The sequence below is a fragment of the Erpetoichthys calabaricus genome, chromosome 3 (genome assembly GCF_900747795.2).
Source record: "Erpetoichthys calabaricus chromosome 3, fErpCal1.3, whole genome shotgun sequence".
Lineage (NCBI taxonomy): Eukaryota > Metazoa > Chordata > Cladistia > Polypteriformes > Polypteridae > Erpetoichthys > Erpetoichthys calabaricus.
The window spans coordinates 154,592,927-154,737,105 of NC_041396.2; the positions used below are offsets into that span (position 1 = coordinate 154,592,927).

The following is a 144,179-nucleotide window of genomic DNA, read 5'->3' on the forward strand; positions in this document are numbered from 1 at the left end:
ATAGACAATTTTCTACTCATGAAATATATTACATTTAATAAAGAACAGAGAAAAATAATCAAAACTAGAATTAAACCAACCACTGGAAAGAAACCACACAAAAGCAAACAGGAGCTGTAATAATGAAACTAATATTTCTTCAGAATTACCAGAGAAAGATAATTTGACCACAAAAAACACAAACATTCTCTCAAGAAGAAATCCTGAATATATCTAATGCAAAACACACCTTAAGGAAAACAGCTGAAAATAAAAGCTTATAAAATATTCAAAGCTCCGACAGCTTGGCGAAGGCCAGGTAAGCCCTTAGGTGGAATGTTTAAAGACATCAGACTTGCTTGATTGTTCAAAGGTGTAATTGAGGGCCCTGCACTTGGGAAAATTAGAAGGGCACAGGGAACAACATAACTAACAAATAAAAGAGACAACCCAAGGTAACCAACAAAACAGAATGGATACAAAATTAAAATATATAATAAAAAGAGAAAAATCAAGGAACAATTAACAAAACTAAAACCCAGAATAAGAAATAAACTAAATCCTAACTTCTGTCATGAGTGTCTTTTTGGAAGTGCCTCGAAACTTGAAGATTCTGTAATATTAGTAGTATTATTTCAATCTTTACCTACAGTATAGCATCAATGTTTTTTGTAGTGATGATGCGCTGATTGATTGGCTACTGATGGAGACAAGGTGATTTTCACCCCAAACGACTTCAATCAGTGAAAAGTAAATTAGCCCATCTGAAAAAATGATTTTTTCAGAACCTTCTTTTCTCAGCTTTACTGTAATATATGGTATTTAATTTAGTTGCAATGCTCATATACAGTATGTGAAGCATTACAGTATGTGAATACTCCCACGTGACATTTTGTTGCTGAACTTCCTGTTAAAAGAAAGGAACGAGGCAGACTTCAGGAGAGAGTGAGGACAGGAATAGTTGCTTTTAGAAAACAGAATCTGAGGAGTCATCATGTGCATGGAGAGAAACAGCAGAGTGTACAAAAAGAGAGGCATTTCAGACCTTTCATTTTGTCTTGGAATTAAAACAGACACTCCAGTGTGGATGGCGAGTGAGTGAGCTCGTGTTTAGTACAGCAGCACACATTTTTCATTAGAAAAAGAAGAATTAGCTTAAGAGCAAAATGTGTCCATTTTATGTGTAAACTTGTTAAGTATGTTACCCTTTTATTTTTTCGATAAACATGAACATTTTATTAGAAATATGACAAGAATTTTTCTTTTCTTTTATGGCTTGTTTATTATGGGATAATATTTCTGTACATGTTTCATTAGTTTAAAAAAGTATATTTTAAGAGGATTTTATATATTTTAGTTTGTTTATGGTCACTGAACAATAAGCCTACTTGTGGTTTGAAGTTTAACTATAAAAATACCAATTTGATATAGAACATAAGGCTTCTACATGGCTGCTTATAGAGTAACTTAGTGAAAAAAAAAATTAAAGGATAAAGGAAACAATTTGGAATCGACCAATTTTAGTAACATGAAATTGCTGATCAATATCAATACCCTAAAAAAACTGATTGTAACGTCCCTAGTTTTTTATTACTTCATCTCTGCATTTTGTTGTCAATTTCCTTGCAGGTGCACTAATTTTACATGCTGTTCTCATGGGCAACAACATCTTTCTCCAGTCAAGTGATTAAAGATGGTGGCATGCACAGACATGCATGAAACATGAAATGTTAGCATTTCAGTTTAAGTGGTTCATGGCCAATATATTTCCCTGAACCATGGGTGATTGTGAGCCTCACACTCTACTTTGCATTAAAATCTTTATGGCTGTGTTTTGTCAGAAAGTGATAATGTCAGAGACTATCAGAGTGATCTAGTGCCAGTTGAGAAAGACCAAGCCCTGGCAGCAGATTGTTATATTGACTTTTTGTGATGTGAAAGGTGCTTGAATCTGCATGACTTGCTAGTCTGTAGCAAAAGAGGGGCATATATGATTAGTTAGGTAAGTTCATGTTAATGTTAGAGAAGTCTATACACGTAACAAAATGTTATGACATGGCTGCCAGAATTTCCCTGCAAAAACTTCCACTGGCAACATCATGGCAGCCATCTTATATAAGACTGCAGTGTGTTCACACCTTTTGTCTGGCCTTTTGTTACAAAATCGGACTTATGGACACACAGTACAACTTTTCAACTCGCACTAACTTGAACCCTTTACAAGTGGTCTTTCAAAATCACATAATGCACTATACCTCACAGAGGCTCTCTTGATGTTAAACATCCTTACAGGTATTTCTTTATTTTTTTCAGGGGCAGATAGAGTACATAGTTTTACTTTTTTTTGTACAGTTTTGTTTTTCATAGGTTTGTTATTTATCTCTTTTTCCATCCTTACTTCAACATCAAGATCATAATTTCAACACTGGGGTGATGCAGATGTTTGATACATGCAGATATTTTTCTTTTCGTTTTTTCCCTTGTTTTGCATGCACATTACATTGTCATTATGAGTGATTTTAAAAGCATCATTTATGCGTATGTTATAAATATTGACAATATCAGGAACAAAAATACTCTAAGACTGGGTTTGTACCTAATGAGTGAACTGGTTAGCATGCACTTTACAAACTCAGCATTTCTTGAATTGCACATTTAATATCATATATTCTGTAAATCCTACTACTAACTACTACTACTACTTATTATTTTTATTATTATTATAATTATTATTATTATTATTATTATTAGTAGTAGTAGTAGTAGTAACTTGAATCATTTGTGGAATTATTGAACATTATAATGAAACCCCTGCCATGCAATGCTGTTTGTCGTTTATAGTTTGCAAAGATTAGGCAAAAAAAGATTTGAATTTCAGTTAAGATTTTATTTTAAAAGTTGTAGTTATAAATATATATAATATTTTTGTAATTATAATAAAGAACTTCAATAAGTAATCCATCCATCTTCCAAACCTGCTTATGCAGAGCAGGCCGGCTAGATCCTATCAAAGCAAGCATCAGACACAAAACAGCCAAAATCTCTGGACTAAGCATCAACCCACTGCAGCGTGAACACACACAAACAGGCAAATTTAGCATTGACATTCCACCTCACTTGCATGTTTTCAGACTGTGGTGGAAACCAGTGCTGACATGGGGATAACATTTAAATTCTATTCTTGGGGTACCCACGATGCAAACCCTGGTCTCCCTGTTGCAAATCAACAGGTCTACCACTGCAGCATTTATTTAATACTTTGTAAAATGAAACTACCACCAAGCAATGAACCTATATATTATTATGTTATGCTGTTATATGTGCATATTATTTCATTTATGGTTACACATTTTGTAAAAAAAAATATACTAAGCTACTTAATTTACATTAATTTATGTAGTATCTGTGGTAGACTGGTAGTTTCTTTGACATCATTTACCAAGACTTCTATGAACAAATATATACCTATAGTCCACATAAAATGTGCACATGAATGTGAATATATAAATAAGTTCCTAATTCATTTACAACTGCCATATTACAAATAAACTGTTAAATAGGTACTACTATTATCAGAGAGTAAAACGGAAATAATCCTACATACTTTGATGCAAGTCCCAGTCAGTATAAAGACTGGCCAGGGCGGGGTGGCAGAAATGCTACAGTTGGCTCAGAGTGGTGGTGATGACAGTCTCTGAGGAAGACAAACAGAGGTAAAGGTAGCCAGTTGAGATTATAAATGTTTTGAGGAGAAGAGGGGCTGCACCAGGGATCTGTTATAAGTCTGTTTCTTTCCATATTGCAGATTGTGCTTTTGTCATTTTTTAAAAATTATTTGCCATTTATTTATGGGGTATAGTATTTTTGTTCATTTATAAAAGCCATAGGTCATTACCAATAGCTAAGATTTTTTTCTTGATTTCTGAGGGTATAACACTAATAAATTTCTAAAAAAACATCTAATTTTCAGGAATTAATTGATTTTCAGCACTCCAACAAGAATTTTACAAAATAATGAGCTAACTACAATGAATCTTTGCCAACATTCGTCTTTCTAAACCGTTAGCCAGTTGTTCTCATATTCACCATTTTGAGTAAGATCAATAGACAAAGCATCAGTTGCCTTTATTGCTGTAGGATTTTTGGTAATGTATAACACTGTATGGTTAAGTAATACACGCAGAAGAAAATCATGATTATGTTGACGTATAAATGCAGAGGATAGTTCTGAATGTGTAATACAGAAATTTAACAATTAATGAAATGTGCATTTCTTATAGAATGGCTTTCAAATGTAGGAAATAATAGATCATGAATTTAACCATAATGCAGTGTTGAAAATAAAGGCAGGTGTCACTTTTGTGATAATACTTCCATCTGTTCATCTTCTGAAATTCACTTTTTCCAGTACAGGCCTGTGATGGAACTCAAGCCTATACTTAAGGAGGTACAAGCAGTGACCTGGATCACTGCATGGACAAGTCTCAATATAGTTTTTGCATCATCACATTAATACAGCAAATTTGGAATTTATGTTTAAACATTTGTAATCTGTAAATACGCTTAAAGACCTTTATCAGCTTTATCAACTTCATGTTTTCTATTTGAAAAGCATTTGAGAATTAAAAAAAATGGTGAATTCAGTGTAGTAAGGCTAACATACCCCCTGTGTATATCAAATAATAAAAAAAAAAACTAAGTGAGTCAATATGACTCAGAACGTGAAAGGTGAGTTTACTCTCTAAACATAATAGCAGTGCTAAGGGAGACATACAAAAAAGGATGAATTAAACAGGGAGATAAAAAAGTAGACTGTAATTATTCCCTTAGATTGAAGATGAGATTAATTATGGTCTCAAGGGCGATAAAGACAATTAGCTTAACAGAGGACAGTTGAAGTATAAAAAAAATACATTTATGTAGAAAACAGCCAATTTGATGAAATGCGGCTTGCTTTCTTTCTAATTGCCATACCACTGAGTTGGGAATTTTTACCTTCTGTTCCTTTTTAATTTCATCAGTGATGGATTTACTGTGTTCATCGTTTTGACTAACTTCCACACTTTTCGCTTAAAGTGGTATTTCATCTGTTTTGCAAAGTTTCTTAATTTTTTTCTTAGGCTTAAGAAGCATTTGTAGAAGAGGAGCAGCATGGGTTTTCAATTTTGACAGGTGTCCTGTAGGTGTTTTAACTGACTAAGACTAAGTCTGCAATCACATTTCACCTCATCTAGCTAACCTACACAAATTCACTTGTTGGACACAGAGCCAAAGCTACTGACTTAACATCTGTCACCACCAATATCTCAGAATACCTAAGATAGGGGCACTAACTGCCATGCTGCCAGAAAACAATTAAAAAATGATTTTTCACATGCATGCCTGTTTTGTCTGCACTAGGATTCAGCACTTATTTAAAACAGAAGCATTCCCAAAGTGGAAGGAGAACATGTAAGCTTCCTCTGTGTTTTTTCAGCCCTCCTCAACACTGGATGAACATCAAGATGCAGTGTAGAGTCTTGTGAATGATGCATTGCTGGTATTGATCTTTTTTCTTTTTTTTGGAAGTTACTATGGCAGCCTTTAAGGGAGCAAAGGTGTTGGACTTCTCATACCTCTTTAATGGTGTATGCTGCATGGCTTTGACTGGTGTGGACCACCCACGCTGACACCGCCAGCTAATCCCAACACAGACAAGTGTAGGACACAAGTTCAAGGCACACACAAGTATTTTATTTTCTTTTATCCTCGTGGGAAACACCCTCCCCGTTTTCCACAAGCCCAGCACACTCCAAAGCACCAACACAGACAATACAATAAGTCTTCCTTCACTCTATTTCTTCTCTTCCACTCCTCAGGTCAAGCTTAGTCTTCCTCCTCCCAACTCTGGCTTCCCAAGTAGTGGCTGCTGGCTCCTTTTATACTGCACTAGGAAGTGCTCCAGGTGCATGATGACTCATTTCCGGCAGCACTTCCGGGTATGGCAGAAGAACTGCCCATAAGTACTCAGCAGCTCCTATTGCAGCACCCCATGGCAGTACCTGCGGATCCTAACAGGACTGCACCAAACTCCATCTCCCATGAAGCCCTGCGGGAGTCTGAGACATCGCTGCAACCCAGGGGGGTTGTCATCTAGTGTCCCGGGGAGGTAACGCTCTGGCCATGTTTGCTCCCCTGGTCCTTCCACTGTGGAGGCGTCCCAGCCATAGCTTACACTGGGAATAGCTCAAACTGGAACTGCAAACATGAAATAATAAAAAAAAAATAACAGACAAACAGACCATCATCATGTCAATACAGCTGATGACCTTCAAGACCCCTTCGCTAAATTGGAAAGTTCAGGTTGGATATGCACACATGAGGATAAAGAACACTGCAGGGCCAATTAGTCCTGCCAAAAACAGACTTGCAGTAGCAAGAAGAAAATTTCACATGCTACAAGATCCAATATTTTTCTATATAAGTAATTATATTAAACATCCATCCATCCATCCATCAATCCATAAATAAATCCATCCATCCATTATCCCACCCACTATATCCTAACTACAGGGTCATGGAGGTCTGCTGGAGCCAATCCCAGCCAACACAGGGTGCAAGGTAGGAAACAAACCCCGGGCAGGGCGCCAGCCCACTGCAGGGCACACACACACACACATACACCAAGCACACATTAGGGACAATTTTAGGATCGCCAATCCACCTAACCTGCGTGTCTTTGGACGGTAGGAGGAAACTGGAGCACCCGGAGGAAACCCACACAGATACGGGGAGAACATGCAAACTCCACGCAGGGAGGACCCGGGAAGCGAACCCGGGTCTCCTAACTGCGAGGCATATATTAAACATCCATCCATTCATCCATTACCCAGCCCGCTATATCCTAACTATAGGGTCACGGGGGTCTGCTGGAGCCAATCCCAGCCAACACAGGCCACAAGGCAGGAAACAAACCCTGGGCAGGGCGCCAGCCCACCGCAGAGCGCGCACGCACACACACCAAGCATACACTAGGGACAATTTAGAATTGCCAGTGCACCTAACCTGCATGTCTTTGGACTGTGGGAGGAAACCGGAGTACCCGGAGAACATGCAAACTCCATGCAGAGAGGACCCGGGAAGCGAATTTAATAAGTTAAATTACTGAGAGAGCCTAATTACTTATTTTGCACAACATCTGGTGGAACTCTGCCCAACAAGCTCTTCATGCAGAAACGCCACTGCTCCAAATTATATGTAAGCAGATATTTTCTCAAAACAAATATTACATGCTTTATTTACTGTTTAGAATATAGATGCTTACTTTTATATTGTATGGTATATGTTTATTGTGAAAGCCAACCAAAATAAATTGAGCTGAAATAATGCAAATTAAATTTTTACAGCAACTTTAAAAAATGATTTACACCAAAAGCATAAAATGTGAAGAGTAAAAAGTGGATGTCAATTAATCTTGATGACTTTTCTACTCAGTGATCATGATATTTGGATTTTATCTAAACTAACAAATTGCCAATATTCAGATATGCAAATTGGTTCAGGAAGAACATACAGCAAGCCTCATACAGCACTTTTCAGTAACTTCGAGATAATATTGCACTTCAAAACATCATTAGTTGTAAACCAGGATTTCAGCAATGCAACAATGTCAGAAAGTCTGGAGAAGTGGGTAGTTTGACTTTTTATGTAGTTAGCTGTCTCATGTATTTCTTAAATGTGTCAGAGAAATACAATCATTGGGTCTCATTGGCTCACAATGAAAAGATTACAATGCAATCCATCAGATGATCAGTCATGCTAGAGAGTCTTACTCCTTGTACTTAAATAAAGTAATACTTCTTTTGCCTTGTTATATATGAAAATCTGTTTAGGCACTTTAATCTCTTCTTCACTGTAGAGCACTAAATCAGAATAAGGTTGGAGACCAATGATTTCTTTCTTCCATTATAGAAATGTGCTTCATGCACTAACTCCCAAAATTGACTGTAATCCTCTGGAATCCTTTTGAATGCTTGAATCCTCTTTAATTGATTTTACTGTGTTACATCAAATGCTTTAGTTAATTTCTCCATTTATATATATCCCATTTTTTTCAATTCTAAATTTCAGATTTTTTTTATAGGCTTCTCATTCTAGTATCTGTTAAAATAATACAAGGGAACCAGAAAATGTTTAATTTGGTTCAACTGCTCATTTATTTGTGAAGCACTTTCTAAATGTTTGGAATACATTAGAGTATTTGTAGCATTACATGATACACACTGTACTCTACAAATACTACATATCTGTCTTTTAAATCACATAATTGGAGAAAAGCGGCATATGAGAAGACAAGATACAATGCAGAAAGCTGAATTCAGTCAGTTAAAAAGAAACAATTTTTTTTTTTAGAATAAAGGAGTCTTTTCTTTCTGAATTAAAAGTGACTACAATGAACATTATTAACCCCTGTCCATATATAAGATGTCACCACCAATTATGTACGAGCTGATGCATGTGTGGAGCCAACGACCAATGTGGTTACATGGAAGTGTGTGATAAAATAGTTACGTGACAAGAAAAAAGAAAGTAGAAACAAATACATTTTTCAGGATTCAAAGAATAAAAAACTATAAAATACACTAAGAATGTGCAGAACCTGTCATGGATTACCACCTAATGTGAATGCTTTCATTACAATTCAATAATAAACATTTTTCATTTATTGGTAATCACCAGATTGTAATACTGGATCCAGTTCTTATAAAAAGATAAAACTTTATACATAGTTAATGCTTTAACTAAAGAAGCTTGATGCAAAGCTGAAATTTCAAAAATATGTTTTTACACAAAGTGTTGATGAGTAAGAAGCGCTATAAATAGAAGAAAGTAAATTTACTAATTTGTCCTGTTTAACTCTTTTTTTCCAACATTCCTGTTAGCAGGATTTTTTTAGAAGATTTTCCTCAGTTTAGTTTTACAAATTATTGGTCTATTCAAAATCTATTTTTTGACTTTTCCATTTAATTAAATAATATTTTAGGCAACATCAATAGATAATACACCTTAATAAAAAGATAAGTGTCTGTGTATCTGTGTGTCCGTCCGTTTGTTATGCCTGTTTTGTGGGATTTGTAAAAGCAGTGGTTATGCGCCATCTATTGGAATGAAAAATGCAATGCATTATACTACTACATGTATTACAAAACACATTCTAATAAATGGTGCACTTCAAACGTTAATGCTGAATATGCTGAGGTCTACGGTGATTACTTAGATTTCAACCAATCTTAGATGGGTAGCACAGCTACCAATAGACATAATTTCATTGCTATAACTTAACATTACTATCATAATTAATATTTGACTATATACTGTTATGATGCATTTCTCTTTTGTACACATGGTTGCTTACCCTTTAATAAAATTTGGTGTAAAAAAAAATCCTCAACTGACAGTGCTGAAGCTGAGTCATCAACAATATGGCTAAAATCTACAGAATCTACAGTCAGTATTTGATATCATGTTGTAAGGAAAATAAGTGATTGAAGCATGCATGATTCTGTTTATTGCATGTTCTTTGCTCTCATTTAGTTATTAAAACTAAATAATACATGCTACTCAACTTTTCTTAAAGTGTGATGTTGACTGTTGTTGACACCCACCCTGAATCTGTTAATATCATTATTGTTACCGTTGCCAAGCACATACTGTATGGTATGAAAATATTTCACAGTTCTAGTGAGACGGGAGTAACAGTTAAATTGTCTACCATCCAATTAATTTTTTAAACTCCTTAAAGCAGGACAAAATAAAAAACATAACTGTTTCAAAATTGTCAACAGAAAAGCAGAATACTGTCACATGAGATCTGGTTTATAGATTCTGGTTAACAATATCTTAAAAAATAAACTGGCTCAGTAGCATGTTTGTGTAAAAACGTTTATTTATATATACTCTTAAACGTTGCTCAATCAAATCAACTTTACAAGTCAACAAAGTAATCAACTGTATAATACAATCATCACAACAAACTTCACTATATCTTCCACTCTGAGGTCCTGAAATATCATCGCTACACCATACTACATATTGTCAAGCATATGGGTGTAGTGTGCCTTTTACAGGTACCAATCTGACAGGTGCATGGATGAAGGATTTAGATGTAACTCAGTCTCTTGCATGTTTTCTTCATTTTCCCTCAGACTTGAAGGCAGTGATCCTGGCGCAAGGAAAAGACGCTGTGACCTCCGTCTTTGTTCCCACCAATTCTGGTCCTATGGTTTAAAAGCTCCCCTCAGAAAAACAATGCCATTATTACTGAACAGACCATGGAGGATTTCACATTGGTGTTGGTAGAATCTGTGATTTTTTTTTCCTGTTTCTTTTCTCTCAAATGATTGGCCATTAAAGAGCTGTTTTCTAGTACCCCAATTCTTTCTATATGCCCTTTCTCTACCACATATTGATACACCTCTGTGTTATGGGGTTTATAACCACATCTTCCCTATTGGAAATTTACTACTGCACATTAATCTTTTATAGTATATACTTTATATGAATTTATAAAACATATAAAAACATAACTACATAATACATAATAATTTCATGTACTGCACCTATGGGAATGATTATAATCACTTGCACTACTTTAACAAATGTTTTATGCATAGTTCTTTTTAACCCTCCCAAATGTCTTCTCCTCTTACAGCAATTGAAACATAAATTGAATTCTCAAGCTATGCAAGCAATAACAATTTGCAGTTACTCTATAGAGAAATGCTTAAAAAAATCAAACAACTTGATAGAAATACAAGTTAATTAACAAAAAAGTAAATGACTGTTTTCTGTATATGAGAATGGAAGAGCAAATATAAATATGTGTAAACACATTGTCATGTCTCAGCCAGGGACTGCGCCAGATTCCTCACTAATCTGGGGTTAAAGTTCATGTTTGATGTCTCTTTTATTCATTTTTTATTCTTTTTATGTTGATTATGTGCATCTTCCTTTATTTTTTTTCCATGTATACCAGATGTCTGTGTTATGTTCCATATGTTTTGTGGCTGGCCACCCAAGAGGCAGGGCCACCTGCCAATCACTGCCAGGCCTTCCGCCCAATAAAACTGGAGGGTCTCTCATGAAAGTTGGTGAGTTTTTTGTGTTTCTTTGATTTATTGGATTTCTGAACCCTATTGCTCTGTTTTTTGATCTTGTTATAGATTTTTGTATTAGGACCTTATTTGAATGGAGTACATTTTAATTTAGGCAACTCCATTTTGTCTTTTGTGCTCTATGGAGCTCCATTCTTGTTACAAGCATGTAAGTGGAAATAAACCTTTTTATGTTTGTAAAGATTCAATATTCCATTGTATCTAGTTGTAATTTGGCAGTATACATACCTCTAGTGGACATTTTTGGAAGTGTTTTTGGAACTTTCAGACTCCTCGTTCATGACATACAAATCTTTGCATTTTTGCAATGCATTTTGATATGCTGTCAGACAGAAAATTCTTTTGAGAAAGGTAGGTTTATCTTTGTCTCCATTTAGAAATATCATTAAAAATGGTGAATAACTTGGACATATAAACATAAAAAAAAACTTAATATATACAACTTTTTTGTGTTTCACGGTTTATCTACTTTCAGAGAAGAGAGGAAAGGGAGAAAGGAACACTTTGCTGGAAATAAGCAATATGTTACTTTACCCTCACAGTGTCCTCAAGAGCTGACTCAATGCAGTGCTTTCTAGGTCTTTTTTGACTATATTCTAACACCGACTTTATGGTGCCCCAGACATCAATTTTTTTTCACCATAAAACTAATTTTTATTGACTCACCATATTAACCTGTAGTGCAGATGATTCAGCCTTTTAGCACAAACAAAGTACATTAAATCCATGAAAGTCAATAATGGGTCAAAACTGAACCCAAAGAACATGGCAAAGTTCTAAAAAAATATGTAGTAGCTGTAACATTTGGAAACTTGTTTTGCTTTCTGTAAATTTAGGGCACTTTGCTAAAAGCCTCTACATGTCTGAGCTGAAAAGATTGCTTTTAGGATGTCTGTATGAGTTGTGAGAAAGCAAACACTTCTGTAAATGGTCAGTGGCAGGTAGAAATTAATCCGAAGGACATGGCTGGGTTGAAAATGTGTAGTAGCTGCACAAAATGTGACATTTGGATACTTTTCTGCAAACATTTTTACTTTTTGTAAAGTTATGGCATTATGCTAAAAGCCTTCATATTCCAGAGCTGAAAAGCTGACATTTAGGACATTTTTATGATGAACAAAAAAACACCCTAAATGAAGTAGAAAATCCAATACTGTAATGCCAATGGTGGATCAAAACTGACCCAAAGGATATGAAAGTGTTTAACATGAGTAGTAATTGTACAAAAATATGACATTTAGAAACATTTTTGCTTTGTGTAAATTTGGGTTACTTTACTATAAGCATTTACATTTCTGAGCTGAAATGATGGGTTTTTATTGGAGTTGAACAACCTAACTACCCTAAATTCAGCATTAAAGTCAATGGTTGGTCAAAAATGACCCAGAAGACATGACCAGGTAAAAATTATGGGATATTTAACTTGATTTTACTTTTCATTACTTTGGAAAAATATAAGAAAAGTTACAAAGTTTCTCCCAGAACAGATAAAATTTAGGGTTCTTTACTGATTTCAAATACAGAAATGAGTCAGATTTGACCTTAAGATGTTGAGGGAGTTAAACAACACAAAAGTTAAGGAATATATTTCTTAGTAAGCAGTATGTCACTTCTCCTTACATTACGGGAATAAGCAGTGTGTTACCTAAAATCTTTCCTTGTTGTAGTGGAAGTGAACTCGTCTGGGATCAGCAGAAGAAAAATAGTTGCATAGTTTACTCAGAGTGCGAGAAAGTGATTTGGGTCCACAGGAAAATACTCCAATGTTGCTGCTGAAATAAAAAAAAAGTGGAAAATGTAGACTTTATTATATTATTGGATCATGCATAGACACATGTCAATATCAGTGCTGTTATTTGACTACACAAAAGCCTTTCAAACAGTATTTCACTTCAAATTAGTTCATTTTTGTGCACAGTTGACCTTGGGGTTATCATAGTTTTCTCTGCCAAAAGAGATATGACCCTTTTGGCAGAATGGTACTAGAGCTGAAAAATATAATATCTTTTTTTTTTCAAAGAATTTCTCTATAACACAAAGTATGAAGTTTGGCAGCCATTAACACCTGGGACAACATCATAGGGATGATCAGCATTCCACAGCCTTAATAAGTACTGTGACAATATGTCATTTGTTTGCACATTATGTCTGTTTGTTTAGCTAAAGGGGATTTAGATAAAAGAGGATATTTATATTTTTCTTTATCGTCATCTAAAATAAACATTAAATTCTTTCTTTTGTTTCTTTCATTTTCTTTAGTATACAGTAATCATGTCCTCTTCAAGTCTGTGGTTTTCAATTATTTTTAAGTGTGAAAATGAATGCCTTGAAAATGAATATAAAAATGAAATCGACGAAATTTACATTTTTTTTAACATTTTTTTTTAAATGCAGCTGATGTCTATCAGTACCATGACTGCACCTAACATGATTTTCTATATACTTGTTACTTGATGACTTGTTTCATGGCTCCAAGTCAACTCATTTATTTATATGCACATTTAAAAACTACAGGAGTTGAACCTAACTCCTTTCCAGTTAAATACAATTAAATAACAAATACTACATACATTGTCCCCGATGTTACATTGTAACATCCATCCATCCATTTTCCAAACCGAACACAGGGTCACGGGGGTCTGCTGGAGCCAATCCCAGCCAACACAGGGCACAAGGCAGGAACCAATCCCGGGCAGGGTGCCAACCCACCGCAGGACACACACAAACACACCCACACTCTAGGGCCAATTTAGAATCGCCAATCCACCTAACCTGCATGTCTTTGGACTGTGGGAGGAAACCCACGCAGACATGAGGAGAACATGGAAACTCCACGCAGGGAGGACCCGGGAAGCGAACCCAGGTCCCCAGGTCTCCCAACTGCGAGGCAGCAGCGCTACCCACTGCGCCACGGTGCTGCCCACATTGTAACATTTATACAGTAAATAAAATAACATAGTAGAATATAAAATAAAATAACCTAAAAATGTACATACAAGAAGTAAGAAAATAAAATTAAAGTAAATGTAATACAATAAACAACAGATTATGAAAAAGAGGGCAAAAGTTATTAAAATGAGATTAAAAGTAACATATTAGGGGACTCGACAAAAACCCTAGGAGAACCTCAAAATGAAAAAAGTTGGGTCTTTAATTTAGATTTAAACTCATCAATAGAACAGCAGGACTTAAAGTTGGACAAGAGACTATTCCAAAGTCTGGGGGCAGCTACAGAGAAAGTCCGGTTGCCTTTGGTTTTGAGACGAGAGTGAGGACCTAAGAGAAGCTGTTGTGAAGATGACCTAAGTGACCGGGAGGCTGAATATGGAAATATCAGATATGAAATGTATTGAGGGGTAAATCCATTGAATGCTTTAAAAACAAACAGCAACATTTTAAAATCAACTCTGAATTTCACAGGTAACAAGTAGAGAAAAGCCAAGCAAAATGACACCTTTTATTGGCTAACTAAAAAGATTACAATATGCAAGCTTTCGAGGCAACTCAGGCCCCTTCTTCAGGCAAGTTGTCTTGCCTGAAGAAGGGGCCTGAGTTGCCTCGAAAGCTTGCATATTGCAATCTTTTTAGTTAGCCAATAAAAGGTGTCATTTTGCTTGGCTTTTCTCTACATTCATAATGGCTAACACGGTACAACACCCTAGTACAACAGGTAACAAGTGCAACAGAAGTGATATGTTGTCTTTTCTTTGCTGCAGTTAAAAGTCTAGCAGCTTCATTCTGAATCATTTGAAGTCTAGAAAGTATGGAATGGGGCAGCCCCATATACAGGTATTTACAGTACTCAAGCCGAGAGGTGATAAATGCATAGATAACTATTTTCAGGTTCCCATGAGATAAAATTGTCTTTAACTTGGCTATAGTTCTAAGACAGGGGTAGGCAACGTCAGTCCTGGAGAGCCGCAGTGGTTGCAGGTTTTTGTTCCAACCCAGTTTCTTAATGAGCAATCAATTATTGCTGATGAAACACTTATTGCTTAAGTGATAGTTTGATGCTTCATTTTAGTGGTCTCGCTTGTTAAGTCTCCCCGCCCTTAATTGCTTTTTTCAATCTTAAACAGCTGCATTCAATGTGTTAATAGCTCCTTATTTAGTAATAAGATGTAAAAGACAAAGCAGCCAGAAGTTCTCCATCTAGCTGCTAGATGGAGAACTTCTGGCTGCTTTGTCTTTTACATCTTATTACTAAATAAGGAGCCATTAACACACTGAATGCAGCTGTTTAAAATTGAAATAAGCAATTAAGGGCGGGGAGACTTAACAAGCGAGACCACTAAAATGAAGCATCAAACTATCACTTAAGCAATAAGGGTTTCATCAGCAATAATTGATTGCTCATTAAGAAACTGGGTTGGAACAAAAACCTGCAACCACTGCGGCTCTCCAGGACTGACGTTGCCTACCCCTGTTCTAAGATGATAAAAGCTGCCCCTTACAACACTGCTGACTTGTTTATTAAAATTCAATGAAGCATCCAAAAAACACACCAAGGTTTTTAACCTCATTATGCAAATTTACGGACAGTGGACCAAGCACACCGCTAAGAATTTGGGGGGCCAAATATAATGACTTCAATTTTGTTTTCATTTAGTTGAAGGAAGTTCCTTGCCATTCAGTATTTAATATCATTTAAGCAATTGAAAAGGTTCTTCAAATAGAAGGTGCTATCAGCTATAACTGGTAGGTAAAACTGTATGTCATTAGCATAACAATGATACAAAAAAATTGTATTTTTTGAAGATAGAGCCAAGGGGTAGCAGGTATAGTGAGAATAAAAGAGGCCCTAAAATTGAACCTTGGGGAATGCCACATTTAATGGCAGTGGAGGATGAGGAACAGTTACTTATTCTGACAGAGAAGCTTCTTTGTTTCAGGTTAGTAAATAAACCATTTTAACACTGGGCCCTGTAAACCAACTTCTGCCTCCAAGCATTTTGAAGGAATATCATAGTTGATTGTGTCAAAAGCTGCTCTAAGGGCTCCAGTATCTCAGCTACTGTCTGTGTAGAATTTACAAGCTCTCCTTATGTCTACAAATATCATGTTTTTTCTTGGTCCTTTTCGCTCATCTCTAAAGTTATGCACGTTAGTTTGACTGGGCTATAATTCAAACAATATTGAGCTCTAAAGTAGTCATTCTGGGGTTCCTTTACTTCCACTTTTTTGAGATGCCAGTTGCAGACTTGCTCCTTGGGACAAGTGCCTTGTCAAATGGATCAAAGGGCAGCATTCTGATAAATGAGGCCTGTAATTCTTGAACAAAAATGAAAATTTGATGCTTAGCTTCAACACAATGGCAATGCATCAATGAGCAGAGGTCTTCAGTCTCTCCGTAAGGCTTTCATTGTTGGTTTGGTTTCTTATGAGACTTTTGGGGGACTGTACATCCGTACCTCTGGGTATGTGGGCGTCTGCTTATAGCACTGATCTACTTTTTAAGTCAAGCATGCAAAGCAAGATTACCATTTTCTTAGCTACCAAGTGGTGGTGAACTATTGGCCTGTTGAGCTGTAAATATGGTTCGATTGAGTCAGAGAGGATTTGCTGAGATCAGGTAAAGATGATACATGGAAATTAAATACAATATTTTTGATGAAATGCAGGAATCAAACACGAGACACCAAAGCAAGGCTCTGATAAACTTGGAATTTAAAAAAGTGAAGACATTTCAAGTAAAGCAACCACACCTAACATCCTGAAGCAGTAAACTCAAGTGTCCCCTGAAACAGAGATGTCCATTTGGTAGTTGAAAGTCACTTGCAAATTAACAAAAAATCAAGTAATTAGTATTTATGCTTCTGTGAAATGATCTTCCTGTTTACACGAGAGATACCCTTTCAGTCTCAGCTTTTAAATCCAAGCTGAAGACTTTCTACTATAGTATTGGCATACCATGATTAGAGCTGTTCAATAGGCTGTTCGTATTGCAACTTTTTTGGACATCAGTTGAAAAATAAAACCTTAATAGTCATTATGAACTATTTTGACCCTTCTCTATTCGTTTTTTCTCATTGGTATCTTGTTATAGCACTTGGTACCCTGTTTCTTTGCCAAGCAGCAATTCCTGCCCATGAAAAGTAACAGCAGAGATACTGGGGGTTTTAGGATTCCACAAAAATATGAATTGATCTGCTTCATATTACACTGTCTGGCAGGTACTCATGAGGAATGAAAAAAAGGCTTTTGTTTTCTAGGAATGTTGTTTACTGGATTTTTTGTTTTCCTGTCTTTCATTGTCAATTGGTCATATTTCAATTATAAATTTAATAGAATTTATTTTGTTCTGATTTGTTTATTTTAATCATTTAATTCTGTTTTACTGTATGTTTAATATAATGTGTGTGTTTATGTACAGTGTTTTGTATAGTTTAATAATGTACTGTTAGTGTATTATGGCTGTAAATACAGTATGAGTGGGCACTCTTTGTCAGAGAATAGTACCTCACAAAATTTATAAACTTGAATAGGATAGTTGTGCTGAGAAGTTAAATTAAAATATAAAAGAAATCCATCCATCCATTTTCCAACCCGCTGAATCTGAACACAGGGTCACGGGGGTCTGCTGGAGCCAATCCCAGCCAACACAGGGCACAAGGCAGGAAACAATCCTGGGCAGGGTGCCAACCCACCGCAGGACACACACAAACACACCCACACACCAAGCACACACTAGGGCCAATTTAGAATCGCCAATCCACCTAACCTGCATGTCTTTGGACTGTGGGAGGAAACCGGAGCGCCCGGAGGAAACCCACGCAGACACGGGGATAAAAGAAATACATTTTTGTTTTCTTTGATATTACAATTTAACTGCATTTGTATATAATGTTCGAATTTTGTTGTGGCACACTTATTCTTGAAGGATATTTGTTGAGATATCTTTGAGATATCTTGGACAGATTATGTTGTACACCGTTTTTAAATTTCTGAATCTCCCATTAAAGAAAGTACAGTATTGGCAAATTTTCAAACTCATCAATCCTAAAACGAAGAAGCATTATATGTGACTTTAATATCAAATTACTGTTTCAATTTTACCTTGAAACCAACACCAACTTGCATATTTTCCTCTTTTTCACTTCCAGTAAGTGCTACTTACAGAAGGCAGATCTCAATTTAAAGATAATGAAACACCAGGGGCCTCATGTATAATGCTGTGCGTAGAATTCACCCTAAAACATGTTGTATGGACAAAAGTGGAAATGTGCATACGCACAAAAAAATTCAGTTGCACAAAACCGTGCATAAGCCAACTTCCACGCACTTCCGCTCCATAAATCCCAGCCAGTGTGAAAGTAATGCACGTGCACGCGCCTGCCACCCGACTCTGACTCCTCCCAGAATTACGCCCCTTTGAACATGCAAATCAATATAAATTGCCTATTATGTTCAGTGTTTTGTGAAAAGACAATTGCAAAAGTACAGAAAAAAACAAACTTCTGTGAATGTGAAGTGGAGGCAAGGAAAAGCATACTATTTGTTGACTTAAGCAGTATTATAAGCAACAAAAGGAAAGTGATGGAGTGATACAGTGTGGCGGAGACATGTTCAGAAAGTCGCACAGTAACTGAAATATAAAAGAAGTGGTTCGATGTCAAAATCGAGGTGAAAATGTGAGTTGTAGCCCGCTGTCAGAGTCAGCTGATTAGCATGCAGAGAAAAGAAAAAAAATTAGGGAAACAGTGAAGAGAAAAAGGTCGAAATGTACACTTTAACCTCGAAATTTCTGTTGTAGTTTATTTTGTCATTAATAGAACATTGTAAACTTCATCTTAAAATCAATGTTTAATTAACTAGAGTTTCTCAAATTCCATTGTAACTAAAGTAGCATATGTTCCCCAACATTAATCACTACGTGCTTCTTAAACGGGCTTTCTCTTTTGTAGACAGAAATGCGTAGACACTGATCATGATTGCATTCATGATATTACATCTCTTTGAACATTTTAGATTAGTAAGATGTATATTTGATATCATTTTCATAATGAAATGCATTAAAGCATGTATTAAACATGTTGGGACACAGCAGTAGTGAAGAGCTGGCACCCCGTCCAGGGATTGTTCTTGCCTCCCCCATCCAGGGATTGTTTTTGCATCCCCCGTTCAATGGATTATTTCTGCCTAATGCAAGATGCTTGCTGGGACATACGCGACCTGGATTGGAGTAATTTAATGCAGCAGTACTGTCTCTGTCAAACATACTAACCCCCAATTCCTGTCTTTTCATTTTCTATCTCCACGTAACCAATTGCCAGCCAATAAGCACTGTAATAAATGTAAAGCCAGCTGTAAGCTTAAAACGTCGATTCTTCAAAACTTTTATGGAACATTGAAAAATATTCATTATACATGTTTAATTACTCCATCCATCCAGGGTCGAGCCAGTCCCAGCAAGCATCAAGCGCAAAGCAGGGACAAGTTCAAATGGACTGTAGCATGACTGAGTAGAATCCATACAGATGCTTGTGGCTTTCTTTAGGCAGCATGTGCTATAAATGTCCTCCAGGGCTGGAAGCTGTATCCGGATAATCCTCTGTGCTCTCAACACAATCCACTGTACAGCTTTCGGATCAACTGCTGTGCAGCTATGATACCACACACACATGCAACGGGTTGAAATGTTGCACTGACAGTAACAACACTAAAGTAGCTATGGTATTTGGAATAGTTTGTTCATTCCGTGGACCTTTATATTGTTAGAGAATGAGTACAATCAAGTAAATTAAATTTGTAAACGATATGCAGTTAATTTTGATATATTTCATAAATCCTGCATCACTGATGTGAATCTGAAAAAAAGGGAGACCACATAGAAACAGTAGCACTGCTTTGATGCTGGGTGCTGCCAGTGTGCAAAACTGAGCAGAAACATGCATATGCAATGGTGTAGGCTGCTGTGAGAATGTGCTTTATGGCAAGTTTAGTTTTTAAACATTGCGATGTGAGTGTGTAAATGGGCGTATGCAATATTTTTGTGCGTACACACCGTTTATACATGAGGACCCAGAAGACTGTGTGTGGGGGTAGGAAGTTACTCACTGTCACTGGCTGCTTGAGCATGGAAACCTCAGTATCAGTGGATTGCTTCTGCTTTATGAAGTCTTCCTAGCGGCTTGAGCGCAAGCAAAAGAGAACAAAAGTGCATGAGCACCTCAGTCCTCCTGATGCTTTAAGTTGTATCGATTAAGTTAAATGATCTTCCTAACCATAATAGTATAACATGCAAGCAAGAAAAACAAAAAGTTATGTAGCTATGAATGATTTGCCTTGTGATGTTATGCACAAGAGTAAAAAAAACATGTACTCATTATTAACCTTACACTAAACTGACTTTACAGCACTGTTATCTGTAGCACCATTATCTACAAATTACAATGATTCACATTTTCACTGTCAGTGTAATTTACTACAATGACCAGACATCTTGGTTACAGGGACCGTCCTGATTTCAGGTTGTGTATTACAATAAATAACTGAAGAATATCAAAATGTCTTGTTTTTAGCAGGCTGTCTGTCTCAAAAAAACATATGCATGGGCATAATATGCTACAAAAGTGTCCCAAATTTCATCGCCTTATAATGTAATGTGAGTGTCACATTCACCTGATATCCGCAATGGTTGTTTGCTGTAATAAAGTTTGTCTTTCACTTCCCTAACTGTAGCGATAAGTGAATAGCTTTGATAGTCCTGTGTCATAAAAATTTCAATGTCCAGACATGCTTAACAAAAGAAAGAATTAATTACTAAAGCATTTTTTAGGTACATTAATTGTGGTGAGTGTGAGTTAGAGTGCTCCTAGTGATGGACTCTAGTCCTGTTCAGGCCTGTTTTTAGCCTTTTGCCCTATCCCAGATTTAGGGCTGCAGTGCCTGCTACAGTCCTTGAACGCACCTGAATTGCCATTGGTAGTGTGTCAGACTTTTTGACATTTAAAAAATTTATTATAAAGTAATTTACTTTCAATTTTGAACTTTCAAACTTGTTAGTGTCCTGTATAGTACAAAGCAAATAATAAAGGGAGGAAAGAAACAAGTTACATGTATGCCCTCAACCATAACATGCCTCTTAGTTTAAGTCTGCAGTGTGCATTTTTGATGCCTTTCAAAAATTCCAAATATGTAGGGAATATAATATGGTATAAGAGGAGACCAGGCATCCAGACAAGTTATACCCTGGTAACCCTGTTTCATTTCAACAAAAAATACAGCCAATAGTGGTTCAAACAAAAAGTACTAATTATCGCTGAAGGTGTTGAATAGACTAATAGTAGCTCTGTCCTCTGCTAAAGTCAGTTTGGCAACTGATGCCATCTTCCGGGAACATTACAGTTTTAATAGGCTGAGACTGGAAGGGGCGGAGGTTTCTTGGGGTGGGGAGCAGATTCAGTCATCCATCTTGGCTATTTTTTCTTGGCTGCAGAGGAGGAGGAAGGAGAAGATAATGTTAGTGTCAGCACCTCCTCTCATCCTGGGGAGGTACTGCTTACCCTCATTAGATCTGGGAAGGTGGTCCCCAGACGCACATGTGTGACAATGGGTACAAGGATATACACAACACAGAAAAGATTAAGATTTCTCTTAGATACGTATCCTTGCAATTTTAGCATCATAAATCTACAAAAAGTACATTCTTCTACTTGTTATATATTTCAACAAGACAGAGGCTAAGCGGAACCCTAAAACTTAATATTGATTTACATCTTTGGGTTTTTATTGCAATAAAACCTAAACTTAACACCAATACTAAAACTTATTTGAATGGTTAGGAGTCACAAGGAATCTGTGTAGTGGCTTAGCAATGGATTGTGCAGATTGTGCAAAGCACAAGGGCCTACGAGCTTGGGGGGCCTACTCAGGGCTGTATAGATTTTTTTTTTTAAAGTTTAATTAATTAAATAAAACAGTGGTTTCAACAGTTTCAACAGAGACGTTTCGTCAGGGGAGTAAAAAAGTAAAAAAAAAAATATACTAAAATGATAATGTAAAATACATCTGTCCACTGGTCTGTGCTATAAATTTGTTTTCTGTATGATTTCAATAATTTTTATCATCTTTATAGTAAAAATCGCTGAATTGGCACATTTCCTTACCTCGGACTGCACTCTTCCTCACACACTGGGTTTATGCATGCAGTTGTCGCTTGCCTGTTGCTGTCTCTCTCTATGTTGCCAATATAACTTTTGCAGACACGTTTATTATACACCCTGACTTTCCACAGTCCGGCTAATATCTTTACTGAATGTGTGTGACATATTTAGTCTTGCTGATCGGACATAAAACCGCAGTGAAAAGGCATAAGGTGAGGCAGACAGTACCGTGCCGCCCTGAAAGAGGCGGATGTGATCCCAACAGGTGCTCATTGCTGCTGCTCTTCTACACAGACGCTCTAGGTGCCAGTAAGTTAGCGATATCAGGAAGTCAAGTGCACTGCAGTGGTCCATTTATTTTTATTTTTTGTTCCGACTGACTGACAAAATTTAAGATTAAGATTTTTAAAACTAAAGTAAAATAAGGAGGACTTTTACAAGAAGGATAGGTTTATAGACTTCATTTACAAATAAAGGTAAGACCATAAACAGCTTTCAATTTTATAAAAGATGGGATCAGACTAAGAAAAAAAAATCCAATATTTAAATTTTGACCTTAAATAAAATATTCTTTTGTTTTTCTTGTTATCCTTTTGTTGAACAGTCTGTATTAAAATTCATTAAAGCATCAGAATTAAAAGCTATTGAAAACAACTAAATATTTCAATTAAAGTCAAAATTTAAATCCGTTTTTTTTGTACACCACTCAATACTTTCACTTGTATTGAATGAGTATGAATTGTGGAATTGCAACGGCAAATTTAGAACACATGGAGGGGGCAGAGCAAATTTTCTCTCTTAGCTTTAAATGTAACTTTCTTTCTTAGGCAAATATGTGCCTTACCTATGTGTGTGTAAAGAATGCTGTTGAGATATGAAACATAACCAGTAGTCAATGCGCATGCTGCCAACTGAATAGTGAATAAGCTACTCCTTTGGGTTCATATATTTGTAAATCTGACTCTGAAGGAGTAAGTCAGTGCCTCACCAGCCATGAACCTCACCGCACGTCACTGAGTCTCAATGCAGTGGCTTCAACGTTCAATGTCTTGTTACCATCAACTCTGACCTCGATGGCTGACAATGGATTGTATGCTGCTGCCGATCTTCTCGTTGAACACTATACTCTTGCACCGACGTTTCACCGGCGTTTCCCGCTCAATTGTTGTAATTTCGTGCAAGTTTAAAATCAATCCTGTCAACCAATTTGACTGTTTTCAAGCTGAACTGTTGCTGATAGATCACTGTGCACTGTTGTCTACTTCCAGTGACGTGTTTGCACGACTTACATGTTACTGCTGTCTATACCAATGACTGTCGCTGCATGTGAACAATCATTCTCCAAGTTAAAACTCATCAACAATGACCTCAGAAGCACCACGTTGCAAGACAAACTTCGTGGCTTGGCTGTAATTTCAATCGAAAACAAGCATGCCAGACAACATGACATGTCAAACATTGTTGAGGCTTTTGCACAACAGAAGGCATGCAAGCGAGTATTTTAAGGTACCCGCTGTGGCAAACCCTAACGGGAGCAGCCAAAAACAGAAGAAGAAGTGATATTATAAGTAATAGGAGTTGTGACTTGTCAGTCAGTTCCATTTTTGTAAGCTTTAACAGTTTAATATATCTGTAATCTGTTTTCTTATGTACCTTAGTATGGCTTACTGTGCATTAGTGTCACCACTGTGAGGATTTATGAGTCTGGCCACTTTATGGTGTCCATTTTCTCAGAACTTGTGTAAAACGGGTCAATTGTGCAGTAGTATCCTGTCAGCCGGTTTTGTTTTAATTTGCTACAAATTGAAGTTGTTTCATTTTGTAGCACAGAACAGTTTCTACTTTCTTGCTTACATTACATTTTAATCATCTTCTTTCACAAAGTTGTTTTGGAAACGTAAGCGGGTCCACATTTTACATATATTTATGTACAACTACTACTACCCACACCTCCAACATTCCATTCTCACAATTTATTTCTTTTTTTATTATAGCAGCTGTAAAGTGATTTAAAAAGTTATTACAAATTTCATTTAAAGAGCTGGGTTGTTTGTCACCAGTGTGACGCCACAGCCCGGCTGGCCCCTAGGATTTAGTTGCCATTAAATTACTAACAGTTATGCTAGACAGGAGGGGCCCACCTCAGGGCGCTGCTCAGGGGCCTTCAGCAAGTTAGCTATGCTACTGAATCTGTGGCTGGGAAAAAACATGAACTCACCCAAAAAAAAACACATAAAGTGCCCAAACATGCAAAAGTTTAGCATCACTAATGCACATGACACTTATTTCTTAGATTATAAAAGGAAACCTTCTCAAATTTAAGGCACACACTCAGAAAACTGAACCTGGAACACAAGTAATGGAAGATGGACACTAGCTATCCTTGCTTTAAGTACATTTTCTGAGCAATAATTAATAACACTATATACACAATGGAAAAAATAAAGCAAGAGTATATGATTTGTTTAAGTGAAAAATGCAGTAAAGCATGTAAATTTAAGTGTAAAATTAATACAACAGAGACAATAATCAAAGTGAATGAGTATGAAGGAAATAAAGAATTGGAGGCTGTTGGTTTCAAATGCAACAAAATGTGATCTGCAGTTCTCCCTTAATTTCTAAGAGAAGGACTGCTGACGAACTGACAGCCCTGTCATACCACAGAAAGTCGTACCACGGATGGCTGTCAGCAATGCGTCTGAATTCAGCATTCCAGTTTGGCCTGCCATAGAATGTCTTCTGTTGTAGCCCAGTGATAACGTCTCTCTTCTCATCACAGTGTAGTGCGATATGAGCAGCCTGAGGGAGCAGAAAACACAAATGGGTATTTTATGTAATTTCACTATGCTTTTTGTTCTGTAGCATTTTTAAAAGTTTCATATCAACAGTAAAATATTCTAATACATTCTGTGTGGAAATATTTTAACCCTGTGCAAGGATGAAATCTTGTATACCTCATCATTTATTTATCCATAAGCTGGCTTCTCAACTGCAAAGCTTATGCAGTATTCGCAAAAGGGATATGTGGCACCACAGTAATGCTCTGAAATTATTTAATTTGCTAATGTAAATTCTTATAGATAGTTTAGGGCCACTGATTTTGATAGAATGAGATTTGTGCTAGCAAATAATGATAGTTGCCATTCTGTCATACTTGACTTAATGTGGAGTCTCACTGGCCTTTCATTTTTTATCTTTTGTGGCATCTACCTCATGTTTGGGAATTTTCACTTGTTAAGATTCATTTGCGTGTCGTAATTACATTTCACTCCCTTGTTTACTGCACACTTCTTCATGAGTTGCATTTGTTCTCCTTTTAAACTTTGCTTTAGCTACTCTTTCTAAACTTGCTTTTCCCTATTCAGGTAATTCATTTTGCTGAGCTTGACACATTACCATTGCAGTGCCTTTTCATGCATTTTTATTTATATTAGGCATCATTGAATGCCTAAATATACTTAGCAATGTGGTAGAAGTGCTAATTTAAAAGCTCTTTTCCTTGAGTTTCAGCAAAACCAGCTTAACCTGGAAGCAATTGTAGGTGCTGGGAGGACAGCAATAGCCCTTTATTAAACCGTTATTAGTGTCGGGTTGTTGCTTCATTTACTGTATACAGCATCTGCAGTGATAATGTTTACAATACTCTATCTGTTTAAGTGCCTTTTTTCCTCCACACCTCCCAGCAAGCTTTGTCCACATCTACCCGACTCTGGCTCGCTTGCTGGGTCTACAGCAGTCCTTTTTATTGTCCTTGACCAGGAAGCACTTCTGTCCTTCCATTCACATGACTTGCTAGCACTTCTGGGTCAGAAGGAGTACTCAAGTTTTCTTAAGCCCGGAGGTACGTCTGGGCTTTTGTCCCTGTGACTGGGTAGTACTTCCGGGCTATGGGTGAGATGTGACTCCCCAGGTTCTTTTGCAGCGTCCCCTGGTGGCACCTGCGGTACCCAGCACGGCTATGATATTAAACTACATGTACCATAGAACCCTGTGGGAATCTGGGGCACCACTGCAGTCCAAGGAAGCTGCCATCTAGTGTCTTGGGGGAAGTAGTGTCTCAAAGAGGTTGCCTTCCCCCATCCTTCCACTCTGTGGGCGTCCTGTCCGTCTATCACTATCTCTTACATATATTTCTCTTCTGGTTCGTCCTGCTTCCACTTCAAAACCGGTCCCGCCCACACGCAGCTGACACGGCATTTCTCGATTCCCTATTCGCCCTCTTCCAAACCCTTCCCCACACTGCCTGCGGCTCCTCTTCAAAACCGGTCCCGCTTACACACAGCCGACACGGCATTTCTCAATTCCTATTCGTCCTCTTCCAAACCCTTCCCCACGCTGGATGCGGCTCCTCTTCAAAACTGGTCCCGTCCACACGCAGCCGACACGGCATTTCTCAATTCCTATTCGTCCTCTTCCAAACCCTTCCCCACGCTGCCTGCGGCCTCCCATACACCTTGCTATTTTCGTTATACTGCAACAGTAGTTTCCTAAGCCTTTGTTATAAAATGAATAACAGTATCTTCTCTGTCGACGGGTTTTTGTACAACATCATCTCTATTCTGGGACCCGGCAACTGCCTGTTCCTATCAGTGGGTTATTTCTTGACACAAATGGTCGATGAAGGCAATGCACTCTCACTATGACATAGGGCAGTAGATTTCGTTGCATCACATTGGGACAGATTTGGAGACATTCTTCCTGTTGTTCTTTCCAATGCAAATCGAGTTATCACAACAAGTCAGGAGTACTATCAATACATGGCAACATCTGGAGTTTATGGTGGTGAAGCTGAAATTCAAGCTCTTTCAGAGGTTCTCCATGCTACCATTGTCATTTACTTCACATACAACCCCTACATCCCACCTTTCATTTACAATTCTGGAAATACTCTCTTCATTTACCTTCTGTACTCAAGACAACTGGACAATGGCCACTATGAAGCCTTCCTACCAATTCTGATCATGTCTTCACAGCAGCATATAATGTCTGATAACACCAACACATCAGTCCTCAGTCATTCTTCTCTTCCACAAAACACTACAGGTTCATCTACTGGTACAACCTTCCTCTGCGACATTTGTAGTAAACCTTTCAAAACAAAACCCAGCCTTGCCAAACACAAGAATATTCACTGCAGCAACAAATTGTTTCAGTGTCACACTTGCACAAAACATTTCACAACACAGAACTATCTTCACAAACACACAAAAATTCACTCCGCTGAAAAATGACCTGACTCCCACTCCAGTAACACATTCTTCCAGTGCGATTCCTGCAACAAAACGTTTCAAACGCGAACCTCACTTGCTAAACACAAGAAAAGGCATTCTTCCCAACAACTATATGAGTGCCAGAAATGCAATAAGAAGTTCACTACACAGGATTGTCCAACTAAACACAACAAAGCTCATTCACAACTCTTGCAATGCGACATCTACAAAACAATGTTTCCAAACCAACGCAGTCTCAGCAGACATACACACAATCCTCTTCCCGTTACCACATGTACTTCTTCACCTAATTTCTCTCTTCCCATCCAAGAGTACAACATTGGGACTCCAGACCAGCAGTGCAAACACTGTCATGCACTATACTGGCCTGCTGAGCGTAATACATCCAACAAGTACTCGAGGTGCTGCCACAATGGTAAAGTAGCTTTATCAACTTTCCTGGAGCCACCTGTGTCTTTACAACAGATTCTTACACAGCAAACATCAGAAGCTAAAAATTATCGTGAACACATTCAAGAATACAACTCTTCTCTATCGTTTGCTTCCATGGGTGCACAGATAACTCAACCTTCTGGCCACGGACTATACTGTTTTAAATCCATCCATCCATCCATTTTCCAACCCGCTGAATCCGAACACAGGGTCACGGGGGTCTGCTGGAGCCAATCCCAGCCAACACAGGGCACAAGGCAGGAACCAACCCTGGGCAGGGTGCCAACCCACCGCAGACTGTTTTAAATACACAGGCAAATTTATCACCAAATCTCTCCACTATACGCTAACACTTCTACCTCTCCAGGATATGGACAGTTGTATGTTTTTGACACAGCACAAGCTACTGAAGTACGCTTACAAAATAAAGCAAACTCAGCATGCAGCGAAAATTTACTTCTCCAGCTAGATTCCATGCTCAGAACCATCAACCCCTTCGCTAAATCATACAAACACATGCATGATATCACTTAGTCCAATCCAACAGCATCTGTACGAATGGTTTTCAAGGAAAACCCTAGGCAGGATTTACGACGATACAATGCCCCGACATGTCACACCGATGTTGCAGTGATTTTCGTCAGAGAAGATGGCGAACCGCCTGCCAAATGGACATTTGCATCTATCCCATAGGCAACTCCTGTAAACAGATTTCCACGCTCAATATGAATTGCGATCCTATGGTTTACCCACTTTTATTCCCTTATGGAGACATTGGCTGGCACAAAGATTTACAACATGTTCCCGATAAAAGAACCGTCAAGCGAATAAGGCTTACTCAATTACTCAATGCCAATTTTACGCGTACAAATTAGCAATGAGGAATACATTTAGTATTTTGCACTCCAGCGGCAAACTATTCCAACAGTACGTCGTAGATGCGTATGTTAAAACGCGCATCTCAACTATCTCAGATTACATCAACAAGATCTGTGCATGGATCAGTACAAAGGACTATCAGACGCACTGCAAGCAAACACTGAAAATAACAATGTATGTGTAGGCAAAATGATCATATTACCATCCACATTTCCAGGAAGTCCAAGATACATGCAACAAAACTATCACGATGTCATGGCCATACCACGTAAATTCGGAAAGCCTAATTTATTTATCAGTTTCACATGTAATCCTGCTTGGCCGGAAATTCTACATGCACTGTCAGATACCCAAAGACCAGAGCATAGACCTGATACCACTCTTCAGCCATGGTCAGTTGTACGTGGCTTTTTCTAGGGTTAGATCTTTCGACTCGTTATCCGTCTTCTCCACCAAAACACCTATGCACAACTGCGTCTTTCAAAAAGTATTTATTTCTTCTTGATTTCTGAATTCCTTTCTCACCGTTTTCCATTCCTATTCTTACACCGCTGTATGCTACGGCAGGTGTTGGCTAGTATAGATAGATAGATAGATAGATAGATAGATAGATAGATAGATAGATAGATAGATAGATAGATAGATAGATAGATAGATAGATAGATAGATAGATAGATAGATAGATAGATAGATAGATAGATAGATAGATAGATAGATAGATAGATAGATAGATCACAGATCTAATCTGAATAAACTAGTTCCATAGCCAATCACATATGAAATATTATGCCTCCTAATGTGTGGAACTCACACTCCTGAAATTTTTTTGGAAGGTCTCTCATATATAATACCTTCAAATCTTGCTCGAAAACTTTTTGCATTGCTGTTCTTGATTTTATTTCTGACTCATCTGTACTTGCCATACCAACTCGACTGTAGTTTTTATTGATTATTCTTAATCTCCTCCACGTATTTTATGTTTTATGCTCTACTTGGCCACCTGTTATTAATTATTCCTGTCCTTCTTAAGTAGTATTCTGCTCAGTGACAGCATCTTTACGCATGCAACATGGTAGATTGAGAGGGAAAGCCTGTTGTCCCAAAAAAGTTATCTTTTAGCTCTATTAGCTGAGCAGATTTTTGTGTTGTCGACTATGTCCACTACTTTCTCAGAGATGATGATTAGCTGAGAAGATGGGAGGCATCCTGAGCTTGTGTAAATAAATATAAGTGAAGTCCAAAAGAGGAATGTGAAAGAACAAGATTCTACTGATTGTAAATGCTGCATGATTGTGGTCATAGGATGAGCTCGCATGAGTTTTAGGAGCAGCAGTCTTGGTGGAGTTTTCATGTATAGCCTTGTCACAGAAGTGTTGATAAAGGACTACCAACAACCAAACATCCAGCCAACTGCAGCTCTGTGGTCAAAAACTGATCACTGATGAAAGTAGTCAATGGAGGTCATAACGACTTGAACAGTGTAACAGACTAGTCTTAGAGTCAGTCAGTTAACAACGAGTACACAATTGTCAAAAGAAGAATATGAGAATAAACAGCTTGCCATACCTTGTCATTAACAGAGCATGGAATACAACAATCCAACTGATTGCTATTCTGATTAGCAAAAGATAAGTAAATATAGTTGCAGTGGAATAAAGAACAAAAATACAAGAGGAATAGAAATAAATTGTTCTATGTACAGTATAATAATTCTTGTGCCTGCTGATTTAACACTAATGGAAAGACTAGCTTAAGTATCTGAGACCATGCATCCATTCATCTAGGTGTCAACAATGAAAGATGGTGGTAGATGAATAATGGTGTGGCACACATTTTTGCCCTTTTTATATATGTTGAGAGCATTGTTTCAAATGACATAAAATATCTGAAAATTATTGGTGATCAGGTGCTTCCCTTTATAGAAACAGTTTACCCATCTACAAATTGGCTTTATTAACCAAGAAGTACTCCAAATGCAAAGCTAGAAAACTTCTGAAAGGTTCCTGGCCTTCAATCCAATGAAGCATCTGTCAAATTGGATGGTCTGAGCTGTTCATCATAGAAATGTACCACATGTTTTCCTATAAGAACTGTGTCTCACATTGCTGTTAATATTGACCAGCACCTCTGCACTATACTTACGACACCTTGATAAGTCCATGGCCTAAGAAATTCAATAGAGAAAAAAAGGAATCAACTCACTAATATGCAGAAGTATGTAAATTGGCCATTCGGTGTAATATATTATGTTCAGGTAGTTTAAAATGAAAGTAAAATGAATTGATTGGCAAATTATGAGCCCAGATGTAACAGGTTAGAAGAGACATTATCAAATTTTCTACAGTACGTGACACTCCTAATGAATATTCCTGACTGCAAAATTGAATTTGATTGCATTAGATTATCATAAATTTACTTTTGATAAGCCACAGCCGTACAGCATAGTGCTAACTAAACATTAGAAGTAAATACAGAATAAAGGTCAGGCACCTCAATGTCACTCCAGCCAGTAAGGAAAATATGGTAACTCAAAAAGTGCCTTTTTCCCTTTTCCGTCAGTTGTACTTCCAATGAATGAAGCAGATCGGCAAACCACTCAAAAGCAGATGTATCTCGGCAAATCCAGAAGAAGTAAATCTAGCAACCAAAATAGAAATTAAGGAGAGTAGGAGAGGTATGTCTTTTTTGTTTAACAAATCTAATTCACAATTTTTATTTTATTTTAGCTAATTTTGTAAGATAACAGACATAATCCATCCATTCATCCATGCATGGATCCATTTTCAAACCCACCTATCCAGATGAGGATCATAACAAGCCAGTGTCTATCTCAGCAGCATCAGTTGCAAGGCCGCTGTACCCAATCATACATTTTTTGCATTCTGGCAAAAGAAAACTATAAAACAACATTGGTGTATTTACTGCATATGGAAGCAATATTTTTCACTGTTTTCAGTGTTTCTTCTAAACAATAAGGTGTTGTTGTTTTTACTTATTTTATGCATTTGATTAAATAGAATTTACAAAGAAGTTAAAATTAAACATTGTTAGAATTAAACATTTTGTCTCACTGTACTGATCAAACAAGACAATTAAATCATGCAAATGTACTCATGTTGCAATTATGAAATGGAATGTAGTAATTGGTAGGTCCATTTAAAAGATTAGTCTTTAATATACAGTGTATAGTGTATTTTACTAAAGAAAAAAATTATCATTAATTTTGTTCATCTATACCCTGCACTAGACTTTTGTACTCCATGATTTAAGAAGGGTTGGAAATGGGTGGATGGTTGTTCTCTGTGATCTTTATTTCAAAGCACTAAAACAGGAAAGTATTTTTTAATGTGACATTGTTTTATGCTAGAAGTAAAATCTAAAAAATGTGCTGCTTGCCCATCCCTTCATTGTTTGATTATACAGTACCATTAATGCAGTAATGGCTTAAGTCTTTTGGTGTATGTACACCCCAGCTTTGTACAGCTTTGAGTGATTTTAGCATATTCTTCTGAGCAGATTTGCTTCAGGTTGTTCAGGTTAGTCAAATGATGCTTGGCATCACAATTTTCAAATACTGCACCAAATTCTCGAATGGATTGAGATCAGAGCTTACACTGGGCTATTGTAAGACATCTACCATGCCCTTGAGCCACCCCAAGATTACTTTGGTCTTACATTTGGGCTAATCGTCCTGATGTGAGACAAAGTTTTACCCCTGCTTCAGTTCTTTAGTAGATTGATTCATTTTTTCAGTATTTGCTTGTATTTTCTACTGTACTTTCTTCCTTCTGTTTTAACCAGACACACAGCTTCTGCTGATGAAAGTCAGCTCCACGACATAAAGCTACTGCCACCATACTTCACTGTAGGTATGGTGTTTCTTTGAAGTGTCAGCAGTGTTACATTTGTGTGATACTTATTTCATTGAATTTTACCAAAGAAGCTATATCTTGGTCTCATTTCACCACAAAACACACTTGCTTTTACAAGATTCTTTTTGAATAAGTTCTTCTTTGCTGCTCTCCTCACATACAAGCCAGTGTCTTTCAGAGCTCTTGATATGTTAAAGGTTTGTCTTTACTCCAATCTCAACCACTAACTCCATACTTTATTCAAAGTGATTGTTGGCTTGTCAGTGGAAGTTTTCCTAGGTGGAGCCTGAGTGACTTGATGTATCTCACTCCTTCTGATAATTGAACCATCAGCACCAACTGGATTGTCAAAACAATTGGATGCTGTTTTGTACTTTTTTGTTGTTAATTAATGCATTTGTATTGTTTCATTTCTGACTTTTTTGAAACATTCTTTAGTCTTCATTTTCTTATTTCTGCTTAAGATTCACACACTGATTAATGATCCCATAATGGTATTTTTCATACGGAACATTTGTCGGTTACTGTAATGATTCTCTGGTGAACTCTGCCTTTAAACACTCCAGTTAAAAAGAATTTTCCCCTCTAATTTTCTTAATTATTGCATATTGCATTTTTGTCAGATCTTCCCAAAGATTGTAGTTGTATACCAAAGTTTTCTCCTTTCCTTCTTTGGTGTTTAGGATAATCTGACACCTTACGTCATAAAATATCATATTGGTTTTATGAATAGTTTGGTTGACAGTCATCTTGATTTATAGCCATCAGTGCCCAAGTTAAATCTAACTCTGCCTCTCACCATTATAGTGAATTTGTCAGCAAACTGTCATGAGGGGGTCAATGGCACTGGGAGTTTTTAGTAGAAAAACAGCGCAGGAGGATTGGTAATAGTTTTAATTGTTTAATCCTTATAGTGGCAGCACATCCCACTGTAATGTGCAGAGCATGCATGTAGCATCTTTGTGTTACAGTTGCCAGTGGAAAGCAGTGTGGCAATTGGAGGGCAACCTCTGAAAGTAGCATGGAAAATAAAAGGGAGCCAGGTAATTGCATTGGAGAGATGAAAAATGAAATTCAATGAAACAAAATGAAATGGGACAGAACAGAATAGAATGGAACAGAATAAAATGAAATGGAATGCAATTGCAGGGAATAGGAAAAGTAGACAGTGAAAGATGTGTTGGGCAGCACTGGACTGCTAAGGAATGAAAAAGGAGCAGAATGGAGAACTAGAGGAGCTCGAGAAAGTGGTGATGCTCTCGTTGGCTGAACAGCTGAAGAGAAAGAGCTGGTGAGAGGGTGTGAAAGGCCACGGGAGGTCCAAAGTTGGGGTCCCAGTGCATCAGCATCCAAGGGAAGGCATGGAGCCTTTGGAGTTACTGTGACCAAATGAGGGGGTGACACCAGGTCCGCGGGTACTGATGGAAGTGGCGGATTGAAGGAGATGTGAGGGTCTGCATCAGGGGGATGCATTTTAGTCCTGTTAATGACAGGAGAAGGAGAATGGAAAGAAGACTGTGTATATGTTTGTTTTTAGTTTTATTTTTTACTTTTCCAAGTTGGATTTTTAACATATTTATTGACAACTAGACATTAAGCCCGTTACAATAACAGGCGCTAGAACATTAGTCCATAAACATTAGTAGGAACAGTCTATATTAAATGGCAAGGTACCTTTTACCTCATTTCATTTTTTCCGTAAAATGCCTGTAATTTTCTCTGACAGTAATACTGGCTTTGCTGTCCATAATATGCGTTTAATTTTCTGTCACAAAAGTGGGCAATCAGCAGATTCTCTCCAGCAACTGATGTAATGTGCGCGAAAATAAATCCACTTTTACTTTACACTTTACCGGGCCAGGCTTCTTAATTGCAAATCTGACATCCTCAGAGTGAACACTTGCACAACAATGGGGAAGCTGGTCTCCGCGTCTCAGTACCCGATTGGATTTTTCGTGTTTTCTGTTTTAGGTCTTACCTCATTTACCAAAATCCGATTGGATCTGCCGCGCGATATTTTATAGGTCCCGCCCTCTCTGTCTTGTGTGACGCGTCAGGCAGCCTTTGAAGCATCTGCTTTGAAGCATCGCACTGTGCCCCTTCGCATGCGCACTTCACCAGAAGACACACACACACGGACACTGGACGCACACAGGGGTTTTATTAAAGAGGATGTATTAACTGATTTTCCTCTTTCGTTAAATAAGTTGTTTGCAGATTATTTATTTCCAAATGTAATGGAAGGAGAACTGCACTACACTTTGTTTTGAGTACTTTTATGGAATTAAAGTACTCTTACACTTTGCACCTACTCTTGTCTATTTGTTTGCTTATTTGCCATGGCTCATCTTGGTTATGTTATCAATGTTTTCTGGTTCAAGGAATATTCTGGCAGCTGGAGCCAACCTGGATTGCCACACACACATGCTATTGAGGCACATTATTTCGTGGTAAACACAAATTCCTCAAATCTCTACAAAACAGCTACAAATGATTAACAGTACAAAAATGGGGTTGCAAAGCACAAACAGTCACAGAAAGTAACTGACAGTGGCCATCTTGAATAAATCTCCAAATCTCTCCAAGAGCATCATATATGATTCTCAACCCCCGTTTAAGCAATCAAGAGTCTATCCCAGTACAATTGAGCATGGGGTGCTAATGTATCTATGTGCTCTGTGACCACTCATGCAGGATGAATTTAGACATTTCAGTTAGCCTAACACATACAGTATGTCTTTACAACAGGGAAAGAAACATAAAGTATTTACGGGAATTATTTAAGAAGTAGATGTGCTAGCATTCCTTGTAGCTGTGAGAAAGTATTGCTAATCACTGCAGACATGTGCCACCCATAATATATTATCAAGCTTACATAATCCAATTTTTATATTGCAGGAGGCCAGCATGGAATGTGGAAAGAAAACCAGAGTACCCAGAGAAAAACCCACACAGACACAAAAGGAACATGCAAGCTTTCTGTAGAGTTGCCCAAGTACAGATTTTGAATGAAGGACAAAGGATCTGAGAGGCAACAATACTAAAGTTGGTATTCATGAATTCATCATTAGTTAGACTTTGTAAGGCTAGGCATAAAAATGAGATCCATGGTAGAGTAGTAAGGCATAAACCATTAGTCTCTACATAAATACTCATCTTGAGTCTTCCAAAATTCAGCTGGAGTACAGGGACAGTGTTTTATGGAGTGATTAGTCACAAGTGACTTCTCTATAAAACAAATGAAAATCTTAATTTTACAGGAAGAATCTAATGACAGTGGTCAAGCATGGTGGTGGCAATAATAGCCCTGAACTGATAACTGGCTTGCTGCAGCTGAACCTGGACAACATGTCATCATTGAAAGAATCCTATATTCCACTTTATATAAAAGAAATTGTTCAGGGCAATGTCAGTCAAGTTGTCTTTAAAATGTAGTAATGCAAGGCTTCACACACTTAAAAGCAAGATTAAATGAATGAATAAAATTCAATTTACACTGCTCAAAGTCATTAAAGTCTATAGAAGGCTATGGTAGGACCTGAATGTTAATCTTAGAAATCTACAATGCCACCACGATGAAGCTAAAGTAAATGAAAACTCCAGACCACTTTAAGACATTGATCAATATTACAGGAACTGTCTGGTGATTAACCAGTTACTGAAGTTATAGGCACTACTAAATTTTTAATGGAACCGCAGGGCATTGTATGACATACTTTAAGTAAATGTGATACAGTAAGTATTAGCGGTGTTGTGTTATTTGATCAATCAGTGCCTCTTTCATGTAATGTTAGGTTTGTTTCTGACACTGCTCCCAAAAAATATACAGTAATGTGTATACTGGTCAAAGAGAAATACGTTTTTGTAGGACTGTGTGTGTTTTGTTTAAGTGTCAACTCTGCGATTCCAAGATATTGTACATATTATTTATTATTCACTTACTGAACTAAATTCATCATCAAAAAGACAAAAATACAGTATAGTGTTCCTGTACTCCAAGTTAATTTTGGAAGATTTAAGGTTAGTACTAATGTATTTACTAGGGACTAACTCTACCATAGATCTTGTGGCTAAGAATATGGACTTGAATTTATAATTTTGCAGTTTCAAATTGCACTTTTAGATGATTGGGTGACTTCATGGGAAATTAATTGTCCTACCTGCTTTTCACTTGAAGAATCATTTATCTTGGCTTAGGGCACAGTTAGCATAGAACGTTGCAAACAAGACTTTGTCAAAAATAAGAACTGACATCATTTTTTTCAAGAGAAAATTTAAAATTAAGCACATACAAATCTATTGGAGTGGAAAGGCACAATCATACTTACTTTCTGAAGTTTCATTTTTTTGCTTGGATCACAACACTTATACCAAATTGATTTTAAGACAGAAGCAAAAGGGGTTACACCAATCCCAGCTGCAATGCAAATGCTGATCCTGTAATCAAACACATCCGTGCTAGCAGATCCATAAGGCCCATCAAGAGCAATTCTGTGAAGCAAATGTTAGAAATCATTTTACTCATTACAGCAACGAAAATGAGTTATCCCCTTTAAGGTTACTATTTTCCATCCATCCATCCATTTTCCAACCCGCTGAATCCGAACACAGGGTCATGGGGGTCTGCTAGAGCCAATCCCAGCCAATACAGGGCACAAGGCAGGAACCAATCCCAGGCAGGGTGCCAACCCACCGCAGGACACACACAAACACACCCACACACCAAGCACACACTAGGGCCAATTTAGAATCGCCAATCCACCTAACTTGCATGTCTTTGGACTGTGGGAGGAAACCGGAGCGCCCGGAGGAAACCCACGCAGACACGGGGAGAACATGCAAACTCCACGTAGGGAGGACCCAGGAAGCGAACCCAGGTCTCCCAACTGCGAGGCAGCAGCACTACCCACTGCGCCACTGTGCTGCCAGTTACTATTTTCATGCTTTTTTATTTATGTTTGCATAAAATTAGAAAAGTACCTACTGCTATCATGTCTTTCTGGCTGTTTTTTTTGCAATGTAGTGAACTAATTTCATTGAAATTTGATACACTTATTCTTCAAGGACATTTATCATTGAGATATCTTGAATAGAGTATGGTCTATATGTTTTTTAAATTTAAAAAACTCTCTTTTAAAAAGCATTGGAAAATTTTCCAAATCGGTTATTGTTCATAATTGATCTCAAATATTCCCTTGAGAGAGGTTATGTCAGCTTGTACATTTTGTATATATTTTTATTTTGTATATCGGATAGTCACTCTTCATGACAAAACAGATGCCAAATGCACACCATCACCTGTTTGAAGTTGTACCAGGTAAATTAAATGATCATCATAATCATAAATGTAAAAAATTAAGGGAGGAAAGCAAAGTCATTTAAGTTATTCAAAAATTAATGGAAATGGAAAAAAAAGATCCCTAATTGTGGCTCTGTCAGCTGTCACATTAAGTAGATACAGTATGTACTCAGCATTTGTGTTATACAAATATTTTTCTGCTCATTGACTTTTATTTATAATACATTTTGGCTTAGACTATGTGAAATACTCTTTTTGTTAGCTCTCCTGTTACGTTCCTTGATCTACAATTTTGTGTCAAGTCCTTGCCTTTGTTCATTAAATTTTTTCACTTCTGGTTATAATTTTGACTTATTACAACAATCCATAATTTTTTGGCAAAGCACACTAATGATGTGCTATCTATCACGGTGTGATACATTTTCTACACAACTGTGAAATTTACAGCAGGAGTGCTCTGAGATCTGCTAAAGGAAGCTGAAAATTATTGGTTTCTTCAAATAGTTTTATATCCATTATGGCTCACCACGGTACTGTAGAATATAGACTTAATAAATGTAATCTGCAGATGGAGTGTCCAGATCATAATAATTGGAAGATAGTTTAATGAAACATTATACAAAAATTAAAGCAAAACTATGAGCATTGGGAGTGAGAACAATAGTAATAATGAAAGCAAAATTAAAGCCATGGCTCTTTCAATATCTAACAGGCAAATAAGTAATCTCCCGGTGTTCTTGGAACATAAAGTCAAATGGGAAGGTGTGCTGGTCTGCTGGTTGAAGAAAAAATGAGCTGAGGGTGGAAATAAAGTGAACGAGGGAGAAGTAGAAAGTAAATATCTTGACCAAGTGTTAACATTGTCTCTCAAAAAGATAGCATAGACTACTCAGAATCAGAATTAGATGAACATGTGCTAGAAAGAGACTGCTTTTTTTCAAAATTTGTGCATGGAGACACATTACAAAAAACTTTTAAGAAAAATGGTTTACAGTATTTCAGTATTCATGTCAAGGTTAAAAAGAAGTTACTGATAGCCCACCACAAAAAGCTCAATATTTGTGTTTTAGTTCAACTTACTTTATAAAATCTGGAGTCATTTTGAAACATTTCCCTTGGGCCAGAAAAATCTCTTTAAGGGCATTTGTCCAGTCACCAACTACCCGCACATGTACACTAAAGTAATCATCCTCTGGTGCAGATGTGAGTGTAAATGGATGCCACTCAAAATGGGAAATCTGTGGGCACTGAAGGTAAACATACTGGCCAGGCTCCATCCTAAAGTCCTTTTTTTTCATCTGTACTTCAATGACATCTGATGGGTGGGTCACTACCTAAACAAAATATGGAAAAAATTCCTTATAACAGTGAGTATATAACTATATACATTACATGAAACAAGATAATTCTGTCTTCCTGCATAGATTTCTGTAAGCTTCCATATAAGAATAACAAAGAAACCAACTGTCAAACTACACTTGCACTTTAGTAGGCATTTTGTTTACTGCTGCTGTTTATTAACTAAAACACTTAGACTTTCAGTGTTAAAACATAAGTAATATGATAGATATCATTTGTTACTAACCCTCACATATTCTGTTTCTCTTCTCAGTACTCAAATGTGGCACTTGTTGCCAATGCCCTACTGCCTAGTTGTTTGCCTGCCTATGAATAAGTCATCTCTAGTAAAGGAGCACTGGAATCATCAGGTAGAAGAGTCTTTTTATCTGATTGGCCGGCCCTGCACTGACTCAGCTGTGGAATGGTCAGTAGGGTGAGGCAGCTTGTTGGAGGATGTCACCAGCACTCTGAACAAATCTGAATCCTCATATGTGATATAATCTATTCTTACATTTTGCCTTGTAGTTTGTATTACTGTTGTATTGTTGTATTTTATTTCAGAAGGGGCAAAATAGATTGGCCATCTAGATCTGTGAGGAGGATTACTTGTGTTCTGTTTTATGCATTGTATTTACTCTATTTTTTGGAATCCATTGCAAGTCCAACCTACCTGGAAAAGGGTCTCTCTCTGGTCTGTCTTGCCAAAGATTTCTTCCATTTTTTCCCTACAAGAGTTTTTTTTGGGATTTTCTTTACTTGTCTTCTTAGGGAGTCAAAGCTGGGGGGCTATCAAAAAACAGGGCCTGTTTGTGTGTGATTTTGGACTATACAAAAGATATTGTTGTTGTTGTTGTTATATCATAACTATAAATAGTACTTGCTTGCCTCTGCAGTGCAGGACAGTATCTTAAAATTATAAGATAGACACCTCATAATTATGACACAAGCCTGGCAGATTAAATTTGATGCAACATGTTATTATGAAAACACAACTTTCTCTCCAAATCTCTCTCCAATATAGCTGAATAGCGTGCAGCTGGTTTTCCAGAATGTCATACTCTTTTTGCTCCTATAACAAGATACCATGGCGTAAAATATATGGTTATAAGTCTTCTCCCAGTTGACATGACATGTTTACATCAAAAAGTCAGACTTCCACAAAACCTGAAATATCTATGTAGTAGTAAATGGCTGGTTCAGGTCAAGTCAGAATACACATTGTTCCTTTCAGTTCTGTGGCTCAACTATGAATCCAAGTGTTTGTGTTAATAACCCTGCATAGGCTTTCCCAGAATCCTGAGTGGTCTAATATGAAATGAATAAGTCTAAACAAAAAAGGTAGTGTGGCATATTGGCTAAGGGTTTGGACTTCAAAAACCCTGAGGTCGTGGGTTCAAATCCCAATACTGTGTGACCATAAGAAAGTCAATTCATCTGTCGGTGCTCCAATTTGAAAAAGAAAAGAAATGTAACAAGTTGTCTCAAAAGGTTGAGGTCGCATTGGATAGAGGATTCACCCAAATAAATAAATAGAAAATCCCTTGGGCTATTATTGTAAAAAATTTCTGTGGTTATGAATTCTTCAACTTGCCATGTTTCTCGATCTACAATTATGTCTCAAATCCTTGCCATTGTTTATTAAATTCCTGCCCCCCTGGCTATGGACTTTACTTTTTATTATGATGATTACAATCCATCTTACTTTAAATTGCTGACATCCTATGTATTCAGTACATCTTCATGTGTATTGGGTTTCATAAAAGTGTTTTTTCCATATCTAAGTAATATTTGCATTAATGCTTCCTGAGACTTCCTTAAAGAAGCCTTCGCAGAATTTCAGATACCCTCCCAAGTTCTCTGGAACCTCTTCCAGGTTGCAAAAGTCATTCCCAACTCTTTTATTCAATACCTCAGCTATGGTCCTACTGGTCTGCCATACCACCCAGTCAACATTGCACCTAAGTTCTCTTTCTTTAAAATGTTGGTTTCCTTCTCAAACCAATGTTTACCAAATATGGTAGAAACCATGACAGCTACAAACCTCTTTTTTCCACGGTTCCCTGCAGCTGCCTCCATTTTTGAGTTAATGAACACATCGATTCAAAATCAATGTCCTTAACCTCCACCAATATGTGGGGGAAGCTGTTTCTGGGTGTGATTTGAATTCTAAAAACATCATCAGCTGGTTGTTCTTATACCAAGGAAATTACCAGTCTCCCAATTCAGATTACCTTGGAATGTTAGAGGGATTGTATGTGCCTTTTGTTATTAGAATTATGTTGTCAGCAGTTAGAAAATTAGAACATGAATCCAATTATAATGAACACAGGCTATTTACCGTGAATCTGTAATCATCTAAGTCATGTGCTGCTAGATGTTTTTCTTAATAACTGATTCTATTACTTTACCCATTACACCTATTATTATTATCTTACCAGCCTGTACTTACTTGAAATTGGCCTGATCATCTTTTTTATATGCCTCTAATACTCAATACATACTAAACAATCCTTAACTAACCAACTCATATGTCTTCGTGTTGGTACAGGTCCCATCTGTTCTAAAATGCACCACCAATTTCCTATAAATCTATAACCCACTATAATAAACCATAAAATGTCCATCCTCTTCCGCTTATCCAAGGTCGGGTCGCGGGGGCAGCAGCTTGAGCAGAGATGCCCAGACTTCCCTCTCCCCGGCCACTTCTTCTAGCTCTTCCGGGGGAATCCCAAGGCGTTCCCAGGCCAGCCGAGAGACATAGTCCCTCCAGCGTGTCCTGGGTCTTCCCCTGGGCCTCCTCCCAGTTAGACGTGCCCGGAACACCTCACCAGGGAGGCGTCCAGGAGGCATCCTGAACAGATGCCCGAGCCACCTCATCTGACTCCTCTCGATGCGGAGGAGCAGCGGCTCTACTCTGAGCCCCTCCCGGATGACTGAGCTTCTCACCCTATCTTTAAGGGAATGCCCAGACACCCTGCGGAGGAAACTCATTTCAGCCGCTTGTATTCGCGATCTCGTTCTTTCGGTCACTACCCATAGCTCATGACCATAGGTGAGGGTAGGAACATAGATCGACTTTTTCACCACGACAGACCGATGCAGAGCCCACATTACTGCGGATGCCGCACCGATCTGCCTGTCGATCTCACGCTCCATTCTTCCCTCACTCGTGAACAAGACCCCGAGATACTTGAACTCCTCCACTTGGGGCAGGATCTTGCTACCAACCCTAAGAGGGCACTCCACCCTTTTCCGGCTGAGAACCATGGTCTCGGATTTGGAGGTGCTGATTCCCATCTCAGCCGCTTCACACTTGGCTGCAAACCAATCCAGAGAGAGCTGAAGATCACAGCCTGATGAAGCAAACAGGACAACATCATCTGCAAAAAGTAGTGACCCAATCCTGAGTCCACCAAACCGGACCCCCTAAACGCCCTGGCTGCGCCTAGAAATTCTGTCCATAAAAGTTATGAACAGAATCGGTGACAAAGGTCAACCCTGGCGGAGTCCAACTCTCACTGGAAACAGGTTCGACTTACTGCCGGCAATGCGGACCAAGCTCTGGCACCAATTGTACAGGGACCGAACAACCCTTATCAGGGGGTCCGGTACCCCATACTCTCGGAGTACCCCCCACAGGATTCCCTGAGGGACACGGTCGAATGCCTTTTCCAAGTCCACAAAACACATGTAGACTGGTTGGGCAAACTCCCATGCACCCTCCAAGACCCTGCTAAGGGTGTAGAGCTGATCCACTGTTCCGTGACCAGGATGAAAACCACACTGTTCCTCCTGAATCCGAGGCTCGACTATCCGACGGACCCTCCTCTCCAGGACCCTCGAATAGACTTTTCCAGGGAGGCTGAGGAGTGTGATCCCTCTGCAGTTGGAACACACCCTCCGGTCCCCTTTGTTAAAGAGGGGGACCACCACCCCGGTCTGCCAATCCAGAGGCACTGTCCCTGATGTCCATGCGATGTTGCAGAGGTGTGTCAACCAAGACAGTCCTACAACATCCAGAGCCTTGAGGAACTCCGGGCGTATCTCATCCACCCCCGGGGCCCTGCCACCAAGGAGTTTTTTGACCACCTCGATGACCTCAGTCCCAGAGATGGGGGAGCCCACCTCCAAGTCCCCAGGCTCTGCTTCCTCATTGGAAGGCATGTTAGTGGGATTGAGGAGGTCTTTGAAGTACTCCCCCCACCGAGCCACAACGTCCCGAGTCGAGGTCAGCAGCGCACCATCCCCACCATATACAGTGTTGACACTGCACTGCTTCCCCTTCCTGAGATGCTGGATGGTGGACCAGAATCTCCTCGAAGCCGTCCAAATGTCGTTCTCCATGGCCTCCCCAAACCCCTCCCACGCCTGGGTTTTTGCCTCAGCAACCACCAAAGCCACATTCCGCATGGCCTGCCGGTACCTATCAGCTGCCTCCAGAGTTCCACAGGACAAAAGGGTCCTGTAGGACTCCTTCTTCAGCTTGACGGCATCCCTCACCGCCGGTGTCCACCAACGGGTTTGGGGATTGCCACCACGACAAGCACCGACCACCTTACGGCCACAGCTCCGGTCAGCTGCCTCAACAATAAAGACACGGAACATGGCCCATTCAGACTCAATGTCCCCCACCTCCCTCGGGATGTGGTCGAAGTTCTGCGGGAGGTGGGAGTTGAAGCTACTTCTGACCACAAAGTCGATCATCGAACTGAGGCTTAGGGTGTCCTGGTGACAAGTGCACATATGAACACCCCTATGCTTGAACATGGTGTTTGTTACGGACAATCCGTGACGAGCACAGAAGTCCAATAACAAAACACCACTCGGGTTCAGATCTGGGGGGCCATTCCTCCCAATCACGCCCTTCCAGGTCTCACTGTCATTGCCCACATGAGCTTTGAAGTCTCCCAGCAGAACGAGGGAGTCCCCAGAAGGTATGCCCTCTAGCACCCCCTCCAGGGATTCCAAAAAGGGTGGGTATTCCGAACTGCTGTTCGGCGCATACGCGCAAACAACAGTTAGGACCCGTCCCCACACCCGAAGGCGGAGGGAGGCTACCCTCTTGTCCCCCGGGTAAACCCCAATGAACAGGCTTCAAGTCGGGGAACAATAAGTATACCCACACCCGCTCGGCGCCTCTCACCGGGGGCAACTCCAGAGTGGTAGAGAGTCCAGCCCCTCTCAAGGAGATTGGTTCCAGAGTCCAAGCTGTGCGTCAAGGTGAGTCCAACTATATCTAGCCATAACCTCTCGATCTCGTACACTAGCTCAGGCTCCTTCCCCTTCAGAGAGGTAACATTCCACGTCCCAAGAGCCAGCTTCTGTAGCCGAGGACCGGACTGCCAATGTCCCCGCCTTCAGCCACCTACCATAAAATGTGCTCAATCTTACGCTCGATGGCGAGTGCCTGGTGGCCGGGCCTGCACCCATGGGGCTCGGCCGGGCACAGCCCGAAGAGGCAACGTGGGTCCCCCTTCCCATGGGCTCACCACCTATGGGAGGGGCCAAGGAGGTCAGGTGCAGTGTGAGTTGTGAACCATAAAATATGCTCAACTTAAAATGATAGCTGGATAAATTCTTGCTCTGGCCACCAGCCTAGCCACTACTCTAGGGAGAGGTCCCACCACTGCACCAGGAAGACTTTGAGATGGTCCTCTGGAACATCTCATTCCTGACAACCAGCCCCGAATGATCAGAGTCACTGTCGAGCTCCACAAGGTCCTGAAAATATTTGGACATGTCCATCTCTGGGTTGATGCTCCTGGGCAGTGTGCACCACTTATCTTGTGCTTACATTCTGTTTCTAATTTTCTGGGCAGTATTCTCCTCCTGTACAATGTTAGGGGTGCAATCTCTCTAAATGACATCTGGGAAAATTACTCAATTTCTCTTGTACAACACAGGTAAGTTATTTCCTCCTGTAGTTTAGTGATTCTGAGCTTGAAATAGCACTTCCCACATACGTAGAACAATACCACATCATACTATAAAGGTGCTGGAGAGCTGCATCAGCCTGGGGATTGTATCAACAATGAGTTACCAACAGTATGAGGTGGCATTCCATAATTCAAATGAGCAGCTTCAGAACCTAGATGAATTCTAACTAATGCAGCAACAGCAAGCTCAATAAATTCCTTTAAAATTACAACCATTTATGTGTGTTCAATCTAATCATCAAATAATATTTGTTTCCTGTTATACTTTTTAATGGTTAACTTTTTATTCATTATCCAGAATTTTAAAATATATTTTGTAAAACATTGTTTATTATTTACTTTTAAACATTCCTTTAAAAAAGTAAACTATATTTAGTTGATCTTTAAGTCCCCACAGTTGTAGAACCTCTTATGAAATGTTTAAGCAGAGCTCTGTACAGCCAAGAATAAGCTTATTCATCAACATATCTCTGAAGACGTTTTAAATTACCTTTGTAATTACAACCGTTTTCATTGATCGATAGTAGCGAAGGATTCTTTCACAGATGTAGATGATCAGTGGAACAATAACCCACCTCCAAGTCTAAAACAGAATACAAAAGCCTCAGTGAATGGTTAAGTCCATTTACAGTTCAATACAGCCATATTTATCCTCGTGGTGAAATTTGTTGTAAGCATACATGCAAAATAATTAAAAATGAATAAAACATTAGGTTGTACCTATCTATATATGTCAACACTTTACATATTTCAAATCTTTTATAACTATTTCGAATTAATGAAATAAATAAGGCAAACCTTTCATATGCCAAATGATTATTTGCTCACTTTGAATAATTCCATACAAAACAAAATACGATCACAATCTTTAAAAAATTTGAAAGAAAAAGTAGTTTACAAAAATTATATGCAAATGAAAGGATATTGTCATTTGTAACATTTATATTATGTGTTAACACTTCTCTAGTGTTATTTGACCAGTCTCTCTTTTTAGTCTAATGTCTTACAGAAGCCTGAACATACGACTGGCACATTTATCCTGCAGCACACTGAGGTCACCATTCAAATCTTACCACAGGTTTATTCCCTGCAAACTCTGGTAAAGGACACATGGAGACATTTCCCCACTCATACAAATGATCTTTACAGTAAGACGCATTGTGTTTTGATAGGCTTGGTGATGTCTGTCCTCGAACAATTCCCCTGAAATACAATATGGGAATGTTAATTTTGTAAAGCAGTTTTTTTTTTTGCTAAACTAACAAATCAATTTTTCTTTCCTTTTAACTTTTCTATTAAATGGGAATCTATTTAATTTTAATGAGGGTGGATAATCCTTAAAGTAGTTAAAAATAAAGAACTGGTTTAATGGATGATATCTTTGGGATATAACACATTCATTTGATAGTCAAAAAAAATTTGTATAATAGCACAAATGACACAAATTTACACTAGAAGGGTCACGTGTTAACTTTGTTAATAAATCATACAGGGCAGCTCTAAACATATGTACAGCAGTATTAAAATAGGACCTCAATGCCGATTGGTACTTTCCTATTATTATACAGATGATTACTGATTGTAGATAGTAATTTGTAAAATGAATATGGTTTATTTAAAATAGCATACAAGGAAACCAGTAGAGACAGCACAAAGAATCAAAGAAAATCAAACAGTAAACAAGACCTGTTCTCACTACTAGCCTGCTTTTAAAGATATTTGACCTGTTTGTCAGGTGGATTATTTTCCTTATGTCCTTATATTCCAAGAACCACAAAAACAGTAACACACACTCTTACAACTCCTCTTTCTCTCTCTCTCTCTCTCTGTCACTCTTCCTCTTCCCGCCATCTCCTCTCCTTTTCCCTATCTGTAAGTCTCCTAACTGAAATCTCATGGGACCTCTGGAAAGAAGTGACCTTTAAACCTCCCCTCAATGGTGGAATTGGTTGTGAAGTTTGTCTGGAATCTGCATGTTCTCCCAATATCTGTGTGGGTTTTCGTATTGGTACTCTGGGTTCCTTCCATAGCAAGATAGGATGTGTCATAAATCAGTTTATATAATTTTGGATCCTCCTGGACAAGTGCTCTCTAATTTTTCAGTATATTTCTAACTGCTAAAAAGGAATGTTATAGTTTTAACTCTTGGCATCATCTTAGTGTTGTTATTTTTTACATGTGCCGTCATTTTGAATAATTATTTGATAGTTGCATCCATATCGTTTATGGTTATGATGCCCATTACAAGTCACATGACACAAGCATTGGTATGCATTATGTTTTCAGCCAGGGTACATTTAGGAGCAACAGCTTTGGTTTAAAACTCCTCAAAATCAACTGTGCATTTAGAAAATTTAATTAAGGAAACTACCCACATAGCGAACTCGCGGCGTACCATACGCAGCATAATCAGGCCGCTTTTTTAAAGATTTTTAAGCACAGAGAGAAAATGAACATTTGAAAAATCGGTAGGTGCTCGGGCGCGGAGGGCAGAACGGGAGGAGTGGGGAAGGACGCCCATTCAGCCCCCTCCGTCATGCTTGTCTGCTGATTTCTCGTTTAATATGCACTGCCTGGTCATGTGCCCACCCCCAACTCCTCACCTTAGTCGTTTGCACAGTCCACATGCACCTGTGAGTCACGTAGACTTTTCATTGTTCTTTGCGTTTTTGGCTGCTTTTCTATATACAGTATAATCCACCAAGTCACCCGACCACGGTAGAAGCAAGGGGGGGGGGGGGGTGTGTACAAAGGGCAGGGACGTAATCAGTGTGAGCGTATGACCCGCTAGCCAACCCGCGGTGTAGCATATGCCGCATAATTATGTATTGATGAGTGAACGCTTCCTGAACGACACAGTTGTCCAAATATAAGTGAAAATAAAATCGAGCCCGGTGCATTCTTTAACTGCCTTGTAGCGCAGTGGTAGTGTTGCTGCTTCGCAGTAAGGAGACTGTGCAAGATTTTGGGTTCGCTTCACGGTTCCTCCCTGTGTGGATAGCGCTTTGAATACTGAAAACACCGGTATATCAATGTAATGAAGTATTATTATTCTTATGTGTCCAGCACTCTCTCTGTCGCGCGCACGCGCTTGTGTGTGTGTGTGTGTGTGTGTGTGTGTGTGTGTGTGTGTGTGTGTCACTCGCTCGCTGCACGTGTTCCTGCAGGTATGTCAGTAAGTGAATGAAAAGATGGAACTCTGGAGAGAGCAACATACAACTGTCTGTGACTGAACACTGGTTTTGGCAGATACATGGATATCTTTTTGAAAGTTTGGCCCTGTGCCTTATTATTTGTCATCGCTGCCGCATAATCACGCCGCTTTTTTAATGTTTTTTAAGCAGAGGGAAAAAATGAACATTTGCAAAATCCATAACATTGCTTTCAGTAAGTACAATGCACACGCGTTTAATTTGTCGGCCACTTTTTACCAGCAGTCTTTTCTGGTTTGGGCTGCTTTTGCAGTGTTACCGCTTGTGCATATTAAGTCTTGAAATCCTTCGAGTAACTAATTAACTAACTAACACCCACCCACCCAGCTTGTGAGAAAAAAATGCGCCCGTTCTTTCATCATTTTGTTGCAGCCTATCAAAGACTTGCTGATCATGTTTTCTAGACTCAATATACATTGGCTTTTCACTCAGCGCGGGGGCGCGCATTCATCCTGGATTATTACATCCTGCTAGATTAATCTGCTACACGGCTGTGTTTGAAAAACCGACTTATCCCTGATGAGTTTCACTGGCATTAATGATTAGGAATCTGGTTGGAACAAAACCCTGTATCCACAGGGGTTCACCAGGACCGAGTTTGGGAAACACTGCTGAACACTGACGAAACCGACTCAGGTGAGGAGTTGGGGCGGGCAAAGTGGTTGCAGCTATTGATTATTCAGTGTTGTTTGCCTGGGTGTCTGATCTGCTCAACAGGATCATAAATAAAAGGAAAACAATGTGAAGGCAATGTCACAGGTGATCCTGTGGTATAGTGGGTCCACAGCTCCCCTTCAAAAGGCCATTTTTAAATAAATAATCATCGCACTCACAGCGTAGCGAGGGGCGTGGAAGTGTGGCTGAAACGGTTTCCGGGTGGAGTTGTGCTGCAGGCATTTCTCCCCTGTGCAGTGTGTGAGCGAGTGAGGAGAGAGAGAAAGCCGGTACGTTACAGTGAGCGAGAGCAGGCTCAAAGGCAATGTGTTCCTGTGGTATAGCGGGTCCATAGCTCCCCTTCAAAAGGCCATTTTTAATCAGGCGACTGACAGTAGTGGAGTCAGGCACAGAGAAGGTTAGCTGGTGAGAGAGTGTCTCGACTGTTGCAGGGCCTGCATCGGTGAAGCAGGTGAGACGCTAATGAAAAAGAGGCACAGGGCTTATTGGTTTTTAAAGACTGCTTCCTTCATTGTGTTTTAACCTCAGTTTTAAAGGATTGCGCGGCTCTCCGTCTTCCGCTGCCTGTGTGTGTGCCTCTGTCTCTCTCTGGCGCTGCCTGTGTGTGTGCGTGGCTCTCTCTCTCGGGCTGCCTGTGTGTGCCTCTGTCTCTCTCTCGCGCTGCCTGTGTGTGTGTGCGCATCTCTCTCTCTCGCTGCCTGTGCATGTGCGTCTGTCTCTCTCTCTGGCGCTGTCTGTCTGTGTGCGCAGCTCTCTCTCTCGGGCTGCCTGTGTGTGTGCGTCTGCCTCTCTTTGGCGCTGCCTGTGTGTGTGCGCGGCTCTCTCTCTCGCGCTGCCTGTGTGTGTGTGTGTGTGTGCCTCTGTCTCTCTCTGGCGCTGCCTCTGTGTGAACCAAGGTTCCACTGAGGTTGACTAATGAAAAGCCAACGTGGCTCAGAGCTGCATGTGGACTGTGGCACAGACAAACAGAAATGACAGCATGTTTTCCGAGGCGTCGCGTCCGAGTTGGTGGGTGTGGCTCTGTGAGTTTTCGTCGTATCCAATGGTCTTAGAGTTGCGCCATTGGCGTCTTACTTGTCGGCGGTTTAGTGAATCCACGCCCCTTCCGGCGTGCTTTCCATGGGTGGCTACTTGTCGGCGGCTTAGTGAATTATATATATAGATGTTTTGACCATTTCTGCTCTGTATTTTTAGCTTGGTTCTTTATTTCTTTCCTGGTATTGCAACCCCTGACTTCTCAATAGTCAATACTTTTCTGTTTAATTTCCAGCCAGAGTTCCTCCCCTTGCATGGGGTTCAAATTCTTGTTTATGTCTTTTTGTTCATTGTTCACTCTTTGATTTTTTTGCTTTATTACTTATTACTTATGTTTATGTTCTATTCCTTGTGTTTTGTGGCTGGTCCACAAAGAGGAAGGGCATACCTGCCTATCACTGCAAGGGACTGCCCTCAGCCCTATAATGGTGGGGCAACCCACAGTCCCTTTTGGTTAGTGGGTATTTCTTTGTGAATATTTCTGTGCTTTTATTATTTATTGAATTTTTTTACCTTTTTGCTTTGTCCTTGACCACTCTTTGGATTATGTATTGGTATTTTGTTTGCCTTGAATTGCCTTCACTGGCAACTCCTTTTTATGCTCCATGGAGCTTACGTTTTGTTCAGAGCATTTTTTGAAGAACAGATATTGTATTGTGTGATGGACGACCGGCTATGGACTCCGGGCACCACTCCCAGGCCGCTAGGAGGAGCCCTCCAGACAGCAGAATGGTGCCCCGACTTCCAGCAGGGCCTCATGGACTCTGTAGTTTATACACACAGCCCTGCTGGATACCTTGGGGGCCACCGGGAGTCACTGTAGGGGGGCTAGTGGGCTCTTGTGTGCCCTATAACCCGGGAGTGCATCACAGTCACGTGACCGGAGGAAGCGACGTGCTCCCGGGATGAAGAAGAGGACTGTTTGCCCTGACCCGGAAGGAAATGGACTTGTGGGTTGTGCCAGGAACCACTTCCAGGTCGGGAGCTATAAAAGGACTATGGGAAGCCCAGAACACTGAGCTGAGCTGGGAGGTAGGGTGGCAAAGTGTCTGGGCGAGGAGGATTGATTATTGTAGAAGAGTGTATTGTATATGAGTGTGGAGTGGAGGGTGCTTTGTGCACAGTATATTTATAAAATAAATAGTATTTATACTTTTACCTCGAGTTCAGAGTGGTACCTGAGGGTTCAAGAGGTGGACAAAAGCCTTAACTGCTACACTGGCGTAGTCGGCAGGATACTCTGGCCGTCCGGTGGCAGAGGATCTGCATTTAAAATAAATTTTGTGGTGGCAGAGAACCCCAGGAATGTCCCTCTAGTAACCACGGAGGTGAAAACTCCACACACGACGAAGAGCGCTGCAATCGGGAGCCGTGCGACACAGCCCGCCGCAATGGGGAAAAAATCTGGGAAAAAGAAGGTAAACACCGACTGGATGAAGACCGTGACCGATGCCGAGCTGACCTGGGCTTACCTGACTGGGTGTGAGGAGGACCGGGAGCCGATAAAGGCTGAACAAGCCCGAAGAGCACAACAGCAAGAATGCTGTCAGCAATCGGCTGCGCCGAAAGCCCTAATTGGACTAGGGACACCGCGGACAAATCTGGAGGTATTTGCCGGGGCAATGCCTGAAGGGCAGGGGCTGTACCCTTCTACGGTGGTGTAGTCGGCAGGAGGCCGCACCTGGCACAAGGTGCGGACCTGCATTTAACAAATATTCTGTGAGCAGCCTGGCGCAGCAGTGGCACCCCCACACGCGCCACGGGAGCGATGCATGCACAACCCAGCGGGAGCGATTCACCTCACGGCCCGCCACCGGTCCCTTAAATGGCCATGTTCTCCTGGTGCGGGGAGAAAAACAAGGACGTTGCCGGAGTGCAGCGGGCTCCAGCAGGCACACTGTCGCCGAAGATGTCCGGTTCGGCAGCGCAGTGAGGACGGCGAGACAGGAAGGCGAGTCCCAGGAGGTGAGTACCCTGCCCAATGGCGATAGGCCCCGTGGGGGCAAGTTTACCTTTTGTGCTGCAGGCAGGGACTACCTGGGACTGCGTCAGTGGCAACCGTATGCCGTGCCTCAGGCTTTCGACGGCGCCGAGGCAGCAGTAGGCAGTGCCATGAGAGAGGAGTCGCTGCAGCTCGATAAGCAGCAGCCGCTGCTGGAATCCAGGAAGGCACGTTGCCGCATCAGGAGACAAGGAAACAGAGCCAAAATGGCCGCGGACCGGAAGCCGCTCCCAGAGACTGGCTCGGGATTGGGCGGTGTGTCTGACATGTCCGCCAATGATTGGACAGAGGCGGGCACACAGAATGTCAATTCCGGGCTGAGAAAGGACCCGACGGGGCCGGTGGGAAGGCCCCTCAGAGAGCAGCCTGCGGATATGCCTGACAGAAAGGTAAGGCAACTGCCGACTGACTCTCTGTGCTTGCCAGCGGCTCTGTGTGAGCTGGAGGAATGCCTGCAGCCCGCAGAGTCGCTTTTACAGGTGATGCGCGTCCTCCGTAGAGGATTGAAGGAGCTGGAGGTGAAAGCGTCCGTGATGATGCTGCGACAGTGGGCGGATCGGCGCAGCACTGGAGGCTTCAGCCGGAGGGACGCGGCGAGGACGGTAAGTAGGACCGCCCCCGTACAAAGAAAGGGAGATCCTACTGATGGGGACCGTGATTTCAATGATCGGGACCATGTCGGTAGGTCTCCGACAGTGGATGCCACGGTGCAGGCTGCTCGCATGGTGAGGGGAGTAACAGCAAGAGAGCAGGGCGGACAGGGGCTGACAAGTGCCCTGGGTCCTAGTGCCCGACGCCCCGAGCCCGCGGCAGTCTCCCGTCACTCTGCATGGACGCAGACGGGAATGGGGCTGAGCGTTTGTCATGCCCAGAATCAAACCATCAGGGCATCCAAGAGGGAAAGGAGGGATTGAGGGCTGAGTGCTGATTCCTCCAACAGGAAAGGACGTGCTGCTGGGTGCGCACGTCCAGTGAAGGGCCACTCCCCTGAGCCAGTGGAAGGGAGAGTAAAGCAGGCGGTCCCGTCAGCCAGAGGGACATGCAACCCGCGGAAAAGGTTCCGAACAGGCAAATTCTGGGGTCCTTGTAAAAGGGGGGAGCGCTGCCAGTGCGTGGCACAGAGGGACGCCAGGGAAGGGTGTCCAGGCAGCGCCTCTGCCCCTGTGTTTCTGTGTGTTGCAGGATTGGGCCCGGGACGAGCAGTAGGACCTGCTTCGTGGGAAGCCGACCCTCATCAGATGGACCGTCTGGCCGGACGACATTTCGCTGGCGATGGGGCAGCCTCTCAACTAGCGGAGGCTGCGAAGGCACGAGCAGCACTAAACATCGGGGCGAGGAGATCTCAGAGGAGGTGCCGAAGAAGAGAGTTCCAGGGTGCCGGATTGGACCCTGGACGGAGAGTAGGACCCACTTCGGGTTTGAGCCGCCCTAACGGGGTGTGTCGCTCGGACCAACGGGTCTTCGCTGGCGATGGCGCACTGTGGTGCCCGGCGGGCATCCATGCCCGGCCGGGACGCCTAGGAGGAGTGGAGGAGGGCTTGTGCCTCCTCCAGGACACGAGGGGGCGTCCTCCCTGGTGGCTTTGGGGACCACGGGTACGGAGCTTGGAAGCTCAACCCTGTAGGGGCCCGTGGTCACTGCCAGGGGGTGCCCCAATGCCTTGGGAGTGTTGGCCCTCAGTACTTCCGCCACACCGGGAAATACTGGGGGGAAGAGACTTGAGGGCACCCGGTGGACTTCCGGCTTCACCTTAGGAGCTTCCGCCACACAGGGGTGTGGCTACGGAGGCCCTGACGATGCACCTGGAGCCCATCCGGGGCACATAAAAGGGGCCGCCTCCCTCCAGTCAAGGCTGGAGTCGGGTAGGCGGAGGACAAGGCCGGTGCAGAGGGGGCGAGGAGAGGCCCGAGTGTGTTGTGTTGGAAGAGAGAGAAGGCTGAAGGAGCCAAGACTTTGGGAGACTGCGGGAGGGTTTGGTGAGGTGCACATAGAGACTGTTGTATATAGTAGAAAGTGTAAAATAAACGTGTGGTGATGGACTGGAACGTGTCTGCCTGTCTGTGTCCGGGACGCACCCTTTCACAATTGTTAAAAATAACTTTTTGTTACTGTTGATTCTGTATTTGCCCTTGTTACTAGCCAGATTTCACATTTATTCCCCTAGTAGGCATTTTTGGGATATTTCAGGACATATTGCTGTCATGTGTCATAACTGTTCCCTTTAATTACTTATCTTCTTGTTCATTTTTTAAATAACTGGCTCAGTGTTTGCACAAATTAGTTGGGCAGAATCCTCTCAGGGTGACTGGCAAGTCTAAGTTGGCCCTGTTGAAGGATGTAACAATTAGCGATGCTGTTTTCTATATCAAACAAAGTCATTTTATACAAATGCACTCACTTTATTGTGCTTCTGTCAACATCAGTTGGATTCTAATAAGGGATTTAAGTTCCAATGCAAGATATTCTATTCTTCATTCATTCGCAGACTTTAAACCTTTTCCAGGATTTACTCTGTCTCATAGTTTTTGACAGCCAAGCACTCAAGTAAAGACACATTTCAAACTAAAATATGTATTCATTCTATTGGTAAGAATATTCATTTTATCTTTTTATTTGCAGTATATATAAAATTTCCCTTGGAGTACAATTAATTATTTTATGCTTTATTTACATTTGTCATTAATTTAGACCACTTTGCAGAGATCTGTTTTCAATTTGACATTAAAGAGTCTTTTTCTATTGATCAATGTTGTAAAAGCCAAATTAAATCCACTGTGATTCAATGTTGTGTATCAATAAAATGTGAAAACTTCCAAGGGGGTGAATATTTTTTACTATCACTGTGTAAGAAAAGAAAAACTGAATTAATACCAATAGAAAAAATACATGTATGCTCGTTTTAAAACGTGTCATTAATTGACTAGCTGACTTTTAAAAACTATGAAACAGAGAGTAAATCCTGAGGAAAGGTTGAAAGCCTGCTAATGGCAAACCAACAGAATGTTCTTCACTGCGCTGCAGAAAAGACTATTATTTTAAAGGGCTTTATTCACTAAGAGTGCAAACTATGTGCATTAAAACAAGATAAGTGCATCTTTTTACAGCAATTTTCTTTCCTTTAAATGCCACAAGAAAACTGAAAAAAATCTGAATTGTGCTGCTGGAGAAAAGAAAAATGGAATGGAACACTTAATGGAATTAATTATATACATGTTAGTTTTTATTTGGAACATACTCCATTTTGTATGGGATTCAGATGTATTCATGGCAAGTCACAATAACTTGGTCAAATCATTTGAACTAAATACTTGATAGACAAAAAAGCACTTCTGTCTGCCAAAGTAAAAGGTAAAAGATAATGAAGGAGGCAGAAAACAAGACAAGTGGAGCACACCATGGATGATGGCCACACGCAAATCCAAATAAATTCAGAAAATTTTCATTGAAGAAATGCCTGGAGAGCTATTGTTTATCAAATGGAAAATAAGAAAGAACCAACTAAAGGGACAGTACAACAGAAAACATTGGCATACATGAATTTCACAGCAAAAACGATACTAGAAAGGTTTCTTGGTTTGAAAGAATGTCAAACAAAGATAATAATAGGAACATGACATGATAAAAAGAATGTCTGAAGAGACAATTTGGAGTACAATGAATTACGCAATTTGATGTCAACCTGAAAGCAGATTAGTCCTTGTCTTCAATAATAACAAGATGTAGTTGAGGCCATTGTGAGAGTGCATTTTTACTATTAAATATGATTTTTGCTATTTATTATATATTGATTATATTAAATAACTTCTATCCTTACTGTTAAGAGTTTGCCTTTAGCACTCTTAGGGAGCATTTGAATTAAAGCTTCTTGATCTGTGATCCAGTCCTGCTGCTGCTACTCTGGAAAGACAAGTTTGATAAACAAACCAGCACAATCTAGTGTAGCAGAATCCTTACTGTAAGGACTTGTTATTAGTAACTAGCAAGGACACGAGAAATGAATCTAATCACTGTAATTGATAAGTGTATTTAAGAAGTGTTAATAAAGGCATTCTTCCAATCCTGGACTTGCTTTCACGATTTAGATGACATCTACTTTGATACCATTTAAATGGTCAGTCAGCTTATAAATAAGTATTGTAGCATATATCAGTCATATTGAAGGTACAACCTAAACACAGGAAACATATTTTAGTTCAGCACTATCAGTGCTCTCTTGTGACCGTCAAGTGTAATAAATGGGCTTAAAACTGAATAGATGGAGGAATTATCAGTTTAGCTATATGACCCAAGTATTCTTAAACCCCGCATTAATTTTGTGAAACTGATTTTTTTGTCACTACATAATTGTGAGGAGCATCAGTACAGTGCTGGGAATTCGATGTTAGCTAATAAAAGAGCACATTCACATGCACTCAGTCGTACCAGGTCAGTGAATAGTTCATGATGAACCTAACATGTGGCAATAAACTGGAAAACCAAAAGGAAACGTGAGGAGAACATGCACGCTCCACAAGAAGAACAGGGGGTGAAGAATTATGAAGCAACAGTGCATACCAATATCTCTCACATGTCACCACAAGAGCTTCTTCTTATTACTATAGGTGGATTCATGCATTTGTGACTCACTTTTTTGCTGGTAACCAAAATAATTACAGGTTTTTAGAAGACTGGGGGCTTCACCCCCTGCTCGCTTTGCTCGCACACCCCCCTCCCTCCCGCCTATGCTACACGTCAACCACGTTGCGTCTCTGCTGCTCACGTTGTGATGAGGGGGGCTGAACGCACCCCAAGGAGACGTGATCTCTCCTCCGACACCCCCTCTTAAACAGTGATACAATGGGAAACACATACAGTTTATTTTTTACCTCCTCTTTGCATGATCAGCTGCTGGCTCCCTGCTGCTGCCGTGCTGAGTGATCTGCATTTTGCAACCCTGCACTTCAGTCATATCATCTATGTCCATATATTCAATCTCTTTTCGCTTTTAGCCTTTCATCAATATCGCATTGCATTTTGAATCCGTGTTTGGAATTACTTCGTGACAACGCAACATATAACTGCCCATAAGTGAATATCGTTTCTTTCTCTATACAAGAAATGTGTCTAACATAACCACTCAGGACTTTTCCAAATCTCTTTGCATAAGCTCTTGTTTGGCGGGGCTTCTGGCCCCGAGCGTGGTAACATCACTAGGCACAAAGACTTGTCTTGTGGTATGTGAAAGTGTCTCTGAGACAACCACATCTTGTCTCCTTCCAAGATTTGTTTTAATAATAGAGAGATATACAGTATGCTCCACAAAGAATTAAGGGTCAAATCCTAGTGATGGGTACTTACAAATTTCAGAAGAAAGTTTTAATGACTAAAAAATTTAAACATGCACATAAAAATGGTTTCCTATTTAATGAGATTAAGTCCTTCTGTGTTTCTACGTAGGATTTGTAAATGAATGAACAATAATAAAATATACCAATTGTATATACGGTAATTTCAGGGTGCATTTTAAAAACATGCACCAACCAATTTACCTGCCATTTTCACAAAATTGTGCACACACAAATGAGTTTCTCACATCCACCCAGATAATGTCATTTAGATATATTTAAATGGTAAGATATATGCCCTAGAAATAGCAACAAACATCCATGATTAACTCTGTTAAAATGGCAAGTGAGGGCCAAGTTTGGAGGAAAAAGAAATTATTCTCTCCAAATGAGAAAGAAGTTCTGATGGCAGATGTAGAGGCCAGAGAAAAATGTTATTTTAACTGTGAGCAGTGGAGTTACTGGAAAATAAAATTGTTGTTTGGCAGGCTATGGCAATGGTAGTCAATAAAGCATGCAACCAAAATCAGACAGGATTCAGTTTCTGGGCCTGCATGGAAACTCTCTCTGAAAGGTCCCAGTAGCAAGAAACCCAAACATTGTGAGAACTTACACTGAGATAACAAGACTGGTTGTAGAAGAGCTCTTAAATGTGGGTTGCAACTGCTGACACAGGTAAGTAAAACTGACTTTTGGTAGCTGATAATGGCTCACAAGCCACTCGTGAGCAAAACGTCTAGCTGGGCTTTGAAAATATGCCATCTATCTAATGCACCATTGGTGAGGTCCACTACTTGATAAAGTGCAGCCATAGCTCCTTGCTGTTTAAAAATGTCTGTTCATCTATATATTCTAAACACACTACACTAACTAATGATTAATGATGCCAGAGTAGCAAGGTAAATGGCATATTTTATAATTAAATGAAACACAAATATTAGGTCATTTTTACAGTCTACAGCAAAATCAAGATAAAGATTGTAGGATTGCATTGCCTTTATTTAAATCAAATTAAGCAGTCTTTCTATTGCTTGCTGTCATTAGTCTTCTGTACTAATCTCTACTATTCTCTGCTGTCTTTGGTTCTTCTGTAGTGGCGATCTGCTCCACCACCATCTGCTCAAGGCATGATGTGTTGATGGAGTGAAGGCACATGTCTTAGCTGTCCACAAGACCAACATTATCAATTACTATCATGTGAAGCCTGAAAACAAAGAGAGCTGATTTACAAACTTTAATGCTGGGTAAAATGACCAGTGAAGGCTGGGCAGTCTTTTTGGCCTTGCAACACCTGCAGATTTTATTTTTTTCTCCAGCCTAACTAAAGTTTTTTTTTGTCCTCCCAGCCATCTGACTTTACCTTTTTCCTTTGTTACTCATTGTTTAATATTATTGCCCTTTCTTTTTTGTTTTTCATTTCATATAATTCTCTTTTTGTCATCTTGTAAAGCATTTGAGCTACTTTACTTGCATGAAAATGTCCTATATAAATAAATTGTTGTTGTTATTTCTGCATTGTGTCTCCTGCTGGCCTATATTGGTATGTTAATGTGATTTTTATTTGAGTTGTCTGCTTTTTATTTAGATTTTAAGGTTTTCAGACTTGATGTTTGCTGAACTAATCCCTTAGTTTTTATTTCTTTTTTATAATTTTGTACCATTATGAGTACAGTGATTCTCATGTCTGGGGGAATAAAGTGTGTGAGCAGTAGACTACCAGTGCATTCGCCCAAAGAAAATGTTGTATGCATCTCTTTCAGTTAGTGTTATGTATAAAAAAGTTTTCACATCACCTTCAGGGTTTATCCCTGCTTGGCATCCTGCCCGGGGTTTGTTCCTGCCTTGCGCTATGTGTTGGCTGGGATTGGCTTCATCAGACCCCCATGATAGGATATAGCGGGTTGGAAAATGACTGACTGACTGACTTCTTGAAGAGCAGATCAGCCCAATGAACATGGATTTGTCTGAGCTACATATTGCTGGTGAGTGTTGGATTCTTTGATTTCCTTATCTCATCAAACATGTTTTTATACTATACTGAAAGGAATCAATCACTTAGCATTCCAAATAAATCTTTCCAGTTTTCTTGTTCTCGTTAGACATATAAAAACTCACTATTTTTTCTTACACGTAATATCTCACTTACATTATCTTGAATTTAGTAAGATACGACGACACTTGTCTTACTTAACACAAATAAACCTCTCCAGTTCCTCTGCTTGCAATTCAAACCACTTTTTTTTATCCTACTGTGTACACCATCTACATCAAAAACATCTACATAGAAATCAGATCCTATTTATTCCCAGAACTGTTGTTCATCTAAAAGAGAAAGACTCTAAAAGACTCCAATCAAATATTGGAGTACTGTACAGCAAATGTAAGTAATGATTTTTTTCCATAAAATAGAAATGAAAGGAAAAAAGTATAAAAATAAAAGTAATCACTTCTTCAAAAAAACAAGAAAGAAAGAAATGAGAATGCTCATTTCTCAATAGTAAATCTGTGAGTATACAAATCATAAACTTCCTAGCACCATGCTTGTGAGGAGATACTTCACATTTTCTACAGCTTTAACTTACCCCACCCCATGAACCACGAGGCCAATGAAAAACACCACAAATAGGTGATGGGTGAACCAAAAAATCTCATAAAAGGATTTTCTTATAACTTTGGTTGAGGATGTTATCATCAGTATAAGAACAACAGTCATGATGACTCCTGAAAGCCCAGGTACACTAATTAGAACTTCCTTTGTAGTATCCTATGGAAAAAAAAATGAAGAAAATAATAAAGTCAACTTTGCACACTTAAACATTAATGCACCTGTTTATCCATACATTTACTGAACCTGCTTATCACATTCAGGATTATGGGAAGCTGAAGACTGCAGCACAGTACTGAAAAAAATGTTTCTTTTTTGAAACAAAATCTAGAAAAAAATTCAAATATTATACAACAATTTTCTTATATACAGGATCATCAATCAAAAATAAACATATTGATAGATACAGAAGAAAACTGCATGTTTTTTTCATAAAATATGTATCCTACCCGAAGAGGGCTCTGCATGAGTACTTACTACAGTGGTATAAACCTGTTGCCCACTCAAACAAGACCATGGATTCACTACGAATAACACAGGTACCTGGGAGGCTGTTGACCCTTCAAGCTCACAAGGAGAAATTGTTCATTTCCTAAGTGGTATAGTTATTTATTACTTGCATACAACATTATGTTTTCTGGTTGAGATTGTCCGTCTCGACATGTAACACATGTATCACTTTATAACTAACTTTGCTCTTCAACAATCTCTGCAACACTAGAAATGTACTTTTAACTTGATGTTGGCATTGCTTGTTTAAATGCAAGCTTGTTATACATGCATCTTGACCATATTCTTAAAATATAGGTGACTGGGTTCCAATCTCACCATGATTTCCCTAAATGGTTTGTGTAGGTTTTTCTGTAGCTGTTGTGGCTTTCAATCCACATTCCAAAAAATGAATATAGAATTGATTTTCAACTCAATATTGGTTGTTTGTGAGAAAGTGTGGGTGTGTGAAGGCAATCATGCCTTGTAAAGACTGGCATTCCAACTGGGAAAGGCTCTGGCTCACCACATTTCTTAATTGCAGTTAAGCTTGTAAGAAAGCTTTAACTAGTATGTAATACACATGCAAGTAAGATTTTCACCATATTTTGTGGCAATAATGACAATGTTTTACTGACTGCACACATTGGCAGTAGCTTTTGAGTAGAATTGTCAGTAAGACACAAATTTCAAGCAAAGAAAAACAAAAGCTTAAGCAAACTGTAATTGATACTTGTATCAAGAATAGCAGAGAGGAAACAGCATGGGTCAGATTGATAACGAAAAATAAAAAGAGGCACATGACCAGTGCCAAATCGTTAATTGTAATCAAAAAGCAGGGCAAAAATATTTGTAACCAGGAATTCAAAAACAACAAGGTGTGAATGCAAATGTCTTTTGGTAAAATTCAGTATTGAATAACCTTGAAATATATGGCCTGACCTTTATATTTTTGATACATGCTGCCTGCTTTTGGTTTACCTTCCCTGGAAACAGCACTTTCAACAATAACTCTGAAAATGGTGGTGCCCATAAGAAAAACAAAATGGCAAAAATGGAGAATTAAATTTTAACATTGTTAAAAGTGTATCAAGAACAGAAACAAATGTGATGGTGAGATTCTCTGACCACTAAAACCCCCTAAAGTCTAAAAAATGTTTAGTGGCCAAGGGAAAATTATAAAAACAAAACTGAAACCTTGATCATAACATCTATAAACCTATAAACTCTTTGTTGAGATAGCATCGCTACAACTTATTGCTAAATAGAGGGGCACCAGCAGATGTCAGGCAGGGTTGTAATAAGGGTAGGCAATACTCATAGCTGAAAAGATAGAGATAACAAGTGATCAAAACAAAAGGGTGAATTGAAAGAGAAGTCAGTGACAAAAGGAAGTCAGAACCGAAATGAAACCTAATGCTAGGCCTACTTGGAGAAAAACTAAGTACACTATAAGGTTTTGTTTGGAAGAATGTATCCCCCAAGGAATGATGCTTTGTTGCAGACCCTCTGTATTTAGAGCAAAACATTTGCATATGTCACTGATGCACTGCTCGCAATCACATGAAACAAATTACATGTCACATAAACAAACGATGGTAACAGCCGGAATAAAAAGAGGAATAATGTTAATTTATAAATGAACCCCTCTCCAAATGCACGCACTCCATTTGCAGCCAAGCAGCTTGCATAGGAATAAATGGTGAAATTTAGCAAGCAAACGAGGAAACATACATCCTCAAACAACACCCAAGAGCACTTCTCATGACCATACCTAGAACAGTCCAGCAAATATTCCACTTCTGTACCATGTATCCTGCAATTTTGCGATGACCCTCCAAATTAACTGGTAGGGAGAGGGGCAGAAGCTGCAGAGTAACAGCTTGAAAAAACAGGCTTTAGCCAAGAAATGTGAAAGGAGGAATTAAATAGCACTAACAAATCTGGATCCAAGTTTATAAGACAGAACCTTTAGATGAATGTCCTGACAAGACAACCACACTTTCTGACCCACAGAAAATTAACAGTGACAATAACATCACTTATCTGCATTAACCTTCACAGAAGTAATGGCACTCAACAACGAATGACAGACCACCTGTTGCACAATGAGGACAAAAACTCTGAAAGCACTGAAGATGAAGGATTACTGCACCACAGCACAAGAGGATGAAAAACATATTGACACTCAAATGGGGAATTTTAAGGGATGCATTGAACAGAGTATTCAGGGAAACTCTGTTAAAAGCAAAAGTATCTATCCAGTCAGATTGAAAAGCATTAAGCATAAAATGTAGGAAATTCTGCAGGTCTTCTTTAACACATTGACACAACCCAATACACTTGGGTGGGTAGATGTAAGCTTAACATCAATACCCAACCTTGCAGAAAACTCATTCTGACAAAATGGACCTAGGAACTCCATGAAGTGTAAAGTAATTTAGAATAACTACCTCAACTGAAGTCCTCACAGTAGGAAGAGACTTGAGATGAATAAAATGGGCAATCTTAGAAATCCATCCATTTACCAACCCGCTGAATCCAAACACAGGGTCACGGGGGTCTGCTGGAGCCAATCCCAGCCAACACAGGGCACAAGGCAGGAACCAATCCCGGGCAGGGTGCCAACCCACCGCAGGACACACACAAACACACCCACACACCAAGCACACACTAGGGCCAATTAAGAATCGCCAATCCACCTAACCAGCATGTCTTTGGGTTGTGGGAGGAAACCGGAGTGCCCGGAGGAAACCCACGCAGACACGGGGAGAACATGCAAACTCCACGCAGGGAGGGCCCGGGAAGCGAACCCGGGTCCCCAGGTCTCCCAACTGCGAGGCAGCAGCGCTACCCACTGCGCCACCGTGCCGCCCCTTAGAAATCCAGTCCACTATAATCACAATTCCAGAATGACCCTTAGAGAGAGGGAGATCTGTAATAAAATCAACTGAAATTTTCTCTTTAGGTAAATAAGGCAAAGGAATAGGCTGTATGAACCCCCAACTCACCCCTGAATGAGAGTTTGATTGGTTACAGTTGGCACAAGCCTTCACACATTCCAAGACATCGGTAGACATGCCCAACCACCAAATGTACCAACCTAAAAAATCTAGAGTCTTTGAAATACCAGAGTAACCAAGAAAGGCAAAGATTGACCTTACTTTAATACAGTGGTCTCAAACTCCGGTCCTGAAGGGCCATAGTGGCTGCAGGTTTTCACTCTAACCCTTTTCTTAATTAGTGACCTGATTTTGCTGCTAATTAGTTCCTTTTCCTTTCATTTTAATTGACTTGTTTTTTAAGATGTTACCCTGAATTTCTTCATCGTCCCTCTGAATTGCTTAATTTCTTTCCTTAAACGGCACTCAAACAGAAATAAAATGTGAAGTGAGTGAGCCAACAGAAGACCAACTAAGTCAGGGTCTCAAACTCCAATCAATTTCACTCCAACTAGTTTCTTAATTAGGATCCAATTCTTGTTGTTAATTAAACCCGTTCTTTGATTCCATGCCTTGTTGCTGCTCTCATTGTCCAAAGGCATACATTTCCAAAATTATTGATTTTCTCTTTTCTAAGAGCAGTGGTAAAATGTTTTGCGGAGCCTGAGAGGATCAACATTCCTGACACCTTTGTCTTTGTTTATTTTCAGATATTGTATAATCGACACAGTTTGCTGGTCATGTTTTGGCTCATTTTATATCTCATTACTGTTTGACTGCTAATTAAGGAGAAAGAAACAGTTAAGGCATCTGAGTCTTCAAGAACAAGTCAATTAAAATTAATTCAGAAGACGTTAATTAGCAGCAAAAACAGGTCACTAATTAAGAAAAGGGTTAGAATGAAAACCTGCAGCCACTGCGGCCCTCCAGGGGCCTCATGTATAAACAGTGTGTACGCACAAAAATGTTGTGTACTCCACATTCAAATCGCAATGTATAAAATCTAAACTTGGTATAGAGCCACGCACATTTTCACGCCAGCTAAATGCTTGGCATACGCAAGTTCTCCACTCGGTTTTGCAAACTGGCAGCACGTAGCGTCAAAGCAGTGCTTTTGTTCCAGTGTGGTTCCCCTTTCTTTTTTAGATCCACATCCCTGATGCGGCTTTATCAAATACGTTGAAATTAACCGCATATTGTTTATTAGTTTAAGGCATCTGATTGTAATTAACCTGTAACAATATAATGGTCCACTGAATAGCCAAACTATTCCAAATACCATAGCTGCTTTAGCGTTGTTCTTCTCAAGTATTTATCCCACTGTATCTGAGTGTGGAATCACAGCTCTACAACACCTGATCGGAAAGAGAATTATCGGTATACAGCATCAAGCACATGCTGCCTCAGCCATTTCATCCCAAGAACTATAAAGGCACTCAATCAATCCATCAAATGCTCCTTGTAGAACTGTTTATACTTATAAGTACAATTACCTCACGGTAAACTTGCAATACAATTATAATACTGCACAATTTGAGCCACTTTATAAAACGCATATTTACATATGATGACGATATCATTTTTAAGATGAAATGCAGCAAAATATGCTTATTACATTATACAGATAAAATTTTAACATCATTTAAATAATCTATATTGTTAATAATTAAACATGTGAGGACACGGTGCCCCGTGTCTGCATGGGTTTCCTCCGGGCGCTCTGGTTTCCTCCCACATTCCAAAGACATGCAGGTTAGGTGGATTGGCAATTCTAAATTGGCCCTAGTGTGTGCTTGGTGTGTGGGTGTGTTTGTGTGTGTCCTGCGGTGGGTTGGCACCCTGCCCAGGATTGTTTCCTGCCTTGTGCCCTGTGTTGGCTGGGATTGGCTCCAGCAGACCCCCGTGACCCTGTGTTCGGATTCAGCGGGTTGGAAAATGGATGGATGGATGGATGGACACGGTGGCGCAGCGCTAGTGACGATCTGGTGCCCCGTTCAGAGATTGTTCCTGCCTCACCCTGTATTCTTGCTATGGCTGGCACGACACTGGATGTATAGATGGATAGAACAATTAAACATGTACTATGAAGATATTTCAATGTTCCTTAAAAGTTTTGAAGAATCTGCGTTCTAAGCTTACAGATGGCTTAACATCTGTTACAGAGGTGATTGTGTGGCGATTGGTTACTTGGAGAAAGAAAAGGAAGAACAGGAATTGGAGATTACTGCGTTTGAAAGAGACAGTACTGCAGCAATAAATTATTTCATCGAAGATCAAGCACGGTGCAGCAAGCATCTTGTGGGAGGCATGAACAATCTCTGGACAGGGCGCCAGCTCATCACTATCACTGCGCCACCGTGTCCCCATGTTTAATAACATGCTTTAACTCCTATCATCATGAAAATGATATCAAGTATACATCTCAGTATTTTAATTTTTCATAGAGCTGTAATATCACGAATGTATTCTATTCTGTGTCCTGTCGGAGGAAGAGAAAGCCCGTTTAAGAAGCACATAGTGATTCACACACATAGAGCACATAGAAGAACATATACAATACAAAGCATTTAACGTGCTACTTAAGTTACGATGGCATTTGAGAAACTAGTAAATTAAACGACTTAATGATGAAGTTTATGATGTTCTACTTTAATGACAAAATAAACTACATAATTAAAGTGGAAATTTCAAGAATAAAGTTGACATTTCGAGCTTTTTTCTCACTGTGTCCCTATTTTTTTCATTTCTCTGTACCCTAATAAGCTTTCATATGACACTCAGATGATGAGCTACGACTCGCCATTTCACAGCGACTTTGATACCTGACAACTTCTTTTTTATTTCGGGCACTGTGCAACGTTGTGAACTTCAGCTTTCGAGTTTCTCTGACACTCTATGCCACTTGATCAACTTCCTTTTGTTGTTTATACCACAGTTTAAACCAACAAATAGTATGTTTTTCCTTGCCTCCACTTGGTATTCGCTGAAATTCTTCTGTTTTCCCCCGTGCTTTAGCCATTGCCTTTTCACAGAACGCTGAGCTTAAGGGCTATTTATATTGATTGGCATATTCAAAGAGGCGTAATTCTGGGAAGAGTTGAGGTGGGGCAGCAGGCGTGTGCACGTGCGTTATTTTTCACACTGACCGGGATTTATGGAGTGGAAGAACGTGGAAGTTGGTGTTCACACAGATTTATGCATCTGGATTTTTTGTGCATACACACATTTCTGCTTTTGTCCTTACGCCATGTTTTAGTGTGAATTCTACACATGGTGTTATGCATGAGGCCCCAGGACTGAAGTTTGAGATGACTGCTCTAATACATGCCCAACTACAAGGTCTGGAACATACATCTTTTCCTGAGGGGTGTCAGGGGGAGGTGGGGAAACAGTTCAGATTGAACTTTGTTTAATAAAAATAGCCTAAAATCCCATGCAATGATTTCTCCACAATAAAAAGCAGTCATCCAGCACAAGGAATAATGTTAATTATGACACACCTATTTCTTGTAAAATCAATTGCACTGCATACGAAAATCAAGTCTGAATATTTTAATGGAGGGGATTTATCTTTCATTGTCTCTGCTCATGAAACCCATCCGTCTGTTTATTTTACTTATTCAACTTATTGTACAATGACTTAATTAAGAGAGGAGATGATCAACAAATATTAGATGAGGACCATTTTAAAAAGCTGAGGGATGTGTTAAGAGCAACAGAAAGTGTAGACCAGTGTCTGCACAGTGCCATTAGGAAGTCCCTACATATTGGATGTGTCTCATTTCTGTGCAATTACAGTACAGTATGTGCACAATAAAAACTAATGTAATGCCCACATTGGAATGTGCTGATTAGCTTTTACCTACCGTATCATAAGTCCTAATTGGGTTTAAGTAGCTTTCATTAATGTTTTTTCCAAGACTAGAGAGCGTCATCAGTAACTCTTGAGCCTCATGTGATTGGCCTTCATGGTACCTTTTAATATTGAACAAATGTGCTACAACATGGATGACTGAAATGAGAAACATACAAATATATTTTACTGCGTTTTTTATTACAAAGAAATAAATTATTGTCTACATAGTAAAGCAATTAACAAAAATCATTTCATTAACAAAAGTGTTTTTAAGTGTTTTTTGGTCATTTATGAAATGTCACAAAACAACTTGAAAAATATACACACAAAATAAAAAATGAAATTAAAATGTGTTGAGTTATTTTTTAACCCAAGTATTTGTGAAAGAAGAAACAAAGCAAGCTTCAGGTTCAAGTATTTTAAAATAGCAGAGTCAAATGTGCTCTAAACCCTCGATACTTTAAAAACTAATAAAACCACCAGTTACCTGATGAGATTTTATCAATTGTACTGACAGAAATTAAAGACATCATTTATAAATCCATATTAAACGTATTGGAGGAGTCACTTGAGAATGGAGAAGTACTTGGGGATTGGAAAGTTGTAAATTTGACTCCAGTCTTCAAGAAAAGAGACAAAATGAATTCTGGAAATTAAAAACCAATATCTCTTACTTCTGTACTTTACAAAATTACATAAAGCATAATAAGAAATAAATTTGAAAAGTACCTATATGAAAATAATATACTAAATAGCAGCCAGCATGTGTTTATGAGAGGAGGATCTTTCCAAACCAATCTTGGAGATATTTTTGAACATGCAACTGAAATAGTAGCCAAAAACAAAGCATTCAACAATTTACTTAAAATTTCAAAAAGCCTTTGATACAGTCTCACAGCAGAGATTAATTTGGAAAAGCTGTAGGAAACAGAGGTAACCTACAAAACTGAATCTCAATTTGGTCAACTGCCAGGAGAGTTCAGATGAGATGTGGAGTGAAGTTCCTGTGGGGTCTCTCCTTGTACCGTTATTTTTTTGATATATATATATATACAGTTAGGTCCATAAATATTTGGACAGAGACAACTTTTTTCTAATTTTGGTTCTGTACATTACCACAATGAATTTTAAATGAAACAACTCAGATGCAGTTGAAATGCAGACTTTCAGCTTTAATTCAGTGGGGTGAACAAAACGATTGCATAAAAATGTGAGGCAACTAAAGCATTTTTTTAGCACAATCCCTTCATTTCAGAGGCTCAAAAGTAATTGGACAATTGACTCCAAGGCTATTTCATGGGCAGGTGTGGGCAAGTCCGTCGTTATGTCATTATCAATTAAGCAGATAAAAGGCCTGGAGTTGATTTGAGGTGTGGTGCTTGCATGTGGAAGATTTTGCTGTGAACAGACAAAATGCGGTCAAAGGAGCTCTCCATGCAGGTGAAAGAAGCCATCCTTAAGCTGCAAAAACAGAAAAAACCCATCCGAGTAACTGCTACAATATTACGAGTGACAAAATCTACAGTTTGTTACATCCTGAGAAAGAAAGCAAGCACTGGTGAACTCAGCAACGCAAAAAGACCTGGACGTCCATGGAAGACAACAGTGGTGGATGACAGCAGAATGATTTCCATGGTCAAGAGAAACCCCTTCACAACAGCCAACCAAGTGAACAACACTCTCCAGGGGGTAGGCGAATCGATATCCAAGTCTACCATAAAGAGAAGACTGCATGAAAGTAAATACAGAGGGTGCACTGCAAGGTGCAAGCCACTCATAAGCTTCAAGAATAGAAAGGCTAAATTGGACTTTGCTAAAGAACATCTAAAAAAGCCAGCACAGTTCTTGAAAAACATTGTTTGGACAGATGAAACCAAGATCAACCTCTACCAGAATGATGGCAAGAAAAAAGTATGGAGAAGGCGTGGAACAGCTCATTATCCAAAGCATAGCACATCATCTGTAAAACACGGTGGAGGCAGTGTGATGGCTTGGGCGTGCATGGCTGCCAGTGGCACTGGGACACTAGTGTTTATTGATGATGTGGCACAGGACAGAAGCAGCCAAATGAATTCTGAGGTGTTCAGAGACATACTGTCTGCTCAAATCCAGCTAAATGCAGTCAAATTGATTGGGTGGCATTTCATGATACAGATGGACAATGACCCAAAACATACAGCCAAAGCAACCCAGGAGTTTATTAAAGCAAAGAAGTGGAAAATTCTTGAATGGCCAAGTGACTCACCTGATCTTAACCCAACTGAGCATGCCTTTCACTTGTTGAAGACTAAACTTCAGACAGAAAGGCCCACAAACAAACAGCAACTGAAAGCCGCTGCAGTAAAGGCCTGGCAGAGCATTAAAAAGGAGGAAACCCAGCATCTGGTGATGTCCATGAGTTCAAGACTTCACGCTGTATTGCCAGCAAAGGGTTTTCAACCAAGTATTAGAAATTAACATTTTATTTCCAGTTATTTAATTTGTCCAATTACTTTTGAGCCCCTGAAATGAAGGGATTGTGTTCAAAAAATGCTTTAGTTGCCTCACATTTTTATGCAATCGTTTTGTTCACCCCACTGAATTAAAGCTGAAAGTCTGCACTGCAACTGCATCTGAGTTGTTTCATTTAAACTTCATTGTGGTAATGTACAGAACCAAAATTAGAAAAAAGTTGTCTCTGTCCAAATATTTATGGACCTAACTGTGTATATATATATATATATATATATATATATATATATATATATATATATATATATATATATATATATATATATATAAATACAGGATACAGGACATTATTGACAAATATTTTATTACAGTTAATAAACTCCTGTAATTCACAGATGATATTAAATTTAGAGGAATGGTAAACACTGTAGAGGCAGCAAAAACAGTTCAAAGAGCCTCATTTATAAAGCCTGCTTACGCACAAGAAGAGGCTTGAAATGTGCATACGTAACTTCCCACACAAACATCAGGATTTATCAAAGAAAACTTGATGGGAGAATTGTATATGTATACAATATTCTGAAGAAACTGGAAAATGATGACACCTTTGTTCAAGTAGGGAAAAATGGGAAAACCAGCTAAAAGACTACTTGCACTCATAATAATTTATATCACTGAGCCATTATTATAATGTACAGTATGTTAATGTAACAAACATATTACACTAGGGTTGCCAGACGTCCCTTATATACAGGACATGTCCCATATTTGATAATTTTGTCCCCTGTCTCGTACTGACCTTTTCATGGACACCCAAATGTCCCGTATTTAGTTCATTTTCAAATTTCGTAATAAAAATATATTTTTACTACCTTCTTACGGTACGTAGTTGTAACTTTATAAGTAATTATACTTTCTTTTCTCAGATTATCTTGAAGAAAATAACCCAAATGTAACGAGGAAACTAGTGTTTGCTGCCTGTTTGCAACTTGTTCAGTTGCCATGTTTGGTATACAGTGTCAACAAAGAGTGTTGTTACTACTTGCCACGGCCCACTTTTTTTCTAACTACGTGTATTAAATAATAGTAATATTTCTCTGTTGTCTATATTAAATAAATATTTTCAAATGATTTCACTTTTACGGAATTTTTTTTAGCTTGTATTAAATAATTTTCAAATGATTTTACTTTTGTTTTCCTCATAACCCATTAAAATCCTTGCTTTATGTTTTTAACGTACTGTATGTCTCTACTTTTATATAATATATTGGTCTGGGTGTGTAGGGGGCATGTATAAATTTATATATATAGTAATATAGAGAGAGATTTTAAGAGTGTCCCATATTTCTAATTTTCTAATTTGGCAACCCTATATTACACCTCAAAAGCAATAAAAATGATGCACAGACTTTATTTTAGTTTCCTTTTAAGAGGACCAATGTTGTGTATCTGCACTGAAGAACTTTTGTGTTTTTTCTTGAGTTTATATTGACTACTTGTCATTTCTGTCTGACAGCTCGGGAATACCCCAGCCAAGCTTCACTCCACCATCCCTGTAGTACTGGAAGCCATTAACCGACCAGCAAGGAACTATATGCAGTTTTCATATGGAGTCAGAGTACATACACAAAACCTAATGTTTTTGGGAATATAAAAAGGAAACTTGCTGATTGCATTCATATTGCAATAAGGGCACCTAGCAAGAACAAACCTGTATTTGTTAACCATAAGTAGTTGCATTCCATTAATCCACAGGCCATCTGTGATGCCAACATGAGACTGAAATTTTGCCAAATCAATATGCGGACAACAATACAAATTTCCATACCAGATTGGTCGAGCCCCGGGTTAACAACGACCGCCACCAGTACTGTTAGCCAACAGGGTGCTGGCGGAAATTGGGCTACTGTTGGCCGAAGAAGAAGAAGGAGAAGAAGAGGGGGGAGATGTGTCTGGAGGCAGGAGGAGAGGAGGAAAGTAAAGAGAGTGGAACTGAGGGTAGGAACTTTGAATGCTGGCAGTATGACTGATAAGGGGAGAGAGTTAGCAGATATGATAGAGAGAAGGAAGGTTGATATATTGTGCGTGCAAGAGACTAAATGGAAGGGGAGTAAGGCCAGGTGGATCGGCGGTGGATTCAAATTGTTCTATCATGGTGTGGATAGGAGGAACAACGGAGTAGGGGTTATTCTGAAGGAACAGTATGTCAAGAGTGTTTTGGAGGTGAAAAGAGTGTCAGACAGAGTAATGATTATGAAGCTGGAAATTGGAGGTGTGATGATGAATGTTGTTAGTGCATATGCCCCACAAGTTGGGTGTGCAATGGATGAGAAAGAAAATTTTTGGAGTGAGTTGGATGAAGTGATGAACAGTGTAGCCAAGGGACAGAAAGTGGTGATTGGAGCAGATTTCAATGGACATGTTGGTGAAGGAAACAGAGGAGACAAGGAGGTGATGGGTAGGTATGGTGTCAAGAAGAGGAATGAAGAAGGTCAGAGGATAGTGGATTTTGCCAAAAGGATGGACATGGCTATGGTGAATACGTATTTTAAGAAGAGGGAGGAACATAGGGTGACGTACAAGAGTGGAGGAAGATGCACACAGATAGATTACATCCTATGCAGAAGAGTCAATCTGAAGGAGATTGAAAACTGCAAAGTGGTGGCAGGGGAAAGTGTAGTTAAGCAGCATAGGATGGTGGTCTATAGGATGACATTGGAGATCAAGAAGAGGAAGAGAGTGAGGGCAGAGCCAAGGATCAAATGGTGGAATTTGAAAAAGGGAGAATGTGAGACAGGCACTGGGTGGTAGTAAAGAATTACCATACAGGTGGGAAACTACAGCAAATGTAGTAAGGGTGACAGCAAGAAGGGTGTTTGGCGTGACATCTGGACAGTGGAAGGAGGAAAAGGAAACCTGGTGGTGGAATGGGGAAGTACAGGAGTGTATACAGAGGAGGAGGATGGCAAAGAAGAACTGGGATAGTCAGAGAGATGCAGAAAGTACAAAAGAGTACAAGGAGATAAGGTGCAAGGTGAAGAGAGAGGTGGCAAAGGCTAAAGAAAAGGCATATGATGAGTTATATGAGAGGTTGGACACTAAGGAGGGAGAAAAGGACCTGTACTGATTGGATAGACAGAGGGACCGAAATGGGAAAGATGTGCAGCAGGACAGGGTGATAAAGGATGAAGATGGAAACGTACTCACAAGCGAGGAGAGTGTGTTGAGCAGATGGAAAGAGTACTTTGAGAGGCTGATGAATGAAGAGCATGAGAGAGAGAAGAGGTTGGATGATGTGGAGATAGTGAATCAGGAAGTGCAACGGACCAGCAAGGAGGAAGTAAGGACAGCTATAAAGAGGATGAAGAATGGAAAAGTCATTGGTCCAGATGCAGTGGCGGCTCGTGTATAGGCACTATGGAACTGCAGCACCCCCTATTTCCACTTGATATTATCGATAACATTTAATATAATGAGTCCTTTTTATTTAATTCTTTCTTTATACTTGTACAATATATAATCCTTAAGCTTAATGTCAGTAGCCATCCCCCAGTTTATGAAAAAGATACAAAAATCTTTGTATGGAACTGTGCGCTTCACAGTTCCAGCGGCGCGGTGTTTGGCTGTTGTGCGCATGCGCACATAGGAAGCTGCACGCGAGGCTGCGAGGGAGAGAGAGCACTGTTGCTCCCGCAGTGCCGACCCTGGCGTGCTGGTGGAAGGTAGTGTTTTTTTTTTACTTCGCATGTGTTGTGCTTAAAAACCGTGTACCATATTCTTGAATGTGATAAAGTGTAGAATTAGATTATTATCCTGCTTACAGCTATTCTATTTGATTCATTTTTTTTTCGGTTTCTGAATAAATTTTCTTTTTTTTACATGTTTGTTTCCTTTTACACAATTTTAAAACAAAGGCTAAAAATTTTCTGGAGCAGCACCCCCACTAATTTTAGCATCGAGCCGCCACTGTCCAGATGACATACCCGTAGAAGCATGGAGGTGTTTAGGAGAGATGGCAGTGGAGTTTTTAACCAGATTGTTTAATGGAATCTTGGAAAGTGAGAGGATGCCTGAGGAGTGGAGAAGAAGTGTACTGGTGCCGATATTTAAGAATAAGGGGGATGTGCAGGACTGTAGTAACTACAGGGGGATAAAATTGATCAGCCACAGCATGAAGTTATTGGAAAAAGTAGTGGAAGCTAGGTTAAGAAGGAAGGTGATGATTAGTGAGCAGCAGTATGATTTCATGCCAAGAAAGAGCACCACAGATGCAATGTTTGCTCTGAGGGTATTGATGAAGAAGTATAGAGAAGGCCAGAAGAAGTTGCATTGCGTCCTTGTGGACCTGGAGAAAGCATATGACAGGGTGCCTCGCGAGGTATTGTATGAGGAAGTCGGGAGTGTCAGAGAAGTATGTAAGAGTTGTACAGGATATGTACGAGAAAAGTGTGACCATGGTGAGGTCTGTAGTAGGAGTGAAAGATGCATTCAAGGTGGATTACATCAGTGATTGGCTCTGAGCCCTTTCTTATTTGCAATGGTGATGGACAGGTTGACAGACGAGATTAGACAGGAGTCCCCGTGGACTATGATGTTTGCTGATGACATTGTGATCTGTAGCGATAGTAGGGAGCAGGTTGAGGAGACCCTGGAGAGGTGGAGATATGCTCTAGAGAGGAGAGGAATGAAGGTCAGTAGGAACAAGACAGAATACATGTGTGTAAATGAGAGGGAGGTCAGTGGAATGGTGAGGATGCAAGGAGTAGAGTTGAAAAAGGTGAATGAGTTTAAATACTTGGGATCAACAGTACAGAGTAATGGGGATTGTGGAAGAGAGGTGAAAAAGAGAGTGCAGGCAGGGTGGAATGGGTGGAGAAGAGTGTCAGGAGTGATTTGTGACAGACGGATATCAGCAAGAGTGAAAGGGAAGGTCTACAGGACGGTAGTGAGACCAGCTATGTTATATGGTTTGGAGACGTTGGCACTGACCAGAAAGCAGGAGACAGAGCTGGAGGTACCAGAGTTAAAGATGCTAAGATTTGCATTGGGTGTGACAAGGATGGATAGGATTAGAAATGAGTACATTAGAGGATCAGCTCAAGTTGGACGGTTGGGAGACAAAGTCAGAGAGGTGAGATTGCGTTGGTTTGGACATGTGCAGAGGAGAGATGCTAAGTATATTGGGAGAAGGATGCTAAAGATAGATCTGCCAGGCAAGAGAAAAAAAGGAAGGCCTAAGAGAAGATTTATGGATGTGATGAGAGAGGACACGCAGGTGATGGGTGTAACAGAACAAGATGCAGAGGACAGAAAGATATGGAAGAAGATGATCCGCTGTGGCGACCCCTAACGGGAGCAGCCGAAAGACAAAGAAGATACTCAGACTATATAATGCACTAGTGAAACTGTATCTGTTGTATTATGTTCAATTATGTTCACCACATTACAAGAAAGACATAACAACACTTGAAACTGTTCAGAGGAGAGCAACCAAGTGCATCCCAGGACTTAAGGACATGTACTGTATTACTCTGACAGACTCAAACAATTAAACCTGCTTAGTCTTGAGCAGAGGACACTATGAGGCGAACTAATATAGGTCTTCAAAATTCTCATAGGCATTAATAAAGTAGATCCAGCAGAATTTTTTCAACTTAAAGGTAAATCACGTACTTAAGGACACAAGTGTAAATTAAGGGGAACAGCATTTATTACTGAAGCCAGGAAGTAGTTCTTTACTCAGAGAGTTGAGGGAATTTAGAACAACCTACTGAGACATGTCTCTTCTCAGTACTCAAATGTGGCACTTGGTGCCACGGCCCACCTGCCAAGTTGTTTTGCCTGCCTAAGGTAAAGTCATATCTGATGGAGGATCACAGGAATCGTTGGGTAGATGGGTCCTTTCATCGGATTGGCTGGCCCAGTGCTGTTTCAGCTGTGGAATGGCCAAATGGAGGAGGCAGCTTGATGGCTGAGGTCTCCAGGACTTTAAACATACTTGTAAATTTTTTATTTTTATACTGTATTGAGGATTTGTTCTGTTTTGTGTATTGTATTGTATTGACCCCCTTCTTTTTGACATGCACTGCACGCCCAACCTGCCTGGAAAGGGGTCTCTCTTTGAACTGCCTTTCCCAAGGTTTCTTCCATTTTTTCCCTACAAGAGTTTTTTTGGGAGTCAAGGCTGGGGGGCTGTCAAAGGCAGGGCCTGATAAAGCCCATTGCGGCACTTCTTGTGTGATTTTGGGCTATACAAAAATGAATTGTATTGTATTGTACATGTAAGTAAGCAGAAATATTCAAGTATCAGGATGACAGTTTGGGATAGTTTAGCTATTAGCTAAACAAACAAACTTGATGGACTGAATGGTCTCCTCTCATTTGTCAAATTTCTAATGTTGCTGTGTTTTACATCAGTGTTTCCAGTGTGGAGATTCAGCATTGACACAGACACGCAGACTCACAAGTCCAAGAACACACACATTTATTATTCTTCTGCACACAACACAGTGCCCAAATCCCCAACAATGCTCAGTCCTTTACTTTCTTTTACTCTCCTTTCTTCTGCCACCTCCACTCCTCTTTCACAAGCTCCGTCCTCTGCCTCCCGACTCCGGCTCACTGAATGGAGTGAGGCTGCCCCTTTTAAAATACACCTGGATATGCTCTACGTGCTCCCTGATGATCTTCCTGCAGCACTATCTGGACTGTAACAGCTGCAGTCCAAGGCTCCGTAACCATCCGGGAGCCCCCTGGTGGTGGCCACGGGCCCCAACAGGGTTGAGCTTCTAAGTTTTGATCACTTGGCCCCAATGCAAACCAGGGCGGCTGCCCTCTCGTGTCCCGGGGAAGGTATTGTCCCTCTCCCGGTCCTTCCATCTTCCAGGTGTCCCGGCTGGGCAGTAGCCCCTGCCATCCACCACACCAGGTTCTATTCTCAGGGTCTGTCCAACCAGTTTCATAATCAGTCTATCACTCTTACATTTAATCCAATTTAGTCCCATTGTTTAGTTATCTGGCCTACAAATATTTTTAAGAAATTCATAAATATTTATATTCTTTGCCATAGCTTTAAATGCTTACATTTCTTGGGTGGTTTTCTTTTAATTCACTCTTTCTTTAAAATCATACGTAATCTCAGCTTCCTTAAACTGACATAACTTTGTGTAGGGCAACCTGGGCATTGTCCATTCTGCTAGACTTTCGTGGCACACCAGGCCTGCTAAGAAATCAGATTTAATAGGGTTGCAGGCATCCAGCTGCACAAAACCTCAACTTGTATAAAAAAGTAAGTAACTAACTTGTCCCAGGATCTGCCTGGACTTCATTTGATGACAAAGGGGGTAAATCAAAGTGGCACTGACATCTTTACAGAGGGCCCCCCGCCACAGACCTCTTGGGCCAGAAGTTGCAAAATAGACTCAAGCAAGGACAAAGACTTATAATTCAAGGGATGACAACTAAGATGGACACTGGTTTGCTTATTAAACCAGAAGCTAAGCATAAAAGAAGAGGTGAGGCGACCTTTTACTGTTTTGCACCAAAAATTAGGAATATGTTACCGTCAGAGATACAGCATGCTAATACCACTGACCAATTTAAAAAAACTATGAAAAACTTACTGTTTCAATGTGGTATTTTTTAATTACATTTCTGTTATAGTTCTAATAGATTATGTATGTATTTTAATATCATATACTTCATGTTTGTGCTTTCTTTATTAATCCCTACTTTTTTCTGTTTTCTTTCTCTGTGCCTCTGTAATGGCGTTTTATGCCACCACCACCTAATCATATATGTGATGATGGAATGAAAGTAGATACTTTAACTGTTTATAAGACTCACTCGCTTGAATTGTCTAAAATGAAGATTAAAAATAATAAGACTGACTTTAGCAATAGAATGCCCAGTGGGGGCTGGACGATCTTTTGGTCTGGAACCCCTACAGATTTTGTGTTGTAACTCTTCTTTAATATTGTGTAAAGCACTTTGAGATGATTACTTGTATGAAAATATGCTATAGAAATAAAATAATGTATTTCTGTAGATTCTGCTCCCTTAATGATACCTGCATGTTGTTGAATAACCATTATGCTAAATTACAGATGATTATTTGAATTTTTTGGAGAAGATCAGTCAGCTTTCTGAATAGCCTTTTTTGTCATATGTGAATCTGTTACCATACCACATAGTGATAAAAATGGCACATTGATAAAAATTGAAGTTATCACATATCTAATGTGGTAGCCACAATAAATGTGCAGGCACTCCATCACTCTCGTGTGCATGAATGATTCCTGCTGATGATCACTCTTCTTACTTTCACACTTCTAAACCTCGCTATCTATCTATCTATCTATCTATCTATCTATCTATCTATCTATCTATCTATCTATCTATCTATCTATCTATCTATCTATCTATCTATCTATCTAATGCAGTGTGACATGCTGTACTGCCTCCTCTATATGAATAATACCACTTGGCCCACATACTGTAGTGTAAGATGGCTGTAATGTCTCCCCTTTTGGATCAGATAAAGTTTATGGTTCCATTTAGTATGATAGGTGTGATGCTTCTGCCTTTCAATTCAAAATTGAGATATTCTGCATATGTTAAGACAAAATCATTTAGTGTAACAGGTGTGAGACTTCTGTCTTTTAATTCAAAATAAAACATATTCTGGTTATGTTCAGACAAAATCTCAGCATACAATAATTGATCTTTCTGCAGGTAAAATTACTGAAAAATAATTATTTACAAAGTAAATATGAGTAATCATTTTATTACATACTTAATAATATCTCCTTAAGATATACTGTATATTTATTTTTAGGACCAACTGAAATAAATTAATTGATAATATTTAATAAAATGTGATTTAATCCGTATTATTTATAAGCCTTTTTAACATGATTTATAAAAATGCAAAATAACAATAATATAAACAATATATTTCAACAGTCTTATTTTTATTAGTGTAATTGAAAAAATGTTTATAGATTGTGTCACACATGCATGTCAGAGGGTTAACCTCCGAGTTCCTCCTAGATATATATAGTTCCACCTCAGACCGCTGCCGCTAGCTGTCTTGTCTTTCTTTTCCTCCACAGTATGGAGAAACCGCCCAGTGAGGACAACTGACTCCACCCCTTCCAGTCTCTGAGCCACAAAAGCACGATCACCGAGAAGGAAGCATCACTTCACAACTAAGCAACCAGAGCAAAGGAGCTCTTCAGTTAATAGAGACAGAGATTTCCTGGCAAGCCCAGATGTTTTTGCTGGCAACTGTTCTCTTCTGTTTTCACACTTTCCATGGTTTGTTTTTGTTCTTTCTTTAACGTAAATGGGGACAGCCAGGTTGGTTCACTAAAATGTATTTTCTGTCAAGCCAGTCATTTCCTTGGACAACCACAATTGATATAGTTGCTTATAGTGAATACCTAAACTAAACTGTCACTGAAAGCAGATTTAAAGTTGAGAGTACTGTAGTTTGCTGTTGGGGTCAAATTATTTCTTCAGGCATCTTCTGGTGACCCTTTGCATGAAGTAATTATGTGACTCCCAATGCACAACCCTACTGTCTTTGCTGTCTGCATGAATTTTAGAGTACATTATGGATTTACACAGTGGCATCTACCATCTACCTTCTGGTTTTGCTACATGGTTGTGAGAGATTGACACTATCCAGTGAAATGAAGACTGGACTCCTTCGGTGCTGTGTCTCTTAAGAGAATCCTTGGGTAGTACTGGTTTGACTTTGTGTCAAAGGAACAGCTGCTCAAGGAGTCCTGAATGAAGCACATTACCTGTATTGTGGCAGAGCATTAGTTACGTCACTACGGCCTTGTGGCACAATTCCCAGAGGGTGATCCAGCTCTCAGGATCCTCATTGATGAGGACCCGAGCAGCTGAAACAAGCCAAATGGATGCCCACCTAACACCTGGAGGTGGTGAGACAGAAGGTCATTTCCAGGAGGGTGGGACTGGACTGTGTGTCTGCCTGGGGGGGATGCCATCTGGGATCCCAAGCTGTTTTGTCATGTGGTGGCTGTGGTAACGCACTGTACCAGTGCGTGCACCCCAACCTGACCTGACCTGATCTACCAGTAGCTGCTTAATGGGAACGAGCTGTCGATTTTGGCTTCAAGTACAGCTGAATTTGTTAGCACTAGCTAGAAAACATGAAGAAAATCTTTTCATTTATGGGTGCTGGGATGACATTCTATAGACAGAGAGTGAGGTGCTTGCCCTATGCACATCACTTTTATATTCTTTGTAAATTCTGTCCAAATATTATACTTGAATCTATATAAATATGGCAAGTTTGAATGTATGCATTAGATGAAACACAACTGATATGTAAAATTACTAACACGTACAGTAAATGACCAATACTCTACATGCACGTATGGACATAATCAGTTATATTTAAATATTTTCTAATTACAGAGTGCACATTGAACTCTTTTTGTAACATAATGTATGCCAAACAGTTTTCACGTTACCCTAGCTAAGTAAAATGAGCTCAGGTTAGTAGTCATAGCTATCTTGTTCCAGAAAGCAACTTCGGAAAAAAATTAGATCAATATACTTTATGGTAGAAAGCATCTTTAAAATAATATCACTTTAATACATGTAATATGAAGTGTGAGAAAAAAAATTCTTACTGGTGTGCACAACAATAAGATATGAAACCATACGATGAAATGTGATGCTCTTATCCAGCTGTCTCCTCAATGCTCCTTGATGGTGCTGAGAAAATAATATAAAACATAAAGTTCATATTAATAATGATTTCCTGGTTACAAATAGCCATCCAAATATGCAAAAATTTGAATGTAACTTACAGTACATGAGCCTCTGAGAAATGAAATGAGATTACGACTGACTGGAAGAAGAATCAGCATACAGTTCAGGTTTAAACACATTGCAGATGCTCTTGCCCAGGCCAGTCCTGGCTGCAAAACATGGATAAAGTCAGTAAGTCTTGACAATTAGATTATATACATTGATTAACATAAAGTGGCTTCAATATGGGAAAAACAAAAAAAATCACTTACTCCCAGAATAATGCGTGTGTAGATATAAGCATCACTGTTGCTATACAACAGAAAGATGTTCACAAATAGTAAAGCATTCAGCCCAAGCCATATGACCTAAAAAAGTAAAGTTGTTACACCATATTTAATGGAAGTAGTTCTCGACAGTCTAGATATTTTTTAATAACTGAATAGCTATTCATAAATGTAAGATGCATGAAGAGATGTGTATACTGTCACATTTATAGCTGACTGGAAAATATTTGAAATATTTGATTAAAGTTGGAGCTTGATGAAGCATTTCATTAGGCGTTTGTATTCCAATTATGAAAGGTCTCATTTGTTAATGTGTACTGTATTTGTTTATCCCAATACAAGTCTAATTTATGTTTATAATAGGCAGCACATAAATCTCTCCATATATCCATTTCTTGCTTGTCCCATTTCACAGCCACTAGGAGAGAATGCAAATGGTCTATCATCAAATACAGTGGGATTTAATTATTATGAAAATTGTTTTCAGACAAATAAAAAGATACCAGGGGAAGAAGGTGGCACAGCCATTACCATTGGCTCATAATGAACTCTAGTTTGATTGCATAATTTATCACTTTATGGAAAGTAGTATTCAAAGCTGGATATGACTTCCACATGTTTTTGGCCACTAAATTACATAAAATAAGTGGAGCTTTTACAGTACATACAGTATGTAAGTCAATACTCTTTCTGGTTTTCTTTCTTTAGATAGATAGATAGATAGATAGATAGATAGATAGATAGATAGATAGATAGATAGATAGATAGATAGATAGATAGATAGATAGATACTTTATTAATCCCAAGGGGAAATTCACATATTCACATTTGCATTTACTGACAGCTGTTGTCTGAGATACCTCTTCTGATAATTGCATGTTCCATGATTGTCTGCAAAGAAAATTTATATGTGGCGTCCCATAGTCCTAAAAGGCTTCTGTATGGAATGTAAACTCTAAGATAGCATTATGTTGTACAGTAGCTTCAAAGCATTAGCAGGACAATAAAGATCACATCAAACATTAATAAAAAATAAGCTGACAAGCAATGGAGCCGCACAGTAAATATTGTAAAATTACATGGGTAAATAAAACCATGGCCTAACACAAGGGTGATCAATATCAGTCCTGGATGCTGCAGTGGCTACAGGTATTAGGGATCTGTGGCATCAATCAGAAAGTTGCTTGTTTGAATCCCGTAAACACCAGAAGTGACTCTACTCCGTTGGGCTGTTGAGCAAGGCCTGCAATTGCTTCTTCCTGGGTGTGATGTTCATCTGCTTCCAGGCCTGCAAGCAGGTCCTCCAACTTACAGGGAAAAACTTGGGGGTTGGTGACAGGATTGGCACTCCAGCCACTGTAAAAAAACCTCACACTGTTCAAGTGTGGTGCTGAGGTGTCACCTGCTTCACACGGGTCCCAATCCAGGTGGTTTGTTGTGTGGTGGGTGCGGCAATGTGCTATCAGCGCATACTCCCAACCTCCAGTTGCTTTATTTAAAACCAATCCTTGCCAATCCCAGAACTTACTTAATGTTATGGCTTGTTAATGTTTTAACTCTGCCATGTCAACTCATTCTTATATCAAAGAGTTTTTTCCTTTTCAAGGATATCAACCAAATGATTCAAAACCTAAAACGGATGAGTAGCTTTCAGTCCTTTTCTTTTTTCTCTTCAGTTTCCTTCTAACTATTTTATTAAAGCAAACATTACATGATGAATCCACACAGGTGTAAATGGAAACAAGTTATATGGAGAACTGCTGGCTCTTTTGTCATTTCCGTCTTATTGCTAATAAGGATCCATTGAAAACAGAGAATGCAGCTGATTAAGACTGAAATAACCAATTAAGAGTAGTAAACGTAACAAGGGGGACCACTAAAATGAAGCATCAAAGTGCCACTTGAGCAATAAGTGCTTCATCAGCAATAATCAACTCTTCATTAAGAAACTGGGTTGGAACAAAAACCTGCAGCCGCTGCGGCCCTCCAGGACCGATGTTGCACACCTCTGGCCCCTGCATTTTGTAGTCAACTGCATGTTTTAATTTTATGCTACATTTTAGACTTCAATGACCTTCTTTTATGATGGAGTTACACTTAAAATTCAGTGTGCTTATCATTTATCAAATTTTAAATACTACATTTTGACTCTTTCTTTAGGGAATATTTCAGACAATGAAGTGCCAATCTGCTTCCTGAAGTGCAGAGGAGCTGCCATTTCATTTTCTGAACTCATCTAATCCATTTATAAGGTAAAGGCAACTACATTTATCCCTACAGCCTCATTTGGAAGCCAGCCACAAAGGGATTGCACACGTTCACTCCTTCTTAAAGGCTTCATGTAGAAATGAAGATGCTTATCGTTGGAATTCGAGAGGAAAGGATAGTCCCAGGAGAAGAACCTCGCGAAGAAGAGGAGAACATACAATTTCTTCTCTGGATGAAAAATGCTTTTCAAGTTAATCTCAGTCCCTATTGCTTGGAGGTTGCGTCCCTAATCACTGCTCCACCACACTGCCACTGTCTTATCTAGTAAATGGGATTAAAATAAAAATGTTATTTTATCATTCCATATGACTTCTCTTATTTACTCCAAACTCTCAACAATCTTCAGTATTTGCCTTTCATTGCTTCTTTACTTTGTACTGTTGTGGTGTGACTGGATAAAGAAACCTTAGCTACCTGTTCAGTTATCCCATAACTTCCTATTTTGTTACTTCAGCAGAACTGCAGTAAATAACATCTTTGTCAATTATTTATTAATAACATTTCTGAAAATGAAGAGTGGCTGTTCCTTCATGGACCACATGTCTTAATATACCAATGCACTTTTTTGTATCATAAGTCTTTGTTTTATCAAATAAGTAGCTCTCTTGAAAGAGCCGCTTGGATGCCATGTTGTTATCACAATTATCAGTTCTTATCAGCTTCGTATAAATGAGACTTCCACTATAGAAAGGAGGTTAATTATCAGTTACTTAATGACTAAAAGTAATTCTCCTGTGAATTAAGAGCAAGCCATTTGTGGTATTAAAGAGCTTTAATTATAGTTCACTAATGGGATACGTAATGAAATACGAGAGTATAAATTTAAGAACTAACACCAATCCAGTCCGAACCTTAGCCGGGTTTGCAAATTAAGCATATTTAAGAAAATCATTCATGACTGAGCTTGGAGAGTGAAACAAACTAAAGTGTTGTGTTACTGGGAAAATGGAAAACTGGGACTTTAAATCAAAAGTTCAGATATCAGTGCCTCATCTAACTAACTTGATAAACTTTTGTTAAACTCATTTAACCTAGCTGTTTTCAAAAATAAATATATGCATGTCATTGTATACGGCTACTACATAGAATAGAAGATTAATTATTTTACTGTACCATAATTTGGATTTTTTTTCTACAGTTATATTGTTTCTTCTGGTATTTTTAATGGTTTGCCTTAACTCGGTCCCATCCTCAACCACTTATAAAAATATTTACAAAAGGCTGGCTTATTTAAAAATTGAAAGCGTGGTATTTTGTTTGTTTAATTTTTGTAAACATGATATTTGTTTACATTTCTGCATTCAGTAAATAGAACTTTATTGCTTACATATCATGGTTTATCGTTTATCTTATCAGTCTTTCAACTGATGATAATAAAACTCCTAAACCTTCTGATATGCTCACCCAGACAGCCAGACACAATTGTCTCCCCAAAAACAAATTCTTAAAAAAAAAAATGTATTTTTTTATATATTGTGGCTGGGTGCAGGAATGACAGGTCCCAAAAATTAAAGTTTCCGCCCATTAAAGTTTTTGTCCCATTTTAATTTCACTGTTAGTTCCAACAAAAACAATGACTCTACTGTGGTGTCTACTCTTCTCAATCTTGGACTTTTAACTACCGTAGATACTCACGTATTAGTCGATCTCGCAGATAAGTCGAGTGTATTTTTAAGCCGAAAATTACGAAATTTGTTATGACCTGCGTATAAGTCTAGGGTAAAACTTGACATCTATCCAAGATAGAGGGCGACAATCAGCTGTTAATGGCAACAAAACTCACTGTCACGTCACAGGCATTCCCTCTGTGCTTGGAGAAATGCTAGACTCGTTGACTCTGCAACTAATCCTTGCGTGTGCGTGAGTTGTTAAATGTAAACAAATGTAAACAAAGGCAAGATGGCGTCGATATGTCACAAGGGAGCGAAGCGAGTGCAGAAAAGAAAACACTCGGCAGACGATGTTTTGCACATTATCTCTGAGTCGGACTCTGATTTTTCAGAATTGGATTTTATTGACAGTGATCAGGAATCGAGCAAGAGAGTGAGATGCCAGCATCAGCTGATCGGACACCAGCCGATGCCGCGGCAGCTGATCGGCTGCCGGCTGAACGCATTCGCGCAGTCGATGCACCTACGGCAAGGTTCGCGTGGGAGGAATACCCAGACATTGATCCATGGGAGCCGAACTGGCTACCGGACTTCACAAGACAGCATGGTTTGCTGTTGGACACGACAGATCACCCGCTGCTGGACTACTTCAGGCTGCGCTCTTCTGATGCTGCTTTTCAGCTACTGTCAGACGAGACAAACAGATAGGCAGAGAAATTTTTTGAATTGCGGGCTGCGCTTGCATCGCATTGATAGCGTGTTTTGCCTTGGTTCTTTTGATTTCAAATCTGGTTGCACGTGTCAGCTAATGGTATGTTTGTTATCCAAAACCTGCAAAAGCTAATGCTCAAATTCAAGTATTTTACAGTTTAAAGAATTATTTAATGAAATTAGAAAAAAAACTAGCTAATTAGCAATAGTATTGCTGGCTTATAATTATTTCAAAGACCATGGGAAACGGCAGATGACCGGTGACTTAACACCGTGAAGCGTTGAGTGTACAATGTCATTACCCAAATTCTATGGACAATTGTGTTGCCCTGCGGATAAGTCGACCCTGTTTTTTTTGAATGAATTTTAAGGCATAAATTTTTCGACTTATACGCGAGTATCTACGGTAAACAAAAGGTTCAGCCTTAGCCGCAGGTTTGGGGTATGTCTGTCAGTAGCTCTGTCACAAAAGATGCCGCCTAATGGGCTGGGCAGGGTTTCTCACTGCTGCAGGGTGAGAAGGGGAAGAGAATGTTAGCAACAGCACCCCCTTCTTGTCCCGGCAGGTTATTACATAACCTGACTGAGCCCATGACGAGATCCTTTGACGGATATATGTGACTATATGTATATATATTTGAAACTCATGTTAGTCAGTCATTTTCCAACCCACTATATCCTAACACAGGGTCACGGGGGTCTGCTGGAGCCAATCTTAGTCGGCACAGGGCAGGAACAAACTCCACACAGGGAGGACACAGGAAGCGAACTCGGGTCTCCTTACTGTGAGGCAGCAGCACTACCACTGTGCCACTATGCCACCCTGAAACTCATGTGTTTTACATAATTAAAAAACTGCATAATAATTACATAATATAATAGATTTAATAAAATTAGGTTTTTCTGAAAATAAATAAATGCCATGCTCCAATAATTGTGTTCATATTCATAGCTTCTCTGGGTGTTTACAATTTACGTTTGGTAGAATGCTATGAAAGTGACCTGATTTTTACATCTTGCATAGTTTCTGTGAAGAAAAGAACCAAAATTTAATTTAATGGACACTTACATTAAAGGCAAACAGGTATGTTTGCATGTGGTGTAGCGGGTCCACAGCTCAAGTCAAAAAGGACGCTTTTTAAATAAATAGTCACCGCACTCGCGGCTTAGAGAGGGGGTGTGGTAGTGTGGCGGGAGCAGTTCCCGGGTGAATTCGTGATGCTTGCAGTCCTCACTTAACTGCCCAGATGAGGAGTCATCCGCATCCGTAATTGTTGCTGGGAGCTGCTGATTGTCACACCTGATCCACGTCACCAGATCATTTAATAGAAACGCGAGGCGGATGAAGGAAAGGGGGAAGAAGAGAAGAAAGAAAAAATGGATGGAGGTTAAGAAGGAGATAAGGCAGGAAGCAGGGAGGAGAAAGCCGGTGCCTGAACGAGCGAAGGTGCTCGTTGTAGAAAGCACATGCAGCTGAGCAGTGAGCCCGGGTATTTGGCCAGCACCCCAGGAGCAGTCAGTAGTGGTCGCTCCTGCTGAGCATTATTGAGGAGTGGGAGAGACCGGAAGGAGGATGACTCGCCGCATAAGGCTAAGAAGGCAGCGGGAGTCAGGACTTGGGAAGTGAAAGCCCCAGCGTGAGCGCCCTGTCTGCTGGGGAGCTCAAGTCACAGTCTGGTGAAGCCTACCGGAGCCAGAGATCGGAAAGGCGAACAGACTGGCAGTAGAAGGCAGTAAGAAGATCAGCTGCAGGTAGGGTGGCTCCCCTGGTGCATAGCCTGGACAAGAGAAACAGGGGAGTCACCAGTAGAAAGAAGGCACCGGGCTTTGTTTTTAAAAGGAAGGCTTCCAGTCTTTGTTTTAACCTCGTTGTTTTTAAAGGATTTTTTCTATCATGTTTTAACCTCCACCTTTCACTTGTTTTTGTTGGTTTATTTATTTGAAGATTCTTGAAGCACTGCACTATTTATTTGGACACTTTGATTTTTGTTGTTTTTAATAAAAGCACTTTGCACTTTTTGCACCATCCCCTTGCTTCATTGTTGTGCCTCACTTTTCAGCTCATCAGTGACATTACCGACAGTGTAGAGTTCAAGAGCTCCCAGAAGGAAGATGGGAGCATGGAGCGGAACCCGCATCATCACACTGCAAAATACACAGCTCTTCCCTTGGGATAATATGACCATTATGTCCAAATCAACATATAGTGTAGGGAATGTTAGCCAGCTGTTGGCACAGTGCATGTGTGATATACCAATTAAATGGCTATTGTTGATTTTTTTCAGGAGGATGAGCCTATGGTCTGCTGGATAATGAGCTATCTGTCCATCACAGTTTGAAGACTCACAGACTGTGTTTCTGATATGAATGTGAGCAACACTGGTGCACCACAAGGAACAGTCCTGTCTCACTTTCTCTTTATTGTGTACACTTCAGATTTTAAATCTAAAACCAGGTCATGTCACTTGGAAAAATACTGTTGATTCTGGACTTATAGGGTGTATTGATAAGGGAGATCTGAGTACAAAAGTCATGTGGAGAACTTTGTTCTTGGTGCAAAGAGAATTGTTTGCAACTTAACATTAGCAGAACCAAGAAACTGATTACTGACTTTCACTACACCATATGGCCTCTGTGTCTGAACACTATTCAGGGAGTGGATGTGGAGCAGGTACATTGGTACAAGTTTCTGGCGGTCTACATTAATGAGAGGATCAACAGGATCAAGGGCAGCGCCAACTTGTTTTTCTTAGGAGAGTCCATTCCTTTAATGAGGGCAGTAGCATCGTCCTAATGTTCTATAACTCTGTGATGGCCAGTGTGATTTTTCTATGCTGTGGTGTGCTTGGCTGGTAATATCACTTCAGAAGAGGTCAACCATATCAACAAGCAGATTAAGAAGGCAGGCTCAGTTATGGGATCCACTCGCAATCCTCCGTAGGTAGTAACAAAAATTGAGAATGAAAACAAAATGAATGTCTTTGTGAGGCTCTGGTGCCCACAGCCATGGCCAACACCCTCTGTTGGGACATCATGTAATCATGAGCTTATATGGACGAGGGCAAGTGAGGAGCCAGAAAAGATCTAATGGTCAAAAACGTACAGAAATTTATTAAACAGTAAAGAATTACATTTCAAAATTGCAATAGTGCATTCACAGTTATTCATTAAATAAATTGTGCCCCTAAAAACCATGTCTTTAGGCACAAAAGCTCCAATAAATCTATACATATTAATAAAAGGCAAAGCCCTCACTGACTCACTGACTGACTGATTGACTGACTGACTGACTGACTCACTCATCACTAATTCTCGAACTTCCCGTGTAGGTGGAAGGCTGAAATTTAGCAGGCTCATTCCTTACAGCTTACTTACAAAAGTTAGGCAGGTTTCATTTCGAAATTCTACGCGTAATGGTCATAACTGGAACATATTTTTTGTCCATATACTGTAATGGAGGAGGCGGAGTCACGTATCGCGTCATCACGCCTCCTACGTAATCACGTGACCTAAAAACAAGGCAGAGATTTACAGCACGAGTCAAACGCGGGAACGAAGGTAAATGACGTTAATTTTTTAGTGTCTTTTAATACTGTGTAAGCATACATATTAACACGTGCAATTAAACGTGTGCATTTACGGGGTGATTTCTCAGGCTTAAAAGCTTGCCTTTTATCAAACGCGGGAACAAAGGTAAATCACGTTCTTCACTGTCTTTTAATACTGTGTAACCATACATATTAACACATGTGCAATTAAACGTGTGCATTTACGGGGTGATTTCTCAGGCTTAAAAGCTCGCCTTTTACTAAAAAGGTAAATGCAAAACTATTTTCAATCATTCTATGATCTGCTTCTCACAACTGAAGGCACCGTGGCTGATGTTACGTCACTTGCTGTCCGACCATAAGTGTTACCTGCTAGGTAACCGGACACTCACTTCACTCCATTTTGGGAATCGAACCTCTGAGGTTTTCTTTTGTTCTTAATTAAAATTTAAAAGCAATACTTCACCGCTGCTAAGCCCCTCTAGCGCTGACGTCCGAGGTTCGATTACCGTAAGCAAGTGCAGTGAGTGTGTAATTACATTCACGGCATTCGTGGTCTGATTCACAATCTGATTGTATGGGTGGTTACTTCCAGGTAACGCTTATACTTGGCCACCAAGTCAGGTCGAAGTGATCACTCGAATAAAGGCAGCTTCACAAAAAAACTGATCCTTAACAAACTGTTATTAGTATATTTTCCCTCAATTTAAAAACGTTTTATTTTCTTCTTAATAAAAATTTAAAAGCGGTACTTCAAAGGTGCGAAGCGCGTGGATTTGACCGACTGACACATACAGACATATTCATGAGTGCAGGTACTTCGGAAAGAAAGCACCGTGTAAACCTAAGGTTTAAATTAACTTCATAGACCTACAAAAGGTTGCCATTCATTTGAGGCAAGATTGCTTTTCTTCTGTACAACTATACGTTGCATTCTTAAGAGTGTGCTTGCACGGCTTCGGATATAGATATATATATATATATATATATATATATGTATGTCTATATATAAATATGTAAGCTTATAAGTACTGCCTTACTTCTCTTTAAGAAAGGAAGATGTAATGATACTTGATTTAAACGATTCCATGTCTTCCTGGGTTTGCGTAGCTTATTGTCTAAAAAGGAGAAACCCTCATTTATAAAAGTTTGCTGCAGATGACTTAGCTTATTGTCAATATCTTTACACGTTTTTTTAAGACTTATTGACTGAAACGGGCTTTCACGAAAAAAGTTAGGGCTTTGCTACAGGATACACCCTCCACAAGTTAAGCAAGTAAAAATAAAATATATATTTCTGTTTTATTTAAACCTTTTAAGTTCGTATGCATAGCCCCATTTGGCTGTTTAATTTTTTTTTTCTTTCTTCAGTAATATTTAATCTCCTTAAAGAAAAAGAACATATCCATTTTACTTTTTTTGTATCTCTGTAGTAATATTTTAGTGTAAAAGAATAACCAGTATTTAAACCTTTTATGTTACTTTATACATTTATTTTACACAATGTTGAAAAATTAATAAGAAAGCTACATATTTTGGCAGCTGCTGCTTTCATTTTCAATGAAATGAAAAAAGCTCTCCAAGAGAAAACGTCAATGAAAAAGAAACAGTTTGCACTATCTAAAAATCAGAAACCCTCATTTATAAAAGTTTGCTAAAGATGACTTAACTGAAAATAAATGAATAGTTCCTATGTGTATAATACATATTTATCTATTTTACTTATGCCTTTATTCCACCAACTTACAACATCTGAGGTACAATTTGTTAAATTACTTTTGTTTTTTGCAGCACAGGCAGGTGAAGTGACTTCCTCAGGGTCACACAGTGGTGTCAGTACCACGATTTGAACTGACAAGCTCCGGGTTTGCTGAAATATTACTGAAGAAAGAAAAAAAACGAAAACGGGCAAATGGGGCTATGCATACAAATGTCCATCCGTCCATTATCCAACCTGCTATATCCTAAATACAGGAGCCACTAAGTAGATATGTATATATACAGTATATATATATACAGTATATATATATATATATATATATATATATATATATATATATATATGTATATATACAGTTTATATATATATATATATGTGTGAATGTATGTATGTATATATGTATGTCTATATATATATATATATGTAGATATGTAAATTTGTATATGTATATATATGTTTATGTGGATGTGTATATGTGTATATACGTATGTATATGTAGATATGTATATATGTAGATATGTATATATATATGTATATGTATATATATGTTTATGTGTGTGTGTGTATATTATATATATAAAAGACAGCAACACTCATAACAATGACAACACAATTACATTGACAATCATGTTACGTTATATATATATATATATTTGTATGTGTATATATATATATGTGTGTGTGTATATATATATATATATATATATATATATATATATATATATATATATGTATGTGTGTGTGTTTGTGTGTGTATGTATGTGTATATATATATGTTGATATGTGTATATATATATGTATATATATGTGGATGTGTATATGTATATATATATATGTAGATATGTATATATATGTATATGTATATATATGTTTATGTGTGTGTGTGTGTATATTATTATATATATAAAAGACAGCAACACTCATAACAATGACAACACAATTACATTGACAATCATGTTACGTTATTTTTAAAATGTTTCCTTTTCTTTTTCATAACCTCTTTAACACACTACTTCTCCGCTGCGAAGCGCGGGTATTTTGCTATTTATCTATATATATAAAGGAGAGTTGGGATCCGAGAGACTGTGTTTGTGTGTTTGTGGAGGGATGGAGAGTTAAGGCGGGTGTTGGAGTCACGTGATCATCTCCCCTCCCATTCACCTCATTTCATTCACTTCATTTCTCTCCGAGCTGAGCTCCGCAGCTGGCGCGGTCTTGCTGTTCTTGATTTGCTTTTCACATGGCCAAGTATACGTTGCATGCTCAAGAGTAAGCTCAGCGCACAACTTGGTCATATTACAACCGGAGGGGCAAACTGACAACATGGTATACAAAGAGATCCTTAACAAATAATTATTGGTATAATTTCCCTCAGTTTATTATTTAAAATTTTAAAGCAGTACTTCGCCGCTGCGAAGCGCGGGTATTTTGCTATATATATATACTATATATATATATATATATATATATATATATATATATATATGTGAATGTATGTATGTATATATGTATGTCTATATTTATATCTATATATATATATATATATATATATATATATATATATATATATATGTAGATATGTAAATTTGTATATGTATATATATATATATATATATATATATATATATATATATATATATGTATATGTGGATGTGTGTATGTATATATATGTATATGTAGATATGTGTATATGTAGATATGTATATATATGTATATATGTTTATGTATATATATGGTTACATAACCTCTTTAACACACTACTTCTCCGCTGCAAAGCGTGGGTATTTTGCTATATGTATATATATATATATGTGTCTGTATGTGTATATATATATATTTATATATATATATGTGTGTGTATGTATGTATGTGTGTATATGTATGTGTATATATATGTTGCTATATGTATATATATGTGGATGTCTATATGTATATATATATATATGTATAAATGTAGATATGTGTATATGTAGATATGTATATAAGTATATATGTTTATGTATATATATGTTTACATAACCTCTTTAACACACTACTTCTCCGCTGCGAAGCGCGGGTATTTTGCTAGTAGTACAATAAAATCCTTGAGGTGTATCATTTTTTTAAAAAGGAAACCATCATTAATCCCTGTTGTGAAGCCCAAAGAATCCTGATCTTCCACCTCAGCTGGTCACTGCAGACATGGACTGCCACCTTGGTTGGTGCCCTGCACTTCACCACGGCTTCTGCCCTTCAACAATGGATGCCACTTGGCTGTGTATCCTCCCGTCTGCTTTAAGTTCCTATAGCCTCTCTCCACTCTCATTTGTTCACCTTTGTAGCTCAGTAGACACAATAACAGCCACAGCATGGGACCTCTGTACCAGCCTTCAGTCCTGCTCCCTTTGGTAATTCAACAGAGCTGATGCTTGCCCATACTGTCCGCTATCAACTCTTCAATTCCACCCGAGGGGGTAAACGTTAACATTGTTCAAAGTTATTGTCTGTTTTTACCTGCATTTTTATTACTCTTTAATTTAATATTGTTTATTGTATCAGTATGCTGCTGCTGGAGTATGTGAATTTCCCCTTGGGATTAATAAAGTATCTATCTATCTATCTATCTATCTATCTATCTATCTATCTATCTATCTATCTATCTATCTATCTATCTATCTATCTATCTATCTATCTATCTATCTATCTATCTATCTATCTATCTATCTATCTATCTATCTATCTATCTCCATAGTACCTCTCCAACTAATCTGACGAGTGATTGCTTTCCAACCCTGTTTCTTGAACTTCCAACTAGCACTAACCCTCTCTCTTTTATTGCCCTTAACTCCAACTGGAACACATTAATTACTGTGCAGCTTTCCCAGTAATTACATTGATGAAACCAGTGCACATTCATGTGAGCATCTGTCACCAGCGTAAGTTAAGCCATCAGGCTGTGTTTAAAAGCAGTTAGCAAATTAAACCTCTAAAACACTCCCAGACTTGACTTATCACAGCCATTATGAACAATGCTGCACATCCTCTCTGTGACACACTTGCATTAAGTTCTTGTAGTCATGTACACTAAACAAACTGGTTTATAACATACTGGGTCAACACAGTCTGTTATGCAATAAAACTAAAATAAAATTCACTCCACTATAAATGTCATCCATATTCTGGGGCATAGATGTATTTACTTTAATTCACTTAATCTCTAAAAGATATAATTTTCCTTTAAGAGTGCACTTCAGATTTTTAATGAATCTCTATATTCCTCATATTTTGGTCTAATGTATCCCAACACAACTTCTTTATACAATTAATGTATTCTTTGATGCAATTTATTCCATATGGTTTTCTTTACAAGTGATACAAAAAGCACTGCATTGTTTTTAATAAATTCTTATTTCATTCATCCACTTAAATCTTTAACTTAAATCAAATTTTTTGAAAGTGGCCTTTTATTTTATTCAGTATTTTCTTTATACTGTCATTTTGAATATTGTAAAGAATCACCCAGTCATTAACTGGTTTCTTATGTTTAAATAGATCCGTTTGAGGGATACAGCCAACGTTTTCAACTCATTGAGTAGACACATGTTATCAAACGGCAAACACAGAACCAAATCTCTACACAGTACCTTCACAGCAACTTTAGCAAATGTTTTAAGTTTTTTTCCAGCGATGCTGTTTCTCCATTAGAGTAATGTGTTATTTAGCTTGCAGGTAATATATTAAATCTTTTGTATAGTTTGAATTGGGGGTTGTCTTGGTGCATAGTGGATAGTGTTATTGCCTACAACTTACGAAAACTAGAATTGACTACCTGATCAGTTTGTCTCCATGCAGAATTTGTACCTTTGTGATTTTTTTTCTTAAAGTACCCCGAGCCCCTACTACATCCTGAAGACATGCAGGGAAGGTTAGTTGGTAGCTGGCAAGTTTAAATATACCCAGTGTGTATGACTTCAGTGATGGGCCTTCTACTGACTTTGCTGCTGACTTTTTCATAATGCTTCCTAGATTGAATACAATGCAACCCTGTGTGAACTATGTGGATTGGCAAAATACATGTAAGGAATATTTTCTTCTAATGCCTCTCTAATAATAAGAATGTTTTAGTCTTATTGATCATTTTCATTTAGCATTTTCGTTTCTGGCTTACAATGATAAATCACATTACAATTTGTTCGCACTTTCTGTTCCTAAATATTGAAAATCTTAACATTCTGAGTTGTACGTAATTAAAAGAATTTAAATAAAAGATATCAGGATCAGCTTCTTTGTTATGTATTGATAAAAAAAAATGGCATCATTTGGCACACTACCTAAAAGTACAACTTCACTTTATATTTATTCAAAGCAATGTTTTAAGTACCAGCATCTTTTCAACAGAATGAAATACTTGCGTAAGAGTGAAAAGAACATATCATTTTCAGGGATGTGACCAATGATGCCATTTTTCACCAGTACTGCAATATGACAAGCATCCTGTCAATCCACCATTACAGCCAACAGAGGAGCACAAAATACAGTAAGTAGAGAATCATAGTGATGACAGAATACTGGCTCATTTTACCACTGACATTCAGATATAGTTTAGCTACACATTTTGCATATAAAACCAAATAAAACAGGACACAGAACAATTAAAAATGCTACATATAGTTAAAGGATGAAGATAAATTTGTCATATTAATATGTCTTTCATTCCACTTACCACAATGAGAAAGGAAAGCCCTTCATTTACAAGCCAGTCCATGGTGCTGCTATTTCTGGGCAGCTACCAGTTGCTGGGATTCTTCTTCACAATGCAAGCTCTTGTTTATCTGTCCAGGTGTGCTTCTTCTTGGCACAGCCACTCCTTCTAAAGGGGAGCCCAGCTGCAAGTAGTCGCTTTTCAACATGAGCCATAGATGAAAAGAAAAAAAAAAAGTGGTTTGGGTTACTTGAAAAAAAATCAAATCAAGCTTTGCACATTTGGTGGGGAGCTGCTGGGCTGGGAGTCCAGGCTGTGCCACTAATCTTAACCCTTAATTCTTCCCTCTTCCAATTCTTCTCTCTGTTTTTGGGCTCGCTATGTCTGTCAGACCCCTCATGCAGGTCTACAAAGACATTACTTTCTAACTTTTAGGGACCCTTTTTACAGGGTGATTTTGAGACAGTAGGCAGGAGGTTTAGCCGTGGAGAGGGAGTTGTTACTTACTGCCACTTCTGTTTTTCCAATTATTGATGATCGTTATTTTTTTGTTTTGTATGAGGGTAACCAGTATAATCCTTTTCATTTTCATTTATTTTGAGGTCTTTTCACCCCTTTTCAACATTTTGTGTTCCTGAATCACAACAGGCAGTAATTTCACTGCAGGTTTACAGGGTCATTACTGTCACACATACAGTGAAATTCTTACTAGCATGTGCAATACATTGACACTCTCCAGCAGCCATATTAATGAGTATTAGTTGGTAGTATTGTTGCTTTTTGTTGTTGAAATTAAATTTTAAAAAATGATCACAAAAAATTATAAAAACCTTCTTCTAATTAGAAAAGCAAGTATGCAAGTAAACACAATGTTTTTTTGCTATGGGGAAAACTATAAACAATTATAATGCTAAAGAAAATTGTATTAATACTACAAATACCAAAAACAAAATAATTAGAGCTGCATTTCACTACAAATGAATTAGAAAGTACAGCTAAACATAAACCTACCTGATGTGGAGAAGACAAATTTGAACTGTTGTTTAGAAAAGGCTGTGTAGGTGTTCTGAAGATGGGGTTGGCCTTATAGGCTACTTAGAAGTTAAATAAAATATAAGTCATAATCAATTTGGATAGCATTGTTAATAAACAATTGCTGTATATAATATTATCATTAATGTAATTTTAGGTTGGCATGTTATAATCTTGGGTGACTGTAATTATCCATCTATCTATCCTAATACCTGCTTAAGCCATTTCAGTGTTACTCAATTACTATTATTATCGTGTCTAAAGTGACTTACAAGATCAGCATATGCGACAGTTGTTTACAGATTTTTTTTTAACAGTTGAAGAATAATAAATTGCATTATTATTGTTAAAGGCTTCAGACATCCTGGAACAGTCACTCTTCTCACTCCTCACTACTGGCTGGCAAATGGTACAGTACCATTGGCATTCACATCAGTAGATTTAGGGGAAAGTTCCGCCAATCATACTGTAAAGTAATAACAAATATTGTAACATAAAGCACACAGTTTACATTGTGAAAGACAGGGGGTGCCATTGAGCCCCAAAACCCCAGACACATGACATGAAAAAAACAGTTCCAGGTGCAAAATAAACATTTTTATTTTACAAAATACCTTTTTTACAGTCGCTTCCACAATCTTCCAAGTAAGATTACTTCTTTTAGTCCTAGACAGGCTTTACCTTCTCTCTCCCAACTCTGATTCAACTAGAGGAGGCTGGATGCCTTGCTTTTATGTTAGACTTGGGACTACTTCCAGTACCTGGGCATAGCCCGACTGAAGCACTTCCAGATCAGAAAGAAGCCTCATGAAATAGGGAGTCATCCTCCATGCTGCGCCCTCTGGCAGCACCGAAGGACACCAATAGGGATGTCCCTCAGGACTGCCACTCACATGGATGCCTGTGGGTGTCCAGATTGGGTCCATACCAGTGGAGCATTGCCATCTATCATACTGGGGGAGGAACTGCTCTTGATACAGAACCTCCCCCATTCAATCCACTAATCTTTCCCTTTGAGTTGGATAGTGATCCATCCCCATCCTGGCCAAGTTATGCCTCCTCCCATGCTGTCCGTCCATTACGGCTTCCTGGCCGGGCAAGGGTCCAGCATACCACTTACAACATACATACATATTTATAGATATGCTGTATAGATACCAGCATAGGTGAGAGTTTACCCCAACCCACAATTACAGCAGCCCAGGTAAGCAGAGAGCTGAGGAGACTTTGTGCCAGCAAAGCAGCGGGTCCAGATGGAGTACCACCATGACTGCTGAAGGCCTGTGCGTTGGAGCTGGGGAGTCCTCTACAGCACATCTTCAACCTGAGCCTAGAACAGGGGAGAGTCCCGAGGCTTTGGAAAACATCTTGCATCACCCCAGTCTCAAAGGTATCACATCCTAATGAGCTGAATGACTTCAGGCCTGTCGCCCTGATGTCACATGTGATGAAGACCATGGAGCGGCTGCTGCTTCACCACCTGAGGCCACAGGTCCATCACGCCCTCGACCCTCTGCAGTTCACATACCAGGAGAAGGTGGGAGCGGAGGATGCCATCATCTACATGCTACACCGATCCCTATCCCACTTGGACAGAGGCAGTGGTGCTGTAAGAATTATGTTTCTGGACTTCTCTAGTGCCTTCAACACCATCCAACCTGTGCTCCTTAGGGACAAGCTGACAGAGATCGGAGTAGATTCATACCTGGTGGCATGGATCGTGGACTATCTTAAAGACAGACCTCAGTATGTGCGTCTCGGGAACTGCAGGTCTGACATTGTGGTCAACAACACAGGAGCGCCACAGGGGACTGTACTTTCTCTGGTCCTGTTCAGCCTATATACATCAGACTTCCAATACAACTCGGAGTCCTGCCACGTGCAAAAGTTCGCTGATGACACTGCTGGGGGCTGCATCAGGAGTGGGCAGGAGGAGGAGTATAGGGACCTAATCAAGGACTTTGTTAAATGGTGCGACTCAAACCACCTACACCTGAACACCAGCAAAACCAAGAAGCTGGTGGTGGATTTTAGGAGGCCCAGGCCCTTCATGGACCCTGTGATCATCAGAGGTGACTGTGTGCAGAGGGTGCAGACCTATAAATACCTAGGAGTGCAGCTGGATGATAAATTGGACTGGACTGCCAATACTGATGCTCTGTGTAAGAAAGGACAGAGCCGAATATACTTCCTTAGAAGTATATCTATCTATCTATCTATCTATCTATCTATCTATCTATCTATCTATCTATCTATCTATCTATCTATCTATCTATCTATCTATCTATCTATCTATCTATCTATCTATCTATCTATCTATCTATCTATCTATCTATCTATCTATCTATCTATCTGTACATATATACTGTATATGTGTGTGTGTATGTGGATGTATGAGCCCTGTTTCTGAGGCTAACCAGTATAATCCTGGTCAGGTTTTCATTTATTTTGAGGTTTGTTCAATGCTTTTGTGTTCCTGAATCACAACAGACAGTAATTTCAGTGCAAGTTTACAAGGTGTCATGGATAGCTGAGGCCCTTGCCCGGCCGGGACACCTCTGCTGTGGAATGACCTGGGGAGCCAGATGGCAGCTGTACCTCAGACTCCCACAGGGCTTCATGGGAGATGGAGTCCAATAAAGCCCCGTTGGGATCCGGGGGCACTGCCAGGGGGTGTTGCAGCTGTTCCTGAGCCCGTGTGGGCGGTTCTTCTGCCACACCCAGAAGTGCTACAGGAAGTTGGGCAGCGAGCACCTGAAGCACTTCCAGGTGCCTTATATAAGGGACCAGCAGACAGTACTCGGGGAGCCAGAGTCGGGTGGAAGGTGGACGAAGGTTGCCGAGGAGGAGTGAAGGAGTAAAGAGAAGAGAAAGTTTTATTGTATTGTGTGCTTTTTGTTTGTGGGACAGAGTTGTTCCTGTGGGAAATGGGGAAGGCGTTTCCCATGTGGTGAAGAAAAATAAAAAACGTCTTTGTTTTTATCAGTGTGCCTCTAGTATCTGTCAGTGTCGGGTTGGGTGGACAGTACGCCCCCTAGAGTTGTTACAAATGTTGTAGCTGCGTTTTTCCAAAATTGTCAAAGTTCAGCAGCTCTAACTTAAAAATGGGATTTAACAAAAGCCTGACACGCCGAAATGATTCCACAGACAAAATATCTTCGTTTTTAAAAGTTTTAGTTAAAATTCAAAGTAAAGCAGTTCACACAAAAAAGAACATTAAGATAGCAAAAAAATGGAAAAGATTCATGTTAAAAAAAGTTCTGTTCAAAGCTTAAATCTTGTTACATTTCAAATCGTTACTAATTACTTAACGTTCCTGAATCATTTGAAAATGACGTTTCTGAACCATTTCTAGACAGTCAGAAAACTGTATGCCTATCCCATTTCTGAGTTAAAAATGGGTCTTTCAAGTCCCTGTTTACTGGGACCTGTTCTAAACACAACTGCCTCAATTATCACACTATATCTTAGTTATAACAAGAAAGTTCTCTCTCTTATTAACGTATAGGGGGAAAAGACTATACCATTGTCTATGACTATGGAAGAAATTTATATTCTATTCAAATTAGGCAAACATTAATATGAGTTTAACTCAAAACTTTAACTACCTCTTTAACGTGGCTCTTACAAGGGCCATTATTGTCACATGTACAGTGAAATTCTTACTAGTGTGTGCAATACATTGACACTCTCCAGCACCCAGATTAATGAGTATTAGTTGGTAGTGTTTAATGTTATGATCAGCATTCTGTATTAATATTCTGTTTGTTTCCCCAAACAAACTTAATAAAAGTATGTATCTATTAAGGTGTTTTGAAAAATACATTTCATTTTCTATACAAGGTGTTTTAAAAAAGTTTAAATATTTTAGCATTATGTTGTGGCACCATCTTTATTTTGTTATGGGTGCCACCATTTCAGAGCACTCGCGTCAGAAGTTAACATGACAATATTACCCAGAATGATCCAGGAATAGTGACGCATGTGTGTGTGTCTACCAATCATGTATTTTCAGTTTATGCTTCTTTCTGTTTTTTAAAAACATTATTTTTTTATAACATTTATTTTATGTTTATAATGTTTCAGTTTTGTGTAATTATGTTTCCATGTGGAAGTATATATTCTGTGGGTGGGTCCCCAAGATGGAGGGCCATCGGTCCATCTCCATCTAGGAACTGCACCAGGCCCTGTACCAGCTGTGCAGATGGGCAGTTCAATGGGATATGCTGTTGAAGCTTTGTGTTTTGCTATTGCTTATTTTGATTTTCTGGATTACAAGCTTCTTTGCTCTGTTTTTTGACAATTCTTTTCAGATTGCGTTTTGGGACATTGTTTGCTATTGGATTGTCTACTTTAGACAGGTCCATTTGTGCCTTTGGTGGTTTTTGAGTTCTTATTTGTCGAGTATTTTTTAAAAATAAATTTGTTGTTTGCCCTTTAATATCAAGCCGAAGGTTCATGGTTACCCTACCACTTGTTGGGCTTTTGTGATATTTTTTCAACTTTACTAGTTGTTTTGCCCTCTTCCTATTATTGGGGCCTGCTCCAGCTAAAGCCAGCAGGTAGACTTGGAACCTGGCTGATGTTAAAGTTACCTCTGCTGGGCAGACCAAATAGATTTCTGGCTTGCTTCCTAGCTTTCATTTTGGAGGATTCACTATATTATGCCTGGAGGAATCTCTCCATATCATGACAACTGCAGTGATGGTATAAATGTGGGTGCATACATTTTTAGATAATTCTAGATTATTGATATATCCCTATATTAGTGTGCAACTATTTTTCATAAAGTTCTTCCTGGTAAAGAAATTTCTATTTTGTTATTACATACTTCGGGTTTTGGTTTGTGACAATTAATCTAGACCACAGATCAGGCTTGACTTTTGACTACCTCTTAAATTTTGGTCAATTTTAGACTAATCCCTTACTTTCTCAGTCTGAGTCAATACATTTAATAGTAAGTGGTGTACAGAGAAAAGCATACCAGGTGGAATGAGAGCATGATTTCTTCTCCTTAACAAACAAAACCAGTTAATTTTATTTAAATTCCCTCCAAATTTCAAATTCTTATAGTACATACATTTGAAACCCAGAAGTAGAACTGTAAGTTAAACAGCACCATGTCCTCCTTCTTGTTAGAGGCCTGAATATTTATTTTTCTCTTAGGCCTCTTTGTATTCCAAATGAATGAGTACAAAGTTTAAACTTCACAAACAAAGTTAAACAATAGCATTTCACTTTTTTGGTATCAATTGTTATTCACTTATTATTATGACAAAAAGTAGAACATTACAGTTACATATACAGTTTTTGCTCAGTAACAAACCCACCCCAAAAGAAAACCCAAACCACCAAACACCTGTGAATGCAGCTATATTGTGACCTAGAGGTCTAGATGATGCTCATTTTATTCCTGATGCAAGATATTACAGAAAACTGCATTACATTTTTCAAAGAATTTTTAATACTGTGGCAGACAGCCACAGCCAGGACACCTTCGCACTGGAAGGACCAGGGGAAGAGAATGTTCACAGGGCATTATCTCCCCTGGAGCAATAGATGGGTTGTGGCAGCACCATGGTTTACCAAGGGCTTCATGGGAATTGGAGTTCAGTGACTCAGTCCTGTTGGATGCCATTTGTGTTGCCAGGGGGTGCTGTGGGGACTGAGGATCCCTACTTTGTGGGGCTCCAACCTTACCAGGAAATGCTCCTGGGTCAAATCTTTGGGACACCGGAAGTAATTCCAGAAATCACCTAAAAGGAGCTGCCTGTCACTACTCGAGGAAACAGAGTTGGGAGGAGGCATGGAAGTGGAAGGACTGAGAGACACAAAGAGAAGAAAGAAGAAAAGTGTGCTTTTATTGTACTTGTGTACTGTGCAGTAGTATCTGGATACTAACCACCGTACCTTTCGAAGATAGGCAATAGAATAATTTTTTAAAATTTGATATCTCTTGTTCTATGTGTACCTTCAGAGCCTTTTCTCTGTATTTGCAAGTGTGTGAACGTCTCTTCAATGGTACTCATTCTCTCAAGCATGTTCCCTTAAAGCCGGCTTGTCAGACTCTCATTATTTTTGAGGTGCTTTTCTCGCCTCCTGTCTGGTTTTATACTTACTGTCTTTGAAGGCGACTCTCTCAGTGTGCCTTGTGTGCCTTTACTCTTCCTCATTCCTCCCACACTCGTACTTCCTTCATCCTTGTGTTACCAAAGCCAAAATGACCAAACTGATTAGCCAGAGGGACTAGACACAAAGACATTGATGTTTTAATATATAGCAGATAGATTTGAATTATTATAGGATTATTCAGATGAGAGGCAGCTTTTAAGTGAATATACTAGGAAAGCTAGCATTATTTTTAATGTGGTGTTTTTAAACAAGGGTTTAGCAAGCAGGTGGCCTTGGAGCCTTGTCATCAACATTGTATCATGTTTAGCTAAAAGTAACTTTAATGACAACTAATAAGACTGTTGAACATTTTAGCTAATCTAAATCTTGCATGGTCAGCCATCAAGGAACTCTATAAAGGAAATAATCTGGAAGCATTTTCAGAGGCATCACAATGTCATAAGGAGACAGACTTACAAGAGGAAAAGAGAGCACAAAAAACCAATTAGCCATCTAATATGAAGTGTGCTATGTAACTCTGATTTGAATCACTTAGGTTGTATGTTTTGATCCACTATTTTGTACAATGTTTGGAAATACTCTTAGTTTTTCTGCAAATAATCAAGTTTAGATTGAAGTAAAGTTTGGGTATTATTTCACTGAAAAGGCCTCAATTTTAATGACACCAGCAATCTAATCCACATCATAAGTGTTCAGAGGTTCAGTAATGTAATGAACTGCGATTTTTCAGGTTAAGTCATTTCAGAGCTAGAGGACTAGGCTGTGTTTTGTGAACCTGGCAGTAGCAGACTCCTGGCCTCTTCTCATAAGGTGTATTATCAAGTTTTATACCTCCCATTGTGTATTTTACTTCCTACATGCAATACCCTGCATTTACTTAAAATTAAGTTACATCTACCACAAATATGCCCAAGGATGTGTTCTGTCTACATCCCTTTGTATTGATTCAGCTGATTCTGGATTAGATGCCATTCTACCTAGTTTGGTATTGTCTGCAAACTTAAATAACTACAGTCCTATCCAGATAATGTACAGTACTGTGCAAAACTTTTAGGAAGGTGTGAAAAAATGCTGTAAACAAAGAATGCTTTCAGAAATATAAATAATGATTGTTTATTGTTATCAATTTACAAAATACAAAGTAAGCGAACAAAAGAAAAATCTAAATCAAATCAATATTTGGTGTTACTACCTTTTGCCTTCAAACCAGCATCAATGCTTATAGGTACACTTGCACAAAGTCAGGGATTTTGTAGAATTCTGGTCAGGTATATGATCAACCAGTTATATCAAACAGCTGCTAATGATTATCAATGTCACATGTAGGTTGAAACACAGTCATTAACTGAAACAGAAACAGCTGTGTAGGAGGCTTAAAACTGGGTGAGGAACAGCCAAACTCTGCTACCAAGGTGACGTTGTGGAAGACAGTTTCATGTCATGGCAAGATTGAGCACAGCAACAAGACACAAGGTAGTTCTACTGCATCAGCAAGGTCTCTCCCAGACAAAGATTTCAAAGCAGACTGGGGTTTCAAGATGTGCTGTTCAAGCTCTTTTGAAGAAGCACAAAGAAATGGGCAACGTTGAGGATCGTAGACACAGTGGTCGGCCAAGAAAACTTAGTGCAGCAGATGAAAAACACATCAAGCTTATTACCCTTCGAAATCGGGAAGATGTCCAGCAGTGCCATCAGCTCAGAACTGGCAGAAACCAGTGGGACCCAGGTACACCCATCTACTGTCTGGAGAAGTCTGGCCAGAAGTGGTCTTCATGGAAGAGTTGCAGCCAAAAAGCCATACCTCCCATGTGGAAACAAGGCCAAGCGACTCAAGTATGCATGAAAACATAGGGGTGCAGAAAAATGGCAGCAGGTGCTCTGGACTGATGAGTCAAAATTTGAAATATTTGGCTGTAGCAGAAGGCAGTTTGTTCGTCGAAGGGCTGGAGAGCGGTACAATAATGAGTGTCTGCAGGCAACAGTGAAGCATGGTGGAGGTTCCTTGAACATTTGGGGCTACATTTCTGCAAATGGAGTTGGAGATTTGGTCAGGATTAATGGTGTTCTCAATGCTGAGAAATACAGGCAGATACTTATCCATCATGCAATACCATCAGGGAGGCGTATGATTGGCCCTAAATTTATTCTGCAGCAGGACAACGACCCCAAACATACAGCCAAAGTCATTAAGAACTATCTTCAGCGTAAAGAAGAACAAGAAGTCCTGGAAGTGATGGTATGGCCCCCACAGAGCCCTGATCTCAACATCATCGAGTGTGTCTGGGATTACATGAAGAGACAGAAGAATGTAAGAAAGCGTACATCCACAGAAGATGTGTGGTTAGTTCTTTAAGATGTTTGGAACAACCTACCAGCCGAGTTCCTTCAAAAACTGTGTGCAAGTGTACCTAGAAGAATTGATGCTGTTTTGAAGGCAAAGGGTGGTCACACCAAATATTGATTTGATTTAGATTTCTCTTTTGTTCATTCACTGCATTTTGTTGATTGATGAAAATAAATGATTAACACTTCCATTTTTGAAAGCATTCTTTGTTTACAGCATTTTTTCACACCTGCCTAAAACTTTTGCACAGTACTGTATATACAGTATATTAAAAATAGTAGTGGCTCCAGAAATGACCCCTAAGGGACACCACATTTAACATCACCTGATTCTGATAAGGTTCCTTGCACCATAACCTTCTGCTTCCTATGTTTTAGCCAATTCTACACCTATGTACACACCATGCCCTGATTTCACATTTCTTTTAGTTTAATACTTAACTTCTCATGTAGGATTGTAGAACCAGTCCTGGACAGGTTTCCATTCTACTAGAGAAAACAGTTTAGCGATACCAAAAAAGCCTGACAGCATGTCTTTAAACAGTAGAAGAAACGCAGAGTCCTTGTGAACATGAACATTAGGAGAGCAAGCGCCTCTACAAAACAGATACCTCTGATGGGAATCTAACCCTTCTGTAACCTTTCAAATTATCATTCAGAAAAATGTAATTCCTCGAACATAAACAATTTATTGTCAATGCTTCATTACAACACATGAATTACAGACCAGTTAAACAGAATTATATATTCTTTCAAATCTGATTGAAACAAAGATAAAGTTAAAATATGAGTGTTAATTAGACGGGTAGTAGAATGAAAAGAATCGGTGTCTTAACAGGTAAAGATTTAATCCAGTGATAGTAAGCAAACAGTTTATAACATAAACACTCACTTTCTTTCTTAATCTCCCTAGTCCATCTAATAAAGCCTTCCTCTATCCGCATCTTGTAGCATAAGTACAAAACACAACAATGAGGTAAGCATTCAACGATATTAAAATATCAGCGGTTTTGCATGTTGAGTTAGTTGAAGACAACATTGACACATGTTTAACAGATTCTAGAAAACGAATTACTTATTATAAACTGAATTTAATTTTCTACACTTTTGTGTTATTGTGGGCTGGGTTAAGATTTTGAAAATGGAGCAAAACAAGATGGTATACTAGCAATATGGTGTAAAAGTTGCCACAATAGACTGTTCATTAAGAAATAAATTTTTGAGGATTCAGAATTATTGTAAACCAAAACTTGCCTGATAATAAACTAAGATTTTATTCCGATATGAATTAGACAAGGCACGTCTTCAAAACATGTCACCCAAGTAATCAGCTGCTTGAAGTGGCCTGTTATATATAAGACCTAGTACCAGATACATTTGGAAAATCTCAGTCTCAAGAGAGTGCTTTCAGATTTATGTTTTTCACATTTCTATTTTGTTGACTGCAGTTATTGGTAGGTTGTGTACAAAGTAGAGCATATAGGGAAGATTTAGTTTGGGAATTACTTTCCATTGCTTGCCAAGCTGTTATGAGTTGATTTCTATTTGATTCCTTCCATGATCACAGTTTTGTAACCTGGTGGTTGAATTACAGTAATGACTGCTTTCCAAATTATTGAAGTCACAATAATGCTTCATTTTTTAAAGAAAGATTTACTAATTTACAATTAAATTTGCTAGAAAAGATAACAAAGATCTTTAAAAAGTAGTCATTTTAAAATACAGATTTTCCCAAATAATGTTAGATAATGGAATGAACAGTTGATGAGGTCCTTTATAACATCAGGTTACAGGTCATCATTTTCATTCAACTCTTTGGGTTGAACTCGTCTGACCAGGCCTCTCTCTCCCTAACAACTTCCTACAGCCCTTCTTGGGAAATATTCAGACGTCCCCCTGACAGTCAAGAGATACAATCTCTCCAGCGTGACCTGGGTCTATCATCAGTCTTCTTCCGGTAAGCTATAATTTGTACACCCACTGAAGAAAGTATTGAGAGGCATCCTAACAACATGTCCAAATGACTTTAACTGGGTCCTCTCAGTCTGGAGAAGCAGCAGTTCTGAAGTCAGGGAGAGTGAGCCCAGCAGTACAGAAAAGGAGCCTCATTTGGCTGTTTGTATTGCAGTCTCTCTCATTCAGTCGCTTCCTATAGCTCACAACCACAGGTGAAGATGGAGTGTAGACCAGTCCATAAGTTTGCCTGCTGGCTTAACTCCTTCTTCACCACCATGGACAAGCTAACCAGTCATAAAACTGCTACCAATGCACCATAAGTCAGTTACTCTTACAATCACCTGTACCTTCACTCTTGAATAAGGTCCATGGGTACTTGAACTCCTCAACTTGAGGCAGCTGCTCACTCATTACCTACAGGAAGCAAGCAGAACTGGGCTATTTCAGTTTAAGTTTAATAGCTCCTTATATTTCTGTTTATCATTGCTTCCTACATATAAGAACTGCTGTGAGATGCTTACAGAGAACCGATCTAATTTAAGGTTACCTGAAGAGGCTTTTGCAGAAAATAATACGCTCTTACTCAAGTTAACCCTGAACATTTTTAGAACTCTTCAAGTATTTTTAAAAGTATGGAATTAATGAATACAGGTCAGTAATATAAAACATAATCTTATAATCTTTCTAGTAGTAATTAAAATAGTAAAATAAACATTTCATTTTTTTCATGTAGAATGGATTGCCATTTAGGAACAAAAAAAATTACAGAATATTACTGATGTACTTATGAACTCTAGCAATAATTTAAAACTCTCAGCTAAATAAAGCAAGTCAGGCAAGTGAACTGGTAAAGAACAGTGTAGGATAGACAGAAATGACAATAGTTCTAATTTCTTCTGCTTTCTCAAGGAACAGTGGTAATGAACTCCGTTAGGAGACTTGGTTAGCTGGTTTGAAAGCTGGAGCACTGTTATTTTTTCTAACCACTTCATTAAAGAGTTTGTTAGCCAAGTTTAATTATTGTTTATTTTCATAACAGGGAGTCATATTTAAAAATAACAATGATAACAAAATTTAAAAAAACATGCACTTTTAGTGTACACAAGATATATATTTTCAATATAATGTTACAAAATCATATGGATGAAACTGTTTTCTTAGACAGAAGATTCCTGAAGTGACGAAAAGATTCATGTACTATTGTTAATAATTAGATGTGGAGGGTCTGTGGCTAATTGTAGTCACAGAAGTAAGCAATAAATCTTTGCTGAAGTCCATCCATCCATCCATTGTCCAACTCACTATATCCTAACTACAGGGTCACGGGGGTCTGCTGGAACCAATCCCAGCCAGTACAGGGTGCAAGGCAGGAACAAATCCCCGGGCAGGGTGCCAGCCCACCGCAGGGCAAACACCAACACACCAAGCACAGACTAGGGGCAGTTTAGGATTGGCAATGCACCTAACCTGCATGCCTTTGGGAGGAAACCGGAGCACCCGGAGGAAACCCACACAGACATGGGGAGAACATGCAGACTCCACGCGGGGAGGGCCCGGGAAGCAAACCCAGGTCTCCTTACTGCAAGGCAGCAGCGCTACCACTGCACCATTGTGCCGCCTTTGCTGAAGTCTCAAGTTAAAATTGTTGACTACATCTGAACATGATAGGTAGCAGATCATAGTGATGTTTTGTCAGTAAATTACGGTGTCAAAGAAATATTGAATCATTGTAATCTTTAGAAAATGTAGATGTGAGAAATGTTAAGTGTAATGGAAATACTGAGTACACATTTACATTTAAGTGTCATCGAGCCCACTTTCATACATTTCTACATAAATTAAGCTTTTTATTATTTACTTTTATGGACATCAACATCATGTCACTTTTCTTCTTCAATTTTAAAGAGCAGGAAGAGTGAGCAGCTGTGGCTGAGATTTGAGCATGACACCCTATAGCTCTAGAAATCAGTGCGGGATGGAACAGACGCAGAATTCAGATGGCATATATCAAGAGCTTCCCCTGTAATCATACAGTAAGTGACGGAATGTACCTTGTATGCTGATAAATAAATAAATAATATTATTACTACCATACTAAACAAATGAAGAATATCATTATTAAAGAACTGAATAAATAAATACATATTTACCATCACCATTTCTTATGTGGTAACAATCGGGCATCCAGTTCCACCTATATCTTTCCCTGTTCCATCCATTATCCTGCAGTGAGGTGTATTTACTTCAGCGCTCACAACTGCAGGTATTTCTCTGTTTTACACTCAGGAGTGACAGTCACATGAGTAAAAGATATAAAAAAATGTAAAATATACAACTTGACATTACCACTCTCAAGGTAAAATCGACACAGTAAACTAGATCGTAGCTGAAGTTGCACAGGATGTTTCTTTGTTTTAAGATAGATGAGTCTGCAGATTTGTCAATGGTTTTCAATGAGAGATTTTGAAATTTCAGAAAATGTGTACAGCATGCTGTATTTGAGATATCTCAACCATAATTAAACTGTCTCAAAGAATTTCGTTGAAGAAGTGCGCAAAATTTCAACAAAACCGGCTCACTGGGAGCCAAGTTGTTTCATGTGATCAGAGAGATAGACAGACAAGTAGACAGACATGCCACTCATACTCTTTTAGTATTTTAAAAATGATAATAGCTGAACAAAATTATTGAATAACCCTTTACATAAAGAAGCAAGTACAACGTACTTGTGAACTGAACCTTGATTGTCTGAATACTGATCTACTGTTCCTTTGTGAACTCTCTATTTCAAAAAGCAACAGCCCAAAAGGGGTGGGGGGTTGGAGGTTGGATATGGATTTATTAACCTTTACTTTCACAGCCTCAATGTCCAGTGACTATTCAGGGAGTGGATGTAGAGGTGGTGCACTCCTACAACATACTTGGGGGTCCACATCAATGACAGGCTAGACTGGACTCACAACACAAAGGAACTACTGTATATAAGAAAAGGGCAGAGCAGGCTATTTTGACTTAAGAGAGACTGCATTCCTGTAATATGAGTAGTGACATCCTTCACATCTTCTGCAGCTCTGTGATGGGCAGTGCGATTTGTTATACTGTGGTGTGCTGTGCTGGTAACATCACTTCAATAAAGGCCCACTGAATTAATAAGCTAATTAAAAGGGCAGGCTCAGTTAAGGGACGCACTCTCAAACACCGAGGTCGTAGCGAAGGTATGAATGAAAACAAAACTGAGTGCCATTATGAACAATGCTGTACATCCTGCCTCTGACACACTAATACTGAAGACTTTCAGCCATTTCATTATGCAGTGTAACTGCGTCAAGAAATGCTACTGGGGCCCCTTTTTACCAACAGCAATATGTCTATATGATCACTCATTTTTACTGTGACTCTGAAGTTTTCATTCTTTTCTTTCTTTTTAGTTATTCTTGTGTATGTTCTGACCAATGTGTGAATGTACAGTATATATACAACTTCCAAATTTGTATTTAATGAGTTCTTCTTTCGGCTGCTCCAATTTAGGGGTCACCACAGCGGATCATCCGTCTCCATCTATCCCTGTTATTGACATCATTTTCTGCCACTCCGACTGCCTTCATTTCATCCCACACCATATCCATAAACTTTTCCTCTTATCTGGCGGTCTCATCATCAGCATTCTTTTCCCGATGTACCCTTATCTCTCCTCTGCACATGCCCAACCACCTCAATTTAGCCTTTCTCACTTATTTGCCATACTGTCGTACCTGTGTTATCCCTCTAATATACGCATTTCTAATCCCATCTACCCTCGTTGCTGCAAACGAAAATTGGAGCATTTTCAACTCTGCCACTTCCAGCTCTGCCTCCAATCTTTCCATAAGTTCCACCATCACCAAACCATACAACATTGTACAACCATACAACATATATTATCACAAATCACTTCCACCGCCACTTTTCTCCATCCAGTCCACCATGCCTGCAATCTCTTTTTCACCTCTCTGCTACACTCTCTGTAACAGAGTCCTGTGGTGGGCTGGCGTCCTCACGGGGATTTGTTCCTGCCTTGCACCCTGTGTTGGCTGGGATTGGCTCCAGCAGACCCCCGTGACCCTGTGTTGGGATAAAGCGGGTTGGATAATGGACGGATGGATGTGTTAAGTCAGAGCATTCTGATTAAAACATAAACTTGGCCAAAGTGGATATTTTAATCTCTTCCTTTAAAGAATCTGAAAAATCTCTGATTTCCACAACCAGCATCTCTACAAGGCATATCTATGTGAGCAGAACAGTACCCAACTTATTTTTGTTTTTTTTTTACATCCAATACTACTATAAAATACTATAATACTATAAAATAACTCAAAAGAATCAAGTAAACAGACAGTCTTTATTTTATATACTGCCCTTTCACATTTTACATCTACCCAAATCACATTGTATTTTTAGTATTTGAATGTTCAGTTTTCTGGCAGCAACACTCAAAAGTGAGGATCAAGCCATAAACAGAACACTAATGAAAAACAATTTAAAAGCTGTTGATATGCAAATATTACTTTTTATTACTGCATAAAATGGCTAAATGTGACTGAGTCTTAATGACAATGTGAAATCATTTACTGAAGAATGGGGGCACACAGGAAAGATTTGACAAGCTGATAGGCAGTGCTTTAAGGAGTACAATAATCCATAACAAAACAGAACACTGAGATAAATGGAATAAGTGCAGCAAAGATACAATTTCTACATTTCTCAAAATGGCAATATCTAAGCCCTGCTATCATGCTGTTGCCCTCCAGCAGGAGAAATAGAAATTACTGCACTCATTCAGCAAGTCATCAACTCTGGTGCCTGTAATGTTTGCTTTTTTAACATTATTTGTTTAGTTTCAGGCACTGTCCCATGCCACTTATTACCAGTATATGAAACTTCCATGGCAGAAAACAGGCAGCTAAAATATGCTTGGATGAAGAATATATTAAAATATAAAAAACAGAATATTTGTGAGTTCACTTTGCAAAACACAAAGATGTTTGAATGTGACACAAAATATATTTGAATGCAAATCAGAAGGGACTTAGAACATAACTTGAAAAGTGAAATACTTAGGATGCCATAAACATCATAAAGTAAATAGCATGGAATCCAATAAATTCACGATTGAGTAAATCATTACTGTGAACTTAATGTAATGTGTCATGATAAATATAGTAACACGGTGTTCATTACAGTTTGATTGGGCACCTTAACTGAAGCTGTTTTTCTTGGTAAGTAAAAATGAAAAACCTTAGCTGCTATTAATCAGCTTCATTATAAATGACAGTACCTTGGCAAATTTATTGGAGAATGCTACTGCAGGGTGACATTATTCTTAGTTGTGGACATCTGTGATGTTCTCATGCAGCACTGAGCCAAGTCGTTGAAAGGACCCATTCAATATTTATCTGCCAAAAGCATTTTAGTGTGCAGCACACCTGTGGAGTTAAAGATGAGAGTAGATGTTTCATCCAGTTGTTCATATGTTACAAAAAAAATACCGTAGCTCCTTAAAACGCTGATTCCAGTTTGTCTTTATTCTTTGGCTCATATATGAAGCTTTCTGTCAGAATGTTGTATCTTTTGACTCATTTTCATTTCTATTTTTTTATTCAGATATTTGCTGACTTTTGTTAAATATACAAATATAGGATGGAGGTTCATTTGTCATTTTCTAACCCACTTAATCTAGACCAGGCCAGAGTCTATCCCAGATAGCAAAGGATGCAAGGCAGGAATAAACTCTAGACAGTGCACTAGTCCATCACAGGGCAAACACACATACACACACACACGCACTAATTCACATAAGCTGCATGTCTTTAGACTGTGGGAAGAAACCAGTGCACCCGGAGCAAACCCACACAGACACTAGGAGGACATGCAAATTCCATATAGGATGTGAACCCTGGTGTCCATAGTGTGAGGCAGCAGTTTTATCCCTGTGCCACTGCCTTTAGACATTGTCAAATAAAATTTAGCAGGTATACAAATTGTATCCATTAGTCCACCCATCTATGTGTTGCTGGTTAAGCCTGCAATGCTAAACATAAATCAAACTATCAGAAATAAGTTGTGAAAACATCATTTGTTATGCGTTTCAGTAATTAAATGATTAAATGATTCCACGTGGTTCTTTTTAAACTTGCCAATACAGCTTACATGTGTATACTTTCTTTTGTACCTGATAATCTATTTTTCAATCAATTTTTTAATCTTATTTGCATCCAATACTCTTTGAGCTTTATTTAATAGTAATAGTAATAAATAAGAAGAAGAAGAACCATTGCTCTGTAAAGGATTAATGAGCCATCTAAGATTTGTTTCTATCATATATTCAAAGTTCCTGAGCTGAGGGAGCAGCTTTCACCTGCTGGGCAGGTAAGACAGACAGGGAAGGAGATGACCACTCTTTGACTGCTACTGTTTTGTTTCCCCTAGATTGGAGAAAGATTATGTGAGAGAACTCTGATGAAACTTCCACCCAACAACCTGAAGCTCTGACCCTTCTACTCTGAACCCTACATTAGCCAATGTCCCACCAGAAATCCACATTCATTTTGGATCCTAATCCCAGCAAGGTTAGACCTTTTTTCTTAAAGGTCAGGATTCCTACTGTTAAGGGCTGACAACACCTGCATTTGTTTTTTTTTTGGCTGTGTTCTTTAGTTAACCCTTGCTTATTAAATGGGGCTTCCAAATTGGTGCCCCAACACCCTGATACTCTCTGTTTCTTCCTTTACAATGAACACTAATCATATAAAGAGTATTAATAATAAGATAACATTCTCAAAAGAACATATTTCAATTCAGGATGATGACACCATGGAGCCAAAATCTGGCAAGATCTGGTCAAATGTAGGAACAAACTCTGGGCAGGAGGACTGTTTATTGCAGGGCCTGCTGATACATACCCATAGGCACAGAACAAATTTGAAAGCATCATTTAGGCTAACTTGCATATTTTTAACAACCAGAGTACCCAAGGAAGAATCCTTGAAGAGACGTGAAGAGAATGGGCAAAATCCTCAAAGACAGCAACCAGGCACAGAATTCTGAACCCAAGACTCTGACTCAAGATCCTTAAAGCAGTAGTTCTAACTACAGAGGCAAAATATAAAACAAAATCAAAATATTTAACAGAGATTATAAAATAACTAAAGAAATGTAAAACAGAAATTAACAAATCAAAAGATAAAAATGCAACATTAAGCAATCACTGACGTTGAAAATAAATTAAAAAAAGAAAAAATATTTACAACCGAAGATGATGGAAAATGTAAACACTTTATCAATCTTTACTTTTGATGTATTCTTCATAGAGCATATCAATACACAATACTATTCAAACTCACACAAAAATACAAGATAACAAATAAGTTAAATAGAAATTAACTTTGTAGAGTCCATACTAGTAAATGTAAGCTTATAGTTGACAATTCAGTACATTCAGAATTATCACAGAAGGAAGAGAAATGTTAGGAACAGAATTAAAGGATAAGTTTGTTATTTTTCAAGTCAAGTATATTTAATCACAAATACGGCATACATGCATTTGCCACACAAAATTGTGTTCTAAGTTTAAGCATTTTCTATTAATTTTAAAAAATACAAAACCTCTCCTGGCATTTTATAATCTAAGTCATGGGGCACAGAGCATCAGTAGAAAATAAAAGCTTAAAAACTTACCGAATGTGTCCATTTTTCAAGGCAAGAAAGTCATTGAGCATTGATCCACATCTTGAGATTATGCACACACATTGTAAAATAGCTTATAGGTGTCATTTTCAAACAAAAAAACACCAATATTATGAGATTCAGCTATTTTAAAAGAAGACCAGCTATGTCTGTTATCTCAGCACTGGTAGGTTTCTGCAACAACCTTTCACCCCAGTGGAATGGTTTCCTCTTGAAAGACTAAATTACACTAAAATGTTTCTGCCATGTTCTTTGTATCTTGCTAATTTACTTACATATTTATGTGAGAATTCCTCCCACGTAGGCCGCTGGTATCACACAAGCAAATAGAAAATGTGTCCTTATCTCAAGAAATACTACCAGGAATATGTAATAAACTGATTATTTCCAGATCCCTTTTGTTCTCCCAAACATGCAATGGAAACATGAAAGGCATGTTTTTGTATATAGAAATGTTTGACTCTTCAAAGATCACATATTCGGTAAGTTTTAATGCTTTTATTTTCGAGTGGTGTTCCATGCCCCGTAGCCTCCATTATAAAATGCCAGGACAGGCCATGTAGTTTTAAAAAATTTATAGAAAATGCTTAACTTTAGAACACAATTTTGCATTGGCAAATGAATATATACCATGTTTGTAAACAAATACCTTAGACTTGAAAAATACCAAATGTATCCATTAAGTAACAAGCATAGCGAAATGAAATACTACTTGAGTCAATAGAGAACTAGATAAACATGTAAATGAGTACATAAAAAAACAAAATCCCTAATAATAATTTATATGACATAGAGTTCTGGAACATACCTACGCCCCTCTTGGCAGATATTCCAATAAGTTATTTCTGCAGCTCAGCTTCCTCTTTGAACCAAACAATTTTGTCCTTCTTGCAGTTGTTTAATTAAATAATTATATTTATTTAAGTTTTTAGTGATGAATGCCTACATATAGAGCTTCTTTATTTTTTTCACTTATTTGTTTTCTTGCAACTATCACATTAAATACTGGATATGCTTCTGATTAAATCAGTTAAGCCTCTATTACTGAAATCTGGAGCCATCTTCTCATTCTTGCAGTTTCTCTCTCAGTCTAAGCCCTCTTAGACCAAAAAAACTTGCTTTATCGATTGAAAACTCAGTTTCAAAATGGAAAGTTGGTTATTATTATTTAAAAATTTCTTACATTAATCAGATATCATATGTGAGATCTCTGAAAGAGGAAAGTCTAAAAATGTTTCAGAAATGCTATGTGGTGAAGCCAGCAGATGTCAGTATAAGCAAAGGAAAGAGTAGAGATTCACGGGAATGCTGTTTATCTTGCGTACATTTTACTGTATATAACATAGAGCTATTTTTATTTTTGAGAATCACTGAACGGCTAATTCTCCTGAATATATCCTTAATTAATTTGAAAAATGTGTAATCATTAAGAATTGGTAAAAACAGCCCTTCCGGCAGTTTGTAGTTAACAGTAAACATGTATATTTGAGTTAAGATTTTTTTTAACTAAAATGGTCATTTCAATGTATTCCTGTACACGTATCTTTATATATGATATTGCATTTTTTAAGTCTATCTTCTAAAGTTCTTTTATGAGCTTCATACTACCTACATGGTGTGCATACTAGTGTAGATTCCTTTTTCTCTTTAAAGGTCTTTCATTAGATCCCCAGGATTTCTCAGACTGGCTAGGTATGCACTGGAGTTGTTTTGCCTGCAACACCCATGATAGGAGAGTACAGTTGCAAATCTGTTCAGTTTATTTGTCTTTTTCCCACAAGCCCAGGGCCCAGGGACCATATCTAACGGAGAGCCGAGCCACTTTTTCATTAGCAAGTAATTCAAGCTCCTATTACAAAGACAATGGAAGTGCAATAGACTGGCATCTCACGCCAAGTCTGATTTCTTTCATTTTCCTTGTCCCCTACATCAGAGTGCAGGGTCAATCAGTAATAAATTCATCAAAGAAGCATGGTTATGTGTATTAAAAGTAGAATGCAGAAACAAATATTCTTATTGTTCTTCAAACTAACACCAAAGCTCAGCTAGGGTTAAGAAGACAGGGTCCACAAAAGATTTTTTCCTTTGAGGTTGGCCAAAATGAATAAATGCCAGACATAGAATGGGACAAAATATCAAGGGATTTGATCAGAATACATAATGAAGCTTTTAAGAGTTTACAATCATTTACCCAGTATTTTCTGAAGTGGAGACATACTCGAAGATTTTAGTTTTGCTTGAGTTGCAAATACAACACAATCCATTTATACTGGTAAACATGCTTAATTTTCTCATTTTTTTTAATCACTCAGCCCATTTTTATCTTATTTGGTACTATGAGCAGAGTCTATTTGCCTCCTGCACTTTTAATGTTGCAACACCTTAAAAGACTTTATAACTTCAGCAACTACACTGTTAACCCTGCAAGATGGCCAAGACCTTACTCTACAATTACCACCTCCTGCACCACTGAGCCTTAGTCAGAGGGCATATCCTTTTAATGAATGTGCCCTAAGATCTTACTGCAGGTGTTATGACTTGTTCTTAGGCCAAAGGGAGAAATAATAATAATAATAATAATAATAATAATAATAATAATAATAATAATTTATCAAAATCGGTTTATTGGGAATAGAAATGAAATACCTGATAAATCAATTAAGGCAAGATTGGAATCATTAAACTTAATAAACAATTATTAATATTGCTACAGAACAATTACAGTTCTCAGAGCTAAATTTTGAATAAACAATAATTATTCAGAAAAAATGAAACCCTTAAACAAATGACTTCAACAAAGAATACTCTCAATAGTTAATTGCAGTTAAATAAACTACAGCTACATCTCAAAAAACGATCATCAAAATTAAATGCTAACTAGAATAAAAAATCAAACAAAAGGTTGCTACAAAACAGGGAAACCCTTCAATGAACGATCCTAACAAAGAATATTCTCAGTTATTAAAAAACCTCAAGCTTTACCTTTAAATACAGATACAAAAAAATTGAAAATTTCAGAGAAAAAAAGCCCAAAACATGGAGAGTAAAACTCAATGTAACAACAGTTAGGAGTGGAGCATGCAAATGGCTAAATAAGAATTAAGAATTTATCAAGAATAGTTAAATACTATAAGAAGTAAATTAACACAATTTCATTAATGAAAAGAAGAAGCCAATTTTCAAAAGGAAATAAAAAACAAATAAACAACAGTAAAGAAATCTAAAGCCAGAATCTGGCAGTTTTCAAATACTTTGATACGTATATGAGCTGGTACAGGGGACTGAAAAGCTGTTACTTGATCATCTATTGTTACACCTTAAGGTAGCCTAAATGGACATTGGTAATTATTATAGGTTTATAGAATTATAGAGTCATTACTGTGACCAACAAGGATCTCTTTGAAGAAAACAGCTTATCGCTTGTAGTTTTAGCTTCTCAAATTCCCAGGTGGCAGAGGTTAAAGCACAATCAATTGTAATCATATGTGGAAGACAAGCAGGGGTCGATTGATTGGGTGTACTTTTGTAATGGGGAAAATCAAAAATTATCGTCACGAAAACTTGATTGTAACTAGTTATTCTTTAGCAAACACAGAGCTTCATTTCTTTTCCACAAAGAATCTTTCTTTTATTTTTAAAATTTAAAAGTTATAGGCTAATACAAAGGTAATAATTCAATTCAGTAATTTCCAAGAAGTAATCGAATGTCCCCCTCAACATTCTGAATTATTAAACTGCTATTCTGCCTCAAGCCAGTCTTGGACCCTCTCCATTGGTTTCTGTGTTGAAATCTGACGGTGCTGATTCCACTCAAAGCATCTTTTAGCACTTGTCATCGTGAGCTAATCAATTTGCAAATGTCCTGCACTGTAAACCATTTGAAGTCAGTAGTTAGCAGTCAGCTTTTAGCAAGTATTCTTGGTGGTCTATTAGGTTGCATCTATGAATGAACTTTTATTACTTTTAGAAATTCTGGACAGATATAGGTACATAGTCACATCAGATTTGTAACACAAAATTATTATGATTAGTCAAAGAAAAAAACTAAATTTTTCTTGCACTCTGAATGTAGCGTTAGCATGGCATGATTTAAGTATGGACTCAAACAGAGCCAGTATAGACTTTTCAATTTATTTTTACAATTGCAACTTTACTTTAGTATTGCTCCACGAATGCCCCTCCTCCAACTTTAGGATTGGGGGCAGTCACCCCATGAACTTAACATTTACTGTATGTCGTATATAAATAACATGGCTTTTGATGCATTAACAGTTGATGCAGCCCAACAGCTAAACAGTTTCCATTGACGTAAACATCCAGTAACGTGAGAAATATTATCAATACAGTGGAAAAAAAGATTGTAATACAAAAACGTTTAAAATTTCAAATGTGGTATGAAATGAGTAGACATCAGGACAATCATCATAATTACGAACTCAAAACCCTGAAACATGCTGATTTAACTTCTCTTGGCTAGTGATTCCAAGACTGGAATATCAACTGTAGATATTCTACTCACCTCCATATAAAGATCCCAAATTACACTTTTACCATCTAGTTGGGAAATCCTTAGGATAGGGAAAACAGTTTCTGAAGTGATATAATCATAAACATGTCTGAAACATTTTAGAACTAAATAATTTCAATGACATAAGTTATGCCAACCTCTTTGAATCTTGGGCTGTTATGATAAGGCCTTTCAACCCTAGAAAAGGTCTAAGGCCGAAACACTTACATTAAAATGACCAAAGGCCTAAAAGGTCCAAAAATGCTATGGCCTGAAGAGAAAAGAGAACCATCAAAATCATTGCCTCAAATAACAAACTATAAATTTATTAAATGAAATAAGGAAAACATAGAAAAGTAAACAAAATAACATTTTAAAATAATTCAAATGGTATTAAATATAAAGGAATAAAACTAAATACAAAACCATTAAAAATTAAAGGTAAAATTATGCAAAAGAACAAAAAGGTAAAAATGTCAAAATCTACAAATCCAGAATCAAGAAAAAAAAAGAAAAATAATAGCCAGACCAGACCCAAAAGATCTAAATGAAAATGATCAAAGACAAAAACAAATTACAAAAGGGAACGAACAACAAGGTGTAACTAATGCCTCAGCAAAAAATGAAGGAAATCAGGTGGAATATCCAAGGGTAAAGGAGTAAGTAAAAGGGACCAAGACAAAATTACAAACAATACAAAAAGTGTGGCTTAAGAATAAACCAGGAAGAGGTAGAAAATAGCAAACATCTAAAAAAATGAAAATATTTAAAAAAACAGAAATGTAACCTTAAGGTGATGTAAAATAATTTGAAATATTGTTACAAAACACCACATTTCAAAGTGGAAATAAGCTGTGGGAGCAAAAGTTTATGTTAAGTTATCTAAGTAGGCTGTGATGAGAAAAAAAAAAACACTTGTTCTTTATGCTACCCTCAAAAAACTGTGACCAAATCCTGGTGAGTGATATCATCAATTGCCAAAAAGGGAAAAGAACAGAAAAGGCATAGCGGGAGGTACCATTTATGAGAAGGAATAACTAACAAATTAGAAAACTTGATTTCTGGTCTCTTCAATGTTCCAATTGGAATTCATCTTACAAATAATATCTAGAAATGTATTTTTTAATTGAATTTCTGCTTGTTTCACTATGACAAGCAATATGCAGTACCTACAATAATTGAAAATTATGACAAACAAGTAAATATAAATAAAAGAAAAACTTCCACAAGGATGGAAACACTGCAGAGCTGCTTGCTTTCTTTAGACTTCATTTTTTTATTTCAAAGTGCACCATGTCTCAGGGTTAACCGAGGCTCAATCTGAATTAAGTACAGGCACCTAGATACTGTATGTAATAATGAATTTACACTTGCGTAAAAATAATATGTAAAGATGTGATGTTTTTAAATTAAATGAGATACTGTTGTCCTACCTGTATGTTATATTTCCCGTGAAGTGGGAAAAAGCCTTACAGTATAGCCAAGTAGCTTGCTATAGGACATATTCGTTATTCTAAATGACTATTATAACAATAATAATAATTTTTTTTTATATAGCACCTTTCCCATGCTCGAGACGCTTCACAGAGTCTTAGAAAGAAACAACAGGTATATGTAACATTGGATACAGATGTTTCCTGTACAGAACATTAAAACAGATAGATACAGGATATACAAACGCATTAAATAGAATAAAAGAAAATAAACCAGAGAACAATGCTAAAAGAAAGCCTAGCAGATAACATCATGTTTATATATATATATAAAATACAATGTCTGTCTGCCTGCCTGCCTGCCTGCCTGCCTGCCTGCCTGCCTGCCTGCCTGCCTGCCTGCCTGCCTGTCTGTCTGTCTGTCTGTCTGTCTGTCTGTCTGTCTGTCTGTCTGTCTGTCTGTCTGTCCGCTTTTCACGAGAGAACTTACTTAAACATTCCGGTTGACTTCTCTCATCTCGCTAAGTATCATAGTTTACTTGCAGGAGTGATTTATTTGCGCTACTCCAAGACAGAGGCTGCAGGCCAAGGGGAGGGGGAAGTGTGACATCAGGAGTGGGGAGCCAGGCCTCTGCTTAACTAGTGCTGTTTGTTTATTAATTTTTAAAGTTTGTCCTGTTTCACTACTACGCGGACAAAGCTGTGGGGGACAGCAAGTTTGTTATATAACACACACACAAATTATACTGAACATCTAGACAGAGAGGAAGACTGAAAGAGGAGGCAGCATGTCAGGTTAAGTTAAAAGCCTTCCAGAACAGATGAGTTTTAAGTTGTTTTTGAAAAGAATGAATGGAGTCAGCTTATCTAATTAATATCTGGAGGTCATTCCAAAGTCTGGGTGCTATACAGCTAAAGGCTTTGTCAGCCATACAGTGCAGGTTAGTGTGGGGCACAACAAGATTGTTGTGTTATGTTTTCTCTGTTGCTGGTCTGTGTTAGGACTCTTGCAGCAGAGTTTTGAATCAACTGGAACTGTGATATAAGATTAGAAGTGGCACCTGTCAGTAGGGAGTTACAATAATCAAAGCGGGATGTAATAAAAACATGGACCAGCTTCTCAACATTAGAAAAAGAGAGGATTGAGTGAACATGGGATGTTATGGAGGTGAAAGTTGGAAAGTTTCTTAATGTGGGTTGTGTGGGAAGAATAAGAAAGGGAGGAGTCAAAAATGACACCAAGATTCCCTGCATTAGAAGAAGGTCTGATGAGATCATTGTCAAGAGTGACTGAGAAAGAGCTCATTTTCTTAAGTTGAACTTTAGTGTCAATTTGCAGGAGTTCAGTTTTGTTGCAATTTAATTTTAAAGAGTTCTGCTCCAGCCAAGTTTTAATTTCAATGAGGGAAGTTGTGAGCTGACAAAACCCTGACAAAGTTTCACTTTTAACACTGAAATAGAGTTGAGTATCATCTATATAAAAATGATAACCCGGTCCATAGCTACAAATAATATGGCCAAGGGACACAGATGGCTGAAGACAGAGCTGGCCCTTGTGTGACTGGCACTGAATTGGATCTGCTGTTGCTAAGACTAACAAATTCTTGCCTATCAGTCAGATAGGTAAACCACTGTAGGGCAGTGCCAGAGATACCCAGCATGTGCTCCATTCTGGATAGTAGAATGCCATGTCTGACTGTGTCAAATGCTACACTAAGATCTAACAGAATTAATATGCTGGTTTGCCCAGAGTCTGCTGCCATAAGCAAATCATTAGTTACCTGAAGCAGAGCAGTTTCAAAGTGCTGCGCCCTGAGACCAGACTGAAAGTTGTTTATTAACTACAGAGATCAAAACAACTTGGGTTATCATGGCCACTTTCTATTATTCTGCCATAATGTGTGTTCTTGACTGCAGTTAGTGTATCCCTGTAAGCCCTTTGATGGTAAGAGAAAGCCTGGCGAGGCCTGTCTTATGTGACATCCTCTCAAGGTCTCATCCAGCTGTAAGACCATAACTCTGAATTGTATCATGGAGCTGAGCACTTAAAGGAAAGCTCCTTATGCTTGAAAGGAGCTGTTTTATCTAGTGCTGAAAGAAGGTCTATGTTATAGTGGTCAACAAGATTTTCTAGTGTTGATAGAATAGGTGAAGAGAGAAAAAGATCGGAAATAGAACTAGCAAGGATAGAGGGATAGATATTTTTAAGGTTTCTGAAAGAAATTTGATGTTTACAAGTAAGATGAGGGAGAGGTAATGAGCCAGTGAAAAGTACTGCTTTGTGATCAGAGAGTCCTAAATCACTGCAGACAAACAAGCCAGATGTACAAATCAAGTCCAATATATGACCACCAGAGTGAGTAGGAATATCAATGTGCTGCACCAAATCAAAACAGTCCAGTAAGGTTAGGAATTCATTTCTCAGCTTACATGTAGTAATTTAAGTATGGATGTTGAAAAATGGCAAGAAGAATAACTCTCTGTGAAAGGAAACTTAAGTGGGTTAATAGATAGATAGATAGATAGATAGATACTTTATTAATCCCAAGGGGAAATTCACATTCAGATAATAATAATAATAATAATTCAGTCAGATCAGATAAAAAGACGCATTGTACATATTTTATTATTAGGTTAAGAGCCAGACACTTGAAAGATAATGGGCAGTCCACTGGGATTCTTTTGATGTTTAGTTCAGTTCTAACAATTAGTGCGACTCCTCCTCTTTGTCTTGAGCCACAAGGCTCTCCGAAGTAAATGTTTCCGGATGGAGTCGTAGACATAGACGTAAAATCATTTGTTTTTTGCCAGGTTTCTGTTAGGCAAAGCATGTCAAGGTTGGAGTCTGTAATGAATTCTGATAGCGGCAGTGCTTTGCTATTAAAAGATCTTGAGTTAAACAATGCAATATTAGGTGATGAGGGTTCATTGCGGACAGATCCATGATCAGAGTTTATTTTAAAAAATTGCAAATTTGGCAGAATGACACTCCTATTTCAAAGTCATGAATAGGAGGACAAAATATTCCTAAACAAATGCTACTGTTGACGTTTTCATTTGCAGCCTGGAGGTGGCAGCTCTGTGACCTACGATGTAAATATTTTGGGTGCCGCACAACACCAGTGTCTTTTAGGACATTCCAGTTTGACCATTTGCTCTGGAAAGCTGTTTAATATGAAGGAGATTTTCATTAGAGTATTTTAGCATAATACAGAGCAATACTTATCTGATAGTAGCAGAGAAGCAGCACAGCACAGCGGAGAGTGTGAGATGGGTGGGGTGGGGACATGCAGATGAGTGGCAATAGCAAGCAGCAGAAGAAGCATAATAGGAGATATTACAAGATTCACATGAAGATACCAGAATTTGGGGTTTCCAATGAACAGCCACATACATAAGATGCTGGGTATTATAGGCATGAATGCTCCAGAGCCACAAGCTCTGTGGGTGTAAAATCAGATCATTACTTAGTCATTAAGCACATATAAAAGTAATGAAGAAGAATCCAATATATCTATTATAATCAAGAAGACCGACCATCCCTGGCTCCTAGATCGCCACGGTGCAAAGAAATGATTGTGTCTATTTGTGACTTCTTTCTTGATCACTCTACTGAGATAGCTCTAACTGCGGTTGACCAGGTACTATTTGCTATAGCTACTAACATGTCATGGGCCCTGATCCTGCTAGATCTCTCCTCTGCCTCTGACATAGTCACCCATGACCTCCTTCTTGCCAAAGGTACTGCTCTCAGATGTTTTGAGTCCTACATCTTGGGTAGATCCTACCACGTGTCCTGGCCAGGAGAGCTGTCAAATGCATACCAGACAAGTGTAGGTGTACCCCAAGGATCAGTGCTGGGTCCTCTCTACTTTTCTCTCTGTTCACCACCTCACTGGGCTCCATCATCCAGTCCCATTGTTTCTCTTATCAGTGCAATGTGGATGATACACAGCTGTACCTGTTGTTCCCTCTGGAGGACAATGTGGTATCAGCTAGGGTCTCTGCATGTCTTACTGATATCTCAATCTGGACAAAAGACCTCCATCTACAACTCAACCTGGCAAAATCCAAGCTTCTTGTGGTTCCGGCCTGCCAATCTGTTCAGTTCTCATTCTCTGTATAGCTTGGCTCACTGTCAAGTTTGTGCGTAACCTTGGGCTGGTGATTAATGAGCAGCTACCTTGTCTGACCACATTTCTACTGTTTCTCATTCATGCAAGTTCACGCTGTACAACAGCCACAAGATCAGATCTTATCTGACAGAGTATGCAGCACCACTTCTGGTCCAGGCTTTGGTCTTGTCACATCTGCCCTACTGCAATTCACTTCTGGAAGGTGTACATGCATAGCAAGGCATCATAGATGATCCAGAATGCAGTGGCCCATCTTGTATTTAATCAACTGAGATGGTCACTTCTATCTTCAGGGTGCTACATTGGCTCCCTCCATTAAGTTCAAATCCCAGATGCTTGCCTACAGACTAGTCAGTGGGTCACCACCTCCATATATGTAGACACTGGTCAAGTCCTATATTCCTTTTTGCCCACTCAGGTCTGCCTGCAAACAGCGTGTGGTGATGCCATCGTGGTAGCAAGTATCAATCCATGCACTTTTCTTGCATAGTTCCTAGTTGGTGGAATGAGCTACCCACCTCCATCCTTACTGCTGACTCCCTGTATTTAAGGAGCAATTGAAAACTCATCTGTTCTGCTAATATCTGTCTAATTGATAGGGGAAAAAAAACCTTTTCTCTGTGATATTATATTATTATTGGTTAACTTGTTGATAGACTAAGTTTAATTGCTTTATTGATTGTAATCCATGATTGTACATTTATTAGTTATTTCATCCTTGTGCAGAGGAGAGATGCTGAGTATATTGGGAGAAGGATGCTAAGGATAGAGCTGCCAGGGAAGAGGAAAAGAGGAAGGTCTAAGAGAAGGTTTATGGATGTGGTGAGAGAGGACATGCAGGTGATGGGTGTAACAGAGCAAGATGCAGAGGACAGAAAGATATGGAAGAAGATGATCCACTGTGGCAACTCCTAACGGGAGCGGCCGAAAGAAGAAGAAGAAGACATGTTTTTCATTTGTGCCAACCAACATTTTTTTTATCAGTCCTTTTACATTTGCTGAAAAAACAGTTCCTAGCCTAGTCAGTTGATTATGTTTACCTCTTTTGCGAGTCACTTTGGATAAAAGCGTCTGCCAACAAATAAATGTAAATTTAACTTTTTCTCCCTTCGTGTTACAAATCATTTGATTTTTATTTATTTTTTTTGTGAATGTGTTTTTTAGCAGGTTAATTTATTTGTAGAATTTTGTTTTGGTAGGCCTTTTTAATAACATTTTTAATTCAATGCTGTTTATTTTTTATGTCTCTCTTCCGTGAGTTTAGGCTCAAAGCACTGTAATAAGTTCTGGCAGTGAAGCACAGTGGACGAAAATATTGCCTATTTTGTTAGTTGCATTACTCACCACAGAGTACCAAGCTGCCAATAACATCAGGAACTAAGCATTGGGAGCTTCATGAAATTGGTTTCCATGGACAAGCAGCTGCACAGAAGCCTAAGATCACTATGCACCACAATGTCTTTGTAATGTGCAGATAAAGCAGCCATAAGGCTGATTTTAGTCTAGCATAAACACTGAGAACATGTTTATATATTGTGTGCTTCTATAGGTCTTTTCTTTTAATTTATTAATAACTTAAGTTAATTTTTGCTTTCCTTGTTGGCATCTTTTATGATATGGTTAACTTCTGAACAGTGTTCAAAAGTCATTAAAGAGGCTAACAGAATGTTATATTATATAGCACAAAGTATAAAGTACAAGCCCAAGGAGATTATGCTCAAGCTTTATAATGCACTGGTGGGCCCTCATCTAAGTGCTGAGCCTTTTCACTTTATGCAAAAGTAGATTAAGGGGAGACATGACTGAAGTGTTTAAAATTACAAAGGGAATTAGTACAATGGATAGAGACTGTTACTTTTAAATAAGTTAATCAAAAACAAAGGGACACAGCTGGAAATCTTTTAAAGATAAATCTTGCATTAACATTAGGAAGTTTTTTCTTTACACAGAGAACCATAGACACATGGAATAAGTTACCAAGTAGTGTGGTAGATAGTAGGAATTTAGGGACTTTCAAAACTAGATGATGTTATTTTGGAAGAATTACGTGAATAGGACTGGCCAACTGGCTAAATGGCCTGTCTAGATTGTTCGAATGTTCTAAACTACTCTATCCTATTCATTGATTCCTGCAGAATGGGGGTTAAGGATATCCATTTTCCAAGTGACGTGGAGCCTCACCTTTCTTTGCTGTCTCTTTAAGATTGCAATCACCAGAAAATTTCACTGTAAGAAAAATATAATTTCTTTTTCACAATTTTTTTGGCAAAATGAAACACCAAGTTTCACTGAAAATTTTATTTTACTGTATACATATCATTTCACTCATCATTAAAGGCAGATGCAGTCACACTGTGCAAATTTACCTGTAATAACCAAAAATATTAAATATTTTTATTTAATGGTCAAGGTAACTCAATTGTTTACCTGTTTAACTGTTTACTTCTGCTGACTTATAGATCCATAAATCCAAATACCAATGTAGCATTCCTTCTTAAAACTGCCTACAACTTTATGCAGCCCCAGTAGTATAATGCAATTGAGCAGAGACAGAGGGTGCAGGGATTGCTGGGAAGAAGATTAATTATGTGGGCTCTTTAAAAAGGAGCCAACAAGACACTGAGGATCACGATTATCTATCTGTTTTTGTTTCTACTCATCACACGTACCGCTGAATTACAACGACCACTACAACTACCTTGAATTACAGTTTTGTCTGAAAGTATGTGCTGTGCTATACCTGTTGTCAGTGTGGATTCGTTTTGGTTGGATACGTCATTGTCTCAATCGAGCCTAATCATGCTACAACTGGTACCTGGTAGGACAAAACTTTACATTTCATTCAGAGGGCTGTTCACAGGGTTTTCCATCCCACATTCTGTACTATCATCTGCTGCTCTTTCACAGGACTATATTGGACATTATTGTTAATGTTAATTGGTTACTATGTAATGTCTCTTGTTTTGTTAGGTTAGTGTATATAAATAATTATCAATATTGGGGCACTGGGGAGGGCTACTGCATGCACATTTTCATGTAATATTGTTTTTCTCTTCATTATATAAATAAAATGTATTTTTATTATTACTATTATTATTCGATTAATATATACTTTATTACCTTTATTATTGGTTGATTCATTGTGCCACTTGTGGGTATCTCTGTGAGTGAGTGTGTGTGTCAAAGCTGGGTGTGTTCCTGTGGTCTCTACAATAAAATAAACAAATCACAGTCTTTGGATGGTGTGAATCTTAACGTCCCCACAACTGCTACATCATTGATAGCCTGGTTACCATCGCTGTGGAGTTTACATGTAATTATCTCTGCATGCTTTTATTCCCCTGAGAACTTCTGCTTCCTACCACAACCTACTTTTTTCTGGTGTTAGTGATTAATTTGTCATTCTCCTTTGCTATGGACTGGCATCACCTGTTCTTTACTTCTTTATACTTGATGCTCCCTGTGACCTTGAAGTGAAAATAGCAGGTTTAGAAAATAGATAGTGGGATGGATAAGTGCCTGATGGATGTAGTCCACACTGCTAGTGCTAATTTAAAATATATGGATGCTAATTAATAAATTAAAAAATGATTTAAACTGTAATGAAAATATTTCAAAATAACACAATCTTATCTCAGTATACTAAAAAATGCTTCTCCCTGTCATATTTTGATTAGAATGTCATTACTTACTTAATGTTACAATGTAATAATCTCATTAGGGCAGACATCATCCAATAAGTGGGTTATTAATGAGTCAAGCAAAAGGTATAACAAAAACCTTCTAACATTTTTGTAGACAAGATGAAGTCTTCTCTTGTAATTTGTCTTTGACTCAAAGCTGTACCTTAATTTTTTGATAGGAATTCTAATCTTAAATAGTTTGAAGGAGTCATAAAAAAACAGTTTCTTATAAAAAGTATTAAAAAAAGAGATACAGTAGCTTCACTTTACTTTTACCTCTACTTTTCATAGTGAGGATTGCAGTGCCAACATGCCAAGTAGGACAGCCCCCATCATCCTCAACTGTTCTTCAGCTACTCCTTTAGAATTCTTAGATGCTCCCTGGTCATTTGAGAGACATTATTTTCTCCGCATATTCTTTGTCTGCTCCAGTTCTTCTCCAAGTGGAAAGTGCCTTTCATAGCTCCTTTGAGAGGCACTCAGCTGTCACCCTTCCTACATCTGCAAACCTCATTGACTATCCTCTCATGATCCAGAGAATAAGAGATTCTACTCCAAGGTCATCTTGCATTCCTTGGCTCCTCATTTCTGTTATACAAGGTGTGCCCAGCAATACTGTGTAGGAAACTTATTTTTTTCTCCATGTACTAACAGTTCTCTTCTTTTGATTATTACCCAAAGCTCATGACCCTAGGATTTGTTTATTTCCAGAGATTTGGTGCCCCCTTCTCCACCCAGGTTGATAAAAAAGTCTGCTAAATTGCTTCTGCTGTTTACCAATCTCACGATCATTTCTATCCTCACTCATGAAGGAGATTCAGAGAAACTTGAACCTCTTCAGAAAGAGCAGCTGTTCACCACTTAACTGAAGGCAACAAACCACTCTTTTGGGGAATGGAAAATAACCACAGATTAGGATGTACCAATATTAGCTCCACACTGCAAACCCCTCCAAAGCATTCTGGAAATCACAGTCTGATAGCATGAAGAAGACAACCTGAACCACAAACAGTACAGGATGAACCCCATATTTCCTAAGTCTGTTCATTAAAGTCACAAAGAGGAGAGGCAACAAGAGACATCTTTGGAAGATTCTTCTATCCAGACTGAAGTTGAACTTAACTTCGAGTTTGTAACCACAACTCTCACTCCATAAATATATGAACTGAAACTGCGACATTGGAACTCCATTCTCTTGTAGCACTTTCCACAACATTTCATTGGGATACATGATCATACGCTTTTTCAAAAAATACAAGAAACATCTATACAGGACCGACAAATATCTTTGCAGGGAAAAATGTTGGCCCAGTATTCCACAGGTCGATAGACTCCATATTACTCTTGCTAGACCTGTGCTTCAACTCTAGGATGCAATGTGCATTTTTATTTCTCCAGCCTAGGCTTTCCCATGAAGTCTGAGCAGCGTGATCTAGGGGTCAATATTCCCATTGTATGCTTGTTTTCTACCAGACAAGTGAGTCCTAATTTAGTTCTTTGCAGGGCAGTAAGCAATTTTAGTGCATTGGGCAGAAAGATGTGGTCAAGGAATAATAATTTGGGACAAAAATAATTACAGTATTAAAAGTGGGGTTTTTTTCTCAGTTTTTGCTATCCTCTTTAATAAAATCCCTGTGTGCGTCCATGTGTCCGTGCGTGTGTGTCTTCTGGTGAAGTGCGCATGCGCGGGGCACTCTTTAATAAAGGACATCATTGCTGGGGAGAGTGCTGATTGGGTACTCGCGGCCGCGCACATAAAATCCATTGCTGGGGAGACTCCACACATACAATAATCAGCTGCACGCCAGCACAGATTAAAAATACTTGCTGGGGAACTGCACAGTACTTGCTGGAGAGATGCAACAGCCACGATTATCAGCTGCACGCCACACATTACATCAGTTCCTGGGGAGACTCTGCTGATTGCACACTGTTGTGACAGAAAATTAAACGCATATTACGGACAAGGAGGAAGTACGAGTACAGGGAAGGGCGGAATGAGTGGCAGAGTCACTGGCCTCTAGCAGATGCTTCAAAGGCCGCCTGACGCGTCACACAAGACAGAGAGGGCGGGACCTATAAAATATCGCGCGGCCAATCCAATCAGATTTCGCTAAATGAGGTAACACCTAAAACATAAGGCACGAAAAATCCAATCGGGTACTGAGACGCGGAGACCAGCTTCCCCAAAGAGGTGGGATTAGTGTTTGTTGTTGTGCAAGTGTTCACTCTGTGGATGTCAGATTTGCGATTAAGAAGCTTGGCCCGGTAAAGTGTAAAGTATCAGTCGTTGAAGGGGTTTTCCTAAATATATGAACTTTCATGATATTACAATAGGATGACTTTTAAAAGTACATTTATTTTCATGCACATAAAATCTGTTGCTGTGGAGACACCACACATACAATAATCAGCTGCACACCAGCACAGATTAAAATACTTGCTGGGGAACTGCACAGTACTTGCGGGAGTGACGCCACAGCAAGCTAAAATAAAGAGAGGCAGGATAGGAGATCTTCAAAAAGACACAACATATCAATCAACAGCCACAGAGGACAGGCTAAATGTAATAATAATTATACTTACTGTATTGTCATAAACGTTCCTATTTTATTTTTATTATTATTTTACTTTAGGCTTCTTGCAAAAATAGACTGTTTCTACTAATGTTTATGCACTACTGTTCTAGCGCCCGTTATTGTAACGGGCTTAATGTCTAGTAAATACAATAATATAGAAGTGACCTAAATTCATCGAATTTATGGTCCTAAGTACAGCTGTATGACAGGTGCTGAGAAATGTGTGGATTTTACTTGTCAGGAAATCACACCTATCATAGAGCAGGTATGCTATGACAACAAATATTTTAACAGAAAGAAACTGCAGAGCAACCCTTTCATCCACAGCTTTTCTGGGAATTGACTATAGTGTGATTTTACCATCATCATTTGAGCCTACAACTTTGAAACAGGGTGCCAACATTTGGTCTATATTTCTTCCGAAAGAAAGAGTTTTTGGAATTGATGCTACACTCATAAAAAAACAAAACAATTTTCATTGCCAAATATGGCCATTGGTCTTTGAGGTTCACAAAACTAATGACTCTATTGGAACCACTCTTTTTGGGGAATGGAAAATAACCACAGACTGAGAGATACCCATATTCATTCCACACTGCAAACCCAACATATCCACAAGAGACAGTGTTGAGCAAGATACAACATGATGGGCTGCAGTCTAGAAGAGGTGGAATGTGTGGTTTGTGTTCTGCTTGTTCTTTGTGGAATTGTAAAGGAAGTATGGTGAAACCTTATAGAAATGCAGGAGCATCTTTAAAAAAATCAGTTCCATTCATGCTTCTAGTAAATGACAGGAAAACACACTATCCTATTCCTTCTTTAAAAATGTAAGTTTTCACCCTACTCTACTACTCCTGAGATACTGACCCATATTCCACATAACTTTGAAGTGGAATATTAACCAAAACAACCTGACAATTTTGAGTTCTATAAACATTTCCAGAAAGATCTCATTTACAGCTGTAGCCTTGTCAATATGGCGCTTTTTAACCAGAGCAGAAACAAACCTCAAGCAATGCCTCTGGAATTGCCTACTTCACAGAGAGCACATCTAACTGATTTAGGAGTTTGAAAATGTGTTTCTTCTGTCTGTAAATGATATTCCCAACTGAGGTCAACATTATTTTAACCTTGCTACAAATAATAATTTTTTGTGAGTGTGAGCTTCTTTTCGTTGGTATCGTGTAACTGCGACTATTCTCAGGATACATCTATCCATCTATCTTCTAAACCTACTGATCCAGAGCAGGAGCCAGTGGAAGCTGGAGAAACTTCCAAGTAAGAATTTCATTGTACACATTGTAATAAAATTGAACAACCTTACCTACCCTTTCTAAATTATCTCATTATTTCACAAAACCTTTTTGTAGCCATTCAAAACCTATTTTTCATGGCCACACAAAACTCTCATGACAAAAGTACCCTTGGTATAGCAGCAAATTTTTGTCATCTTGATACTTGTTATTCAAGACCAGAGATAATCCTGCTAACAGAGCACAGAAAGGTCCCTTGACCACTTCTTTTTCCACTAATGTCTACCAGCAAGGTACCATGACAGACACCAACAACCTTTTGACCATAGCTCCTTGCAGTTGTCTTCTCTGCTGGGGTCTTAAACAGGGTCCATTAAGGTTTCATGTGCTTGATCTTTTTTACTTCTGATGTGCACTGAGAGGTAGATTTAATAAAATATAACCTCATGCTGAAATATCAAAAAGAATTAGACAAAAAAGTCTCAGAATTGCTGCAAAATATATCCAATAAAAGGAGCACCACTGACCAGTTTCTCCAGTGGCTTCATCAATGAAAGTACTTGTTATATATTTAATGCAGGCTGCCTGAACTCAGCCCAACAAATAAGCACAGTAAAACTGACAATAATGAGAAATTGCACCCTGCTGAAGTAGAACCAACCTAAAGTTCCTTAGACCATCTTTCTCAGAAGGTAGCATCAATCCTAGTAAACTTAATTAAAACATCTTAAAGGCACGCAAGTAATTAAACTCTGTGATGAAACAACAAATTCTTGTGAAGGTTAGAAGTTAAACAATAAAAGCAGTAAACAGACACTAAAGAATACAATGGCCTGACCAACTAAAAGATTGCTGACTCTTATCTGATATGACCTTCAGTTTTACGATGCTGTGAAATATGTTCAACTTTCTTTAATATATTAAAAACAAAAACAAGAATACAATATTTGTATTTTTAGAAAGCACACTTTCGATTTATAAAGACTTCATCCCTCTCATGATGCTGGGTTTTAAAATGGATGAACGGATTGACTGACAAGCTCAGAGCTTTTTACATATCTCTCAAAATGTTACAGTTAAAATAAAACATAAATAACATTTAAATAATTGCAATAACACTAAGTAATGTATGTATACATAATGATACCCTGTCCAAGGCAGGTTCCTCCATTGATCCCAGTATTTGAACTGTGAACTGATTTAAAATAACTATATTGTTTTTCTTTTTTTATGCATGGAGAAACCAATATATTTCAAAATTCAATATACACCATATAGCCAAAGGTTTGTGGCCAACTAACCATGACATTGCATTCTAAAAACGATAGGCATTAATATTAAGTCAGCCCCTTCTTTGCAGCTATAAAAGCCTCCACTCTTCTGGGAAGGCTTTCCACAAGATTTCGGTGTATGTCTGTGTAAATTTGTGTCTGTTCTGACAAAAGAAAACATTTGTGAGATCATGTACTGATATTGGATGAGAAGACCTGGGTAACAATTGTCATTCCAATTCATCCCAAAGGTGTTCAGTAGGGATGAGGTCAGGGCTCCGTGCAGGCCTCTCAAGTTCCTCCACATCAAACTCATCAAACTATGTCTTTATGGACATGGCTTTGTGGGCAGGGGAACTTTTGCCTCAAAGTTGGAAGTGTACAGTTGTCTAAAATGTCTTTGTATGCTGTAACATTAAAAGTACCCTTCACTGGAAACCATAAAAAACAACCCTAGACCATTCTTCCTCCTCCACCAAACTTTACACTGTGCAGTCAGGAAGGTGGCATTATCCTAGCATCTGCCAAACCCAGATTCCTTCATCAGAATATCAGATAATGAAGGTGATTCATCATTCCAGTGAATACGTTTCTACTGGTCCAGAGTCCTATGGTGGTGTGCTTTATACCACTCCAGCCAACGCTTTACATTTCGTATAGGGATCTTAGACTTGTGTGCAGCTGCTCAGCCATGGAAACCCATTTCTTGAAGATCCTTACACACAGTCCTTGTGTTGCAGTTGCTATCAGAGTTAGTTTGGAGAGTTTTACACGTTTGTGCACTTCAGCTCTCAGTAGCCTTGCCCTGTGAGTTTATGTGGTCTACCACTCCTTGTTTGAGCTGTTGTTGTTCCTGGGACCCTTACCCTTCAAAATTATAGCACTTACAGTTGACTGTAGCATAGATCTTTCAGAACAGTAATTTCATGTATTGACTTGTGGCAAACGTGTCATCCTATGAGAGTGCCATGTTTATATTTACTGAGCCAGTGTTTGTCAATGGAGATCACATGGTTGTATGGTTGATTGTATGCACCTGTTGACAATGGGTATAAATGAAATACCTGAACTTAATAATTTTGGCTATATAGTTCCTGTTTGGTACTCTTTTATATATAAATATAAGCCAACTTGTGTCTGTTTGGCAACTGCAATTCCATGAAAAATCGCTTCCAAGTTAAAGCATGTTTGCTACAAGTACAGGAAGCCTTGCTGACGCATCTGTACCAAACTTTCATGCTAGTTCAATAGTTAGTTAGCATATTTAATAGTTAATATACAGTATATTGATATATATAAATATATGAATATATATAAATATATTAATATATATAATATATATAAACATATGGACCAATCATTTCAAATAAAGATGGTTGGTTCATCTTTGCCATCATCAACATGGAGGAGCCCCTGAAATATAACAATATGAATTTTTAATAAAAAAAGAAGAAGAATTTTAAAAATTAACTAGAATGATCAAGGGCCACTAACAGAAGGATTCTGACCAGTAACAACAAAGCATATCGTCAGTGAAACTACATAAGGAAATAAAATGTAGAGAAATCAGCTATGTATTAATAGGATTGTGACAAACTGATGGGAAGAAGGAAGGCTAGAGGTTTAGAGAGAAATGAGATTTTTGTTGTGAGTAGTGGGTAAGTAGACCAGCTACAATAAGTCAGGAACCTTTGGGTGTTTAGGTAGGCCACATGGCTTAGGTTTTGTTGTTTTTACCAATTTTTGCATTGTTCCATTATTCTTGTTCCTGTTATTCTCTTGTTTTTATATTCAATTCTTGGTTCTGAGGACTTTGGTTTTCTGGTTGTCTCATGTGCACCCAAAGTCCACTATATACACTGTTTACTCTTTATATATTACATATATTAATTATTTCAAATGATGTTCTTAAGAGAGTTGTATAATGGTTATTCCATAACCTCACAGCTCTTGACTCTTGTGAAGACCAACATTCTTCCATAACACATGATTTTAGGGTAACACAGAGAAGGAAAGAATGGCTGACTAGATTAAATCCTTAAAACATTTCTATATTCTCTTCCTAGAAAAGATAAGGCTACTTTATAGACAGACATGGACCTTAATTTTCTTACTCTTGCCTTCCCAACTGGCCTCTTCAAGCTTTTTTGAAGTATAAGTTCAATCAAGACAGAAAGTTCCAGTAAATGATGTGCACTCACATTCAAATCATTTTAGTATATTTTCCTTTCAAATAACTGGCTTCCTAATCCGTTTAATTGGATATTACAGATTCTTAACTAACTTGAACACTATCTGTATGTAGCTCAGAATAAGGTGTTCATATGAGTATTACTAAAGATGCTCCATTTTACTCCAGGTTACAGCTTCTGGCACCTCTCAAGTTGTTTGAGCTGAAATTATACTTGGGTGGCACTCTCATTCTATCAAAATGCTTCCAGCCCATGTAATTATGTGGAATAAAATTCCACAACATAGATGAATTTGTCAAGATACTAAAGCACAGAACTCGCTATACATGAAGGACAAGTTGACAATCCATGTTTAGTCCACGTTTTGGATCAATTACACTAAGAGACTTCCATTTTCTATAAGAGATTTGAAAGTGGAGCTACAGTAATAGTTCTTTAAATCATATACATGTACATAATTACCTTCAGTAGGAAAAGTATATGCACCTAGCAAGGACTCTTTTGCATAATTCAATGGATATCATGCAATACAACACAGAGCGTGTCCAAACTGGTGCAACATTATCCATAACAGAAGCACAGTTTTAATTGCTAATAATCAATAATGTGCCTCCATACTTAAGATATACTGTATATAGTATATATACCTTTTATTGCATAATGCCATCCATGGAAAACATGATGTCTAATATGAGAAATAAATTGCATGAAGATGTCAGCATGTGTAATTAATCATCATCTGGGAAAGCAGTAGGATGAAATACTTGTAAAAATGAAAATGTTTCAAGGCACTCTACGTAATCCTTCTCATGAGGAGCTTTTTATAGGCAAGAGGAAAGTTGAACTTAACCTTTTGGATTGTCACAACCCATCATAGATGAGTACTGCAGGACCAACGTTAAATCATGCCTCTTATAAAAGATATATTTTGAAGTACCACATTATTCAGATTCCTCTTTCACAATGTGCATTCACTGTTATTTTCTCAGAAATGGATAAAAACTAACTGAATTTATAATGTCAGGCATCAGCTGCAGGGGTGATTTAGATCATTCTTTTTATGTATCTCCTCTGAATGTGACAGGGTTAAATGGATGGACATTTCTGAAGTGTAATATGAATAACTGCGCAGGCTGGCACAGATCCATGAACAAACTCAGTGGTAGAAACAGCCTCAGGCCAGATGCAGATGGGTTCTGCTAAAGTGAGGTCAGAGTAGTAGAATGAAGCAACACTACCTTAAGGCACTAGTGAATTTTTCACGGCCACACACTGAGACAAACAGTTGAATTGAAATATCAGCTTTGTGATTTAAATTTCAACATGTTTGCTACTCATGATTTTTGAGTTGACTGAAAGTAACATGAAAGAGATTAATGAAAATTCCAGAGAAACAACTCCTTGCCTCTTTGTCTGTCTGTCAAATAGCCTTCTCTGGTTCTAACTGGTCATTTACAACTGATTCAGAAATGTTCCTGGAAATTCACCTTGTCATTTTGCTGGAGATACTGGCCAGGCAAATGCTTCTAATTTTAATGGTATGAAAGACAGTACCTTCAGAATTTGTACAGTGTTGGAATGGTAGATTTACCATGGTTAACAGAAGAGATTGGAATGAATGACAATGTCTGCCAAGTGCTCCCAAACTAACTTTACAAAGTATCAGATATTTATTCTGGCCTTTGTCAGGGCTTTCAAGGTAAATCTTTTATGATGGAATGCTGGATATATGTCTTAAGCAGTCATCATGCCAGAAATAGATAGATAGATAGATAGATAGATAGATAGATAGATAGATAGATAGATAGATAGATAGATAGATAGATAGATAGATAGATAGATAGATAGATAGATAGATAGATAGATAGATAGATAGAAGTTTATTCATCCCCAGATGGAAATTTTGCTTTTTATAGAAACTCTTTAAATAAATAAAAATAAAAAATAGATAGAAAGATAAATAAATATACTGTATACACCCAAAGTATGATCTTAACACACATCAGAATGACTAAAATGCAAGAGAATTAAAAAATAAAGAAAACATCTGCTTTAGCATTCCCAGTCACAGGGGGGCATTATGCAGGTACATTGCTGTTGGTGTAAAGGAGCCCCAGTAGTGTTTCTTAACACACTTCTGCTAAATAATTAATTGACTTAAAGTAGTCAGTGTTAGTGTGTCAGAGAGAGGATGTTTAGCATTGTTTATAATGGCTCTCAGTTTTGTTTTATTTCTCTCCTTTGCTACTACATCTGGGGGTCCATAGTGTGTCCCATAACTGAGACTGCCCTTTTATTAGCCTATTGATTCAGTGAGCCTCTCTTGAAATGATATTACCATTCCAGCTCACTGTGACATAGAAAATGACAAAGGACATCACAGAGTTGTAGAAGATGTGATGAAGATGTCATTACCCACATTACACACAAAAGGGCCTGCTTTGCCCTTTCTTATATAGTTCCTGTGATGCAAGACCAGTCCAACCTGTCATTAATGTTGACCCCCAAGTACTTGTAGGAGCACACCACCTCTACATGCACTCCTTGAATAGTGACTGGACATAAAGACTCTTTGGTGTGGTGAAACTCAATAACCAGTTCCTAGGTTTTGCTGATGTTAAGGTGCAGACAATTCTCTTTGCACCAAGAAACTTCTATACCCTGTCTCAACCCTTTTATCAATACAGCCCATAAGTGCAGAGTCATCTGAGAATTTATGCAAGTGACAAGACCTAGTGTTACATTTATAGTCTGAGGTGTACAGAGTAAAGAAAAAAGGAAACAGGACTGTTGCTTGTGGTGCTCCAGTGTTACTCACAACTGTATCAGAAACACAGTCATTGAGGATCACAAACTGCAGTCTGCCTGACAGATAGTCCATTATCCAGGACACCATAGGCATATGTCTGAGCTGACTGCTAAACAGGTATTGCTATATGGTATTGAAGACACTGGAGAAATCAAATAAACATAATCCTCATAGTGCTGCCAGCTTTGTCAAGGTGGGAATAAGCCTTGTGTAGCAGATACATAATTGCATGCTTCACTCCAATCGTTTTATGTAAGGCAAACTGCAGTGGGTCCAGGTGGTCTGCTACTTGAGGACTCATATAGTCCAGGACCAGTCTCTCAAAGGTCTTCATGATGTGAGATGTAAGTGCCACTGGTCTGTAGTCATTAGAGGATGAGGTGCCTGCCTTCTTTGGAACAAGAACAATTCATGATACTGTCCATAGCATCTGTACTTTCTGAAGCTTTAGTGACAGACTGAACAGGTGACAGAGGACACCACAAAGTTGGTTAGTGCAGGCCTTTAGAACTCGAGGGCTGACTCCATCTGGCCTTCTCCTGTGTGTAGCTTCTCCTTACTTGGTCTTTAGTTATGGACAGCCCATACTGCTGGTCAGAGGTGGATGCGTCACTGGCTATACCAGTTGATGTGGAAAGAGTTGATGTAGTAGGGCAGGTGTGGGAAGACTGGTCATTGGAAGAAGTTGGCAGTGGGAGGGAAAAAACCTAATAATAAAATTGGTTCAGGGTGTTACCTTTGTCCACATCCCCATCTAGCACCTGAGCCCCGGATTGCTTAGTCCAGTAATTACACCCAGTCCATTCCAGACACCTTTCATGTTAGTCTGATTGAGACTGTTTTCTATTTTAGCTTTGTATGCTAAACGTTTTATTTTATTTTTCATTCAGCTTTTTCTTTAGTACATGCTGTACATCCTTCAGAACTTCTTTGTAGCTGGGTTTGAATGCTTTCTTTTTCTCATTTAGGAGACGTTTTAGCTCCTTAGTAAGTGAAGCCTTTGATAAATTTTATAAAGTTAGAGAAGGAAGAAGATGCCATAACGTCCACCTTTCTTCCATCCAGAGCAGTAAATCCTTCAGCTGACATAAATATGGAGAAAAGGATCATTCTAGCTAGTATTGCTCAAACCAAAAAAATGAGGGCAATTAAAAAGTAACCCCCAAGTTAACAGAAGTGCACAAATTCTATTATCTGTTGGCCCATGAGCAAGAATACGCATGCCAGAGAGATATAAATGCTTTGCTAGGATGGATCTGTAGGCAATGTCAGGCAAAGCACTAGCCGCAACACTTTAGAACTTGCGGGCTGCTCATCCATTAGCAGCCTAAAGTGAAGAGTGTTGTCATTTGGATTATTAGGACTTGTGTGGTACGGCAAGTCAAATTAGCAATAAAAAAAACAGTATCTGAAAAGGAATTTCATATATCCTAAAATGCAGTTCAGTTTTTCAGATGTATGAAACCCATTTCATGAAATAAAATTGCTTTTATGTTAAGATATCTACAATACGTTTTGAGATATTTTAAACACATGTTCATTTAGAAACCTTAAAATAATCTGTGCATTTTAAGGAATCTCAAACACATCTGAGATATTTTTGCTGTTTTTTTCATTAGGAAAATATACTTAATGTATTTAAATTGTACTTAAAAGATTACATGTATTTAATACATTTTAAAATAACAAGAAATTCATTTTCAGACCTCTGGCAATGCATTTTAGATGTCTTTAATTGTATTTTAGATAGCTCAAAATGATATTCAGATATCATGGAATATATTCATAACTTGAAATCAAATTTGATATATCTTGAAATACATTATAAATTACATGAAATGGATGAGAACTACTCTTTAATAAATTAGGAAATGAATTTGAGATATCTAAAAATTTCCTGCTGGGGATATTACCACTTACCAAGCAAGTGAAAGTTCACTTGATAGCAGGGATTTGCAGAGTGAGAGTGAACACAACTTTGCCAGCACTCTTCATACCAAAGGTGCGTCCTTCTTATTACACAAAAACATGTTGTTCAGGAGGATTAGTTAGGTCTGTTCCTAGTTGAAACGGAGAACATTCAGTCCAGAATGGCAATACAAAGAGTTGCACTATAGGTTGGCATAATTGGTCTTTACTATGCAGTGAAGTTTGCAGCACAGCATGGGACATCAATAATAAACAGATTTGTAGAGGTGTTTAATTGTGGTCTTTAACAAATGTGTAAATATAAATTCTTTAGAATCTAAATATTTACACAATTATAATAACACATGCATAATTTTACCACCATCTTTATATATAATACGCTACTGTTTGTTTTTTTGTCCAGGATTTTAAATCACCTGCAGCTCACAAACTGTTTGACCTACTGACCAGAAATTTGCTACACATATACTACGTGATGTCTACTATCCACTTTTGGGGTGATGATTGACCTCCAAGGTTATTCCTGTTTTTATTTTTATTTTATTGTACTGTAGAATCAATTCCAGCAGCCAGCAGGGTGGCCGTGCGGTGTGTGCGTATGGGCCCGTTCTCATCCCTACCACCTTCGCCGTCACTTCTCCTATCTTTTCATATCTTAAATCATTCTTGAGGCAGATTGAAGAATTCAGTGCCAGCTTAAGTGAAAAAAGGAAAACGTACTAAGTAATTGCAACACAAACACTAACTTAATCAGTTCTCATGCAAAAAGATGCCGACGAAAGAAGAGAAGAAGTGGACCGCTAGGGTGGAGAAAAGAAGAACTGCTCAGGAAGCAGCAAGCACATCAACCTCTGAGCAAACGAATGTTAAATGTACACAAAAAGATTATGAAAACTATGAATGCTCAAGTCAAGTATATTTACTACACGATAACTGTTACTGGTATTTTAATAGTGAGATCTATTATTTAATTCAGTTCTCTGACCATACAAAAAAATCTTTGATAAAGTAAAACAATCTAGTAACAAAATAAATTTGGCCAAAACTGTATATGTGCAACAAAAAGTCAATGACTAGGAGCAGTTAACAATCTTCTGCCAACCTGCCCGAACCCCATTCCACCTAGTGGCCAGACGGTCTCTGACCCTCTTGTCAGCTTCTCTAAGTAGAGAGACAGGCATCACTAGAACAAAGGTGTCCATCAAACTCCGGTCCTGGAGTGCTACTGTGGCTTCAAGTTTTCATTCTCTTTTATTAATATGCTACTAATAAACTTCTTTTGCCTTATTTGTCATTTCTTGCTACTTAAGACTCAGACCCCTTCATTCGTTTGTTTTTCTTAATTAGCACACAAACAAAGTGATCCAGCACATGACCAGCTAACCTGTGTCCATCATGCAATATCTGAAAATAAAGGAAGGTGAAGGTCTCAGTAATTTTCCTCTGCTCAGGGCAGCAAAACATTTTGACGATGATCTTAAAAAAGAAAATCAACAGTTCTGGAAATATCTGCTGTTGCAGAATGAGAGCACCAACAAGCCACGGAATTAAATAATGCGTTTAATTAATAGTCAGAATTGGCTTAAAATTTGAAACATATTGAAATGAAACTGGTTAGAGCTTGAGGCCCCGAATGAAGCTGGCTCTCTACAGATACTGTATTTCTATTTGGCTGTCACTTAAGGGAAAAAGAAGCAATTCAGAGGGCCGAGTCTTAAAAAAGACAGCAATTAAAATGAAGGGAAAAAAGTTAAGTAACAGCAGAAATTGGTCTCTGATGAAGAAAGTGGCAAGAAGGAAAACCTGCAGCCATGGTAGCCCTCCAGGAAAAGAGTTGGTTGGTTTAGAAGTACCGGTCTGCAGAAGCCATGAGAGATTAGAGCAGGTACAAAAGGTGCTATGTTGGTCTGCGAAGAGCGCAGCTCAGGTGGCAGTTGACCATATCTGGCAAGGTTCATAAAAAACTCAAGTATATAACATGGGGAGAAACCATCCAGAAGCTAGAAGCTGTGTAAATGCTGCCAACACTCTGCAGAACTGCATGTATAGTCATCACTATTCCCCAATGAAGAACTGGATGACGACTGTACTGTTCCAGCGGCTTCTCTATGTTGTGAGTGGAAGCTACATTTTAAAGGAAGTAAAATATATATTGTGATGCATGAGTTGCTGTCTAGCACCCAAAAGACGAGGCTGAGTCTAAGGACTTCAGGAAAATTAGCTTTATTTAACTCGAAACAGAAGGTTATTTATTGAAGTGGGAGCTACCACTCTATCACACACAGACAAAGCAAATGGGCTGAGCCGGGGCTAGATCAGTGGCTAAGTTCCCCACATCACCCATTGGGCAAAAGAAGCATTGTGCAAAGAGGCAGTGAGCTTGCAGTTCTCTCTGTGGCTCTGTGAACCAGCGAGGTGCTGCGAACCTCCAGGGAGTTGTCAAACTGCAGTTGCATCGACAATGAAGAAGCAGCCCTAGACAGACATGTCAGTCGCATTTTGGCATGTTGCCCTATAGGGGACCGTGTCAAAAGAGTTACAAAATCTCACAATATATATCTCTTTTCGTACCATATTCCTCTCGTATGATTATTTCCGCCATAGTTACTAAAGGGGTGTGTATAAGGCTCAAGTCTGTTCTGCATTCAATAAAGAAAATAATCCCAGGGAGCAAGAGCCCCCTGCTGGAAACAACAGTATACAACAACATCATATTATTTAACATAACATTTCAGCTTTCAGCAACTATGATTAGATGACATCGAATTATCAAAGAATATTATTTACCAAACATTATGAAAATTGCATATTGATAACTTGAATGGTATCTTGCATGGTTTAATTAATGTACATGGTTGTCAGTTATTTTACCATGATATTTTTTCAAGACTCTGTAATCCTTTGTGGAAAACACAGGCTCTGCTTTTGCGACACGTACTTTAAAGTAGTGTAAATTGCCACTAAATCAACTTTTTAAATAATTTTTCAGCACTTACATTTGATTTGTATTTACTGAATTTACTACATTTACAAAAGCCAACAGTTGTTCAGAATCTGTGTCTCTGAGTGAACACACATGTAAACATGGGCTATTCAAGATGTATTCTAGAAACTGTGGTTATTACAACCTTGCAGCTGCAAACACCTTTATAACACTCTGTTTGGGGTTATACATCTTTTCTATTTTTGTGAGGGTTCTTTTGGCTAATCTGTTTACTCCATATATCTTGAAGATGTGCTACAAAGTAGTTAGCTGGAGATTATGTGTGTGTGTCTGAGCTGCTCTACAACAGACTAGTGTCTTACTCAAGGACATGTCTTTACTAGCACTTGATGGTAGTGACTTAGGTTTCCGTGCTCTGCTGCCATGAAATGGAAAAGTGGTTTTGGAAAAATGTAGGAGCAGCACAGTAATGCAATGGGTAGTGCTGCTGCTTAGTAGACCCAGGTTTCTTATTTCAAATCTCATGCCCGGTTATTGTCCATATGGGGTTTGCATATACTCCCTGTGTTTGCATAAATTTTCCTCTCCTATGCCCAAAAATGCACAAGTTAAACTAAGCTGGTGTGCATAGGAGTATGCGATGAGTGGACTCCTGTAATGGACCAGGACCCTGTCTTATGCAAGTGCTGCTAAAATAGGCTGCAACACTGAACTGGACTGAGCAGAATTAAAAGTGTGAGAAAATGTAATGTTGAGTAATTCACTGTGGATATAAGATGTGTTGATGTAATAAGTTTTATTGGGTGCATAATTCTCATTACAAT

The 144,179-nt window shown here is 38.6% G+C and overlaps 1 protein-coding gene across 1 annotated transcript; it reads right to left on the reverse strand.

Annotated features, from left to right (window-relative positions):
• Window positions 1-12,777: 12,777 nt before the first annotated feature.
• On the reverse strand, window positions 12,778-83,237 carry LOC114649378 (NADPH oxidase 3-like). Its single transcript, XM_051924721.1, has 13 exons — window positions 83,157-83,237; window positions 80,882-80,977; window positions 80,669-80,779; window positions 80,489-80,573; window positions 67,378-67,523; window positions 60,058-60,239; window positions 46,301-46,430; window positions 45,718-45,810; window positions 39,031-39,284; window positions 36,980-37,142; window positions 31,270-31,416; window positions 24,912-25,036; window positions 12,778-12,904 (listed from the first exon to the last, which is right to left on the reverse strand). The coding sequence occupies exons 1-13, from the start codon at window positions 83,235-83,237 to the stop codon at window positions 12,778-12,780; spliced, it is 1,740 nt and encodes a 579-aa protein (XP_051780681.1).
• Window positions 83,238-144,179: the final 60,942 nt, after the last annotated feature.

Coding starts and splice junctions, on each gene's coding strand:
- LOC114649378 (XM_051924721.1), bottom strand. CDS start 83,237: ATGAAGCCTTTAAGAAGGAGTGAACGTGTGCAATCCCTTTGTGGCTGG. Junction 80,780..80,881: donor ACACACGCATTATTCTGGGA/GTAAGTGATTTT, acceptor CATGTTTTGCAG/CCAGGACTGGCCTGGGCAAG. Junction 25,037..31,269: donor CTGGCTGGAGTGACATTGAG/GTGCCTGACCTT, acceptor CTGCTCCCTCAG/GCTGCTCATATCGCACTACA.